Source organism: Scyliorhinus torazame, chromosome 8 (assembly GCF_047496885.1).
Source record: "Scyliorhinus torazame isolate Kashiwa2021f chromosome 8, sScyTor2.1, whole genome shotgun sequence".
NCBI classification, from domain to species: Eukaryota; Metazoa; Chordata; class Chondrichthyes; order Carcharhiniformes; family Scyliorhinidae; genus Scyliorhinus; species Scyliorhinus torazame.
In genome coordinates this window covers 263,237,962-263,359,857 of record NC_092714.1, presented here as the reverse complement: position 1 = coordinate 263,359,857, position 121,896 = coordinate 263,237,962, and the positions used below count along the sequence as shown (strand labels likewise).

Sequence of the window (121,896 nt, the reverse complement as noted above, 5' to 3'; positions counted from 1 at the left end):
GTACGGGAATTGAACCCGCGCTGCTGGCCTTGTTCTGCATTGCAAGCTAGCTGTCTAGCCCCAAATATTCCTTCTCCTGCTCCTACGTATCAACTCCCTGAAAACTCTTTCGCTTCTTTACCTCCCTCGATCTCCCCTTTGCTCCTCCTGCAGTTTACAGGGATTTCTACAATACGTGATTTTCCCCTTTCCTTGAATGATAGAATGTTGACAACACTGAAGCTGGCCATTCAGCCTACCGTGCCTGTGCCCACTCTCTGCAAGAGCCACTCAGCAAGACCCAATCCCCAACTTTCTCCCCTGACCCCCCCCCCCCCGCCCCCACCCTGGAAATTTCCTTTCTCTTCAGATAATTATCCGATTCCCTTTGGAAATCCACGATTAGACCTGCCTCCACCACACCCTCAGGCCCACTGCATTTCACATCCTTTACTTTTAAATAAATTTAGAGCACCCAATTATTTTATTCCAAATAAGGGGCAATTTAGCCTGACCTATCCACCTACCCTGCACATCTTTGGGTTGTGGGGGTGAGTCCCATGCCGACACGGGGCGAATGTACAAACTCCACACGGACAGTGACCCGGGACCGGGTTCGAACCCGGGACCTCGGTGCCAGCATTTCGGATGCTAACCACCTGCTGCGTGAAAAGGTCTCTTTGGTTTCCTCTGGGTCTCGTCCCCTAGGCCAACGGAAATTTTTTTCCTTCACCCACTCTATCCAGATATCTCATGGTTTTGAAAACATATGTGTAATCTCCTCTCACCCTTTCCAACTCCAGTTCCCGGCAGGCTTCGGGACATCTGCACACGCACACTTTGTTCACCTTTCATGTGTTTAGGCTGGGATCAAGCCCTACCTGCTAGCGCGGAAGGTAAGGAGGCGAAGAAGTGAAACAGCCCAAACCTGCAAGTCAGGTGACCCGTAACCAGAGTGGCATGAAACAGAAGGGGCCCCAGGGAGCAGGACACGGGGAGGAGGACAGGGAGAGGCCCCAAACCAAGAAGAAGATCCCAAGCCAGAGTGTGGGACAGGAAGAAGTCCCAGGCAGGGACAAGGCCACACATCAGAAACAGATGCTGGTCAGCAAAGGTAAGAGAAAAGAACAGAGAAATGGGCGCCCAGTTAAAGAGAGGGCGCCGTGAGAAGAAGACTTGAAGCAAAGTGGACTCGTAAGAAGAGCTGAGAGGGCAGCTGCAGGTCGGTGGCTCCATACTGTGGGCCGTAAGGACAAAGATACCCTATTGGAGCAGCGGTATTCTGCTTGGCGTGGCCAAAGATCTGAAATTGTGCTTGGAAGGTGAAGCTTAAGATTCAGAGGAAAGGAATCTCAGAAGGTGAAATCAAAACCTGGAGGTGGATTCTTGTTGAAGCCATCCGAGTATGAGCAATGTGTGGCGAGAATTCCGTGGCGAGTTCTTCAAATGTGGAGATTGCAAACCCTTGTAAGAAAGCCAAACTCCTAGTGAGACGGGATAGCTCACATTGTGACAAGCGTCGGGTGGATTGTTGACAAGTCCATAGAATCTGCTTTCGTCACGTCTATCATTTGCTTTGCAATGGGGTGTGTCTGACCACCTGCTACTGCACATGTACCACATACTTATCCTGAATATTAGCGTGTGAGAAATATTAGTAAATTATTTTAAATTTCCAAATTTGCACACGTAAAGAGATAGCTGAGGTGAAGGAACAGTGTGAGTTTGAATCATTTTCCTATGTTTGTATTGAGACCTTTCCAACCTTTGTGTCTCGTGTAATTCAGTTAATTTTTCCTGTTCAAGAATATTTTATTATTTGTGTTAAAATTTCATCAGCATACTCCTGTGAAATTATCCTAGAATTTTATCGTAGAATTTACAGTTCAGAAGGAGGCCATTCGGCCCATCGAGTCTGCACCGGCTCTTGGAAAGAGCACCCTACCCAAGGTCAACACTGCCACCATATCCCCATAACCCAGTAACCCCACCCAACACTAAGGGCAATTTTGGACACTAGGGGCAATTTAGCATGGCCAATCCACCTAACCTGCCCATCTTTGAACTGTGGGAGGAAACCGGAGCACCCGGAGGAAACCCACGCACACACGGGGAGGATGCGCAGACTCCTCACAGACAGTGACCCAAGCCGGAATCGAACCTGGGACCTTGGAGCTGTGAAGCAATTGTGCTATCCACAATGCTACCGTGCTGCGCCTCTTTGTTCAGTAACCTCCCTCCACGGTGTCTAAAAAGGGAGAGGTAGGGATGGCAAGAAGTCAAATCAGCAGCTAGTAGGTTTGGTGGGTGAAATGAGCACAATTAGAAGGAATACTGAGAATGGAATGGGTAATGTGGGGATTGGGTGGTAGAGGGACAGTTAGAGGCTGCAGTTTTATGAATGGCCTCAATTCTGAACACAGGATCCACATCGATTACTGAAAAGCTGCCTTCTTTTCCTTTAATTGCCTAGCAACATAAAAAGAAAAAGAAAATCGAATAACAGCTTTAATAGAGCTGGGAGAGGAGATAAAGTGCACAGTTCCTGTGCAACTTAATAGCATCAACATCACAGACCATAGTTCTAAAGATGTTCAATGGCAGTGATAATGTGAAGAAAAAAAATCTAACTCAATTGTGCGCGTTTATTGATTTGACCAGGTCCCAAAGAGAACAATCTGGCAGAGGGAAATGACATTTTCTGGGACGCAGTGTGCAGCTTTCCAATGCTATAACCTCTGTCTTCCCTGAGTATTCACAGACTCAGTGGACACCCAGGCTAAATTAGCACTGCCACTTCTCATTTTAATGGACGTTCCTCCAATTGCCCTCAGCTTGAGGCAGGAAGGGGGACTCAACTTTGCTGAAAAGAGTTTCACACCTGCCACTTGCTTTGCCTCACACCCTTTACGCAGGAGCTCAATGAAGGAGTCGGTGCTGAGTGAGACCAGTACATGGTCTTGAAATGACTAACTGTTATAACCTGCCCGGATCCTGTTGGCTGGGGACAATTGTTATTCCATGGTACTTGGGGAATATTGAGCACTCCCGATGAGATAGGGGCAGGGCAGTCATGAACAGTGCAGCTGGTGGGCAGATGCCCTCGGGAGGGTGAACTCTTCCTCTTCGTGCGCGAGGCTCAGCCTCATACAGTTTAAGGTGCTGCACAGGGCACACATGACCCGGACAAGGATGAGCAGGTTCTTTGGGGGTGAGGACAGGTCTGTTAAGTGCTCAGGGAGCCCAGCAAAGCACACCCATATGTTCTGGGCATGCCCAGCGCTGGAGGAATTTTGGAAGGGCGTAGCGAGGACGGTGTCGAGGGTGGTAGGAACCAGGGTCAAACCGGGCTGGGGGCTCGCAATATTTGGGGTGGCAGAGGAGCCGGGAGTGCAGGAGGCGAAAGAGGCTGGAATTCTGGACCTTGCATCCCTGGTAGCCCGGCGAAGGATTCTCCTTCAGTGGAAAGATACGAGGTCCCCACGCGTGGAATCCTGGATCAGCGATATGGCAGGGTTCATTAAATTGGAGAGGGTGAAATTCGCCTTGAGAGGGTCGATACAAGGGTTCTTTAGGCGGTGGCAACCGTTCTTAGACTTCCTGGCAGAACGATAGACATTGGTCAATGGCAGCAGCGGCTCGGGGGGCGGGGGGGTTTACTTTATTTTTGTTTATGTTATTTACACTGGAAGGGTCTGAGGGGGTGTATGCACCTGTTGTCTTAAGTCTGGGTGTTAATGTTAATTTATTATTTATGTACGGGGGGGGAGGGGTTTGGGGGGTTGCTTTTTTAGATTGTGTTTTGTACTTAACCCTGTTGGGTTCTTTTTTCTTTCTCATTTTGTTATTGCTATTTTATGAAAACCTTTAATAAAAATTATTTTTTAAAAAAACAGTGCAGCTGGATAGATAGAGCTGGCCGGCGTGGTACCGGCTACAGAGGGAGCCAGTAATGAACTCCTGGCCCTGTGCACACACTCTTGTAAATAAAGTTACTTTCTATTTGACTTTACAAATTCGAGCCGGATTCTTCGTGGCCCTCACAAAACTAACCTACAACTTCACTATGATCAGCATAACTCACTGCCCCTGTTTATCTGTCACGCAACAAGAAACTGCATTCACATAGCATCTTTGAGGCAGTAAAAACTTCCCAGGACACCTGGCGGCTGTACCTGTCTGGCCTAAGGGTGACTGCAGATCTACAGGAGGACTCTCAAGTGTTCCCCAAAATGGCCTGGCAAGCCACTCGATTGTATTCAACTGCAGTAAAGACAGTCAACAGGAATGAAACCGAACCGACCACCCGGCATCCAGGCAGCAGAAATGTCAATGGCCAACCCAGCCCAGCCCAGTCTGCAGAGTCCGCCTTACTCCCATTGGTAAACTATGAAGAGGACAGCGTAGAACTTCAAAAGGACATAGCCAATTTGGTGGAGTGGCAGATGGGTGGCAGATGAAATGTGAGGTGATGCATTTTGGTTGGAAGAACGTGGAGAGACCATATCAAATAAGGTGTAAAATTCTTAAAAGGGTACAGGAGCAGAGGGACCTGGGAGGATATGTGCACAGATCATTGATGGTGGCAGGACCGGTGGAGAGAGCAATTAATAAAGCATATAGTAATCTGGGCTTTATTAATAGGGGCATAGAGTACAAGAGCAATGAGGTTACGCTGAACTTATACAAGGACTAGTGAGACCTCAGCTGGAATATTGTGCACAGTTCTGGGCACCACACCATAGGAAGGATGTGAATGCATCGGGGAAAGTGCAGAAGAGGTTTACAAGAATGGTTCCAGGGATGAGAAACTTCAGTTATGAGGATAAATTGACGAGGTTAAACCATAGCATTTACAGTGCAGAAGGAGGCCATTCGGCCCATCAAGTCTGCACCGGCTCTTGGAAAGAGCACCCTACCCAAGGTCAACATCTCCACCCTATCCCCATAACCCAGTAACCCCACCCAACACTAAGGGCAATTTTGGACACTAAGGGCAATTTAGCATGGCCAATCCACCTAACCTGCACATCTTTGGAATGTGGGAGGAAACCGGAGCACCCGGAGGAAACCCACGCACACACGGGGAGGATGTGCAGACTCCGCACAGACAGTGACCCAAGCCGGAATCGAACCTGGGACCCTGGAGCTGTGAAGCAATTGTGCTAACCACTATGCTACCGTGCTGCCCGGGTCTGTTCTCTGGGACTGTTCTCCTTGGAGAGGAGAAGACTGAGAGGAGATTTGCTAGAGGTGTTCAAAATCATGAGGGGGCTGGACAGAGTAGATCGGGAGAAACTGTTCCCGCTTGTAAAAGGATCAAAAGTGAGAGGGCACAGGTTTAAGGTGATTTGCAAATGAAGCAAATGCGATGTGAGAAAAACCACAAGTGGTTGGGGTCTGGAATGCACCGTCTGCAAGTGTGGTGGAGGCAGGTTCAATCGAGGCATTCGAGAGGGCATTGGATGATTATTTGAATAGAAACAAAGTGCACGGGTACAGGGATAGCGAAGGGGAATGGCACTAAGTTATGTTGCTGGTTTAGTGAGCCAGTACAGACGCAATGGGCCAAATGGCCTCCTTCTGCGATGTTACAATTCTGTGATTCTCTGACCTGGGTCTTGTCTCAAAGTTGGGAGGGCTGTCTCACAGACTAGTCAAGCAAGAGCCTTACATAGTCACACCCACAGAATCATGCCTTACAGATAATGGGCGGGGTTCTCTGCAATCGGCGCGATGTCCGCCGACCGGCGCCAAAAGCGGCGCAAATCAGACCGGCATCGCGCCGCCCCAAAGGTGCGGAATCCTCCGCATCTTGAGCGGCCGAGCCCTAACCTTGAGGGGCTAGACCCGCGCCGGACTGATTTCCGCCCCGCCAGCTGGCGGGAAAGGCCTTTGGTGCCCCGCCAGCTGGCACGAAACTGACTTTGCCGGCCGGCGCTTGCGCGGGAGCGTCAGCGGCCGCTCACGGCATCCCCGGCATTGCACAGTGGAGGGGTCTCTTCCGCCTCCGCCATGGTGGGGACCGTGGCGAAGGCGGAAGGAAAAGAGTGCCCCCACGGCACAGGCCCACCCGCGGATCGGTGGGCCCCGATCGCAGGCCAGGCCACCGTGGGGGCACCCCCCGGGGCCAGATTGCCTCGCGCCCCCCCCAGGACCCCAGAGCCCGCCCGCGCCGCCTTGTCCCGCCGGTAAGAGAGGTGGTTTGATTCTCGCCAGCGGGACAGGCATTCCAGCAGCGGGACTTCGGCCCATCCGGGCCGGAGAATCGGGGGGGGGGGCACCGCCAACCGGCGCGGCGCGATTCCCGCCCCCGCCGAATATCCGGTGCCGGAGAATTCGGCAACCGGCGGGGGCGGGATTCACGCCAGCCCCCGGCGATTCTCCGACCCAGCGGGGGGTCGGAGAATCCCGCCCAATGTCCCAGACACCACTATCGCCATTCCTGGGTATGTCCTGTCTCAGAGTCAGGACAGACCCAGTAGAGATGGCGGCACAGTGGTACACAGTCAGGAGGGAGTTGCCCAAGGAGTCCTCAACATCAATTTTGAACCCCATGAAGTCTCATAGCATCAGGTCAAACATGGGAAAGGAAATCTCCTGCTGTTTATCACGTACTATCCACCATCAGCTGATGAATCAGGACTTGTCCATGTTGAACACCACTTGGAGGGTGGCAAGGGTGCAGAATGTACTCTGGGTAGTCCATCACCAAAATGGTACCACCACAGACCAAACTGGCCAAGTTCTAAAGGACAGAGCTGCTAGACTGGGACTGCAGCAGGTGGTGATGGAACCAAAAAGAGGAGAAAACATACTAGGCCTCACCCTCACCAACCTGCCTGCTGCAGATACATCTGCCCACGATGGTATCAGTAGGAGTGACCACTGCACAGTCCTTGTGGACACAAAGTCCCATCTTCACATTGTGGATACCCTCCATCGTGTTGTGTGGCTCTGCCACCGTGCTGAATGGGATAAGCTTTGAACAGATCTACCAACTCAAGACTGGGCATCCATGAGGCGCTGTGGGCCGTCAGCAGGAGCAGAATTGTATCAACCACAATCTGCAACCTCATGGCCTGGCATATGCCCCACTCTACCGTTACCACCCAGCCAGGGGACCAACCCTGGTTCAATGAAGGGTGCAGGAGAGCGTGCCAGGAGCAACACCAGACATACCGAAAAATGAGGTGTCAACCTGGTGAAGCTACAACACAGGACGACTTGTGTCCCAAACAAATTCAGCAGCAAGTGACAGAGCTAAACAAGCTCTGCAATCCTGTCACATCCAGTCGTGACTGGTGATGGACAATTAGACAACTCACTGGAGGAACCTCCACAAATATCCCATCCTCAATAGCCCAGCACATCAGTGCAAAAGACATTCGCATTCGCAACAATCTTCAGCCAGAAGTGCCGAGTGGAGTGGATGACCCTCCGGAGGTCCCCAGCATCAGTCTTCAACCAATTCGGTTTGCTCCACATGATAATAAGAAATGGCTCAAGGCACTGGCTCAGGCAAAGTGTTTGGGCCCTGACGATATTCCGGAAATAATACTGAATGCTTGTGCTCTTGAATGTACCGCACGCCTAGCCAAGCTGTTCCAGTCCAGCTACGACACTGGCATCTATCCGGCAGTGTGGAAAATTGCCCAGCCGTACCCTGTCAATAAAAAAGGTCGGACATATCCAACTGGCCAGTTAGCAGCACATCAGTCTACTCTCAATCATTAAAGTGATGGAAGGGGTCATTAACAGCGCGATCAAGTGGCACTTGGTTAGCAATAATCTGCTCACCGATGCTGGGTTTGGGTTGACTCGATGCAGGAATGTTGTTTGCTCTGGCTGGAGGGTCTAGAACAAGGGGGTCACAGTCTCAGGATTTGGAGCAGGCCATTTAGGACTGAGATGAGGAGAAACCTCTTCACTCGGATGGTGGTGAACCGGTGGAATTCGCCACCACGGAAGGCTGTGGAGGCCAAGTCACTGACTGTATTTAAGAAGGGAATAGATTTTTCGATTTTCGGGAAGGGGTGTGACGTTGAGATAAAAGGTCAGCCTTTATAACATTGAATATCGAGCAGGCTGGAGGGGCAGTGTGGCCTACTCCGGCTCCTATTTTCTATGTGATCTTTGCAGTTGATTTGCTGAGCATTTATTTCGACATTGGCACTGCCTGCAGCCCTTCAGTGAAAAATGTATTTCCGCTTCAAAAAGCAGAGCTGCAGTTCGCTCCAAAATGCCGGCAAAAGCTCCCAAACAAAAAGTCCAATTGTCAAGAGCGAGCAAACGTTTTCTCTGGACAGGAACAGGAGTTGTAAATCATGCTGAGTTCATAAGAAACGTTTTAAAAAAACACACCATAAACATCCAGTCAGTCCGGCAGCTTCGCTGGAGAGAGGAACAGAGTAAACCTTTCAGGTCGACAAACACTTTTGACGAAAGGTCATCAACCTGAAACATTAAAATCTGTTTCCCTCTCCAGAGATGCTGCCTGATGTGCTGAACATTTCCAATTTCAGATTTTCAGCATCCGCACTATTTCGCCTTTGTGTGAAGAAAACAAAACCTTGAGCGAAGGCCTTTAGCTCAAAGCACTTCGCACCCGATGCGGTACTTTGGCGCAGCCAGTTGCTGTCACAGACAGGTTGGGAAACACAGCCTCCGATTTGCACGTGGCAAGATCCCAGGGGCAGCCATGAACCGAATAGCGCACATAGGACCCCGTTCGCCATCTTACGCTGGTAGCAGCTGATGATCCAAAAGCAAAGGAGCCCAAAAGGTCCCCTTTACATCTCTTTAAGATTTGAAAATGTGACTTTTCCTGCTCATATTATGTTCCTCCGATTTGGTGACTTGCCGTAGCTGGAACCAGCCTTGAGGCATTATTGCAGGGTGAACACACCACCGCGCTGCCTCCCCCTGCTCCAGCACCAGCTGAACTGCACACAAACTCATCTCTTCCGCTCAGGAATACGGCTATTCCCATCACATCTTTCCCTGAGCCGTCAGTGTGAGTCACAGGCGTCATTCACTGCGTAACCATAGAAACTGTGCACAGTAATCCCTTGTTCTCACATGTGGACTGTGAAAGTTGGAAGCAGGGAAAAAAACCTGCTCGGGGTATTAGCTCCCACAGTTCGGAATGACTGGAAAGATGACTGGGAACAGCAAGTTATGGCAGCGTAAGGAATGGAGGCAGGAGCAGGCCATTCAGCCCATCTGGCCTGTTCTGCACTCAGTAAGATCATGCCCGATCTGCTTGTGTCCTTTACTTCACCTTCCTTACTACCTTCCATAACTCTTCACTCCCTTGTAGATCACAAATCTGTCTAACGCAGCCTTAAATATATTCAATGACCCAGCCTGCCTGCTCTCTGGGGTGCAGAATTCAGAAGATTAATCACCTTCTGATAGAAAAAAAAATCCTCCTCACCTCTGCCTGAAATAATAATAATAATCTGTATTATTGTCACAAGGACACGAGGAGAACGTGTAGACTCCGCACAGACAGTGACCCAAGCCAGGAATTGAACCTGGGCCCCTGGCACTGTGAAGGGCAGCACGGTAGCATTGTGGATAGCACAATTGCTTCACAGCTCCAGGGTCCCAGGTCCGATTCCGGCTTGGGTCACTGGCTGTGCGGAGACTGCACATCCTCCCCGTGTGTGCGTGGGTTTCCTCCGGGTGCTCCGGTTTCCTCCCACAGTCCAAAGATGTGCAGGTTAGGTGGATTGGCCATGATACATTGCCCTTAGTGTCCAAAATTGTCCTTAGTGTTGGGTGGGGTTACTGGGTTATGGGGAGAGGGTGGAGGTGTTGACCTTGGGTAGGGTGCTCTTTCCAAGGGCCGATGCAGACTCGATGGGCCCAATGGCCTCCTTCTGCACTGTAAATTCTATGAATTCTATGATTCACAAGAAGTTACTGTGAAAAACCCCTAGTCGCCACATTCCGCCGCTTGTTCGGGTACACAGAGGGAGAATTCAGAATGTCCGTATTACCTAACAAGCACGTCTTTTGGGACTCGTGGGAGGAAACTGGAGCACCCGGAGGAAACCCACGTAGCCACGGGGGAAACGTGTAGACTCCGTACAGACAATGACCCAGCGGGGAATCAAACCTGGGTCCCTGCCGCTGTGAAGCAACAGTGCTGGGTGACTCATTATTTTGAAGCTGTCGCGCCCCTCCCTCCGAGTTCTACCTTCCCTCACGAGGGGAGACATCCTCCAAGCATTTGCCCTATCAAGGCCCCTCAGAAGCTTACATATTTCAATAAGATCTCCTCACACATTTCTAAACTCCAATGGGTATGGGCCAAGTCTGCTCAACCTTTCTAAGACAATCCCCTTCGTCCCAGGAATCAACCCAGTGAACCTTTTCTGAACTGCTTCCAAGCATATCCCTCCTTAATTAAGGGGGCCAAAACTGCACACAGTGCGCTGGGTGCGCAAGGGGCTGGTTTAGCACAGTGGGCTAAACAGCTGGCTTGTAACGCAGAACAATGCCAGCAGCGCGGTTCAATTCCCGTACCGGCCTCCCCGAACAGGCGCCGGAATGTGGCGACTAGGGGCTTTTCACAGTAACTTCATTGAAGCTTACTTGTGACAATAAGCAATTATTATTATTATGGGTCGAGTCTCACCTATGCCCTGTACAGTTGTGGCATTCCTTTCCTACCTTCATACTCCAAACCCTCGCAATAAAGGCTAACATTCCTTCCTAATTACTTGCTGCACCTGCATGCTAACATTTTGTGATTCATGTTCAAGCTCACCCAGATCCCTCTGCACTGCAGCGATCTGCAGGCTCCCTCCATTCTGCCTTTCTAATCTTCCTGCAAAGTGGACAACCTCATTTTACCACTTTATACTCCATCTGTCATATTTTTGCCCACTCAATGAACCTATCCATATCCTTTCTCTGAATCTGTCCTCACAACTTGCTTTCGTACCTATCTTTGTATCACCGGCAAATTTAGCGACAATACACTTGCTTCCTTCGTCCAGGCCCTAAACGGACCGTAGATTTTTGAGGCCCCAGCACTGATCCCTGTTACTAGTTACAGTTTGCCAGTCTAAAAATGACCTGTTTATCCTGACTCTCTGTTTCCTGACCATTCATGATAATATATTACCCCCAACACCACGCTTGCTATTCACTGGCACTAATAAAGATCCTGTTCAATTACTACCTTCTGAGATTGAAGATCCAGGAGAAAGAGATAGACACCGCTGAAGAGCATGCGGAATTGATGCTTTAAGGGGGGATCCTCACACCTTCCAATTTCTGCTCATGTGATTGTGCGGCAAATAACCGATTTGGGGCTGGCTGGAGTCGCTGCATGATGCGTCTCAGTTCACCCCTTCCACACACGTACTGCACATCACTCACACACCCAGAAGAGTTAGCCGCAGTGCGCAGGAGGCCACGACTATGGACTGTATTGTGCATTTTACACTAAAGTCCAAATGGCCCTCTCCTCACAATGCTGGGAGTCCTTCCCTCCTCCGTCACCCGGGGAGTCAACATACGGTTGGAGTTTGGGATAACGAATGTGAAGAATAAGTTTTGGAATTGCCTCCCATGGAAACAATTCTTCAGATGGTGTAAAGTTTCAAGGTGGCACCTCAGGTCATTTCTTTGGAGTGATTTGATAGGCCATCATCTGCTGTTCGTCAGTACAGGATTGGTCCCCATCCAAATTAACCCCAATGCTTTGATCCCTCAGTTTTCCGCTGCTTCCTCATTTCTCCTCAGTGTCTCACAAATGTTTCTCTACCATTCACAAACCAGCTACCCAGCCAACTGAGCTAAGCCAACCCCCTTGCGTACCGTTCATGTTTAATTAACCAAACATCTAGGTGTGATACCCCATAACTGTGGCACATTGAGCTGTGACATCTTTGAAAGGCATGGTGAGAAGAACATGGGGCGGAACGGTGGCACAGTGGTTAGCACTGCTGCCTCACAGCACCGGGGACCCGGGTCCAATTCTCGGCTTGGATCACTGTCTGTGGGGAGTCTGCACGTTCTCCGCGTGGGTTTCCTCCCACAGACCAAAGATGTGCAGGTTAGGTGGATTGACCGTGATAAATTGCCCCTTCGTGTCTAGGGATGTACAGGTTAGGTTATGGGGTTATGGGGATAGGGCGGAGTGAGGAAGGGTCGGTGCAGACTCGATGGGCCGAATGGCCTCCTTCTGCACTGTAGGGATTCTACGATTCGATGAAGGGAAATAATTGTAAAATTTCCAAATAGGTATATCTAGATATATGTGCAGTTTCAATCTTACTGCCACTGTAAGCTGTGCACATTTGTAAACGTGGTACTTAGTAGTACCAGACTTGCTGTGTGTGTAACTGTGCTATGTTTAACTTCAGCGTACAGTCAGAAATGCGTGGTCCAGTAAAGAGGGCCAATTATTACATCTTTATCACCCAAATATTCACGTGGGCATTATACATGTTATAAATGGTCCTGGAATTCCAGGAACCACTGTGAAAAGAAATGGATACATGGGTGAACCTTTTGTTTAACAACTCCTGTCAAATAACCAACGCAAAGCTCATTTGCAATTCGTATCTTGGTAACCACCTGTAGCTCTCGTGTTTCTGAACCTGAGCAGGGTGAGGGATGGCTCACCCCTGACGGGGTATCATTCTGAAAAGACAATTGGACGGCTCGCGACTCAAGCCGTGTTTGCTGGGGAAGATGTTGAACGTTGGCACACTGGGACTCAACATCTTCAAGGCAGATGCTGGCCGCCTGCCACAGGAGCTTTTCTTGGAAAGTCCAAGTGTGTGCCAGCAGGTTTTGATTGATTTGAAGCGATTCAGCTCCTTCTTGGAGAGCACCAGCTTTGAGATGTGAGAGAACCATCAGGGTCAAAGAACTGTGATTCTGCTCTTCCCAGATTAGTGGGAGGGCAGGGGGGGGGGGGGGGGGGGGGGAGTGGGGGGGGGGGGGGGTGTCACGCATGGCCAGTAACCTCTGGTCCTGATTGCTGGACGGGCAATTTTAAATACACTTGCACCAATGTATTTTGGGCGTCTAGCATTTAGTGGGGTGGCTAACTCTCTTTGAATGTATTCCTGGAGATTTACTGATAGAATCTCCTGCCTCCACTTTCCTTCGCTTGAAAATGAAAATGAAATGAAAATCGCTTATTGTCACAAGTAGGCTTCAAAGGAAGTTACTGTGAAAAGCCCCTAGTTGCCAATTCAGGCGCCTGTTCGGGGAGGCTGGTACGGGAACTTTCACAACCTTCTCCAATATTTTTATAACGAATAATTCAGTTTTCTCCGCAGGTTGCTCACAATCATGTCTTGGAGACTCCAGGACAATCAGGGATGGTTCGCAATCCCACTTTGTAGCTGTGTGTGTGTGTGGGGGGGGGGGGGGGGGCGCTAAAAGGGAGAGGGCAGCACGGTCGCACAGTGGGTTAGCCCTGCTGCCTCACAGCGCCGAGGTCCCAGGTTCGATCCCAGCTCTGGGTCACTGTCCGTGTGGAGTTTGCACATTCTCCCCGTGCCTGCGTGGGTCTCGCCCCCACAACCCAAAAGATGTGCAGGGTAGGTGGATTGGCCACGCTAAATTGCCCCTTAATTGGAAAAAATGAATTGGGTACTCTAAATTTATTTTGAAAAAAAGAATTAAAAGGACGTTCCAGGTTATGGCCAGGGGATATTCTCATTTGCCGTCGCACATTACCAAACACATCTCAGGAGGGTCAAGCAGGAGTTCCATCAGATGGTAACATGAAACTAAGCCTCACCTAATGTCATGCCATCCTCTCACAGGGAATAATGGAAGTCATGGAAGAAGTTGTCGGGTGAGGAACAGTGTGACAGACTAACGTGAACACTTTATTGATCTGAAGCGATATTTTCGGAAAGCACGGGTCCCACTGTTTGCAACCACTTTTATATCACCTCATTAGGAGGGAGTGGAGATGGAAGGAGGTTTGTCCCATTGAAGGGGGGTGTCCTGAGATGAGACCCCTTAAAACTGGATAGCTAGGATAACACTAGAATAGTTCTACATAAATTAGTTTATTAAGGATTGAGATTAATCATGGAAAGTATACCCAGTAATCATTATTAACCATTAAACATGTATTTTAAGACATAGCAGTAATAAGCATTCAAACTCTTGCTACAAGCAGTGGCCACAATGCATGATGGGATTTAAGCTAGCTAACTTGCCCATATTTTTCAGATAAACAGAGATGTACAGAAGTAGTGTGGTCAGCAATAACACAGTCAGCTCAGTCAATGGTCCTTATCAGTGCTCCCAACATCCTGTCTCAGACAATCCATGATATAAAAAGGAACCAACTTTGGCATCCCGCCCCTGGATGAACAATGAGGTGGGCAGGAACTGGCTGCAATAAGTACAAAGAACAAAGAACAAAGAAATGTACAGCACAGGAACAGGCCCTTCAGCCCTCCAAGCCCATGCCGACCATGCTGCCCGACTAAACTACAATCTTCTACACTTCCTGGGTCCGTATCCCTCTATTCCCATCCTATTCATGTATTTGTCAAGATGCCCCTTAAATGTCACTATCGTCCCTGCTTCCACCACCTCCTCCGGGAGTAGCGAGTTCCAGGCACCCACTACCCTCTGCGTAAAAAACTTGCCTCGTACATCTACTCTAAACCTTGCCCCTCTCACCTTAAACCTATGCCCCCTAGTAATTGACCCCTCTACCCTGGGGAAAAGCCTCTGACTATCCACTCTGTCTATGCCCCTCATAATTTTGTAGACCTCTATCAGGTCTCTCCTCAACCTCCTTCGTTCCAGTGAGAACAAACCGAGTTTATTCAACCGCTCCTCATAGCTAATGCCCTCCATACCAGGCAACATTCTGGTAAATCTCTTCTGCACCCTCTCTAAAGCCTCCACATCCTTCTGGTAGTGTGGCGACCAGAATTGAACACTATACTCCAAGTGTGGCCTAACTAAGGTTCTAGGCTGGAAATGAACAAAAACAACTTCATAATGGACACAGGATCCTAGTAAACAACAGGTGGCAGGGTGGGGTTAAATCATGAGCTGATCACAGTCATCATTTTGCTGAAAGTAAATTTCCCTGTTCAATATAAAATTGACAGCTTAAGGATTGGATCAAGTCCAACTGGGGTGGACTATTGATTTTTGGAAAACTCTATAGTTGTGTGGTTGTACCAGTGTCAGACAGAGTGATTTTGGCATTTATCCAGATCTCTCTCCCATGTACATGGACCAAACGTGGGAAAATCAAACCGTCTTAACCGGAGTTGGCATGTCTGCAGATCTGTGTGTTCAGCTGAGCTGTAACTAAGAGGGAGGAATCCCACGTAAAAGCTAGTTCAATACTGAGGCCTTGGAAATGCTCCTACACTTACTAAACAGGAGGATTTTATGGTCTCTCATATGTCAAGCAGTAAGAGGACACCCCACCATGGTGGCGCAGTGGGTTGGCCCTGCTGCCTCACGGCGCCGAGGTCCCAGGTTCGATCCCGGCTCTGGGTCACTGTCCGTATGGAGTTTGCACATTCTCCCCGTGTTTGCGTGGGTTTCGCCCCCACGACCCAAAGATGTGCAGGCTAGGTGGATTGGCCACGCTAAATTGCCCCTTAATTGGAAGAAAAAAAAAAGAATTGAATACTCTAAATTTTGGGGCAGCACGGTAGCATTGTGGATAGCACAATTGCTTCACAGCTCCAGGGTCCCAGGTTCGATTCCGGCTTGGGTCACTGTCTGTGCGGAGTCTGCACATCCTCCCCGTGTGTGCGTGGGTTTCCTCCGGGCGCTCCGGTTTCCTCCCACAGTCCAAAGATGTGCAGGTTAGGTGGATTGGCCATGATAAATTGCCCTTAGTGTCCAAAATTGCCCTTAGTGTTGGGTGGGGTTACTGGGTTACTGGGTTATGGGGATAGGGTGGAAGTGTTGACCTTGGGTAGGGTGCTCTTTCCAAGAGCCGGTGTAGGCTCGATGGGCCGAATGGCCTCCTTCTGCACTGTAAATGCTGTGCTGTGAAATAACCCACTGGACACAAACACAGAATTCAGCACTGGAGCTCCGGGCTCCCACTCACCCAGACGGTTTGGAGCGGGGATCTCCCGACTAAGAGGTGGGAATAGTAAACATTGAGCCAAAGGCTGCACCATGATGAATTCAGATCAGACATCCAGATTGAATAAGCTGCCATGGTAACAACGTTTGGTGAACTCGATTATCAAACAGTACATTTAACACAAAGTGATCTTAATCAATGCCAAAGGTCAGCTTCAATGCCAATGTGCGGATTGGCTGAGATTAGTCAACAAAACACGGGGATTTCTCAAAGGTATTCCAGAGGCACTTATGGTCCAAAGTAAACAAAGATTTAATAACCATCAATCTTGTTGTCCTGAAAGATGGAATAAATGTCAATCACCATAATGATGATCATGGGAAGAGTGATAACGGGTGTGATGCACGGACAGTAATGGGAAATGTCAAATTGGGGTTGATAACGTTCCCATGAAGCAGCTTGGGACGTTTTACGGCATTCATGGTGCTGGGTAAATTGCCTCTGATCCACAAGGGAATCGAGCACTATCAGGATTTGGTGGGAATGTGGCATTCGGGTCACAATCAGATCAACCAGAAACGTACTGGATGGTAGGAGGGGGCTCAACGGGCCAAATGGCCTTACTCCTGCTCCCACTTCCTGCTGTTCTAGTGCTGTGTAATGAACGTTCATCGCACTGTCATGGGAAATGGAATGGCAGGTGTAAGGGAGGTGTAAGGAGCATCAGGCCCACTGACCTGAGGTGTAATGAGGGCTTAGCCGTGACATTGTAATGCGGGTAACGATGTCAAACCTCTCATCCGCTATCCAGTACTGGGTGAGCAGACATTTACTCCAGTTAAATATTGGGAAAGCAGAAGCCTTTTGTTCTCAGCCCCATTCCATACTCTGTTTCCTAGCGACTAACTCCATCCCTCCCCCCCTCAGCAACAGTCTTAACTCACAGCATGTCCCGTTCTCCTATCACCCCTCTGCTCGTTGACCCCACACTGGCGCCCAGCCAAGCTATGTCTTGACTTTAACAATTTCAGCCTTGCTTTCAAATCCCCCCCTCCCCCCAAAGCCTCGCGTCCCCGTCTCTGTAATTTCCTCCAACCCCACACCTCGGCCTGGCCTCTTGAAGACCTTCACTTCTTATTGCTCCCCCATTAGTGGCTGTACTATCAGCTGCCTGAGCCCTCCGCTTTGGAAGCTCCTCCTTACACCTCTCGGTCCCTCGCTACCACTCGCTCCTTCTCTTCAAGCACTTCGTAAAACCTACCTGTTCGACCCAGCTTTTGGACCTAACACATCCGTCTGTGGCTGGATGTCACATCTGTAAAGCTCTTGTGAAGCACCTTGGGGTGTTTTATGATGTTAAAGGCGCTTTATCAAATGGCTGGGGGAGCAGGGATGCGGGCAGGTGCTGAAGATCCAGGAGAAATGGGAAAGGGAGTTGGGAGGAGAGATCAATTGCGGAGTATGGAGTGAGGCACTGCGAAGAGTAAACGGGATCTCCTCATGTGCAAGGATGAGCCTGATACAGTTTAAGGTGGTGCACAGGGTGCATATGAGTCAGGCGAGAATGAGTGGGTTCTTTCAGGGGGTAGCAGATGAGTGTGAGAGGTGTGGGCGGGGGCCAGCGAATCACGCGCACATGTTTTGGGGTTGTGAAAAATTGGGAAGATTCTGGGCGGGAGTGTTCGCGGTCTTAGCCAGGATAGTGGAGGAGGGAGTGGACCCGGACCCTTTGGTGGCGATATTTGGGGTTTCAGAGAAGCCGGAGCTCATGGAGAGGAGGAAGGCCGATGTCGTGGCCTTCGCCTCAGTGATTGCACGGCGACAAATTTTACTGGAGTGGCGGTCGGCATCGCCACCGGGGGTAGCGGCTTGGTTGGGTGACAAGTTCAACTTCATGCGGTTGGAGATGATAAAGTATGAGTTAAGGGGCTCTGCAGAGGGGTTTGAGAAAAGGTGGGGGATATTTGTGATTGTATTTGAGGGGCCGTTTGTCTTGGGGGAGGGGGGTGTAAAAGGGAAAACATTTGTACAGACTGTATAGTTGATTGTTGGGAAGTATGTTTCCCGGGGTGTTTATTTGCGGTAACCTGTTTTCATACAGGTTTGTAATAAAGTACTTTTTTTCAAAGGTGCTGCATAAATATAAGTTGTTGTTGTAAAGTGAATTGTGGTATTATGGTGCAATGCTGAGCTGTGAGTATTTATTCAGAGCAAAGGTTGGTAAAATTAGCAGAGATTCATCTGGGGAAGGGGGCGGTGGGGGGAGATGGCAGTCGGACAGTTTTCAGGAACAGGAGGGCGACTGTGTATGATTTGGCTGTTATCGTGTTTATCTTAGTGAGAGCTCTCTGTGTACAGACTAGCTGTCCCTATTCCCATCTTACAGCATTAACAACATTTATTGTCAGTCAAGCACTTTGGGACATCCTGAAGGTTTGAAAGGCGCTATCTCAATGTAAGTATTTCATAGAATTTACAGTCAGAAGGAGGCTATTTGGCCCATCGAGTCTGCACCGGCTCTTGGAAAGAGCACCCTACCCAAGGTCAACACCTCCACCCTATCCCCATAACCCAATAACCCCACTCAACCAACACTAAGGGCAATTTAGGACTCTAAGGGCAATTTAGCATGGTCAATCCACCTAACCTGCACATCCGGGAATCGAACCTGGGACCCTGGAGCTGTGAAACAATTGTGCTCACCACAATGCGACCGTGCTGCCCTAATTCATTGAATATACATTTCACGCTGCCAAAACGTGATTAGGTGCTGTGTTAATCAAAGCAAAACTCTATTATTTAGAATAGCAAGAATATGATACACTGGATAGTTGCATCAAAATTAGATTTTCACAGGATACTGAAATAAAATTGACAAGTGCAATGTTACCAGATTAAGCTTATTATTGGCACAGCAACTGGAGAGCAACCGTACATATATCAGGGATAAAATTTGTAATCGTGTCCTGTTTAACTTTCCCAACTTGCCAGATGCCAGCTTTATTTGTACCAGAAAACATTCCTCATTGTGTTAGGTCCTCACAGGCAGCCTGAAAGCTGGAAGCATCATTCTCCAGCAAGAGCGGCGTCTAGTTGTGGTGTGTGTGTGTGTGTGTATGTCGTGGAGGGAGCAGATCCAACAACAGGGACAGGAATTGCATAATCTAATTAGCTATGGTGCTTCCTGTACGTCCGCACGGTCCTCAAGGTTGAAGTGGGCAGCGGTAATCAGCTGCTCGGAGTGTGTGTGTGTCTCAGAGAGTGTGTGTGAGTGAGAGAGAGTGAGTGAGTGCAGGGATGGATGGATGCAAATGTGAGCGCGCAGTGTGAAGCTGGCAGACTGCAGGTGCAGCCCCACACAACCGAATCCATCGCCAACTGGACTTCAGGGAGCAGAGATTAATCCTCATCTGGCAACCGGGGCTGGTGGATGGGACTGCTGCGTGGGGAGCAGTGGTAAAGATCTGCTCCGCAACAGGTAAAGCATGCAGGAGGAGTGAGCGCTGGACCGCCCTCTCTCTCTCCCTCTGTCACCCTCTTGTTGTCTCTCGAAATGATCTTCTGTCGGCGTTTCATAGAATCTGCCTCTGTCACTTCACAGCAGTCGAAATGTGAAAGTATTAACGTTGATATTTGTGCCAGGATCAGACAGTGTCAGAGGCATGTAGTTTATTTTGATTACAGTCTGTGCTGTACTCCGAAGTCATTAAAATATAGAAAGTCTAAGAGATGGACAACTCTTGTGGAATGTCTGAGGTTTCTCTACTCTTATTTCTCTCCTCCCTGCGCCCTTTTGGGTTTCTGGGTGTTCTGCACTTGAAGCTGATATCATTTAAAATTGTTTCTTGTCCCCAGGTTTTCTCTCTGGAAGCTTTCCCCCCTGCTGCTGCTTGTTTTTCCTGTTTCAATTCTTTTTTCTGTAACCCCTCGCCTCTCCGCCCCATATTTCTTTCAGCTCTCATTCTAACTCTCTCTGTGTTTCTGTCCAAACCTCTTATCTCGTCCACTTATTTATCCCTCTTCTCCTGACATCTCCTTCCCTCCCTGGCACGATTCTTCCTCGAGCGTCTCGGGGATGCATTGACCTTGGGGAAAGTGCAGTGCAGATTCACCCGAATGACACGCGCGGCTAAGCAGGTTAAATTCTGAGGAAAGGTCACACAGACTAGGCTCGCCTTCCCTTGGGATTGGAGGATTGAGAATCGATTCAATCGAGTTGATTGAAGAAGTTGACAGGGTGGAGAGAGAGAAACTGCTCCGGGGGGGGGGAGCAAAACAGAGGGGTGAATGGGGGGGGGGGTGAGTGTCAATGGGGGGTGGGTGTAATACTTACAATTAGAGCTAGATGCTTTGGGGTGATGTCAGAAAGCACTTCTTCACACAAAGGGAAATCTGGAACTCTGTCAATCCCCCCTCCCAAAAAACTGCTGTTGGGGGGGGGGGGGGGGGGTGGCGGGGGCGGCAATTGAAAAATTCAAAACTGAATTTGGTAAATTCTCATTCGGCAAGTAAGGGGTTCAGACCCAAGATAGGTCAATGGGGTTAAGATCAGGCCTAGTGTAATTGAAGGGCAGAATAACTCAAGGGGCCAATTGGCCTCCTCCTGTTCCTATGTTGCATTCAGCTCAGGTCTTTGAGCAAGCTGATTGTCACTGTTTGAATCACTAGAGTGCCATTCAGCCCATCAAGTCTGCACCGACCCTCCGAAAGAGCACCCTACCTAGATCCAATCCCCCACCCTATCTCAGTAACCCCACCTAACCATTTGGACGCGAAGGGGAAATTTAGCATGGCCAATCCACCTCACCTGCACATCTTTGGACTGCGGGAGGAAACCGGAGCACCCGGAGGAAACCCACACAGACACGGGGAGAACATGGCTGGAATTGAACCCCGGACCCTGGTGCTGTGAGGCAGCCAGTGCCAACCACTGTGCCACCGGTCAGCATTCTCCATGAATTCTCACACATCTTTTACTCATCTGGCATATCCTGGAAAATTAAAGACTAGCTGAACAGGAATTGTGTCTTTGGAAAGAGATAACTAACCAAGACCAGCCTGCCAATCCATGCAACCCTGCAACAGTTAAATCTCTCCCCTGATTTTGTCTTTGCACATTCTGTTCCTGCACACTCAAGTGCGTATGTCAGCTCTCCTTGCTCCCTGCGCGGCTCCACACCACACGTTTGCACCAGCTATTACATTTCTCCCCTTTAATGGCTTCCCAATTAACATTTTTGATCTTATTTACGCTAATCTGTCCCTTCACCATCTCTGTCTTAATTGTGCCAATTGACAGCTGTCTTTTTCTTGCTACTCAACCTCTTCATTCTCTCTAGCTCTCGCTATTAAATGTAATCCAAAATAGTAAAAGGTTGTCAACCGTTGCTTCAGTCAGCATTGTCAATTATACAGACAAGCTGCTGTCTCTGAATTAACCATGTTCAAAACGCTTATTCTCCAAAATTCAGTTATAACATGGTGTGTGTCTCTGTATGCTTGTTGTGTGTGTTTTCAATACACACACAAATATAAATATAATTATCTGTCTATCTTCAACTCAACCTGCCTATCTAAGTGTATGCATCTCTGGTTGTCAAGCCTGACTCATTCACAGCGAGACAGGCACGTTTCGGTCTAACATTTCAGCAATGAGATTTCCCCTGTTCAATCACTGTGGAGACAATCAACAGAAAATGCCACCTTGTACTGGTTCCAACTCGCATTAAAGGTACACCAGCCAAAATTTCAACCCTTTTGCTATTATCAATATCTCCGTGCGGTCAAATGGAGTGATCCTCTCTCTCAGCCTCACAATGTTTTGTCTGTTTAACCCTCTCTGCCTCTGAGCCTGCACAGCACAAACCTTTCAAAACTTTTTTTTTAAGAGTACCTATTATGGGCCAGGGTTTAGAGAATCCCAAAGTGTATCGTGGAGTTCACCTGACCCACAACGTTTAATAGATTGTGGTATGGGGAGCACACGGCTTACTCGACAGGTATGATACAGCAGAAAATTGACCAGTGGTTTTTAAAACAAAACAATGTTTATTCTATTGAACTCAAGTTAACCTTTTTAAAACAAACAGTGAATATCTTAGCAACCAGTAAATCAAATGCACATCCCAAAGAATACCACACTAAGTAACCCTGTAAACTGTCTTTTAACATCCAAAAGACTTAACAACCTTTAAACAGGAGCACATTAGATTTATATTCAGTACTGAGACCTTTTTTACAATTCTGAGTTTGCCAAATGATCCATAGATAGTCTTTGCATGGCAGAGATCAACAGCAGTGCAGCTCACTGAAAGAACACAGACACACCCAAGCTCTTCTCAAACTGAAACTAAAAAAAAGCAGAAGTAGAGCTCAGCTCCACCCACACTCTGACATCACTCCAGTAACATGAGCAGCTCCATTTCTTAAAGGTACATTTCTTAAACACCCATTTCTTAAAGGGTACTCTCACATGACAGTACCAAATTATTTTATTCCAATTAACGGGCAATTTAGCGTGGCCAATCCACCAAACATACACATCTTTGGGTTGTGAAGGTGAAACCCAAGCAGACACGGGGAGAACGTGCAAACTCCACATGGACAGTGACCTGGGGCCGGGATCGAACCCGGGTCCTCAGCGCCGTGAGGCAACAGTGCTAACCACTGCTCCACATGCCACTCCTCCAAACCTTTAAAAACATGACAGTGGGGCACACGCAGAGTCGTGTGTGCCATACGGAGCTACATGACAGTGGGGCACACGCAGAGTCGTGTGTGCCATACGGGAGCTGTGCGCATTGTGCCAGACATGGCCGGCTGTGGTGCACTGAGGGAGCAGGATCTTCTTTCTGGGTGTCAGAAGGTTGTGAGTTCCAGTCCCCAACACAGGGGCCTCAGCGTAGAATCTCAGCTGACAACCCCCTCCCCCCTCCATCTCCCTCCCTAAGTCGCGCTGAGGAAAATCTGGCGATGGGTTGAAATGTTAAACCAGGGATCTCTCGGGTGAAGGTGTGAAAAATACCACAGCGCAATTTGCAAGAAAAACAGAGAGGTTCTCCCTGGTTTTTCTGTCCAATATATATCCCTCGATAAACTTACACAAAAGAAAGTGCTCAAATTGCTGATTGTGCTTAAACCTGGCTCCCTACACAGCCAAAAGTGAACACAATAAAACACGATGGGATGCCATGAGGATTCAAGAAATGTAATATTCAATTTTCTCATTTTTGCTACACCTTGTGTGCATTCTATAGAGCTTGGAGTAAATAGCAGCTCTTCAATCCCTGGTACCATTTGTTCTCTGCTGTTATCTGTGCCCAACATACCCAATGCACCCAATCATGTGACATTATGTCAGACCTACATAAGCCTGCAACAGCAACAGATGCACCTATGGAGTTAACTTCCAACTGCTATGTGCTGTGTGTATCTACTGATCTACCGCACACAAACCTTCTTCGCTAATCTGCCTGTCAATGGCTTTGTCGCAACATGCTACCGTATTGATGTGTGTACAGGCCCCCTCTGAATATCACATACAAACATTGAAAAACTGTAGAAACCGCTCAGCTGCTTCAAAGCAAACCGGTCAACTTATAAACCTTAAATAACAGCCAAGTAACCATTCTGCCCGACATTCCATCGCTTGCACAGAGGATGGCAGTGGTAATGACATCAGGACTTGTCAATCTGGTGTGTACCCGAACAGGAGTCACATCACTCCTTCGTGTTCTTAACAGTTAATGAAAGGCAGCTCCCCACACCTGTGCACTGTTAGCATCAGGTTTACAAGACAGAAACACACCGTACCAGCTTCCCTGAACAGGCGCCGGAATGTGGTGACTAGGGGCTTTTCACAGTAACTTCATTTGAAGCCTACTTGTGACAATAAGCGATTTTCATTTCATTTCATTTTCATTTCATTCACCATCAAAATCGGCCTCTTCACCCTCAATGACAAATATCACCTCCTATCTGGCTCCACCAAATCAGCGACGCCTGTTTTCACATAATGGGATCCCATTGGACTTCCATCATTCAGTCCTGTGGTCCTGTTTCCAAAACAACGAGAAGTGACTGAGAGGAGGAGAATCTCACTCCTAACCCTGACCTAAACCGCTCTGTCTCTCTCACCTCCTTTTCAGGGCCTTGCCAAATCCATCAAAGGGAATGCCATGGGGCCTCGCACTGATGGCTGGGATGGGAATTGAATTGGAGAGCAACCAAAGGACAGTCTCAAGGGATCGATTTGGCAAGACCCTGAAAAGGAGGTCAGAGAGACAGAGAGGTTTAGGTCAGGGTTAGGAGGGAGATTCTCATTAAGCAGGACCTCAAATAAAACCCCACCCGCCCGTCTGAAATTCCACAGTGCTGACTGGATGAATAAGATTAAATCTGGGTTCTGCAGTAGCTCTTCTTGCCGAAGGAAGTTTGCCCCCAGGTACATCAGCTCAGCACTGGAGCACACTCCACACCCTGTAAACTGATGACAGCCTCACCTCTCGATGATGCACCTCTTGACTGATTGCAAACATCACCAACCTTAACCTGGTAACTGTCCCAAGTGGGGACGTCCCGGGTTTCAACAAGCCGCAGCAATCCTGGACAACCCTGGACTGCTCGAGGGAAGATCTGGGCATGCAGGTCCACAGTTCCCTAAAAGTAGCAACACAGGTGGCCAAGGTGATTAAGAAGGCATATGGGATGCTTGCCTTCATCAGCCGGGGCATTGAGTACAGGAGTTGAGAAATCATGTTACAGCTGTATAAAACCTTAGGCTACATTTGGAGTATTGTGTGAAGTTCTGGTCACCACATTATCAGAAGGACGTGGAAGCTCTGGAGAGGGTGCAAAGAAGGTTCACCAGGATGCTGCCTGGTCTCGAGGGTGTTGGCTATGAGGAGAGGTTGAATAAACTAGGATTGTTTTCACTGGAAAGGTGGAGGCTGAGGGGAGACCTGATAGAGGCCTACAAAATTATGAGAGGACTAGACAGGGTGGACAGTCAGAGGCTTTTTCCAAGGGTGGAAGTGTCAATTACAAGGGGGCACAGGTTCAAGGTGAGAGGGGGAAAGTTTACGTAAATTTTTCACGCAGAGAGTGGTGGGTGCCTGGAATGCGCTGCCAGAGGATGCGGTGGACGCAGGCACTTTAACAACATTGAAGAGTCATCTGGATGGGTACATGAACAGGGAGGAAATAGAGGGATACAGACCGAGTAAGGACAGAAGGTTTTGTCTTTAGTTAGGGCAGTATGGTCGGCACAGGCTCGGAGGGCCGAAGGGCCTGTTCCTGTGCTGTATTTTCCTTGGTTCTTCCTTTGTTCTTTGACCCACAAGTGGAATGTGAGGAACAGTTCAAATTGTGACTGTGGTCATCCAGGCCAGACCACCTCCCAGATACTGAACCCCTGCCCAAAAAGAGATCCATCTCTCGTGACACCTCAACCGTTCACACTGCATCAGTTGAAACTATTCAAAGGTATGTTAACCTCGATATCAAACTATAACCGCTTCCTCAGCCTGCCGAACATATCCGCATATCAGCTTTTCCTTCTATTTCTTCCTCCCTCATGCTTCCTTTGAACACACCCGTATAAATTTCCATGATCCCACTCCCTACACTCCCTCTGTTCTGAGGTGCTGATGGAACCAGTCAGGGTAACTTAAAGTCAGGCCTTTCATTTAAGCTTCAGCATAGCGAGATGTATTTTTAGCTCATCAAAAACCGCACAAAGATAGAAGACAACATTTCTGCTTTATTTTTAGCTGCTGTCATGAAACCAGGCTAAATACAGCGCAGAACGAGAATGTGGAACAACTCCAAGAGAAAAACCGAACTAGCTCCAAACGCAATGGTGGCACCCAGCTTGTCAACAAAACCAGCCCCAGGAGCTAGAGGGCAGGGCCTTGGGCGAGAAAGCCGTCCATTAGCCTATTAAGGCCCCTAGGTTGCCACTTAATGGCCACTTACCCACGCTGCTGGCCTTGCTCCGCATCGCAAACCAGCTGTCTAGACAAGCTGTCTAGGAAGGTCCAAAGTCACAAGAGTGGTTTGAAGTGTGTCTACTTCAATGCGAGGAGCATCAGGAATAAGGATGGTGAGCTTGAAGCATGGATTGGTACCTGGGACCACGATGTTGTGGCCATTACGGAGACGTGGGTAGAACAGGGGCAGGAATGGTTGTTGGAGGTTCCGAGGTTTAGGTGCTTCAGTAAAATTAGGGAAGGTGGTAAAAGAGGTGGAGGAGTAGCATTGTTAATTAAGGCTAGTATAATGGCTGCAGAAAGGCAGTTTGAGGAGGATCTGTCTACTGAGGTAGTGTGGGCTGAAGTTAGAAATAGGCAAGGAGTGGTCACTTTGTTTGGAGTTTTCTATAGGCCCCCAAACAGTAACAGAGATGTGGAGGGAAAGCCTGCAATGCAGATTTTGGATAGGTGCGGTAGTCACAGGGTAGTTGTCATGGGTGACTTTAACTTTCCAAATATTGATTGGAACCACTATAATTCGAATAGTTTGGATGGGGCTGTTTTTATCCAGTGTGTGCAGGAGGGTTTCCTCACACAATATGTGGATAGACCGACAAGAGGCGGGGCCACATTGGATTTGGTACTGAAAATGAAATTAAATTAAAATCGCTTATTGTCACAAGTAGGCTTCAGTGAAGTTACTGTGAAAAACCCCTAGTCACCACATTCTGGCGCCTGTTTGGGGAGGCTGGTACGGGAATGGGTAATGAACCGGGCCAAGTGTTAGATTTGGTATTGGGAGAGCACTTTGGAGATAGTGACCACAATTTGGTGACTTTCACTATAGCAATGGAGAGGGATAGGAACATACGGCAGGGCAAGGTTTATAACTGGGGGAAGGGTAATTACGATGCGATTAGGCAAGAATTGGGGAGCATAAGATGGACACAGGAACTGTCAAGGATAGGCACAATTGAGATGTGGAGCTTGTTCAAGGAGCAAATACTGCGTGTCCTTGATACGTATGTCCCTGTCAGGCAGGGAGGAAATGGTCGAGTGAGGGAACCATGGTTTACAAAAGAGGTTGAATGTCTTGTCAAGAAGAAGAAGGGGACTTATGTAAGGATGAGAAAACAAGGTTCAGTTAGAGCACTTGAGGGATACAAGATAGCTCGGAAGGAGCTCAAGAAAGGGCTTAGGAGAGCTAGGAGGGGGCATGAGAAGTCCTTGGCGGGTAGAATCAAGGAAAACCCCAAGGCTTTTTACACTTATATGAAGAATAAAAGAATGACCAAGGTGAAGTTAGGGCCGGTTCAGGACAGTAGTGGGATTGTGTGCATGGAGTCTGAAGATATAGGAGAGGCCCTAAATGAATACTTTTCTTCAGTGTTCACAAAGGAGAGGGGCCATGTTGTTGAGGAGGATAGTGCGATACAGGCTGGTAGGCTGGAGGAGGTAGATATTTGGAAGGAAGATGTGTTAGAAATTTTGAGAGGCCTGAGGAAAAATAAGTCCCCTGAGCCTGATGGAATATATCCTAGGGATACTTTGGGAGGCGAGGGATGAGATTGCAGAGCCTTTGGCTTTGATCTTTATGTCCTCACTGTCTACAGGAATAGTGCCAGAAGACTGGAGAGAGGCGAATGTTGTCCCCTTGTTCAAGAAAGGGAATAGGTATAACCCTGGGAATTATAGGCCAGTTAGTCTCACTTCGGTCACAGGTAAATTATTGGAAAGGGTCCTGAGGGATAGGATTTATGATCATTTGGAAAGATGCAGCTTAATCCAGGATAGTCAGCACGGATTTGTGAGGGGTAATTCTTGCCTCACAAGTTTGATTGTATTCTTTGAGGAGGTAACTAAGGACAAAGATGAAGGTAGAGCAGTTGATGTCATATACATGGATTTTAGTAAGGCGTTTGAAAAGGTGCCCCATGGTCGGCTCATGCAGAAAGTAAGGAGGCATGGCAGAGAGGGAAATTTGGCCAATTGGATCAGTAACTGGCTATCACATAGAAGTCAGAAGGTGGTGGTAGATGGTAAATTTTCATCCTGGAGCCCAGTCACCAGCGGTGTACCACAGGGATCAGTGCTGGGTCCTCTGCTATTTGTGATTTTTATCAATGACTTGGATGATGGAGTTGAAGGTTGAGGTAGTAAATTTGCTGATGACACCAAGATTGGTGGAGTAGTGGATGAGGTGGAGGGCTGTTGTAGGCTGCAAAGAGACATTGATAGGATGCAGAGCTGGGCTGAAAAGTGGCAGATGGAGTTTAACTCTGATGAGTGTGAGGTGATTCATTTTGGTTGGCCAAAGTTGAATGCGGATTACAGGGTTAACGGCAGGGTTCTGAAGAATGTGGAGGAGCAGAGCGATCTCGGAGTTCATGTCCATAGATCTCTGAAAGTTGCCACCCAAGTGGATAGAGCCGTGAAGAAAGCCTACAGTGTGTTAGCATTTATTAACAGGGGGATTGAGTTTAAGAGCCGTGAGGTTATGATGAAACTGTACAAGACCCTGGTTAGACCAAATTTGGAGTATTGTGTGCAGTTCTGGTCACCTCATTATAGGAAGGATGTGGAAGCATTGGAAAGGGTGCAAAGGAGATTTACCAGGATGCTGCCTGGATTGGAGGGTAGGTCTTATGAGGAAAGGTTGAGGGAGATAGGGCTTTTCTCACTGGAGCGAAGGAGGATGAGAGGTTACTTAATTGAGGTGTATAAGATGATGAGAGGGATAGACAGAGTGGGTGTTCAGCGACTTTTTCCTCGGGTGGATGTAGCTGTTACAAGGGGGCATAACTATAAGATTCATGGTGGAAGATATAGGAGGGATGTCCGAGGTAGGTTCTTTACTCAGAAAGTGGTTGGGGCGTAGAACGCACTCCCAGCTATGGTAGTGGAGTCGGACACTTTAGGAACTTTCAAGCGGTTATTGGATAGGCATATGGAGTGCACGAGAATGATTGGGAGTAGGTTGATTTGATCTTAGGTTCAGACTAGTTCGGCACAACATCGTGGGCCGAAGGGCCTGTACTGTGCTGTACATTTCTATGTTCTATGCCCTCATAGAATTTACAGTGCAGAAGGAGGCCATTCGGCCCATCGAGTCTGCACCGGCTCTTGGAAAGAGCACCCTACCCAAGGTCAACACCTCCACCCTATCCCCGTAACCCAGTAACCCCACCCAACACTAAGGGCAATTTTGGACACTAAGGGCAATTTATCATGGCCAATCCAGCTAACCTGCACACCTTTGGACTGTGGGAGGAAACCGGAGCACCCGGAGGAAACCCACGCACACACGGCGAGGATGTGCAGACTCCGCACAGTGACCCAAGCCTGAATCGAATCGAACCTGGGCCCTGGAGCTGTGAAGCAATTGTGCTATCCACAATGCTACCGTGCTGCCCTATTAAGTGAGCTTAAACCCACCCCCCCCGTACTGACTGATGTTACTCATGAAAGCCCCATTTTCTCAACTTTGCCCCTCACCTGAGGTGTGGTGATCCTCAGGTTAAATCACCACCAGCCAGCTCTCCCCCTCACCGGGGAAAGCAGCCTATGGTCATCTGGAGCTATGGCGACTTTGTCGTTACCTTAATGGCCACTTAAGGGGCTTACCGTGCCCAGCCCCAATTTTTAAGCTGGCAGGAGCGGGTGCGTGTAGAGTGGGAAAGTGACATTTACACTTTTCCCCCAACTCAGTCGGGAGATGGGGGGGAAGAGGAGCACCTCACTCTGAATGCACCCTCAGCGTTGGAGATCCGGAACCCGTTGGAACTCCGGAACCGGGCAATCCTTCCTGCTGCCCCCGGATGTTCCCTACTCTCCGGCCCCCGAGACTCCCGGGACTTAGTTCTTTGAAGGTCCCCGGACTTAGGCCCAGGCAGAGTGCCGCAGTACCGCCTCTTGCCACTGCAGCACTGTGCCAGCTTCAGGACCTGAATCAGATTGGCCGACAGCTCTCATGGCCAGGGCTCCCTTCCATGGGAGGATGGGTGTCCCACTCACTGCCAATCATCCCTCAAGTGAGTGTTAAATGGAAGTGGAAGACAGAGAATTGTCAGCTGTACGTTGTACTTGATGAAGCAGTGTCGAGGGAGATTTACTCTGCATCCAACCTGTGCTGTACCTGACCTGAGAGGAGGTCTCTCCTCCAATTCTCTATCCTCTCTCTCTTAATGCCACACTCTTTTTGATGCTCTCTCTCTCCTCTTTCTTTTGTGAGCCATCCATTCTCTACTTGTTCAAGAATCTCTCCTCCTCCTTGGCTCCACTCCTTTTCTCTGCTGAAGGTGCTGGCATCTGGCCCCAAGGACCACTGGCCACTCTGCAAGATGTCAGCCAGGCTCCCTCCCTTGTCTTCACTCACAGCAAGTCCCATTTTTTAAATCACTGCTGTGCTCCCTGATTTACATTCGATCCCAGCCAATCAATCGCTGTAACCTCTTTCGGCACCTCAACCCTCTCATTCTGGCCTCCTGTGCATTCCCCAATCATAACTGATCCATCATTGGTGATCAGTTGCCAAGGCTCTAAACCCTGGAATTCCACCCCCCCCCCCCCCCCCCCATTATCTCTGCGTCTCTCTCCTTCTCTTGCCTCGATAAGACACTTCTTAAAACCTTCCTCTTTCACCAAGCTTTTGGGCATCTGATCTAAGATCTCTTTATGTGGCTCAATGTCACATCTTATTTCAAAGCACTCTTGTGAAGCTACTTGGGACGCTTCATTACAGTATAGTTTCTTGTTGTGGCTATTGCTATTATTGATATTTAAACTGAGCTAGCAAGTATCGGTAGGGTACAGTGCATCAGTACTGATGCCACGCTTACCCCACTCAGCCAGAAGTGGCACCTCCAGCTCAATTTTGCTTACTGACCAGCCCAAGGCGGAAGATAATATTGTATCGCTCCCTCCTGCCTCCCGGTCTTAGTTAAGATAACAGGACAGACCAGAAATCAATCCTAATGCCTCCCCAATCTCACAGCTCAGCTCCACATCAGACAGCGGCATTGCCCTCTGTGTTTGGGTGAGGATGGGGGGGGGGGGGGGGGAAGCTTCAGCCAGTCTTCAAAAGACTGGAGAAAGAAAGGCCTACATTTATAGAGCGCCTACCACAACCTTAGGACAGCCCAAAGTGCTTTGTAGCCAATAAATTCGTTTTTGAAAGTGTGGTTACTGTTGTAATGTAAGAAATGCACCAGTTTGTGCATGGCAATTTCTCACAACCAGTACCATGATATTGATCAGGTAATCTGCCTTTCTGGGGATATTTGTCACACTCCAGACAGCCAGGTGGTGAGGGTAGATCCACGGCCTGGTCTCATTAGCTTTAGTTGACAGAAACACACATTCCAGGCATACGCCTCCAAACACCATTGTTTCAGTCTGCTCCTATGGATACTCTTTTCTGCATTACAGATGAGCAGAAAATAAAAGAAGTCGGCGGCATATTAACAAATTAGTGGGGCAGCCCCTAAAGGGACACTGCAAGGTCGAAGACAAAATCACAAAGGAAACGTACAAAAATCAAGCTGAAACCTGATTGTGGGTGGTCAATGATGCACCCCAGTCCCCGCGGTGCCCACCAGTCATGTTGGCCTCCTGTGTGCGGGCGGACACCTTGTGCTCTGATGTGCCATCAATGAACACAAGACGAGTAGTGAACGAAACTGAGGCTTTAATAAGCTAAACAGAAAGCCTCCTGGCCTCTGATCCCGAACTGGGGGCAGGGCCGGAGGTCAGCCACCTTTATACCGAGCCCGAGGGGAGGCGGAGCCATCAGGCAGTGGTTCACCACATTACATGTAATTCAGTAGTCGTTTACCACATGCTCCCTCTCCAAGGAGACCCAGCTGCAAGCATAGCCACAGAACAGGGGCAGGCAGCCGGGTCGGACTTCTCCTATTCGTAGGAGCACAAGGGAATCCCCAATTAATGCCCACCACTTAAATACAATTAAATAATAATATTGATTGAGTGATTAATGACGTTAACACCCCCACTCCCCTGCTCTTTTTAAAAACATTGTCATATGGGGTCTTTTATTTCCAAGCAAGAAAATGGTTTAATATCGGGTTATATTTTTGAACAACCTGGAGTGACGCCTGGAAAGTGAGTCTATGTGAGAACACAGAGTGGGGCAAAATTGGGGTTTGTGGTGATGCCCCCTGTGGTCGAATAGCCTCCCACTATCCACTGTCCAGTAACTTGCAGCAGGCAAGATTGAGGGGAGTGGGTGTCGTTGGGGGGGTGAGACGGGTGGGGGCGGGGGGGGGGGGGGGCAGGAGTGGGGTTCCTGGTACAAAACTGTACTCCGGCGTGAATCAATGGAGAGGACAAGCAGCGGGCCAGTTTCTGGGGAGGCTCTGTACTGGTTGGCGATTGTGGAATTTGAGGGGATAGGTTTATGGTTTGGCACAGAACGGCAATCTGTAAATTCTCAAACTTACCCCATGAGGGGCTGGTTTAGCACAGGGCTAAATCGCTGGCTTTGAAAGCAGACCAAGGCAGGCCAGCAGCACGGTTCAATTCCCGTACCAGCCTTCCCGAACAGGCGCCGGAATGTGGCGACTGGGGGCTTTTCACAGTAACTTCATTTGAAGCCGACTTGTGACAATAAGCGATTTTCATTTCTCATGGCTGCTTTGTGCGGCCGCCGTTACGGATTGGATGAAATTGCGGGTTCTCAGCAGCTAGCCGCCTCAATCCAAGCGCTGAGGCCACTGAGGGTTTAAAAGCATCGTAAGTTTTAAAGTTTAAGTTCACCCTTGTGTCTGGCTGAAAGAGCCTTGGAAAGAAATAGCTCTTTCTCCAGTTGACCAAAGTGTGCCAACCTTCCAGTGACAATGAGCAGAAAGGATAACGACAACTTCAGTTGCTGTAAGATGACTTTGTGCAAGATAACAATAACAGCTTGTCTTTGTATCCCGCCTTTATAAGATCACAGGGCGCAGAAGCAGGAGGAACCTATTCAGCCCATCATTCAATGCGACAATGACCCTAACTGCACCTTCCTGACAATCACCCATAACCCTTGTTCATCAAAAATCTAAACTTAAACCTTAGTGTCATCCTGAGTGAGTTCTCCCTCGTGTTCGGGGATCAATATCTACCCTCCCAGCAATATCACTGAAACAGAATATCCAGTCATCTTCTCACTGCTGTTTGTGGCATCTTGCTATGCGCAAATTGGCACACGAGTTTCTTACACCACAACAGCGACTATGCTTCAAAAGAACGTCACGTGAACAATGACCGAGGGGAAGTTAGATAAATACAGGAGGGTGCGAGAGACAGAAGGTCAAATGGGTGAGCTGAAGCAGGGCGGGATCTGAACAATGGTCCAGACCCAGTGGGGCTGAATGGACAGTTTCTGTGCTGTAAGCGAGGTGAAGTATGTTTGTCACAGAGCAACGTAAGCAGACCCTACGCCACATGGCCAAAAGATAGGCCTAAGTTCTTGGAGTGAGCGGTCGCACACAGGGAAGCTGCGGCTCCAAGGCATTGGTTTGGGCTCTTAATACCCAAAAGTAGGGAAACTCTGGCAGGAAAGTGGTGCAGAAGGTGTGGGGGAGACGTTCCCCTCCATGAGTGGCATGTCTACTGGTTACCAGACATGGCAAAAAACGGATTGTGAGAACAGCAGGAGCCCATTCATTTCCTTGAGCTTGTCACACCATTCAATGAGTTCATAATATATCTGCAGTGTAATTCCATCCATGATACTCCATATCCCTCAGTATGTGGCTCCATATCCTTCTGTATGTGGCTCCATATCCCTCAGTGTGTCGCTCCATATCCCTCAGTATGTGGCTGCATTTCCCTCAGTGTGTCGCTCCATATCCCTCAATATGTGGCTCCATATCCCTCAGTATGTGGCTCCATATCCCTCAGTATGTGGCTCCATATCCCTCAGTATGTGGCTCCATATCACTCAGTATGTGGCTCCATATCCCTCAGTATGTGGCTGCATATCCCTCAGTATGTGGCTCCATACCCCTCAGTATGTGGCTCCATATCCCTCAGTGTGTCGCTCCATATCCCTCAGTATGTGGCTCCATATCCCTCAGTATGTGGCTCCATATCCCTCAGTGTGTCGCTCCATATCCCTCAGTATGTGGCTCCATATCACTCAGTATGTGGCTCCATATCGCTCAGTATGTGGCTCCATATCCCTCAGTATGTGGCTCCATGTCCCTCAGTGTGTGGCTCCATGTCCCTCAGTATGTGGCTCTATATCCCTCAGTTTGTGGCTCCATATCCCTCAGTATGTGGCTCCATATCCTTCTGTATGTTGCTCCATATCCCTCAGTATGTGGCTGCATATCCCTCAGTATGTGGCTCCATATCCCTCTGTATGTGGCTCCATATCCCTCAGTATGTGGCTGCATATCCCTCAGTATGTGGCTCCATATCCCTCAGTATGTGGCTCCATATCCCTCAGTGTGTGGCTCCATATCCCTCAGTATGTGGCTCCATATCCCTCAGTGTGTGGCTCCATATCCCTCAGTATGTGGCTCCATATCCCTCAGTATGTGGCTCTATATCCCTCAGTATGTGGCTCCATATCCCTCAGTATGTGGCTCCATATCCTTCTGTATGTGGCTCCATATCCCTCAGTATGTGGCTGCATATCCCTCAGTATGTGGCTCCATATCCCTCTGTATGTGGCTCCATATCCCTCAGTATGTGGCTCCATATCCCTCAGTATGTGGCTCCATATCCCTCAGTATGTGGCTCCATATCCGTCAGTATGTGGCTCCATATCGCTCAGTATGTGGCTCCATATCCCTCAGTATGTGGCTGCATATCCCTCAGTATGTGGCTCCATATCCCTCTGTATGTGGCTCCATATCCCTCAGTATGTGGCTGCATATCCCTCAGTATGTGGCTCCATATCGCTCAATATGTGGCTCCATATCCCTCAGTATGTGGCTGCATATCCCTCAGTATGTGGCTCCATATCGCTCAGTATGTGGCTCCATATTCCTCAGTATGTGGCTCCATATCCCTCAGTATGTGGCTCCATATCCCTCAGTATGTGGCTCCATATCCCTCAGTATGTGGCTCCATATCCCTCAGTATGTGGCTCCATATCCCTCAGTATGTGGCTCCATATCCCTCAGTATGTGGCTTCATATCCCTCAGACAGGCCGACGATGGGAAAGGCAGTGGGGCAGGTGCGGAGGGTGAGGGGGACCTAGTATGACTATGGACAGAAGGCGAGCCGCATGTTGGCCCACCAGTTACGGAGGCAGGTTGTGTCCAGGGAAATTGTATGGGTGCAGACAGAGAAGGGGAAGGTAGTGTCGGAACCTGGGAGGATAAACAATGTGTTTAGGGGGTACTGTGAGAGGCTGTACAGAGCCCAACTGGGCACAGAGGAGGGGGATATGGATCGTGTTTTCGATGGACTGGAGTTTCCGAGGCTGGAGAAAGAGAGGAGACGTGCGTTGGAGGGGCCGGTGGGGCTGAGGGAGATGATGGGTACTATAAAGGGGATGAAGTTGGGGAACGCCCTGGGCCAGATGGCTTCCCAGCGGAGTTTTAGAAGGAGTTTACGACGGAGTTTGCACCGCATTTACTGAGGATGTTTAGCGAGGCGCTAGAGAAGGGGGAGCTGCCAGAGACATTGACACAGGCGTCGATTACACTAATCCCAAAGAAGGAGAATGACCCATTGGAGTGTGGGTCGTAAAGACCCATTTCACTGTTAAACACGGATGTGAAAGTGCTGGCCACGTTAGTGGCGAGGGGGATGGAGGGGTAACCAGAAGTGGTCGCTGAGGACGAAACGGGTTTTGTAAAGGGCAGGCAGCTCTCCTGTAACATTAGGAGGCTGTTAAATGTGATTATGACCCTGTCGGTGGGGCGGGTACTCGAGGTAGTGATCTCTTATGGATAGGGAAAAGGCTTTCAATCGGGGGGTGCAGATCTTGGGGAGGTTTGCCCGACGTTTGTGGCGTGGGTGCCTGGTGACGTGCGTATGGACAAATGAGAAGAGTTCACAGAGTTTTGGGTTGCACAGCGGAACGAGGTACGGGTGTCTGCTGTCACCGCTGTTGTTTGCGCTGGCAATACAGCCCTTGGCAATGGCCCTTAGGGGGTCAGTGGACCGTGAGGGGGAGTAGGGAACACCAAATGTCGCTGCATGCGGTAGATTTGTTGTTGTTTCTGTTGGACCCGCTGGAGGATATGGAGAGGATCATGGGAATATTGGAGAGATTTGGGGCCTTCTCGGGATATGAGCTAAATGCTGGGAAGAGTGAGGTGTTTTTGGTGAATGCGGCAGATCGGAGAGCCAACCTGGGGGCATTGCCATTTAGGGTACCCAGGGATAGGGGAATGGGTGACGATGCACAGGTGGAATCTGACAACATTGGTGGAGGAGGTTAGGAGAGGGTGGGGGGGGGGGGGGGTTAGGAGTTGGGTACACTGCACCTGACATTGGTGGGGAGCGTACAGGTGGTTAAGATGAATGTGTTGCCGCGATTCCTGTTCAGAATACAAAGGGTTAATGCCATATCATAATTAACCACTAGATGGAGCGAGAGGCAGAACTATATAAAGCACTGACTCTCAGACGTCTTGGAGAGAGCTGGAGGACAGCTAGAGAGAGCAGTGAGAGAGAGTAGAATACAGTTATAGAGTGTAGAGACTAGTGTTAGTAGAGTACAGATTGTAGATTACTAGATTATTGTTTACTTTCGGAGTAGGTGGTCGAGCTTTAATAAGTAGTGTAAATAAATGTTAGCGTTGTTAATGAACTTAGCTTCTGTGGTCTTTGTGAACACTATGATATCCACCCTGATAACAGGAATCACAAAGAACAGCACAGGGGCGGGGGGAGATAGGATGGGGAGTGTGGAACGAGGCAATGGGTAGGGTAAATTCAACCTCCTCCTGCACGAGGATGAGCTTGATTCAGTTCAAGGTGGCACACAGGGTACATATGACCAGGGCGAAGCTGAGTGGGTTCTTCCAGGAGGTGGCCAACGAGTGCGAGACTTGTGGGCGAGGGCCGGTGTAATAATCCCCAGGAGGCAGGGGTTCCGTCACTACACCAGTATTTATTTGCAATAACTATATCCAAGAGCAGCTCCAAACAGTGCTGCTAGCATTCCAGTCAACTTAAGACTGCCTCACAAAGCCTACACAGGTGCTTATATGGGCCCCCTCAATGGGCTATCATTGAGGGAGCTCATACTCCAATTGGCCAACCAATAATGCCAATTGGAGGTCATTACACCCCTCCCCCCCCCAAGGTCCGAGGAATTCCTGCCAGCTGGCATTCCTCTGAGCTTCTTCCTGCTCCTCCTGTCCGGGTCTGTCACCTCTGTGTCGTCCGCCGGGTCGTTCTCCGACGTGGGTGGGGTGTACCTTATAGGTGCCCGTCTTTTCCTCGACGACCTCCTTGGAAGTTGTACTTCCTCCTCCTCGGGGAGAGGTGTCACGGCGGCCTCGTCGAACGTGTCCATCTCCGACTCTGACGACTGGATGACGGAGTCTGGAGAAATTGCTCGGGGCTGGGGTGTGGGTATCTTCCCCGTCTGAGCTATCCCAGCTTGAGGCGGTCCTGCTTCGACTGCCTCCAGGTGTGGTTCCGCTGCCCTTATTTGGTCTAGGTGTTTCTTCAGCACCTTACCTCCTATCGAAACTTCATAGGTTATGGGCCCTGTTTGGGACTCTACTGTGCCTTTGACCCACGTTGGTCCATACCCATAATTCTTGACCCAAACCGGTGCCCCCACCTGGAAATGTCTCTGCTGCCGACTATTATCATGCCTTCTGCGTTGGACCTCCTGTTGTTTCTCCACTTTCCCCGTTGAATTTGGGAAAAGGAGACTCAGCCTCGTTCGCAGCCGCCTTCCCATTAAGAGTTCAGCTGGCGGTATGCCCATTGTGGAAAGCGGTGTGGTCCCTGCCTTCCCATTAAGAGTTCAGCTGGCGGTATGCCCGTTGTGGAATGCGGTGTGGTCCTGTAATCAAACAGCCAGCGGGAGAGCTTTGTGTCCATTGACGCTGCCGGCTGCTTCTTGAGTCCCGCTTTTAGTGTCTGGACCGCGCTCTCTGCCAGGCCGTTGGACGCTGGATGGTAAGGGGCTGTTTTGATGTGGCGGTCTCCGTTTCCCTTTAGGAATTTTCCAAATTCCCCACTTGTGAATGCTGTTCCGTTGTCCGACACCAATACCTCCGGAAGTCCATGTGTTGTAAACGAGGCCCTGAGCTTTTCAATTGTCGATGCTGTGCTTACCGCGTTTACCCGGTGGACGTCCAACCATTTGGAGTGGGCGTCCACTATCACCAAAAACATGAGCCCATGAAAGGGCCGGCGTGGTCAATATGCAGGCGGGTCCACGGCCTGCCTGGCCATTCCCACGTGTGCAATGGTGCAGCTGGTGGCACTCTTTGCCCCTGTTGGCACTCCTGGCACCGACGTACCAAGGCTGCTATGTCTGTGTCCAATCCTGGCCACCAAACGTAGCTTCGAGCTAGCATCTTCATTTTAGACACCCCTGGGTGTCCGTGATGTAACTCGGTTAAGGTTGCCCGACGGCCCTGAGCTGGGACTATTACCCGGGCTCCCCATAATAGGATACCGTCTTCTACGGTTATTTGGTCCCTTCTGCTCCAGTATAGGTGCATCTGGGGCTCCACTGGTCTCTCCAGTTCCCCTGTTAGCAGTAAATGCTTCATCTTTGCTAAAACTGGGTCTTTTTGCGTCCACAACCGAATATGTTGTGCGTCCACTGATAGGGTGTCCAAAAAATTTAGAGTCATTACTGTCTCCTCTACTTTTGGTATTAGCGGCGGGGTGTCTGGGAGGGGAAGTCTGCTCAAAGCATCTGCATTTGCTACTCGCGTTCCCGGTCTGTGCACCAGAACGTATCTATACGCCGCCAGTAGCAACGCCCAGCATTGGATTCTAGCTGATGCAAATCGGGGGTATTGACTTGTCTTCTTTTAATAACCCTAATAACAGCTTATGGTCCGTCACTATGGTGAATTTCCGCCCGTACAGATACTGGTGAAATTTTTTTACTGCAAATATCACCGCCAGTCCTTCCTTCTCGATTTGGGCATACTTTCTCTCAGCCATCGCCAAGGTCCTCGAAGCATAAGCTATTGGCCGTTCTTCCCCATTCCTTCCTCTCTGGGCTAAGACAGCTCCGTAAGGTGATGCATCACACGTGACCACCAACTCCTTCCTTGGGTCATAATGCTCAAGGACATTTTCGGATGACAGCTGTTCCTTAATGTCCCTAAGTGCTCGGTTTTGGCGGCGGACCATTTCCATTCTTGTCCCTTTTTTAGTAGCTGGTGGAGGGGTTCTAGGATGGATGCCCTATCTTCAATAAATTTGCCATAATAGGTTGCCAACCCTAGAAATGATCGTAGCTCCTGGACCGTGGTGGGAGCTGGGGCTTCTTTTATTGCCCTTACTCGGTCTTCCAATGGGTGTAAACCCGACTCGTCTACTTTATATCCCAGGTACGTCACTTGTGGGGCCAGAAAAACACATGTTTCTCTTTTCAGCCGTACGCCTGCCTTTGCGAAACGCCTGAGCACTTCCTCCAGGTTCCTTAAGTGTTCCCTGTTTGTCCTACCCGTGATCAAGACATCATCCAAATAAATCGCCACCTGCGGTAGTCCCTGCAGAATATTTTCCATCGTATGCTGGAATATAGCGCAGGCTGATGACACTCCGAAAGGTAGCCTAGTATAACGAAAAAATCCCTTCAGGGTGTTGATCGTAGCGAACTTCTGGGAGTCCTTGTCCAGTTTTAACTGCAGGTAGGCGTGGCTCATGTCCAGTTTCATGAACAAAAGCCGACCTGCCAATTTGGCATATAGGTCATCTATTTTCGGGATCGGGTATTTGTCCAGCAGTGCGTATTTGTTTACCGTCTGTTTGAAATCTCCACAGAGACGTATCGAGCCGTCTGGCTTCAAAATTGGTACCACCGGCGCTGCCCATTCTGAGAACTGTACTGGTCTGATAATGCCGTTGAGCCGTAACCTTTCTATTTCCACATCTACTTTCTTCCTTAATGCAAAATGTACCGGCCTGGCCTTACAAAATTTCGGAAGGGCTTCTGGGTCCACGTGCAAAGTTGCTTTGGCGTCTATAATTTCCCCAAAACCTTCTTGAAAGACCTCCGGGTATTTTTGGAGTACTCCACTCAACTGCCCGCTTCCACTCTGGAAAATTTTCATCCAATCTAAGTTTAGGTCTTTCAGCCAGTTCCGTCCTATTAAGTTTGGTCAGGAGCCCTCTACTATTGTCAATGGTAATCTGAGCAATTGTTTGTCATATTCCACGGGTACATGAGTCGTGCCTAGAACTTCCAGGGGTTCCCCCGTGTAGGTTTTAAGTTTTGTCGATGTTTTTGTTAGGGTTAGTGGCTGGAGTCCATCTTTGATTTTTAAAAATGCTGCCACTCCCATTACTGATACGGCCGCACCCGTGTCTATTTCCATTATTGTCGGCCGACCTTTCACCCGTGGGGTAATCTTAACGCTTTCTTCGTCGCAATATTATATAACTGTTCCCCTTCGGAGGAGGATGGGGCATCTAGGTTGTGTACTTCCCTGCGTCCCCACCTGCTATTCCTCTTTTGCCATCTCCTTCTAGGGTTTCTGTCGCTGTTACCCCACTCTGCCTGGTGCCAGAAGCAGTCCTTCTCTGTTGGGGGGGCCTCAGCCAGTAGTTCCCTCTGTCTCCAGTTAGTCCTAGCAGACATGGGAGCCGTTCTGGGGTTTTCCTTTGGCCCTCTGTTCCTCAGGCTTTTCCTGAGGGCGGCTATCTGGTAGCTGGACCCATTGTGGTAGTCCCTCTCCCAGGTATCTACCTACATTGGCGTACCCTGTAGTTCCTGCACCCCACTTGCTGCCTTTTCTAGGGTCAGTGCGAGCTGTAACGCCCGCCTGCAGTCTAGCTCCGTTTCTGCCAACAGGCGCTTCTGTATTTGGAGGTCATTTATGCCACCACTAACCGGTCCCGAAGCATTTCATTTAGCGTCGGGCCGAACTCACATTTTTCCGCCAGCCGTCTCAGGTGGGTCAAGAAATTTGTGACTGACTCTCTGTCTTCCCGCTTCGTTGTGTAGAATCTGTACCTACGCAAAATGAGGGGTGGTTTTGGGTCATAGTGCTCTTCCACCAATTTTGTTAATTCTTGGAAAGGTATCGTGTCCGGCGTATCGGGATAAGTTAGACTACGTATAATGGCGAAGGCTGAGGGTCCGCACGCCGACAGCAGTATAACCTGTTTCCTTCCGTCCTCCGTTATCTCATTGGCCTGGAAAAAGTAACACATTCTCTCCTCATACTGGGACCAGTCCTCAATAGTCGGGTCGAATGCATCCAACTTCCCCAAAAGAGGCATTTTTGAAAGAGCAAGGCTTACCCTCCGAGTGCGGCAGCTGGTCTCCGCAAGATTCTTTGTTTACGTCGTCGCCGCTGTAAGGGGGGGGTTAGGAGTTGGGTACACTGCACCTGACATTGGCGGGGAGCGTACAGGTGGTTAAGATGAATGTGTTGCTGCGATTCCTGTTCAGAATACAAAGGGTTAATGCCATATCATAATTAACAACTAGATGGAGCGAGAGGCAGAACTATATAAAGCACTGACTCTCAGACGTCTTGGAGAGAGCTGGAGGACAGCTAGAGAGAGCAGTGAGAGAGAGTAGAATACAGTTATAGATAGAGTGTAGAGACTAGTGTTAGTAGAGTACAGATTGTAGATTACTAGATTATTGTTTAATTTCGGAGTAGGTGGTCGAGCTTTAATAAGTAGTGTAAATAAATGTTAGCGTTGTTAATGAACTTAGCTTCTGTGGTCTTTGTGAACACTATGATATCCACCCTGATAACAGGAATCACAAAGAACAGCACAGGGGCGGGGGGGAGATAGGATGGGGAGTGTGGAACGAGGCAATGGGTAGGGTAAATTCAACCTCCTCCTGCACGAGGATGAGCTTGATTCAGTTCAAGGTGGCACACAGGGTACATATGACCAGGGCGAAGCTGAGTGGGTTCTTCCAGGAGGTGGCCAACGAGTGAGAGACTTGTGGGCGAGGGCTGGTGTAATAATCCCCAGGAGGCAGGGGTTCCGTCACCACACCAGTGTTTATTTGCAATAACGTATATACAAGAGCAGCTCCAAACAGTGCTGCTAGCATTCCAGTCAACTTAAGACTCCCTCACAAAACCTACACAGGTGCTTATATGGGCCCCCTCAATGAGCTATCATTGAGGGAGCTCATACTCCAATTGGCCAACCAATAATGCCAATTGGAGGTCATTACAGCCGGCGAATCATGCGCACATGTTCTGGGGCCGTGAGAAGCTAAAGAGATATTGGGAAACGATATTTGGGACGCTATCGAAGATGGTGGGGGTGGAGGTCAGGCCAGACCCAATGGTGGCGATCTTTGGGGTATCGGAAATGCCGGAGCTGATGGAGGGGAAGGGGACCGGTGTTGTGGCCTTCGCCTCTCTAGTTGCCCGGGCGAAGGATATTGCTGGATTGGTGGGGCGAAATGCCGCCAGGGGTGGCAGCCAGGCTGGGGGACCTGCATGAGTTCCTTCGGCTGGAAAAGATCGAGTTTGAGTTGAGGGGATCAGCGGGAGGCTTTGAGACATGATGGGGAATGTTCATGACAATGTGTGAGGCATTGTCCATCGTGGTGGTGGTGGGGGAGGGGGGGAGGGGGGGAGGGGTGAAAACGTGGAAAAACTGTACAAATTGCGGATTGTGGGGGTGTTGAGAATGTTGTTGATTTGTGTTGCTGTATTTTTGCGCATGTTTGGAATAAAATACATTATTTTAACAAAGATGAGATAGGTGCAGTAAAGGGGTTTATGGAAGGATTCCAGAGCTTAGAAACCAGGAAGCTAAAGGCAGCATTGATGGAGCGAGTACAAGAGTTTGGGATGAATTGTGCCCTGAGTCACTCACTGCAGCCGCCTGCATTAATTAGCACAGCCGTGGAGAATAGCAGGAGGGTCTCATGCACGCACTGTATACCAAAAATTGAATAGTGACTCACTCTCAGAGCAAATGTACAATCTTAATTGTCTTATCAGTGTGACATAGTCTGCTCATCCTCTTACACAGGTTTCTAAAGCAACAATGCAATTTCAGAATGGGGGAGAGCGGATAAATTAATTTATCTGGGAATGTTACCTGGGATGATGGAATGAAAGGTTCGTGAAGTTGGGTCAAGTAGGGAGGCCTTCAAAAATGGTGGGTGGGACCCGATTCCGGCATTCCCGCCCCCATCCCGATTTCCGGCAATTCATGCTGACGCGGGATAAGGTGCAGGTAGCTTGCCCACATGCAGAACTCACGCCTCGGCTGACTCCATTGTGGGGGTGGGCATGAGGTGGGCATTTCAATACCCGCCCCACTTCAATTTTTTAATGAAGTTAGGCCCATTCCCCTCTGACCTTCCCAGAAAGCTGTCAATCGGTCACAGTCAGTGAAAGTCCAATTGAGGAAACCTGCAATCCACCTCACACCTCTTAATTTTGTCCAAGTAAACACAGGCATTCAAAAATCTCTTCTAAGAAAGATTAGGTAAACATGTCAAACAAACAAAGCTATCACTCCCCTGCAAAATGTGTCAACTTTGCCTAGAGGGATGCGTCCATTAGTCAGTTTTGGAGTTCAGCCAAGCATTCAAAATGAAGCTGTCTGGCGATTTTATCAACAAAATGCAGGTTGAGCTGATAGCCGGACATGTTTTTTTCCAGCTGGTCTCAACATGAATATTTGGATGAGCTTCAAGCATGGCTAATGGATTCAACTCTGTAGGCAATGTTGACGTACATGCCTGGAGAGAGATAGCTTTGTTTGATTGACATTTTTATTACCTTGAAATAAATCTTCCTTTGAAGAATTATTTTACAATGCCTGTGTGTGTTTTTTTACACCAGATTAAGAGATATGAAATGGATTAAAGCTTTTTTGTCATTGATTCTATGAATGGGTCTGCATGATTTACGCCGTCATGAGATTGTAAGATGAACATTTTATTTTCAAAGGAGATTTTTAAAGTGTGTTTGCTTATGATGTCAGTTACAAGAGCATTTCAAAGACTTGCCAATGGCTCATAGTAGACACTGAAAGAGTAGGTATGGAGGATGTATTGGGGCCATGGGAGGGTCATAGGGGTAATGAAAAGGAACATGATGAGGTGGCATGGGGATATGTAGGCGTTATGAGGCAGCATGAAAGGGGCATAAAGGATAATTAGGTGATATGATGTGGCCTGGAGCAGGCATGTGAGTGGGTGAAGAGTGAGGGTTAGAGGGCCTAAGGGTCATGGTCACAACTGAGCTAATGCTCCAATAAATGGAGGTAGGCCTTCTAACCAGTCAACCTCATCATCCACCCGCCTCTAATGCCACCTTGGGTCTATCTCCAGGGGTGGTGGCCCATCTCCAACTCATACTGATAATAATCTTTATTGTCACAAGTAGGCTTACACTAACACTGCAATGAAATTACTGTGAAAATCCCCTAGTCGCCACATTCCGGCGCCTGTTCGGGTACACAGAGGGAGAATTCAGAATGTCCAATTCACCTAACAAGCACGTCTTTCGGGACTTGTGGGAGGAAACCGGAGCGCCCGGGGGAAACCCACGCAGACACGGGCAGAACGTGCAGACTCCGCACAGACAGTGACCCAAACCGTGAATCGAACCCGGGACTCTGGCGCTGTGAAGCAACAGTGCTAACAGTGCTGACCACGCTGACCATGGGTGATTCCCCAGGTGGAAATAGGGTGAGCAGGCTCCTCCAGGACCGAGATGGGATCACGGGGTGGGGAAAATTCCCAATTCCCGATACCTGGCTCTTTGATGAAATTCCAGAGTGTCTGCACTGAGAACTAAAGGGAATTTTGCTGAATTGCCTATCAGATTTATGAATTATGATCTTACATTTGTGTGCTCTGGTTTTGAACTCTCCCAGAATTGGACATATTTTCACTTTGTCTATCCTATCGAACCCTTAATAATTTAAAGATCAGGTTGCCTCTCACCCTTCTGTTTTCTTGAGAAAAGCCTTTGCCTGGACAGATAAAAGCAAACCTTTATTACATATTCTCCACCGTTTTACGAAGAGTTAGAATATTCTTGGGCACAATTAAAATGCTGTTTCCAGTCCATGTAACATGTTCAATTGCCCTTGGTGCTAAAATTAGTTTTAAAATGAGCATGTTGTGATGACTAATTTTGAAGATCCGTTTGGTAAATTAATTTGAATCTATTATCCAGGAATTAGCTTGTAAAATAAAAGGGGCAATGTCTCGAATCCAAGAACTGGCAAATTGGTTTCAAATGAATTTATTAAGTGATCGTGCAAGTAGTATCACACGGAGTAATTTCCAACCTCTTCTCCTCCGGCTTTCACTTTCAAGTGTTTCATAATGATCTAAAATGCTAAATTGATCATCAAGGGAATACCGCATTAACTGAGCAAAGACTGGCCAGGTTGCCTGAGACACAATTAGTTCCTGTCATTGGAGGTCAAGGCCTGATCAACATGAAGCAGGCCTCCAGGTCAAACCAGATGTGTTGGTTTGGGTGACTGTCACAGATCAGTCACACCCCAGGTGCCCGCGCCCTGCAAGAATCTGAACGGGAATCAGGAACGAGATAGAAAGAGGCATCTCCAGCTGCAGGACTGGTCTAGTCGCCACACTCTGGGACCTGTTTGGATACACTGAGGGAGAATTCAGAATGTCCAATTCACCTAACAAGCACGCCTTTCGGGAGGAAACCGGAGCGCCCGGAGGAAACCCACGCAGACACGGGGAGAACGTGCAGACTCCCCACAGACAGGGACCCAAGCCGGGAATCGAACCCGGGTCCCTGGTGCTGTGAAGCAACAGTGCTAACCACTGTGCTACCATGTGGCCTTGCTATTAGCCCTTCAGCACTTTCAAGTATATGTCCAACATGACAATAAACAAAGCTTATACTGACTTGGTTCGATTTGTTGGCTGATGAATTGGCCAAAAGGCCTTATTTTGCCAGTAACAGGAGGTGATTGGATCTTCCCTGAGTAGGATCATACAATCCCTATAGTGCAGAAGGAGGCCATGCAGCTCATCAAATCTTCACTGACCCTTCGAGTGAACACTCTACCTGTGCCCACACCCCCATCCACCCTGCCCAATCCCTGTAACCCCACATCCTAACCTGCACCTCCCTGGACTCTAAGGGCAATTCATCATGGTCAATCCACCTAACCTGCACATCTTTGGACTGTGGGAGGAAACCGGAGCACCCGGAGGAAACCCAGGCAGACACGAGGAAAACATACAAACTCCACACAGTGACCCAAGGCCGGAATTGAACACGCGTCCCTGGCGCTGTGAGGCATCAGTGCTAACCACTGTGCCACTGTGTCACCCCAATGATTTTCAGGGAGTCAGGGGAAGGACAGTGAGTCCTGGATGCTCAGAGGAAAGGACTGTCTCTCTTTTCTCGCCCTCGTTCTCCCAAAACTGCATGAAGCTGCAGTGAATACCTTGAATAAAAATCCTAGATTAGAGTCATGGAGTCACACAACACAGAAAAGACCTTTCGGTCTGCACCGGTCAAAAACCACCACCTGACCATTCTAATTCCATTTCCCAGCACTTAGCCCATAGCCTTGTCTGCCTTGGGATCACAAGTGCACATCTAAACACTCCTTAAATGTTACAAGGGTCTTTGCTTCCACCACCCTTTCAGGCAGCGAGTTCCAGACTCCCACTGGATAGAAAAGGTTTTTCCTCACATCCCCTCTAAACCTCCTGCCCCTTACCATAAATCTCTGCCCCCTGGTCATTGACCCCTCCACCAAGGGGGTAATGTTTCTTCCTGTCTACTCTATCTATGCCCCTCATTATCAAATCCAAAACCTCAGAAACACAACCCCCCCCCCCCCCCAAACCCCACAATGCCCCAAATCCTTCAATTTACAAACTTCCATTCACAAAGTTTGAAATGCCTGATTTTGGCCACTTAGTGCCAATGTGACAAAGCACGCTGCCCACCCTCACCAGTTAAAATGGGCTGGCATCAGCAAGTACGAGACGTTTGAGATGGGTGGTACAAGTAGGGTTCAGCACTCCTCCCACCATAAGCTTTGGCACATTTAGATTTGGGCGTGTGGCTTGAACCTTGTGAGCCAGTGAGTACAGTGTGGGGGGGGGAAGATCAGGGTTTGTCACAAGTTAGGATAAGGGTTTTTGGATGAATTGAAGTTTATGGAGGGTGGGAGATGGGAAACCAGCCAGGAGTGCATGGAGTCCGGAGGTTACAACATTATGGATGCAATTTTCAGCAACAGATAAGCTGACATAACGAGTTGCAGGGACAGTTCCTTCATAGAGTTGAAAGCTAGTGGTCCTTAAGGATGGACTTAAGGACACCTTGACAGTACGAGCCTTGTGTACAATTAGGATCAGAATCGCTTGCTGCAGCCCAGAGAACAATCTTGTTAGTGTGGTGATATGCATCACTGTAAATACACAAGGGGTTAATGCAAATACACTACAACTAAATAAACACTAGAGGGGGCACCAGAGTCATCATGACACACAGACATTCAACCAATAGGTCAGTAAGATAGGACACGACCAATGGGCAATCAAGACACACCCAGAGGTGACACTACCACAAGGGGACGACCCATATAAAAGGACAGGGCACACATGCTCTTTCTCTTTCCATAGGCGACACTCAGAGACATAGGGGCAGATCAGGAAGCATCACACCCACCGCATGGAATAGAGCAGACTAGTTAGTTAGATTGAGTTACTATTGAAGATTAGCAGGAGAGTCAAACTCAAGTAGGAGAATTGTTAACTGTTCAATAAATGTGTTAAACCTATCTCCAAGTCTGAACCTTCCTTTGTCAGAGCATACATCAAGGAAGCAGCTTATGCTACGTGAAGAAGCCGAACACAACAGTTAGCAGCACTCAATTACCTTCGACCAAAAGTCAAGTATGAATGAAGGATTAGGAGCAAGAGTTGGACATATATCTCCTTGAGTCCACCACACCATTCAGTAGGATCGTGATTAAGCTTCTGCCTCAACTCCACTTATAATGTGTGAAGCGTTGAGCCCCACGCTATCGGGAAAAGATTGAGGTTTTTGAGAGGATACTGCACAGATTCTCCAAGGCGTTGCCTGGTTTGAGGAAATAGGAAAGAAATGCTGGGTCGATACATTGGGGTGATAAAATAGGAGCAATTAAAATAACGGAAGTGACAGTGTTGATCGTGCCATGATATGCAGACATGCACATAATGAGATACAGACAGGCAGCTAATGAACACAGAGAACAGGACATAACCAATCAGCAGGCAGAACACTTGGGGGTGGTTTCCCACTATAAAAGGCACGAGGCACTCACACTCCGCCTCTTTCCACTGGGGACATCTACCGAGTGAGTCCGGTGTATATATCACATAACACCTCCAGCTCGTGGCTAAGAGCTCGTCTGGTTCAGTCAGACAGAGAGATCACACTTAGGTTAGCAGAGACTCGAACTCCCAGAGAACTGTGCTAACTGTGTGACAGGTTCAATAAATCAGATTGAACTAACTTCAAGGTCTGGAGTCTATGTCAGTGATAGCTGCATCCAGTTGCAGCCCGTGTTATCTCAGTGTGCTTAACACAACAGACAGATCGGAGCAGGTTGCTTTCAGGAGGTGGGTGGTCGATAACAAAGGGACCCATTTGGACCCCAGATAAAATGGAGCAGATTTGGAGAAAAGAATGGGGAATCTTCCTCGCAAAACTGTGGAATTTGTGTTCAAGGACAGTGGTTGGAGCAGAAACCATGTGAAAGGCAGAGATTTTGAATCATTGTGTGTGTGTGTGTGTGTGGTGGAGATGTGGGGATGGATGAGCATTTCAGGACTTTCCTTTGACAATGAAGGAGGAATTCTCCAGAGTGTTTCCCCGCACGATTAAATAGGTGGGACGAGTCAATGTTGGAGCTGATTGCAGACGTTCTACAGAAGGAGTGGGTGTGATGAGCTGAATGGGCGTTTGTTTCATGTTTTTCTCTCTGTCTCTTTTCCCTTCCATGATTGCTGTGTGAATCGAAGAGCTTGTTCTGGATTTTCCTTTTTCCCAGGTGAACTCCATGGCGGGCTGTGCAGACTTCTGCATGACCCAAACGAGGGGAGAGCAGCGTTATGGAGTACGGTCCTACCTCCACCTGTTCTACGAGGACTGCACCGGCTCAATGCTGGAGGATGACGAATTGGACGAGCTGAACAGGCAGCGCTCCTCCAGTGGGTGGCGGTCTGCCCTCTGGAAGGTAAGAACCTCTGTCAGAACATGTGTCCTCCTACCCAGGGATAGCAAGAACAACATCAACTGTTTCCGTTCCACGAACCTCCCAAGGCATCTCACAGAAGCATTATTGAGGCAAAATCGAATCACATCTGGAGACATTTAGACAGTTGACCAAAAGCCTGGTCAAAGAGGTAGGTTTTAAAGAGCCTCTTCGAGGAAGACAGAGAGGTGCCATTGGCAGAGAGGCTGAGGAAATCCCAGAGCCTTGGCAGCTGAAAGCACGTCTACCAAAGATGCAGGAATTAAAATCGGGGATGTGAAAGTGACCAGATGCTCCTTAAAACGTAAACCTTTGCCCAGTTTTTGGTCACTTGCCCTAATATATGGCTCTGTGTTTCGATAACACTCCCGCGAAGCACTAATAACCTTTTGCTCCATTAATGATGATTTATAACAGCAAGAGGTGTTGTTGTCATTGGGGAAAACGAGAGAGTGGGGTCAATGCCCTGTCCAAGTCAAAGAACAATAAAGAACAAAGAAAAGTACAGCACAGGAACAGGCCCTTCGGCCCTCCAAGCCCGTGCCGACCATGCTGCCCGACTAAACTACAATCTTCTACACTTCCTGGGTCCGTATCCCTCTATTCCCATCCTATTCATGTATTTGTCAAGATGCCCCTTAAATGTCACTATCGTCCCTGCTTCCACCACCTCCTCCGGTGGCGAGTTCCAGGCACCCACTAGTCTGTGTAAAAAACTTGCCTCGTACATCTCCTCTAAACCTTGCCCCTCGCACCTTAAACCTATGCCTGCCAGTAATTGACCCCTCCATCCTGGGGAAAAGCTTCTGATTATCCACTCTGTCTGTGCCCCTCATAATTTTGTAGACCTCTATCAGGGCGCCCCTCAACCTCCGTCGTTCCAGTGAGAACAAACCGAGTTTGTTGAACCTCTCCTCATAGCTAATGCCCTCCATGCCAGGCAACATCCTGGTAAATCTCTTCTGCACCTAACTAAGGTTCTATACAGCTGCAACATGAGTTGCCAATTCTTATACTCAATGCCTCGGCCAATGAAGGCAAGCATGCCGTATGCCTTCTTGACTACCTTCTCCACCTGTGTTGCCCCTTTCAGTGACCTGTGGACAAGTACACCTAGATCTCTCTGACTTTCAATACTCTTAAGGGTTCTACCATTCACTGTATATTCTCTACCTGCATTCGACCTTCCAAAATGCATTACCTTACATTTGTCCGGATTAAACTCCATCTGCCATCTCTCCGCCCAAGTCTCCAAATGATCTAAATCCTGCTGTATCCTCTGACAGTCCTCATCGCTATCCGCAACTCCACCAATCTTTGTGTCGTCTGCAAACGTACTAACCAAACCAGTTACATTTTCCTCCAAATCATTTCTCTATACTACGAACAGCAAAGGTCCCAGCACTGATCCCTGCGGAACACCACTAGTCACAGCCCTCCAATTAGAAAAGCACCCTTCCATTGCTACTCTCTGCCTTCTATGACCTAGCCAGTTCGGTATCCACCTTGCCAGCTTACCCCTGATCCCGTGTGACTTCACCTTTTGTACCAGACTACCATGAGGGACCTTGTCAAAGGCCTTACTGAAGTCCATATAGACAATATCCACTGCCCGACCTGCATCAATCATCTTTGTGACCTCTTCGAAAAACTCTATCAAGTTAGTAAGACACGACCTCCCCTTCACAAAACCATGCTGCCTCTCACTAATACGTCCATTTGCTTCCAAATGGGAGTAGAGCCTGTCTCGAAGAATTCTCTCCAGTAATTTCCCTACCACCATCCGGGATCGTCGCATGGCGGCTGCGGACTCAGTGAGGCGGCGCCACAGTTGGGGGGGGGGGTTGGCAGGGGGAGGGCTGATCGGCGGGTGCGGGGGGGGGTGATGGGGGCTTTATTCGGGGCTGGGGCTCCCAGCTAAATGGGGAATCAATGACACCAGTTTTCCTGCCATAAAAGACCACAGTTTCCACACCGGCGTGGGGACTTAGTCTCCAAAACGGAAAATCCAGCCAGTAGCACCGAATGAGGCCATTCCGCCCGGCAATGAAGTGGACAATGAATGTTGGTGTTAACCTAGCAAGGGGAAAGCAAAGTTTGGGTTGGGGGTGGGGGGATAACGTCATGTGGAGAGCACAACAAGAAAACCCACATTCAAAGGCTTTGTGTCATAACAGGTTCTCGCCCGAGCCCTCGCCATAGGCCTCATGGAAATATGGACACAGACTAAAAGCACCATAAGCAAAACATTGGTTCCCAACACTGGATTAGGTATTAGCTTTTAACATAACAATCTGGTTACCATTAATACAGTGTTTCAACATTGTGAGGGCCTATTTTGTATTTTACGATGGTTTTTTTTATACTGGAATTGTGGTGAAGGGGAGTTGGGCCTGGTTCTGGTGACATCTTCACTGGCAACAAGTTTCCCTTTGGAATATCGACGAAACAATATATTGTGTAGAACAGTAATGGTACTCAGAGAGATTTCAGCCCTTGTTAATGAATCCCAGTTAATTAGCAATGCTCAGGATTAGTATTGATGGGAATAATTAACTATTCTCAGCACCATGTCATCAATCGGCCAGGTGTCTCTTCCTTCCCCGTCACCATTGCTACCCAGGTCCTAAGCCCAGGCATTCCCTCCCTAAACCTCTTCTCATCTCCAATCTCCTCCTGCTTTAAGAACCTCCAGAAGGGTCCACCTCGGCCAGCCAAACTTTCAATCTTTCAATAACCCAACTCCTTTCCTGGAGACCTCAGACGATTGTAGAGATGGGGGAGGTGACAGAGATAGGGAGGGTGCACGAGTTGATCATTTGTGCAAATCCATGCCCATCTTTCCCAGATCCGCTATATTCTTCCCTTTCTGGCCTTTTGACCATCCCTGATTTTAATAGCCCCACCTCTGGTGGCCGCGCCTTCAGCTGCCTGAGACCTCAGCCCTGGAGCTCCCTCCCTGAACCCGTCCAACATCTCAGCCTCTCTCCTTTAAGACCAACCTTGAAGCCTATCTTTTGGACCAAGTCCCTACTCTTATACCCCATTAGATAACTCGATGACCAGCATTGTCTGATATTTGCTTCTGTGACATGCCTTGGAATGTTTAACTTTGTTAAAGGAGCTCCGTAAAAGCAGGCTGTTGTTGTTTGTCATTCCTTTTTATCCCTGGCTCTGTTGTACTACACTGGGCTGCCTTCCAGTCAGTTCTATTATAGAACACTGTGGAACATAGCCCACTAAATCATTCAATAATCATAACATGTCTGGCAAATTAACTCCAGCAGCAAAATATGACATAAAAATACAATCAGTCATTTCTAAATCTGTAAAATTTATAATTTCCAGGAAAGACTCATGATTCTCAGAGGTTTCTTTCCAGGGTAAGTTATTCCTGGTTCAAAGGTGGATTAGATTCCAGAATTTTGGGTGCGCTGCTTCCTGATGTTCACCAATGGCCCACCGGCTACCTGATGTGGAGCAAGAGTTGCTACCCATGATAATAATAATAATCTTTATTGTCACAAGTAGGCTTACATTAACACCGCAATGAAGTTACTGTGAAAAGCCCCTAGTTGCCACACTCCGGCCCCTGTTCGGGTACACGGAGGGAGAATTCAGAATGTCCAATTCACTTAACAAGCACGTCTTTCGGGACTTGTGGGAGGAAACCGGAGCACCCGGAGGAAACCCATGCCGACAGAGGGGGACCGTGCGGAGTTCACACAGACAGTGATCAAGCCGAGAATCGAACACGGGACCCTGGCGCTGTGAAGAAACATTGCTAACCACTGTGCTACCGGCTGCCCAATGATACCTATATGATGGCAGCACGGTAGCCTTGTGGATAGCACAATTGCTTCACAGCTCCAGGGTCCCCGGTTCGATTCCGGCTTGGGTCACTGTCTGTGCGGAGTCTGCACATCCTCCCCGTGTCTGCGTGAGTTTCCTCCGGGTGCTCCGGTTTCCTCCCACAGTCCAAAGATGTGCAGGTTAGGTGGATTGGCCATGATAAATTGCCCTTAGTATCCAAAATTGCCCTTAGTGTTGGGTGGGGTTACTGGGTTATGGGGATAGGGTGGAGGTGTTGACCTTGGGTGGGGTGCTCTTTCCAAGAGCCGGTGCAGACTCGATGGGCCGAATGGCCTCCTTCTGCACTGTACATTCTATGAATGAATGAATGATGCATCCTGTACCATGTTTCATCCATCCACTGGAACATTCCCAGACCTGTGCTCAATGTGTGAATGTGTGTATCTGAACATGAGTGTGTGTTTGTATGTGTGCGAGTGTGTGTTTGCGTGTGTGTGTGCATAAGTGCATGTGTGTCAGAAAATCAGTGTGTATTTGTGTGCGCGTGAATGTGTGTTTGTGTGTATACATGCACAAGTGCATGTGTGTCTGAACATGAGTGTGTTTGTGTGTGCGAGTGTGTATTTGCGTGTGTGCATGCATAAGTGCATGTGTGTCTGAACATGAGTGTGTGTTTGTGTGTGCATGAATGTGTGTGTGTATGCGTGCACAAGTGCATGTATGTCTGAGCATGATTGTGTGTGTGAGTGTGCGTTTGTGTGTGTGCACGCAAAAGTGTATGTGTGTCTTCACATGAGTGTATGTTTGTGTGTGTGAATGTGTGTCTGCATGAATGTACACATGTGCCTGCATGGGTGTGTGCGCGCATGCGCAAAAGCGTATGTGTGTCTGCACATGAGTGCGTGCGAGTGTGTGTGTCGGCATCAGTGTGTGTGTGTGCGAGTGCATGTATGAGAATCCATCTGCAAGTGTGCCTGTGCAAGACGTATGCATGTGAGACAGTAGCCTGGATTTTCACAGAGTCACACGGGCTCCGTGTGGGGTGCCTTAGTCAAAATGGTGCCAGAGCCCAAAACCGAAAGTCCCATTTTCACCGTTGGGGCAGGACGGGGATGGAGGGGGTTGTATTGATTTGATTTGTTTTATTGTCACGTGTACCAAGGTACATTGAAAAATATTGTTCTGCGTACAGTCCGGACAGATCGTCCCATACATGAAAAACATAGGACATGTGATAAATACACATGTAAATACATAGACATCGGGTGAAGCATACAGGAGTGCAGTGTTACTCAGTAGAGCTGATGCGTGGAGAGATCAGATCAGTCCATAAGAGGGTCTTTCAGGAGTCTGGTAACAGTGGGGAAGAAGCTGTTTTTGAGTCTGTTCTTGCGTGTTCTCAGACTTTTGTAACTTCTGCCCAATGGAAGAAGGTGGAAGAGTGAGTAAGTCGGGTGGGAGGGGTCTTTGATTATGCTGCCCGCTTTCCCCGGGCAGCGGGAGGTGCAGACAGAGTCAGTGGATGGGAGGTGGGTTTGTGTGATGGACTGGGCTGTGTTCACGATGCTTTGTGGTTTCTTATTTCACACATCCAGTTTTTTTATAATTCAAAAAAATATACTTTATTCATAAAATTTATCATAAGCATTACAGAGCATTTTGAATTGTCTTGACTGTACATTTCCCTCAGAGCTACACATTGCCTTTACTTTCTTCCATTCAATTTTGATAATATTATACACATATCACTCTTTACGTTTCAATTCCTTCTTAAATATTTACATTGTCATGTTTATTTTATTTTATACATTTTGAGTGTTGGTGGCCCAGACCGAGGGGGGTTTACACTGTTACCCGCCCCTCGGTGTACATTTGCTGGAAAGACCTTACACAGTGGTCTTTCCTCATTGCGCCTTGGCGGCAGCTGCCCCAAGCTTGAGTGCGTCCCTCAGCACGTAGTCCTGGACCTTGGAATGTGCCAGTCTGCAACACTCGGTCGAGGACAATTCTTTGCACTGGAAGATCAGCAAGTTTCGGGGAGACCAAAGAGCGTCTTTCACCGAGTTGATGACCTTCCAGCAGCAGTTGATATTTGTCTCAGCGTGTGTCCCTGGAAACAGTCTGTAGAGCACAGAGTCCTGTGTCACAGAGCTGCTTGGGATAAACCTTGACAAATACCACTGCATCTCTCTCCAGACCTTCTTTGCAAAGGCACATTCCACAAGGAGGTGTGTGACTGTCTCATTTCCCCCACAGCCACTCCGAGGGCAGCGTGCATTGGCGCAGAGCCTTCGGGTGTACATGAAGAATCTGACGGGGAGGGCCCTTCTCACCACCAGCCAAGCAAGGTCTTGGTGCTTGTTTGAAAGTTCTGGTGATGAGGCGTCCTGCCAGATGACTCTGACAGTCTGCTCAGGGAACCATCCAACGTCCTCCACGGTCTCCTTTTCCCTGAGGGCCTCGAGGACATTACGTGCTGACCACTGCTTCATTGCCTTGTGGTCAAAGGTGTTTTCCTTCAAAAACTTTTCCACGAAGGACAGGTGGTACGGCACGGTCCAACAACTTGGAGCCTTCCGCTGCAATGAGGCCAGGCCCATCCTTCGTAACACCGGGGACAGGTAGAACCTCAGTATGTAGTGACACTTGGTGTTTGCATACTGGGGGTCCACACACAGCTTGATGCAGCTGCACACAAAGGTGGCCAACAGGATGAGGGGGGCATTGGGCACGTTTCTCCCTCCCTTATCCAGAGGTTTGTACATAGTGTCCCTTCGGACACGGTCCATCTTGGATCTCCAGATAAATTTGAAGATGGCCCGGGTGACTGCTGTGGCGTAGGGTCGGGTTATGGGCCAGACCTGCGCCACGTACAGTAACACCGAGAGTACCTCACACCTGATGACCAGGGTTTTGCCCGCAATGGAGAGGGAGCGTTGCTCCCACCAGCCCAGTTTCTGTCTTACCTTTGCTATGCGCTCCTCCCAGTTTTTGGTGCATGCCCCAGCAGCTCCGAACCATATCCCCAGCACCTTCAGGTATTCTGACCTGACAGTGAAGGGGACAAAGGACCGGTCGGCCCAGTTCCCAAAGAACATGGCCTCGCTCTTGCCACGGTTTACCTTGGCTCCCGAGGCCAGTTCAAACTGGTCGCAGGTGGTCAAGAGCCTGCATACAGACGTAGGATCCGAGCAGAAGACGGCAACGTCGTCCATGTACAGGGAGGCCTTGACTTGCATGCCTCCACTGCCTGGGATCGTCACTCCTCTTATACCCGGACCCTTCCTGATGGACTTGGCAAAAGGTTCTATGCAGCACACAAACAGGGCAGAGGAGAGAGGGCAGCCCTGCCTGACTCCGGATTTGATCTGGAACTTTTCTGATTCCCACCCATTGATTGAGACTGCGCTATAGATGTTTGTGTAGAGCAGTTTGATCCAATTGCGAATTCCCTCCCCAAACCCCATTTTGGAGAGCACATCCATCATGTAGGTGTGCGATATTCTGTCAAAAGCCTTCTCCTGGTCAAGGCTGATGAGGCAGGTGTCCACCCTCCTGTCTTGCACGTAGGCGATCGTATCCCTGAGTAGCGCGAGGCTATCAGCGATCTTCCTGCCGGGTACAGCACAGGTCTGGTCAGGGTGGATCACCGACTCCAGAGCAGACTTGACCCGATTGGCGATGATCTTGGCTAGAATTTTGTAATCCACATTCAACAGTGAAATGGGTCGCCATTTTCGAATTTCTTCCCTTTCCCCCTTCTGCTTGTAGATGAGGGTGATGATGCCTTTCCTCATGGACTCTGACATGCTGCCTTCCAGAAGCATACTCTCGTACACTTCCAGCAGGTCTGGGCCCATCCAGTCCCACAGAGCCGAATACAACTCAACCGGTAAGCCGTCGCTTCCGGGAGTTTTACTCGTCTCGAAGGATTTGACGGCCTTTGTCAACTCGTCCAGAGTTAGCGGTTTGTCCAGGTTTCCCAGCTCACTGTCGCCTATGACCTCCGTGATAGTCGACAGGAAGGTCTGGGAAACAGTGCTATCTGTTGGCTTCAGGTCATACAGTCCGACATAAAAGGATTGGCTGATCCTCAGGATGTCAGACTGCGATGACTTTACAGAGCCATCTTCTTCCTTCAGGCTGCTGATCACAGAGGTCTCTCTGTGCACCTTTTGGAAGAAGAAGCGTGAGCACTTTTCATCCTGCTCCACGGAGCGGACTCTGGAACGGAAGATAACCCTGGAGGCCTCCGAGGTGTAGAGCGAGGCTTGCTGGCTCTTCACCGCTTGGTGGAGAGCCAGTTCATCCACAGTTCATGGAGGCAGCAGCACATTTAAAAGTGCAGCTGTCTTCAAGAACATACAATGCAGAAGGAGGCCATGCAAGAAGAAGCACTTTTTATTATCGTGATTTTAAAAACAAAACATTTAAGAAAAAGATCTAAACCTACCAGAGTTTTTTGGAGAGGTCAGGCACACTTTGGGAGGGGTCCATTATGTTTTTGACATTGTTAAGAGTAGACATAAATTTGCATAAAATGTGGATAATGTCTGTGCAAGTGCCAAGCTGCCAAGCCTTTTAAATCTCCATCTCTTTAAATTTTGAGAAAAGAAAACAGCCTACAGTTGAAAAACATTGGCGCTTGCAATTTTCAGTATATGGCTGTTGATTATAGGCCTCAGGACTATCGTTATAGGATTAGTCATAGAATCAATACAGTGCAGAAGGAGGCCATTTGGCCCATCGAGTCTGCACCGATCTTCTGAAAGAGCACACTACCCAGGCCCAATCCAAACACCCACCCTATCTCTGTAATCCCACCTGGGGGCAATTTAGCATGGCCAATCCACCTAACCTGCACATCTTTGGACTGTGGGAGGAAGCCGGAGCACCCAAAGGAAACCCACGCAGACACAATAAGAATTTGCAATCTTCACACCCACAGTCACCCGAGGTTGGAATCGAATCTGGGTCCCTGGCACTGTGAGGCAACAGTGCTAAGGGTTACTTAACTGCTTCCACAACCTGTCATTGTTAGAGTGGGGTGTATGCAAATTCACAGTTTGATTGACAACTCCAAATGGCCATAAGGAGATTGTCCTGGATGTGGGGTGTTTATTACAAATGGTAGTTTTATAATGGATTATGTACTTGAAGGAATTCCTTATTTTTATATGGGATTAAGTACTGGAAGGGATTTAAATGTATTGAATGGGATTTTAACCAATGAGCGTGTTTTTTTATATTGTGAAGTCTGCAATAGATATTTAATACATTATTTTATTTAATCCTACCGTGGCTCCTGATGGAGACTGGGTGAAATGGCATGGAAGTTGTAAGTGGTCGGTGAGGAGCATGGGTTGGCATTAAGTTGGCATCAGAGCTATAAAGGACCATGGGGATATGTAGAGGGGCATTGGTTAACAGGGAGAGTATGAGGTGCCATGACGGTTAGGTAGAGGGTTATAGGTTGGCATGGAGGGTATGAGGTGTCATGGGGGTGGGTGGGGACATGGCTGGTATGGATGGGGCATGGGGAGTATGTGGGGAGTGTAGGAGGTGTGAGGTTTAAGGGCTAGAGGGCTGTTTTTTAAAAAACTGCTTTTGTGTAATTGGTCTTTTAACCAGCCTTCCTTGGCACTCAGCGGTTCCTGTGACGCTGTTTCCTGGAGTAACAGGCCAAACTCTAGTTAGCGCTACATGTTCCCCCGCGCCCAGAATGAAAATCCAACTGTTCAGTACACTGTCTCCCAAATCGGGAACAAGGATTGGGCCCTCTGTGTGTATGTATGTATGAGAATGTGTGTAAGAGTATGCACATGTAAGCATGCGGGACAGTGTCTGTGTGTTAGGCTGTGTCTGTATGTGCGGGAGTGTATGTGTGTAAGACCGTGTGTGAGCATATGTTGTGTGTGTGTGTGCACGAGAGACTGTGTGTAACTATCTTTGTGTAAGTGTGTGTGAGACTGTATGTAAGCATATGTGTGTGTGTGTAACTATCTGTGTCTAAGTGTATGTGTGTGAGACTGTGTGTAAGCGTGTGTGTGTGTAACTATCTGTGTCTAAGTGTATGTGTGTGAGACTGTGTGTAAGTGTGTGTGTGTGTATATGTGCGTAAGTGAATGTGTGTGTATATAAGTGTATGTGTCTGATACTGTGGGCGCAATCTACCAGCCGTGTCCCGCAGGAACAAGGGTGCGACGAGCCCAGTAGATCACGGGAGAGGCCTCCCTCGGGGTGGCCATTACGCCTCACGGGATCTAACCAAGTCTCGCAAGGTGTTGCAATCTGGGCTCGCACGGCTAAGTTGGATTTGGTGCAGAGACGAGGGCACAATGCAACTTCACCACAAGACCGCCAGCTCTGAGCAAGTGTACTGGCTGCAAATTAATGACTGTAAACGGGTTGATTATTGTTTTCAATGTGGGCTCTGTAACCCTGGGGGGGGGGGGGGGGGGGGGCAAAGATTGCCCGCCTTGTATAAATCTCACCCAAATTTCTATACCATGGATATCAATGGGGAGGATTGTCTGGCATATTCCAGAATGAGTGGACAACCTGCTCCTGACGGCAAAGGTGAAACGTGACCCCAAGTGTTACTGAATTCTCCGTACACTTATGAAACAATTGGTAAGCTCTACCTGTGCTGCCTCACTGAAATGAAAATCGCTTATTGTCACAAGTAGGCTTCAAATGAAGTTACTGTGAAAAGTCATAGTCGCCACATTCCGGCGCATGTTCGGGGAGGCTGTTCCTACTCTACTTTTCTCAGTCTGAGCCCAAGTAAGACGACGGAGCAGAATGATGCCTTAAACACACTTCTTGTCCTGAATTCATTGTTTGCACTTTTACGAGATGAAATTCCTATTAAATCTCTCATGTAATGAGATCTGTCAGCTCCCAGCTCGGCTGCTAGGCAACATCATGGAAATGGAGCGCCCCCCCCCCCCCCTTCCCACCCCCACTCCCCGTAGGAGAATGGGGAACAGCCAGGGTACAGGGTGGTGTTGAGGGGAGCAGCACAGTGGGGAAGTGAAAGAAGGAAATGTATTTGCGTTTGACATTGTGAGGTCAATCATGGCTTGTTCAAGGACAGCCCCGGCTGGGAACAGGCCCAGAGGCACTGGAGTCTTTGACAGGGGAAAATTCATTCAGGAACGGTCCTTTGTTCAGACGCAGTGTTTCATAATGACTCATGCCATTGAGGAGATTGTACTTGTTATGAATTAAAAAGTAGCTCAGAGTCCAAAAAACATGAATTGCTGATGTGTGTCAGGCAGTGGTACAACATCAAGTTGCATTTATCGAGCGCCTTCAATTTAGTAAAACGTTCTGAAATGAAATGAAATTAAAATCACTTATTGTCACAAGAAGTCTTCAAATGAAGTTACTGTGAAAAGCTCCTAGTCGCCACATTCCGGCGCCTGTTCGGGGAGGCTGGTATTGGAATTGAACCGTGCTGCTGGCCTGCCTTATTCTGCTTTACAAGCCAGCGATTTAGCCCAGTGCTCAGGTGTTTCCCAGGAGAAAGTTTGAACGGAAATTTGAGAGTAAGCCACATGGAGAACTATCAGGGCAGGTGAGCAAATGCTTTGCCAAAGAGGTAGGTTTTAAGGAGGAAGACAGGGAGAGAGAGGTGGAGGGGGTGTGGGACTGGAATTCCGGAACCCAGGGCCCTGATTGAGGATGTACACTCAGCCAGAACTGGAGGAGTGCAGGGAGCACAGAGGGTTGCAGTCCCAGAGGAGGCGTTGGAGGTAGGGAGGCACAAGACCATGAAGAGACCTGAAAACAAGATTGGGAGTTTTTTAAATTGACGCACCATTGGCCCAGGAGCCAAAGTAGTCCAGCGAGAAATTAGGCGATGAACGAACGGGACTTGGAGTGAGCTAGAGTACAGTGGAGTTTAGTGATTGACTCTCCTTGGTGACTGTGGAATCGCTTGGGAAACACAAAACAGTATCATTTTCCAATGCCACGCTGCCAATCGGGACCTTCGCCTGTTTGGCAGCGCCCATCCGCATTTCACAAGGACTACTTTTCAACCAAGTGTGTCAACGGCTGGAAGATCGTCCACATGGTGTGGCTGTGTTTGAAATGCACGGCGTCAGCAGGACAGGCTTACTACCCAGAATGTGATATTGACTAACTGTCCCTGCAAAGCCAGCAGGCACCACCCTCCCACCTCGACGCCCACACAGAGTGCCAGGCTGGTCTCAGGACTCAGCTTGCCAACTCTGTGTGGGTTCACGCTGGGAGTTTTAAAAAAAAATTATTCATGGAATGTGGCTGTCGCTGGTCGGGCCAGCATTTACTGTCCATCACTAATTGCCCTTGAACTGAGTTGTTTGCTCAGCCATTTCAGAGGAGCAGTTAAGAGTTAACCACATTGATGCGGGTCTGTAGTCATGTGTAGGCCAGGTCAGGACGACAGATTTCCTTCCCTAAAGGACATTATTGAACCAGATGGGTTTACATGACAATCGACAATGTCTTCAAGGTCATCTCTAGTCACTTTGAATGAGTCATTCGGCTCATCTAAGTATGTGAAGCCTGTTTGAGGCTGCATTCTCCCGGCTTCCAGGAGTCACCGGCCATAAGACCATCAGACATAGGAGCAGAATTAGGCCACTCGGCCAATCGAGTCTGCTCCACCATTCAATCATGGCTGATATTTTCTCATCCCCATCCTCCTGCCTTCTCCCCATAACCCCTGATTCCCTTATTAATCAAAATCTATCTATCTCTGTCTTAAAGATACTCAGTGATTTGGCCTCCACAGCCTTCTGCGGCAAAGAGTTCCACAGATTCACCACCCTCTGGCTGAAGAAATTCCTCACAGGGCTAAATCGCTGGCTTTGAAAGCAGACCAAGGCAGGCCAGCAGCACGGTTCGATTCCCGTAACAGCCTCCCCGAACAGGCGCCGGAATGTGGCGACTAGGGGCTTTTCACAGTAACTTCATTTGAAGCCTACTTGTGACAATAAGCGATTTTCATTTTCATTTCATTTTTCATTCATTCAACAATGCCTTCAGTTCCTTCTTCCAGATCTTTAATTGGTGAGGCCTCACACGGGTGTGGATTAATGCGGGTCTCCACAAACAGGAGTACAAATATGCTGTCTGATGGTTCCGTGACTATTTTTGTTTGTATTTTCAGGTGGGCCTGTCGGCGGGAACCATTCTCTTCCTTGTTGGCCTGGCAACGGTCACCACGGGTTACCTGGTGCCCCCTAAGATCGAAGGTATCGGAGAGGCTGACTTTCTGGTTGTGGACAGACATGCCATCGAGTACAATGAGGCCCTGGAGGTCAGCAAGCTGGTCGGAGCCGTCCTCTTCAGTGTGGGAGGGGTGTCAATCGCAGCGTGCATTCTGGTCCTGACCCTTTCCAGACGCCACCCCAGAGATGAAGAGAGACAGTTTTCACCAATCCTGAAGGAAGGGCCACTTGAAACGAAGCATAAAATGGTTCTAAAGACTGGGTCACCAGGGGATGGCCAAATCCCCATTAGTTTGTCAAGCGTACAAAGTATTCAACCCAAAACGGGAACCTGAGGAGCCACAACCGAGCCCTTATGGAACAGGTCTCTCTAACGTGAATTCCAATGTGACGTCCTTATCAATTGGTCACAATTCCATCGATTGGTTTTAAATCGGGATCCTTTATTCACATGAAGAGTTTGCTGGCTGATCTGAGCATTTATCCCTCACCCTTCACCCAACCCCAGCCTCGCACTCTTCATTAATCCAGAGATTTCCCAATTTAACATCTAACTCGGCAAAATCTACAACCTTGACTTTTTCTTTCCGGCCTCTTGTGCATTCCTGATTTTTATTGTTCCACCGTGGTGGCCATGGCTTCAGCTGCCGAGACCCTAACTTCCGAAAGTCCCTCCCGAAACCTCTCCGCCTCCCTCTTCCCCTTTAAGACACTCTTTTTTAAAAAAGACATTCCAATTAAGGGGCAATTTAGCGTGGCCAATCCACCTACCCTGCACACCTTTGGATTGTGGGGGGTGAGACTCACGCAGACGCGGGTAGGATGTGCAAACTCCACACGGACAGTGACCCGGGGCCGGAATCGAACCCGGGTCCTCAGCGCCCTGAGGTAGCAGTGCTAACCACTGCGCCACCGTGCCGCCTCTTTAAGACACTCCTTAAGATCTACCTCCTTGGCTAAGTTTTTGACCACATGCTCTGTATATTGCCTTATATGGTTCGGTGTTAAATTCCATTCATGCTTCCATAAGGCACCTTAGGACGTTTTGCCATGTCAAGGGCACTAAATGAATAGAACTTCCCATTGCTGCAGTTGATAGTTTCCCACATAAACATTCGGTGAAGGAGGATGTCTTTGGTCAGAAGGTTACTGTGGTGATGCGGTGAGTCATGACATCGCCAAGTATCCCATGAGCGCCTGCTCTGCGTTTAAATCAGTTAATCATGACAACATCCTCTTTAACAAACCTCCACCCTTTTTAATTACCAGTTATAATTCTAGCCATGTGGTAACTCAGGAGACATAAATGCGAGCTAAACCCATTGGTAAATCAGTTGGATTATTAAACAAAAGAGGCTTTATAATGTACCATCCAACTTTTGCCTGGAAACTTTGATTCTTTAAGTTATTTTCCAAACAGAAAAGTTGCAAAGGGCACATCAAGCGGCAGTGATGCAGGAGAATGGCTTGGGGAGATAATGCAAAGCTCCTCTGGATCAATGCAGGCATCGCCTTTAGAAGCCCTCCAGGTATTTGGAATCAGCTGTCTGAAAAGGTGGACGAACCGGATTCACTGGTCATTTTGCGAAGATGTTTCCACTCTTGGGATGGGGAGGAGAGGAGGGGTGCCGAAACGAGGGGGCCGTAAATACAATATAATCACCAATGAATACAATTCTGGTGTAGCGTCTTTATGCATGGAGCGGTTAGAATGTGAAAGCTGTTGAGACCAATGCCGTGAGTCTAAAGGGAATCCAGATAAACATCGGAGGTTGAAAGTATCAGGAAGATCGGCCGATGGGATTCTACGCAGAGGGATGGGAAGAGACTTGCGTGGAGTATAGACGCCACCTAGGCTGAACAGCTATACATTCTATCCAATACAAAGCGGGATCTTCCAGTGCTGCCATGGAAATCGCCCACCCCGCAACCCCATCCACCGCGGTTCTCTGGTAGCCAAGGGTGCAAACCACAGGAAACCGCGTCAATTGCGGTGGGATCCCGCTGCCGGCCAATGATAGGCCACCTTCGCCCGCTGCAAAGCATGCCTCGGGGAATTGCGGGGGGGGGGGGGGGGGGGGGGAATCCTGCCCAATATGGAAAGAAATTGCATAGATGCTTGAAAAGGAGAAATTGAGGGCAGCACGGTGGCGCAGTGGGTTAGCACTGCTGCCTCACGGCGCCGTGGTCCCAGGTTCGATCCCGGCTCTGGGTCACTGTCCGTGTGGAGTTTGCACATTCTCCCCGTGTTTGCGTGGGTTTCGCCCCCACAGCCCAAAGATGTGCTGGCTAGGTGGATTGGCCACGCCAAATTGCCCCTTAATTAGAAAAAAAGTAATTGGGTATTCTAAACTTTAAAAAAAGAAAAGGAGAAATTGGCAGGGCTATGGGAAAAGAGCTAGTGTGGGGGCTGGGGGGGAAGGGGTGGCGAGGGGGGGGGGGGGGGGGAGGGATGACTGTTCCACAGTGTCAGCACAGACGGGATGGGCCTAATGGTCTGCTTCTGGCTGTGTAATAATTCTGTGGCTTCAGGACTCCAGAATTCCACGATCAGTGATTCCAACTCGCTTTCCATTCCGGTGCATTTTTGCTGCTGGAAGTGTCGGAGATCAGTGCACGTGAAGAGCTCACGGAGTTAGTGTTTGTCAACCCTGAGGCCTGTGTGTGAAACCAGCTCCAAGTTACGGGATGAAAACGTAGTCTTTCCGTTGAATTACCTTTTGAAGTGCTGCTTCCACTACCCTTTCAGAAAGCTGATTCCAACTCACTGCTTAAAAAAACCTCTTGAACGCCCGACTTTTCTGCACAATTGTAAACCTCGCTCCTCTGATTCGTAACCCCCTTCACCAGGGGGAATAGACCCTCCTTACTTACTGTAATCAAAATCATATGTAATTTTCAAGACCTCTACTAAATCTCCACTTATAACAATCCCACCTTTTCTAATCTCGCCATACAAATAACGTCCCTCACCCTGAAAGAATCCATGGTACACTCCTCTGCTTCCTTTCGCCAAGGTTAGAGTTGGTTACAGCTTAGATCAATTCATGACATACTGAGCCATATTTTATAATTCCTATCCCTGAGTGTTTATGGCACAGGAAATTCGACAGGAAGTCATACCACCATAGAGAGCTTGCCCAATTCTCCATCTAGTAATCGAAATGGATGCAAAACCAGATGAAGCTCCATTTCTTGCCCAATTCTCCCCTCTTCATTGTGGCCAGGGGTCCAACGCATGCGGGTAGAGAGACAGAAAACTCTCTCAGGGGCGGCACGGTGCTTAGCACTGCTGCCCCACAGCTCCAGGGCCCCGGGTTCAATTCCGGCCTCGGGTGACTGTCTGCGTGGAATTCGCGCATTCTCCCCGTGTCTGCGTGGGTTTCCTCCGGTTTCCACCCACAGTCCAAAGACGTGCGGGTTAGGTGGATTGGTGATGCTACAATTGGCCCTTAGTGTCCAAAAGGTTAGGAGGGGTTACTGTGTTACGGGGATGGGGTGGAGCCTCCAAGGGCTGGTGCAGACTCGATGGGCCGAATGGCCTCCTCCTGCACTGTAGGGGTTCTATGATTCTCTTCCCACCCCCGCTTGCTCAGGCCTTTTAGGAGCTGTTAGGAGAAGGCTCACTAGGCCGATTCCTGGGATGAATGCATTGTCTGATGAAAGGTTGAGCAGGTTGGGCCTACATTCACTGGAATTCAGAAGAATAAAAGGTGATCTTATTGAAACATCTAATATTCAGCGGGGGGCTTGGCAGGGAAGCTGCTGCGAGGATGTCCCCACCCCCCACATTCGGGAATCTAGAACTCTGGTCCCAGTTTAAACATAAGACGTCTCCCATTTGGGACTGAGATGAGAAGAAATTTCTCCTCTCAGAGATTGTTAGCCTTTGGAATTCTCTTCCCCAGCGAGCAGTGGAGGTCGCGTCAATCAATTTCTTCCAGGCTGAGTTGGACAGATTTCAGATCTGCAAGAGAGGCAAGGGTTTCGGGGGACAGGCAAGAAAGTGGAATTAAGGCCATTTCAGAGCAGTCATGATCGCACTACTCTTGCCCCTTTTGTACATTATCTTTTGTGTCACTTTGAGGCTTCACCACTTGACCTGTTCCAATAAGGGCAGCGGATTCTCAGATAAAGATATATTCCTGATAACACGTTTCCCAATGGGCGATATATTAAAGCAACCCAATCGCAGCGGACACCACCTTCATTCTGAAATTGTTCCTGGCCATAGCTTCATGAAAATAAACTATAAAATTAAAATAAATGCATTGCTGCCGACTGCAGGCACAGCGTTTTTGTGTGTTTACTGGGATTTCTCTCTTTATTACTAGCCCCTGGTACCATGTTCTGTCCTGCTCCATTGGCAATCGACTCGTCAACGTTCTCTTGCCTTTTTAACCACTTATTCTTTTTTTTCATTTCCCTCAGTGGGGTGCTACAAGGCAGGTGGGGAAAGGGAAGGTTTCATAGACGACGCATCTGCACTTGAGTAAAGCCCCAATCAATCACACCCTGAGACCTCTCTGCTGTAAGTGAATAGGATTAATTTCATTTCCATAATATGTATTATGCAACTATCCTCGACTTACTACATTTTTGTCAAGGATCAGGGGCGGGATTCTCTGTAATCGGCGCGATGTCCGCCGACCGGCGCCAAAAACGGCGCGAATCAATCCGGCATCGCACCGCCCCAAAGGTGCGGATGTCTCCACATCTTGAGCGGCCGAGCCCTCACCTTGAGGGGCTAGGCCCGCGCCGGACTGATTTCCGCCCCGCCAGCTGGCGGGAAAGGCCTTTGATGCCCCGCCAGCTGGCGCGAAACTGACTTTGCCGGGCGGCGCATGCGGGGGAGCGTCAGCGGTCGCTCACGGCATCCCCGCGCATGCGCAGTGGAGGGGGTCTCTTCCGCCTCCGCCATAGTGAAGACCATGGCGAAGGCGGAAGGAAAAGAGTGCCCCCACGGCACAGGCCCGCCCGCGGATCGGTGGGCCCTGATCGCGGGCCAGGCCACCGTGGGGGCACCCCCCGGGGCCAGATCACCCCGCGCCCCCCCCCCCAGGACCCCGGAGCCCCCCGTGCCGCCGTCCCCCGCCGTCCCAAAGGTGGTTCAATCCACGCCGGCTGGCGTGGGTTGACAGCGGCAGGACTTCAGCCCATTGCAGGCCGGAGAATCGCCAGGGGGGGGGCCCGCCGACCGGCACGCCGCGATTCCCGCCCCCGCCAAATATCCGGTGCCGGAGAATTCGGCAACCGGCGTGGGCGGGATTCATGCCAGCCCCCGGCGATTCTCCGACTCGGCGGGGGGGGTCGGAGAATCCCGCCCCAAATCCCAACAGTGGCGAGGATACTGGACTGAAATTCCAATATTGGGTGGGATTCTCTGAGCCCGATGCCGGTCCGGAGAATCGCCGCGACCAGCGCGAAACGCGCCACGCCGCCCCGACAGCGGCACGCGATTCTCAGGAGAGCGGAGAATCGGCGCCAGGGATGGGCCGAGCAGCTGTACAAAAAAACCTGAGTCCCGCCAGCGACGTTCTAACTTGGTCTTACCCAGAGGGACCTCGGCGTGGAAGGATCCGGGGGCGGCCTGTGGGGGGGGGGATGGGCGGGGTCTGACCCCAGGGGGCCTCTGCTTTGGACTGGCCAGCGATCGGGGCCAACCGATCGGCGAGCCGGCCTCTCGGGCTGGGGGCCTCCTTTGTTCCGCGCCGGCCCCTGTAGCCCTACGCCATGTTGCGCGAGGCCGGCGGGGAGAAAGGAGACACCGCGCATGCGCGGGAATTGTGCCGGTCCCACTGCGCAGACCCGCGGCGCCCGTCTGATTCTGGATCGGCAGCTGGAGTGGCGAGGGTCGCTGCAGTGCCGTGCTGGCCCCCTGTAGGGGTCAGAATTGCTGAATTTGAGGCCATGTTGACGCTATCGGGAAATGCGACGGCGTTGACGACGGCATCAACACTTAGCCTCAGGGAATCAGAGAATCCCACCCATTATATTTTAATTTTGTTTATTTTACATTCGCTCCAGGAGTGATTACGTGAAGAAATAAGAATAAGGTATATTAAAACAAACTTTGTTACCATCACAGTATTAAAAATATCTTTAACCATTGTTCCCACTCAAACAACAAGAAAAGACATCTCAGCTCGCAATCCACTATAAATAACAAACACTTAGGAATACTTGCTTTCCAGAGATGTCCTCTGAGAAAGAGCAATTTTTTGACACTGCTTTAAAGACAAGATCTGACTCCTGTCAAACCCATGCAGAAACTCTGACTGTATGTCTTCAGAAGATGCTTCTCCAGCTTGTTTCAGCTTCCCCTTGTTCTCAGGCAAGTCTGCTTTGCTTGGAAAGGCTGTTCATTTATTTTAACTGAACTGCGGTAAGACAAACGGCTTGGTGTCTGGGCACAGCCTCATCTAATTCACAACTGACTGCTTTCTGCAAAATGCCCGATGCCCTGGCTCCACCCAGTAATGACATTACCTTACCAAGCTGAAATCTAATTAACTCCACAGGGAATCCCCTTAATCCAAACAAAACTGCATTAGCCAAGGTTTTTATTTTTATTTTAAAACATGGCTGCAGCAGTCAAATATTAACTCAGGCTTTTAACCTTTACTGTACCAAATAACTGTAACACAATATATCTGAAAATCCCATATTCGTCACAAAAGATAATCCTGGAAACTTCCCCCTTCTGCCAGCTTCCCAAACTCTTTTTTCAGAGATCCGGAACTAATTGTTTGCCTTGTCCATTTGGGGAAAAGCAATGGGGAGGGTGGTTCATGCCATGAAAATGAGCTGGCAGGATGGAATATTACAGAAAATGGAGTTCACTTAATAGCAAATTGTCTATTCACTCAGCAAACAGTTTACTATAGAGTCTACTTAAATAGAATATCTTTGCACTACAGAAAATGGAACTCATGACTGGAACTATAGCAACATCGCCCCGGAAGCAGGATTATTACTCCAGCAAGATGCTGTGAGTAGAGGATCGTTACATAATAAACATGGTGGGATTTTCTGTACCCCCGCTGAGGCAGCCTGCCATTGGCCAGCAGCAAGATCTTGCAGTATCGTCACTGGTGATGGGTTTTTCCGTTGTCCACGCCCTCTGCCATCGGGGAACCGTCAGCAGGGCCAGAAGATCCCACCAGCAGGAACTGCTGGAAACTTCCGCCCTAAAGCTGTAAAACTGATCCCGGTCACTTACACCTGAGTGGTCTCTGGGCTTGACTGACAGGCGAATTCCCCGAACATCTCCATTCTGGGGCGGGGGCTTGTGGCATCAATTCATTTTTCACATTGCCTGGATCTGTGTCTGCTTAGAGTTATAGATGTTTACAGCATGGAAACAGGCCCTTCGGCCCAGCTTGTCCATGCCGCCCAGTTACTATCCCTAAGCTTGTCCCACTTGCCTGCATTTGGTCCGTATCCCTCTACACCCACACTGCCCATGTAACTGTCTCAATGCTTTTTAAAAGACAAAATTGTACCCGCCTCTACCACTGCCTCTGGCAACTCGTTCCAGATGCTCACCACCATCTGTGTGAAGAAATTTCCCCTCTGGTCTCTTTTGTAAGTCTCCCCTCTCACCTTAAACCTACACCCTCTAATTTTAGACTTCCCCACCTTTGTTGACTATCTACCTTATCTATGCTCCTCATTATTTTATCGAACTCTATAAGATCACCCCTAAGCCTCCTACCCTCCAGGGAAAAAGGTCCCAGTGTATCCAGCCTCTCCTTATAACTCAGACCATCAAGTCCCGGTAGCATCCTTTCAAATCTCTTCTGCACTCTTTCTAGTTTAACAATATCCTTCCTCTCATACGGTGACCAGAACTGAACACAGTATTCCATGTGTGGTCTTACCAATGTCTTGTACAACTTCAACAAGACGGCCCAACTCCTGTATTCAATGTTCTGACCAATAAAACCTGGCATTCTGAATTCCTTCTTCACCACCCCCTCCACCTGCGACTCCACCTTCACCTCCACCTTTCACTTCTATGTTTCCTTGGATGTGCACAAGTGCGGTCACACGTACAGAGCTCAGTGAGCCGATGGACCAACCCGGGAGGTACTGAGCCAGGCAAGACATGCAGTGTCAGAAACCAGCCTGTGCTGAGTTTGTGCAGCTCAGCTAGACCAGCGGTCAGAGTGGCGCAATTAGCCTCAGCACCTCTCAGGAGGGGGAGATTCAGCCAAGAGTCACTTTTTCATCGCCATCCACTGTTCAGTTGGAAATAGCTTCGTAGTCAAGAAAGCAGACGGAATGCTTGCCTTCATTGGACGGGGCATCGAGTATAAAAACTGGCAAGTCCGGCTGCAGTTGTACAGGACCATGGTAAGGCCGCACTTGGAATATTGCGCACAATTCTGGTCGCCACACTACCAGAGGATGTGGAGGCTTTGGAGAGGGTGCAGAGGAGGTTTACCAGAATGTTGCCTGGTCTGGAGGGTGTTAGCTATGCGGAGAGGCTGAATAGACTCGGACTGTTTTCATTAGCAAGATGGAGGTTGAGTGGTGACCTGATAGAGGTCTACACGATTATGAGGGTCATGGATAGAGTTGATTGATGGGCAGGCACTCTTTCCCAGGGTGGAGGGGTCAATCACCAGGGGGCATAGGTTTAAGGTCCTTGGGGCAAAGTTTAGAGGAGATGTGCGAGGCAGGTTTTTTACGCAGAGGGCGGTGAGTGCCTGGAACGCGTTGCCAGGAGAGGTTGTGGAAGCTGATACATTAACGGTGTTCAAAAGGCATCTTGACAAACACATGGATAGGATGAGTATAGAGGGATACGGCACCAGGAAGTGCTGATGGCTTTGGCAAAGGTTGGTATCATGACCGGTACAGGCTTGGAGGGCCGAAGGGCCTGTTCCTGTGCTGTATTGTTCTTTGTTCACTCTCTTCTGAAGGGTTCAAGTCCCATTCCACTGGCTAGAAAGCAAGATCTCAGTTTGCACTAAAGTATAATACTATCACAATGAAGTGTTAATCTGAAACCCCAGCTGCCATCTCAGGTGGACATAAAGAAATCCCACGGCTCTATTTCAAAGGACTGCAGAGTGGGTTCTCCCTGGCTGTTATTAACCCTATGACCAACATCATTAAAACAGATGATCTAGTCAGTGTCGCCTTGCTGATTGTGCAATTTTGCTGTGCACAATTGGCTGCGGTGTTTCCTACTTTACAACAGGCCAAGTGCTTTGGGATGTCTTGTTGTCATGACGGATGCTATATATTTCATTAAATATAGCATCGGGCAGCACGGTAGCATTGTGGATAGCACAATTGCATCACAGCTCCAGGGTCCCAGGTTCGATTCCGGCTTGGTCACTGTCTGTGCGGAGTCTGCACATCCTCCCCGTGTCCGCGTGGGTTTCCTCCGGGTGCTCCGGTTTCCTCCCACAATCCAAAGGTGTGCAGGTTAGGTGGATTGGCCGTGATAAATTGCCCATGGTGTCCAAAATTGCCCTTAGTATTGGGTGGGGTTACTGGGTTATGGGGATAGGGTGGAGTTGTTGACCTTGGGTAGGGTGCTCTTTCCAAGAGCCGGTGCAGACTCGATGGGCCGAATGGCCTCCTTCTGCACTGTAAATTCTATGATAATCTATGATAAATGCAAGTTCCTTATTTCAGTCTGGCTGCAAATTGAGTGAGCACAGCCTCACACTCCATTGTGACGGCTTCCATGCTGGAAGAGTTGACACTGAGGGCAAGGTTTATTTTTATTCTTTCGTGGGATGTGGGCATGGCTGGATAGGCCATCATTCTGTTCCCCATCCCTAATTGCCCTTGAGAAGCGGGTGCTGAACTGCCAACTTCAACCAGATGGGGCATCTACCATGTGGACCTTCTAACTTCAGGACCTTCCGGGAGATGGATCTTCACTTTCAACGGAGGATAGGTTGATGCCCAGGCGCCTTTTAAATATGGAACCCAGATATGATAGTGAAATGGACACCATCCAGCCTACAACACCCCCCCCCCCTCCCCCCCCTGCCACACACTTCACAGAACATCTGGAAACCCCTGCACAACACAGCCTGAAATCCCACCGGCTTCCGCAGAGGGGAATACGCCCCGTTCCAGTCCTTGCCATCGGACCTCGTCCTGGAATTGAAAATTCTACCCATTGCACTCCTTCATAAAGGAGGCACTCCATATAATGTCATCCATAATTTCATTTGACTTGGTAAGAGGTTCCATGCAATGAAACATAAGCTGCAGTAGCCTTTGTTTGCCAATCGGTGGCAGTGTGGTACAATTATTGCCTGGCTGACTCTGTCTCATCCATGTTAACACTATCTCTGGTTGCTTCACAAAGTCAGCGTTTCAACCTTCACAGCTACTGGGAGTGCATGAGGCTAGTGTTACTGCAGAGTAAATGCCACAATAATGAGGAGCAAGGTAAAGGTGATTGGGCATAAAGTGGGGAATAGCAGTAAGCGCAAAGTGTGACGTTTTTGAATGCAGCCAGCTGAAGATGTTAAAAGATGTACAATGCCAGAGTAACGCAAGATCTCTATCACACACTGGGCACTGCCAAGGTAACAGATGTGTGGTGATTTGTGGTGGTTGTTCCTTTAAGGACAACACAGTAGAGTAAGGGTCACCTGGCATGGGGGACCAATTGGGACACAGATTGGGCAATCCCCCAGAGGGTGGAGTCCTTTCTTGGGCAGGAGACATGTAGGGGACTCGGTGCAGCCTGTGGCTGCTGTATTGCTGTACAGTTATTCTTGACAGTAAATCCTTTTGTGTTTCCAATGAAGTCTGTGAAAGTGCATCATTACAATAGGCTTTCTATCACTTCCTGGGCAGTGCCAGGATACCACAGGATCTGTGATACCCTGTGCAGTACCTGAGTACCACAAATAAGTGTGAGGTCATGCATTTTGGTCAGAAAAATGGAAAGGAAACGTATTATCTAAATGGGGAGAGACTTCGGGGAGCTCCGATACACAGGGATCTGGGTGTCCTTGTGCATGAGTCACAGAAAACCAGCCTGCATGTACAGCAGGTAATAAGGAAAGCAAATGGAATGTTAGCATTTATAGCTAAAGGAATAGAGTATAAAGGTAAGGAAGTGTTTCTGCAACTGTACACGGCATTGGTGCGACCACATCTGGAGTATTGCGCACAGTTTTGGTCCCCTTATTTGAGGAAAGGTGTAGTGGCATTGGAGGCAGTTCAGAGGAGGTTCACCAGATTGGTTCCAGAGGTGAGGGGCGGGGTTCTCCCTCCCCCCGCATCCATTATCTGGTACGGCGCTCCCACCGGCAGCGGGATTCTCCATCCTGGCAGCCGGCCAATGGGGCTTCCCGTTGAGGGCACCCCCCACACCGTCGGGAAATCCACGGGCGTGAGTGCGCTGGCGGCGAAACGGACGATCCCCTCCGACAGAGAATCCAGCCTGAGGAGTTTGTCTGATGTAGAGAGATTGAGCAGTTTAGACCTCTTCTCTCTCGAACTTAGAAGAATGAGGGGAGATCTAATTGAGGTATACAAGCTGATAAAAGGTGTGGATGAAGTCGACGTGGAGCAGTTGCTTCCTCTTGTGGGGCGTTCGAGAATGAGAGGTCATAGTGTCAGGATAAGGGGTTGCAAGATGAGGACCTACTCCTCCCAAAGGGTTGTGAACCTGTGGAACTCGCTACCCCAGAGTGCAGTGGGTGCTGGGACAGTGAGTAAATTCAAGGAGGAGTTAGACAGATTTTTAATTGGTAATGGGTTGAAGGGTTATGGAGAATGGGCAGGACGGTGGAGTTGAGGCCAGGATGAGATCAGCCATGTTTGTACTGAACGGTGAAACAGGCTCAAGAGGATAAATTGTCTCCTCCGGCTCCTATGTTCTAATAACGAACTTTCCGGATTAATTCCCCTTTCCAGCTCTTGGTCTGCTGGCAGCCCTGTAGGTAACAGCACCTCACGCACAAATTTGGTGTACTTGATTATTAAGAGGATCAGGAGGGCAGCACAGTGGCACAGTGGTCAGCATTGCTGCCTGCGGCGCCGAGGACCCGGGTTTGAATCCCGGCCCTGGGCTACTGTCCGTGTGGAGTTTGCACATTCTCCCCGTGTCTGCTTGGGTCTCACCCCCACAACCCAAAGATGTGCAGGGTAGGTGGATTGGCCACGCTAAATTGCCCCTTAATTGGAAAAATTAATTGGATACTCTAAATTTAGAAAGAAAAAATTAAGGGGATCAGGGGTTATGGGGAAAAGGCAGGAGAATGGGGATGAGGAACATATCCGCCATGATCGAATGGTGGAGCAGACTCGATGGGCCGAGTGGCCTAGTTCAGCTCCTACATCTTATGGTCTAAACTCTATTAGAACCTGGCCATTTCTATGGTAACATGGATTCTCAGAATGATTATCAGGGACTTTTTGCAACTAGAAGGAGGCTATTCGTCCCATTTTGTCGGTGCCAGCTCTCTGAAGGAGCAATTCACCCACTACCACTCTGCCATCATCTCCCCATAGCCCTGCACAGACCCCGTCACTCTGTGGGCAATGCCTGGATAATACAGGTGGCACAATTCAGCAGACTCAAGTTAAAGTCCGCTGAACAGCATATTTAATTGGGTGCTTCCGGCGCCGAGAAAGACCCCGCTATTCAATGGTACTTTCCCGTTTTGTTTGGCCTTGGCGAGGAACGCCCCGTCGAGGCCACTCTTTCAGTCATTTCGTGCACTGGCGAGCTCAGCTGCCATTTTTAAAAGCAGTGCCGATCATCCAGGCCCCCTCCCTCCGCGGCTTCAGGACCCCCCCCCCCCCCCCCCCCCCCCCCCGCTCACTCAACGTACCTCTTCCGGGCTCCTCCAAACCACCTCTCACCCCACCTCTTTTGGGCAAACACCCCCCTTCCTGGGCCCGACCACAGGCAACCTGGCACCTTGGCACTGCCAGCCTGGCATCCTGTCAGTGCCCCTTCCAGCCTCACATTACCACCCAGGAGCCTGGGTGGCAGTATCAAGGTGCCAGGCTGGAAGTGCAAAGGTGTCCAGGTGCCAGGGTACCACACTGCCCTGTCCCTGACCACCTGGGGGCTGCAACTCCCCAGCGAGACCCCCCCCCCCCCACGCCGAGCTGCCATCATAACTGTTTCACAACTTTGAATCAGTGCCAAATGGAGACGCCGGTGAATCTGGGGCCCTGAGTGGATTGGGCAAGCACATATTTGAATGAGCCTAATGTGCGTGCCTGGATCTCATCCTGCGAGAGAAGGCCCAGATTGCAACATGCCGCGAGGTGCAATGTTTCACGCTTTGCAAATCTCGATGGAGGCTATCTCATGGGATTCAACGGCCTCGTCCCAACACCAAGTCGGCTGCGTCAAGGCCGCTGAATCGCACCCAGGGTTTTATCACGTAAAAGCTCCTCCAAGATCTGGGGATGCCCATGGTCCAGGGTAACCATGAGTGCTTCTCATGCTTTGAACAAGGGCCAATTTAACACAGGGTCACTGGGCAACAATGGAGATTTTGAGCTCAAATTGACTTTCTCCTCTCTCAGCCAGAGTTATTGAAGCTGTTGTGTGATTCCTTTCACTATCTCGGCTGTAACTAATTCAGGACTGACACACAATCCGTCCGCGACTGCGTTTGTCAGTCCCACTCAATCTGACCGGCAGCTGTGCATTTCTCAAACAGGCCATTGCGGGGAGCTAGTGACAAGGTTCTCGATGAAGACTTCACTCACTATAATTAAAAGTACAACGTTGTGCAACACAGGATTCTTACTAATGCCTCAATGTGATTTCCCGATAAATAAATGAATAGAGGATTGTGACTGAAAGATTATTCACTGCTTACTGGAATTGAGGACAACCAACCCATGATTTAATTGAAGAATAATTAGTTCCTCGTTAGCTATACCGGTTAACTATTCCAGTGTTCCCCCAGCCATTCTATACTAGCCTTGAAGTTCAGCTCAGCCGAAACCCAGCTGTCCATATCCGAACCCAGGCCACGTCCAACTTGACCACAGTCTTTGCTGACCCATATGTTAACTCCAGCCCCTCAATGCCTAGAATTTAAAACTTTAGTTCAATTTCTGTCTGCGTATGCCTCTGTGGATATTGGACCACATTAGTGTTGTTGCATCAAATTGCTATTGTGATGTAATGCAAGGACTGCATTTAAGAACAAAGAGAACAAAGAACAAAGGACATTACAGCACAGGAACAGGCCCTTCGGCCCACCAAGCCGGCGCCAATCCAGATTCCTTTTTTAGACCTGCTCCCCATTGCCCAAATGATCTGTATCCCTCCATTCCCCGCCCGTTCATGTCTCTATCAAGATACATCTTAAACATTGCTATTGTGCCTGCCTCCACCACCTCCATTGGCAACGCGTTCCACGTACCCACCACCCTCTGCATGAAAAGCTTTCCCCGCGCATCTCCCCTGAACTTTCTCCTTCTCACCTTGAACCTGTGCTCCTTTGTAACTGAGACTTCCCCCCCACCCCTGGGCAAAAGCTTCTGACTATTCCCCCTGACTATATCTTTCATAATTTTGTGGACCTCAATCAGGTCTCCCCTCAGCCTCCATCTTTCCAATGAAAACAATCCGAGTTTATTCAGCCTCTCCCCATAGCTAACACCCTCCAGACCAGGCAACATCCTGGTAAATCTTCTTTGCACCCTCTCCAAAGCATCCACGTCCTTCTGGTACTGTGACGACCAGAACTGCACGCAGTATCCCAAATGTGGCCTAAGGTTTTATACAACTGTAACATGACCTGCCAACTCTTGTACTCAATGCTCCGGCTGATGAAGGCAAGCATGCTGTATGCCTTCTTTACCACCTTATCCACCTGCATTACCACTTTCATGGAACTATGGACCTGAATGCCCAGATCCCTCTGTATGTCAATGCTCCTAAGGGTTCTGCCATTTACTGTATAATTCACACCTGAATTTGATCTTCCAAAATGCATCACCTCGCATTTGTCCGGATTGAATTCCATCTGCCATTTCTATGACAAACTCTCCAATCTATCTATATTCTGCTGTATTCTCTGATAGTCCCCTTCACTATCTGCAACTCCACCTATCTTAGTATCCTCTGCAAACCTGCTAATCAGACCATTACATTTTCCTCCAGATCATTTATATATATATATTACAAACAACACTGGTCCCAGCACTGATCCCTGTGGAATACCACTAGTTACAGGTCTCCATTCCAAAATACTCCCTTCCACTGTTACTCTCTGAGTCCTGTTGCCAAGCAGATTCTTCACACATCCAGCTAGCACACCCCAAATCCCATGCGACTTTACCTTTTGTACCAGTCTGCCATGAGGGACCTTGTCAAACGCTTCCTGAAGTCCATGTAGACGACATCCACAACCTTTCCCTCATCAACTCTAAAAACTCTATCAAGTTGGTTAACTCATGAGGGCGGCACGTGGCACAGTGGTTAGCACTGGGATTACGCGCTGAGGATCCGGGTTCGAATCCCGGCCCTGGGTTACTGTCCATGTGGAGTTTGCACATTCTCCCCATGTCTGCGTGGATTTCACCCCCACAACCCAAAAGATGTGCAGGTTAGGTGGATTGGCCATGGTAAATTGCCCCTTAATTGTCAAAAAAAATAATTGGTACTCTAAATTTATTTTTTTTAAAGTTGGTTAACTTGTAATTTTAGATTGAACTTTCCTGGTGATACAGCTCGTTAGGGTTAGTCACTAAGTGACTAGTCCCAGTCACTTGCTGCACGGCTTCAGGTACCAATGGGCCGGTTTAGGTCAGTTGGCAGGACAGCTGGTCTGTGAGGCAGAGCAAAGCGTGGGTTCAACTCCTGCACCAGCTGAGGTTATTCTCTTGTCGTCGTCCCCCCGAGGTGTGGTGACCCTCAGGTTAAATCACCACCAGTCAGCTCTCCCCCTCAAAGAGGAAAGCAGCCTATGGTCATCTGGGACTACGGTGACTTTGTTCTATGATGACCTACGCATCCCAACCTTAAATGTGTATCCCAGTACAGTGAAAGTATCTGGCTCGAAGCGATAACTCTCTCCGCGCGCAAGAGAAAAACATGGGGGGGGGGGGAATAAGAATACTGGTCTAAACTGATCTTGAACATCTTAAAATGGAAGACCAGCAAAAACTGGGAAATAAAATACTGATCCAAACCTTTTTTCCTAATAGGTGCTGAGTTTTCCCAGCACTTCCTGTATTTATTTCAGATTTTCAGCATCTGCAGTATTTTGCAATTATGATCTACATAGGTTCATAATGACATCAAACCAAACACATCATACTGAAGCTATTTACATTGAAACATATCTGCTGCACATATAGGAACATTGGCCCGGTGTATCGAGATCTGTTTGTGGCTTATTTACTTCAACTAATGTCCTCCTAGTTCTCAAAGATATCACTGTGTCAGGCATAAACCTCGGGGTGTTGTGAGAATCTGGAACCCTTGCCACACGGAGCAGTTGAGATAAATAACACCAATGTTTCCCCTGCTGGAGAGTTTAGAACTCGGGGTTTTAGCCTCGAGTTAGTGGATCAGCTATTTGAGATGAGGAGAAATTTCTTCACTCAGAGGGTTTTGAATCTTTGGAATTCTCTTGAGGTTAGACAGATTTTCGGACACTTTAAGGGCATCAAGAGAAGTCGGAACCTGGGCAGGAAAGTGAGTTTGGAACATAGGATCAGCCAGGATCTGGCCTGCATGTGGTTCCAGGCCCGCAACAATGCGGTTGACTCTTCACTGGGCAATTCGTGACGTCAGTCAGGATCTAACTGAATGGTAGAGCAAGCTCAGGGGATCATACAGCCCACCCTTGCCCTTACGCAGAGGTTTTTAAGGGGAAGCTAGACATGGGGCTGGATTCTCCGCTGTCGTGATTCTCCGCTGCGGAGGCAGCCTTAGGGATTTCCGAGGGCGTGGTACTGCCCGCAATGGGAACCCCCACTGGCCGGCTGGCGAGACAGAGAATCAAGGGCCGCGCGCACCAGTGGGACGGAGAATCCTATCCATGATGTACACAAGGGGAAAGGAATAGAGGGATATGTTGACAAGGTTAGATGGAGTAAGATGGGAGGAGGCTCCTGAGGAGAGTAAACACGGATTTGCTGGAGTAAATGGCCTGTTTCTGTGTGAACTTGCAAATTTTTCTCTTTATCCAAATTATTTCATTTTGAAAAAAAAAATTAGATTACCCAATTATTTTTTCCAATTAAGGGGCAATTTAGCGTGGCCAATCCACCTACTCTGCACATTTTTGGCTTGTGGGGGCGAAACCCACACAGACACGGGGGGAATGTGCAAACTCCACACGGACTGTGACCCAGAGCTGGGATCAAATCTGGGACCTTGGCGCCGCGAGGCAGCTGTGCTAACCACTAGGCCACCGTGCTGCCCTTTATCCAAATTATTGATAGACAACCCGGAAAGCAAAGAGCCTTGTGGGATCCCAACAAGTGAGCTATCCACACAAGGAGCTACTACTATCGATAACTCCCCTCTGCCAACCTGAATGGGGCTTATTTGGAAATACGATGGTTTATTGATAATGTCACTGGACCCGTAATCCAGAGGCCCAGAGCAATACTCTGGGGACCTGGGTTCGAATTTCACAATGGCAGCATACCCACGCCTGGGGGTTTCCCAATGGCGTGGGGCGGCCACAATGTGAAACTCCACTGGCCGGCTGCGGGAACAGGAAATCCCACTGCCGGCGGGGGCTGGCAGGAAGGAGAATCCCGCCTCTGGAACTGGAAGCTGGCCTCAGTAATGGTGACCATGGCAACTATCATCGATTGTTGCAAAAAACTCCCTGGTTCAATAATGTCCTGTCGGCAAAGAAATCTGCAGTCTACCTGTGGCTCCAGGCCCACTACAATGTAGTTGAAACTTAACTGGACAACCCAGTAACAAATGCTGGCTTTGCCAGTGATGACCACATCCCACGAACGAATAAAAAATAACATCAGCAATCGACCTTAAAGTCTCTTCGCCATTCCCATGGGAATTCGGCCTTCTGTGTGACAGGTTATTGGAGGAATTTTCAGATTGAATGAGCATCCGGGAGTTTGCTTGGGCCTGCCCTGTTCAGCTGCCATAAATTGGAGAATACCCTTCGTCGTCCAGTACTTCCCCGGAGCGGAGAAACTACGTCATCTTCTTCACAGCCTTCAACACGTCATTGATGACGATGAACATCTTGCCAAGGTCATCCCCACACCCCCACTACTTGCCTTCAAACAACCGCGCAACCTCAAACGAACCATTGTTTGCAGCAAACTACCCAGTCTTCAAAACAGTGACCACGACACCACACAACCCTGTCATGGCAATCTCTGCAAGACGTGCCAGATCATCGACATGGATACCACTATTACACGTGAGAACACCACCCACCAGGTACGCGGTACATACTCGTGCGACTCGGCCAACGTTGTCTACCTCATACGCTGCAGGAAAGGATGTCCCGAAGCGTGGTACATTGGCGAGACCATGCAGACGCTGCGACAACGAATGAACGGACATCGCGCAACAATCACCAGGCAGGAATGTTCCCTTCCAGTCAGGGAACACTTCAGCAGTCAAGGGCATTCAGCCTCTGATCTCCGGGTAAGCGTTCTCCAAGGCGGCCTTCAGGACCCGCGACAACGCAGAATCGCCGAGCAGAAACTTATAGCCAAGTTCCGCACACATGAGTGCGGCCTCAACCGGGACCTGGGATTCATGTCACATTACATTCATCCCCCACCATCTGGCCTGCAAAATCCTACCAACTGTCCTGGCTTGATACAATTCACACCTCTTTAAAAACCATCTCTGGATCTGTAAAGATTTAATCACCTGCTAATGCTCGCATTCCAAGCATTGTCTGGCATCTTTGAATTTGTCTATATATATGTTTCTGGAACAGACCTCTTCATTCATCTGAGGAAGGAGCAGCGCTCCGAAAGCTAGTGACATCGAAACAAACCTGTTGGACTTTAACCTGGTGTTGTAAGGCTTCTTACTATAAATTGGAGAGATACCCCTGACTGCAGAGGCAAACAGGGTCTCTGCTAAATACCCTCCAATGTTTTTCCAGCTATGCAGCAACAGGTTCCAGTTGCAACTTCTTGAATTCCTTCTTCTCTCTGCTGCTCGACTTAAAGTTACATGTTCATTACGCATCCACGGATCAAAACCGAAGACGGCAAAAATAAAGAAAGGGGAAATAAGAGAATCATCAGGAAGGATCCTTACACGTATTTCCTACATCACAAAAGTGACTACACGTCAAAACTACTTCGTTGACTATGAGGTGCTTTGAGAACGTGACCAGGAAAGGCGCTATATAAACGTGAGGTTTTCTTCACCTCCGCCCCTAAGCTTGGTGAAGAGGGAGAGCATGCATTTGGATTTATCAATGTCGTTGTACTCTATGAAGTGTAGCAGCCAACATGAGCACAGCAAATTCCCACGAACAGCAATGTGAGAAAAAAAGGATAAATATTGGCCGAGGAAGGAGTCGCCCGTTCTTCTTCATTGTATTCTTTATGTCCACCCGTCAGAGCAGACAGACCCTCAGTTCAACAACTCATCTGAAAGAGGGTAACTGCCTCAATACTGCACCAGATGTGCCGGGTCAACTTTGTTCCCAGGAGGGAGACTTAAACTCAGCTGAGAGTGTCGTGTTAAGCACACTGAGATAACACGGGCTGCAACTGGATGCAGCTTTAACTGAAAGATACTCCAGACCTTGAAGTTAGTTCAATCTGATTTATTGAACCTGTCACACAGTTAGCACAGTTCTCTATGAGTTCGACTCTCTGCTAACCGAAGTATGATTACTCTGTCTGACTGAACCAGACTAGCTCTTAGCCACGAGCTGGAGGTGTTATGTGATATATACACCCTGACTAACTCGGTAGATGTCCCCAGTGGAAAGAGGCGGAGTGTGAGTGCCTTGTGCCTTTTATAGTTGGAAACCACCCCCAAGTGTTCTGCCTGCTGATTGGTTATGTCCTGTTCTCTGTGTTCATTAGCTGCCTGTCTGTATCTCATTATGTGCATGTCTGCATATCATGACAGAGAGGGTGAGACCGCTTCCTACTGAGCTACAGCTGACAGGAGCAACACTCCATCCTAACATTAGGCGTGCACAATGCAAGATTTTTCAGATTGCAGCGTCACGTTTGGCAAATTTCTAAAATGAAATCAAGAAAAAAGATTGACACTAATAAGGGCAGTCACAATCAAAGCCCTCCCCAGCCTTTGGTCCCGACTCTGAGGGTTTACTGCACGTGTTCCTTCTGCTTTCTTCCCTCTCGATGTCGTCGGTGCTGTCCTGTTAGTCTCTGTTGGCCAATCGCAAGGGGGCCGGTGACCTTTCACATCTCCCCCAGCTGGCTTTGTTTCCTCTCATCCTCCTGTGGAACTTTCACATGAAACCCAGTATCTGTTCCCAGAAGAACAGGGTGATAGTCTGGGAGATCTCCGCTGCATCCTGTCCTTTCCCCCGAGTCTGTGTTCCATACCGAGAATAAGCAATTTCCCTTTTCATCGGAGCGCTGCAGGAAGGACACAGAACTATAGCAAACAAGGAAACAAGGCAACAGTGGGAGTTCCGGATGAAGAGAGAAGAGGAAATGTGAATCTCTACCTTGCCCTTGTCTGTCCTTGTCCTTACAATCTGAGTATTTCAATTATTTGACATCAAATTAACAACAACTTGAATTTATATTGGGCTTTTAGTAAATCACTTCAAGGTACACAACAAGAACATTATCAATAAATGTTCTGACATGAGTCACATTAGGAGCGACCATGAAATGTGACCAAAAGCTCAGTCATATACATAGGTTTTAAGGAGCATCTTAAAAGAGGAACATAGAACATAGAATTTACAGTGCAGAAGGAGGCTATCCAGCCCATCCATTCTGCACCTGCCCTTGGAAAGAGCACCTGACCTAAGCCCACACCTCCACCCCATCCCTGTAACCCAGTAACTCCACCCAACCTTTTTGGGGTCTAAGGGGCAACTTAGCGTGGCCAATCCACCTAACCTGCATATCTTTGGACTGTAGGAGGAAACCGGAGCACCTGGAGGAAACCCACGCAGACAAGTGAATGTGCAGACTCTCATAGACAGTCACCCAAGCCAGGGATCGAACCTGCGACACTGGAGCTGTGAAGCAACAGCGCTAACCACTGTGCTACCCTGTCACCCAGGCGGAGGAAATGAAAAATGAAAATCGCTTATTGTCACAAGTAGGCTTCAATGAAGTTACTTGTGAAAAGCCCCTAGTCATCACATTCCGGCGCCTGTTCGGGGAGGCCGGACCCGTGCTGCTGGCCTTGTTCTGCATTACAAGCCAGCTGTTTAGCCCACTGTTCTGGGAGGTCGAGACCCAGAGAAATTACAGTGAGAACGTCAGATCTTTCGCATAGGCAGCAGATGATAGGTCCACCATTGGTGGAGCAATTAAAATCAGGGGCGAGATTCTCCGACCCCCCGCCGGGTCGGAGAATCGCCGGGGGCTGGCGTGAATCCCGCCCCCGCCGGTTACCGAATTCTCCGGCACCGGATATTTGGCGGGAGCGGGAATCGCGCCGCGCCGGTTGGCAGCCCCCCCCCGCGATTCTCCAGCCCGGATGGGCCGAAGTCCCGCCGCTAAAATGCCTGTCCCGCCGGCGTAGATTAAACCACCTACCTTACCGGCGGGACAAGGCGGCGCGGGCGGGCCCCGGGGTCCTGGGGGGGGCGCGGGGCGATCTGGCCCCGGGGGGTGCCCCCACGGTGGCCTGGCCCGCGATCGGGGCCCACCGATCCACGGGTGGGCCTGTGCCGTGGGGGCACTCTTTCCCTCCAATGCGCATGCGCGAGAATGCCGTCAGCGGCCGCTAACGCTCCCGTGCATGCGCCGCCCGGAGATGTCATTTCCGCGCCAGCTGGCGGGGCACCAAAGGCCTTTTCCGCCAGCTGGCGGGGCGGAAATCTGTCCGGCGCCAACCTAGCCCCTTAAGGTTGGGGCTCGGCCCCCAAAGCTGCGGAGCATTCCGCACCTTTGGGGCGGCGCGGTGCCCGACTGATTTGCGCCGTTTTGGACGCCAGTCGGTGGACATCGCGCCGCTTCCGGAGAATTTCGCACCAGGTGTGCAATAAATGCTAGGATGGGAGGATGGAAGCGATCTCGAAGGATTGAAGGGCTGAAGAAGGATACACCAGAGATGGAGGCTATGTGGTCCATCATGTCTGTGCCACCTCTATTGAATGGGATAGAATTCCATTAATAAAAGCAAATAACTGCGGATGCTGGAATCAGAATTCCGTAGAATTGGAATTAAATGTTCGTTAAATTTTACCCCACTGACATTCGCTGTAATTTCCACCTTCAAGTACTTATCTAATTCCCTTCATAAATTGATCCTCCAGTCTGCTCCCGCCATGCTTTCAGGCTGTGCTATGCACATTGATGATCCCTCTCTGTGGGCACTGGTAAGTGGTATGTTGTGGGGAATGTTGCTAATTGCGATACATCGTGGAATAATCAATACGTTTCTGAAGATCCTCTCTAATCCGTAATTCTAGTTGAATTAAAGGCCTGTAGGTGACGCGGTCTTGTGGCGCAATGGGTTGCCTCCCTGCCTCTGAGCCAGACGCTCTGGGTCCGAATCCCGCCCTGGCCCTCGGAGATACCATTGCGTTTTCAGCGATTGGAGTCAGATTTCATCAGCAAGGTGTGTCCTCACCTCTGAGTTTGAAGGGTGTGAAGCTTGAGCACATCATAAGTGCAGTGACAGGAGATGGGGACACCACTGGATGAGTAACCCAGAGGACCAGGCTCATGGTCTGGGGACACGGGTTCAAATCCCACCACGGCAACTGGTGGAATGTAAATTCGATGAATAAAATCTGGAATTGAAAGCTCGGCTCAGAGATGGTGACCGTGGCAACTAACACCAAAGAAGGAAATCTGCCGATCTGACCCGGTCTGGCCCACATGTGACTCCAGGCCCACCGCAACGTGATTGACTCTTAACTTGCCCCTCTGAATTGGCCCAGCAAGCCGCTCCAGTTCAAGGGCAATTAGGAGATGGGCAACAAATGCCGGCCTTGCAGTCCCAATTGTGATTGAATGTATCCCTGGAGGTTTCCCATGACTTCTGCCCACACACACCAGCCATTCACTGGAATTTAAACCATTTAGGTGGATATTAATGATCGTGTCAGATTTCATAGCTCGTTATGGTGAACTCTCACAACACTGAGCTGCTTGTAGCCCAGTGCAGTGCAGTAGCCCAGGCCCCCCCCCCCCCCCCCTCTGTCAAGGTCCTTGGTGCTCAAAGAATTGGTGTCCTGGTGACTCAGTGCTTCCGAAAGAGAAAATGGGAGGGGGGGGGGAAGAGGAAACAAAATAGCAGCGGTGGGTGAGGTCTAACAGCTCGTCAGCTGTACTGAATGGAAGTGCAGAGAGCAGCACGGCTCACTGATTGGTACAGTCTGTACTTCCACCCCCACAGATGGGATGAATCAGCCCCAATTTGTTTAATGGTTTGTAAATTTGCAGCTCCAATCGTTCAGAAGAATCTTTAAATTGAGGTTCTAGCGGCCGGTCTCAGGTGGCTATAAAAGATCCCATGGTCGCTATTTCACCAAAGAGCAGGGGGAGTTATCCCCGATGCCCTGCATATCCTTCAGTCCACATCGCTGGTAAACCTGATCACCACCTCGTTTTTGTTTTGTGGAAGCTTGCTGTGCCTTCTTTCCTGAGCTCCGATAGTGACCGTACTCTGAAGGAATTTAATAGCAAACAAAAGCAAAATACCGCAGATGCTGGAAATTGGAAACAAAAGCAGAAAATGCTGGATAAACTCAGCAGTTCTGAATTAACGTTTCGAGTCCATATCATAAAATCCCTACGGTGCCAAAGGAGGCCACTCGGCCCATCGAATTCGCACCGAGCCTCTGAAAGAGCACCCAACCTAAGCCCATGCCCCCATTTTATCCCCGTAACCCAGTAACCCCACCTACCCTTTTGGACACTAAGAGGGAGTTTTATCATGGCCAGTCCACCTAACCTGCACATCTTTGGACTGCGGGAGAAAACCGGAGCGCCCGGAGGAAAACCACGCACACACGGGAAGAACGTGCAAAGACAAGACGGACATTCACCCAAGGTCCAAATTGAGCCAGGGTCCCTGGTGCTGTGAGGCAATTGTGCTAACCACTGTGCCCTATTATGTATTTATTTTATTTTCTTCCCATGTACTTAATGATCTGTTGAGCTGCTCGCAGAAAAATACTTTTCACTGTACCTCGGTACACGTGACAATAAACAAAATCCAATCCGAACAAAGTCCAATCCAACCGTGCCGCACATAGGACCCTAGTACAGAATGATGTGGGAGGGTCTTGAGGACTCAAAATGTTAACTCTGCTTTTCTCTCCACAGATTCTGCCAGACCTGTTGAGTTTATCCAACATTTTCTATTTTTATCTCTAAATGTATTTCATTGGCGTAAAATGCTGTTGTATGTTCCAAATTGATGAGAGGCGTTCCGAGTTAATTAGAATCACCACTTCTGGTATCCTTGTGTTATTAAGAGGACACATTAGGTACACTCAATGCAGTACTGAGGGAGCACTGCACAGTTGGAGGTGCCGTCTTTTGGGAGAGATGGTCACCGAGGCCCCATCTGCCTTCTCCCGTCAATGTGAAAGGTCACACAGCCACTGTTACATAGAAGAGCAGGGAAAGTTATGCCTGGGGTCCTGGACAATGTTCATCCCTCAATCGAAACATTGCTGTTTGTTGGAGCTTACTTTTGGCCAATTGGTTGCTGCGTGTGGTAATACCAGGTATTGCGGTACCTGAGAGGTGGATGACCATTGGCTAGACCCAGGAGTCTACCATTGGCTGATGTACATAGCTCCGCCCTGAGGGGCGGAGTATAAGAACCAATGCCGTCCCAGCAGCCTTCATTTTCTGTATCGAAGCTGCTGGGTACAGTTCTAGCAGATTAAAGCCTATTAGTTATGACTCACCTTGTCTCGAGAATAATTGATTGCGCATCACTGCGCTTTATGAATTACTTTTTATGAAATAAATTTAGAGTACTCAATTATTTTTTCCAATTGAGGGGCAATTTATCGTGGCCAATCCACCTACCCTGCACATCTTTGGGTTGTGGGGACGAAACCCACAGAAACACGGGGAGAATGTGCAAACTCCACACAGACTGTGACCCGGGCCGGGATTCAAACCCGGGTCCTAAGTGCCGTGAGGCAGCAGTGCTAACCACTGTGCCGCTGTGCAGCTCTCGCTTCATGATTTACAACAGGGGGCCGGTTTAGCTACGTTGGCTTTGCGACTTATTTGTGATGCAGAGCGAGGCCAGCAGCCCGGGTTTTATTCCCGTACCAGCTGAGGTTATTCATGAAGGCCTCAACCTTCTCAACCTTGGCCCTCGCCTGAGGTGCGGTGACCCTCAGGTTAAATCACCGCCAGTCAGCTCTCTCGCCCATAGGGGAAAGCAGCCTCTGGCCATCTGGGACTATGGTGGCTTTACAACAGTAAGTACACTTCAAATAATAACAGAAAGTGCTGGAAATGCTCAGCAAGCCTGGCAGCATCTTTGGAGGGAGAAACAAGAGTTGACATTTCCAGCCGAACATGGTGTAGCGCACAATGACTTACGAGAGATGAGAAGTGATGAAGTCGATCCAGGCTTTATTAAGCGATGCTTGTCCCCAGCAGCTCAGCAACAGAATGAAGCTGCGGGGAGAAGCTCGGGTTCTTATACTCCGCCTTCAGGGCAGAGCCAGAAGTCGGCAGATCCAACCAGGACCCGGGATCTGTCAGCCAATAGCACCTCGGCTTCACAGGTCCCACATGACCCCTAATACATACCACCACATTCACCCCTTGTTAAAAAGGAACCCGGTGGGGTGGTGGTTCGCATGGTGGTAGGGGTTTACAAGGCTGGCCCTGGAACAAATTTCGGACAGTGTTACTACAGTTTTAGCCCTACACTGGGCTATGTACAAGTTTGTGAGAACTATTTACAATATGAGCAAAAAAAAATGTTTTTTTGTTACAACAGCATTCTTGGTGTCACGCGGATTCCCCGAGTCGAGTGGGCGGTCTGGTCTTCCTCGTCGATCGCCTCAGCCCCGGTGGTGGTGCAGGTGCTTGCTCGGGCGTTGTCGTCTCCGGGAGCGTTTCGCGGTTTGTTCCTGTTTTACTCCTGGGTGGGCACGGGAGGAGGACCGATCCCCCCGGGAAGGGGGCGGTCGCGGGGTGCGCCGGTGGCAGGGAGGGGATGATCGGTGTCGGGGGTGTGTGTGTGTTTCCGGCGGGCGCCAGGTCCCACAGGGAGACCGTGTCCTGTCGGCCGTCGGGGTACGCCACGTAGGCGTACTGCGGGTTCGCGTGGAGAAGGTGAACCCTCTCGACCAACGGGTCCGATTTGTGCGCCCGCACATGTTTCCGGAGCAAGATAGGTCCTGGGGCCGCCAGACAGGTCGGCAGCGACGTTCCGGAGGAGGACTTCCTGGGGAAGACAAGGAGGCACTCATGAGGTGTTTGGTTAGTGGTGGTACACAGCAGCGACCGGATGGAGTGGAGAGCGTCCGGGAGGACCTCCTGCCACCGGGAAACTGGGAGATCCCTGGACCGGAGGGCCAGTAGGACGGTCTTCCAGACCGTGCCGTTCTCCCTTTCTACTTGCCCGTTCCCCCGGGGGTTGTAGCTGGTCGTCCTGCTCAAGGCTATGCCCTTGCTGAGCAGGAACTGGCGCAGCTCGTCACTCATGAAGGAGGACCCCCTGTCGCTATGGATATACGCGGGGCAACCGAACAGTGTGAATATGGTGCCAAGGGCTTTAATGACTGTGGCCGCTGTCATGTCGGGGCAGGGGATGGCGAAGGGGAAACGAGAGTACTCGTCCACCACGTTCAGGAAGTATGCGTTGCGGTCGGTGGAGGGGAGGGGCCCTTTGAAATCCAAACTGAGGCGTTCAAAGTGGCGGGAAGCCTTGATCAGGTGCGCTCTATCCGGCCTGAAAAAGTGCGGTTTGCACTCTGCGCAGATGTGGCAGTTCCTGGTGACTGTACGGACCTCCTCCACAGAGTAGGGGAGGTTGCGGGACTTTACGAAATGGTAGAATCGAGTGACCCCCGGGTGGCAGAGGTCCTCGTGGAGGGCTTGGAGGCGGTCTATTTGTGCGTTGGCACATGTGCCGCGGGATAGGGCATCGGACGGCTCGTTCAGCTCTCCGGGACGATACAAGATCTCATAGTTGAAGGTGGAGAGCTCGATCCTCCACCTTAGGATCTTGTCATTCTTAATTTTGCCCCGCTGTGCATTATCGAACATGAAGGCTACCGACTGTTGGCCGGTGAGGAGAGTGAATCTCCTGCCGGCCAGGTAATGCCTCCAATGTCGCACAGCTTCCACTATGGCTTGGGCTTCCTTTTCCACTGAGGAGTGGCGGATTTCTGAGGCGTGGAGGGTCCGGGAGAAAAAGGCCACGGGTCTGCCCGCTTGGTTAAGGGTGGCCACCAGAGCTACGTCGGATGCGTCGCTCTCGACCTTGAAGGGGAGGGACTCATCGATGGCGCGCATCGTGGCCTTTGCGATATCCGCTTTGATGCGGCTGAAGGCCTGGCGAGCCTCTGTCGACAGGGGGAAGGTAGTGGACTGTATTAGCGGGCGGGCCTTGTCTGCGTACTGGGGGACCCACTGGGCGTAATATGAAAAGAAACCCAGGCAACGTTTCAGGGCTTTGGAGCAGTGGGGGAGGGGGAATTCCATAAGGGGGCGCATGCGTTCGGGGTCGGGGCCTATTACTCCATTGCGCACTACGTATCCCAGGATGGCCAAACGGTTTGTGCTAAAAACGCATTTTTCCTCGTTATATGTGAGGTTCAGGGCGTTAGCGGTCTGGAGGAACTTTTGGAGGTTGGCGTCATGGTCCTGCTGATTGTGGCCGCAGATGGTTACGTTGTCGAGATACGGGAACGTGGCCTGCAACCCGTGCTGGTCAACCATTCGGTCCATCTCCCGTTGGAAGACCGAGACCCCGTTCGTGACGCCAAATGGGACCCTTAGGAAGTGGTATAGACGCCCGTCTGCCTTGAAGGCGGTGTACTTGCGGTCACCTGGGCGGATGGGGAGCTGGTGGTAGGCGGACTTGAGGTCCACGGTGGAAAAGACATTAAACTGGGCAATCCAATTGACCATGTCGGATATGCGGGGGAGAGGGTACGCATCCAGCTGCGTGTACCTGTTGATGGTCTGACTATAGTCTACGACCATCCTTTGCTTCTCCCCGGTCTTTACTACTACCACCTGGGCTCTCCAGGGACTATTGCTGGCCTGGATTATGCCTTCCTTCAGCAACCGCTGGACTTCAGACCGAATAAATATCCGGTCCTGGGCGCTGTACCGTCTGCTCCTAGTGGCGACGGGTTTGCAATCCGGGGTGAGGTTTGTAAACAAGGACGGCGGTTCAACCTTGAGGGTTGCGAGGCCGCAGATAGTGAGTGGGGGTATTGGGCCGCCGAATTGGAATGTTAGGCTCTGCAAGTTACACTGGAAACCTAATCCCAGTAATGTGGGCGCGCAGAGTTGGGGAAGGACGTAGAGCCTATAGTTCTTAAACTCCCTCCCTTGCACCGTTGGGTTTGCGATGCAGAACCCTTTGATCGTTACGGAATGGGATCCTGCAGCTAGGGAAATCTTTTGCGTGCTTGGATGGATGGTCAGAACACAGCGTCTTACCGCGTCTGGGTGAATAAAACTTTCAGTGCTCCCGGAGTAGATCAGGCATGGCGTCTCGTATCCGTTGACCAGCACCGTTGTTGTCGTCGTCTGGAGCGTCCGGGGCCGCGATTGATCCAGTGTCACCGAAGCCAGCCGTGGTAGTAGTGTCGCGGCGTCTTCTTTGGACCCCGTGGAGCCGTCGATGCTGGGGTCCTGTGTTGTCAACCAAGATGGTGGTGTCCATGAATCGCACGCGGCCGGGGGTGGACAAAATGGCCGCCCCCATGGATCGCACATGGTCGGGGGTGGACAAAATGGCCACCCCCATGAATTGCACATGGCTGGGGGGGTCACAAGATGGCAGCGCCCATCCTCCCCTCGTGGTGCCCGGGACCCAAAATGACGGCGCCCGCTGGTCGCACATGGGGCGCTGGGGGGGTTGGGGGGTGTTTGGGATGTGCTGGGCTCGTCCTTCTCCGGGGATTACGGCGACCCCCCCGGGACCGGCATACTGCCGCGTAATGGCCTTTTTTGCCGCAGCTTTTACAAATAGCTGCGCGGGCCGGGTAGCGCTGCCGGGGGTGTTTCGCTTGTCCGCAGAAATAGCAGCAGGCCCCCCCGGGATGGTCTGGCGCTTTAACCGCGCAAGCTTGCGAGCGGGGGGGAGTTTGTTGCGACGGGGGTCCACGGAGCCCAAGGGGCTGCCGCGCGGTCGGGGCCGTACGCGCGGGCGTTTTGCGAGGCCACATCAAGGGAGGCTGCAAGGGCCCGTGCCTCTGAGAGTCCTAGCGACTCTTTTTCCAAAAGTCTTTGGCGGATTTGGGGAGAGTTCATACCTGCCACAAAAGCATCGCGAATTAGCATGTCCGTGTGTTCGATCGCGTTCACCGGCGGGCAGCTACAGCCTCGTCCCAAAATTAGCAGTGCGGCGTAGAATTTCTCTAGCGATTCTCCGGGACTTTGCCGTCTCGTCGCAAGTTGGTGGCGCCGTAGACCTGGTTAACGGGCCGAACGTAGATGCCCTTCAGTAATGCGAGCGCCGTTGGGAAATCCTCTGCGTCTTCTATGAGAGGGTAAATTTCCGGGCTTAACCTCGAATGCAGGACCTGCATTTTCTGGTCTTCTGTGATCCGGCCGGGGGCCGTTCGGAGGTAGTCTTCAAAGCATGCTTGCCAGTGTTTGAATACTGCTGCCGAGTTCGCTGCGTGGGGGCTGATCCGCAGGCATTCCGGGGCGATCCGGAGCTCCATAGTCTTTTAAGCTCACTTAATAAATTCTTCAGAATTTCAGATTGAAACTTCAAAGGTATTCCATTGGCTGTAAAGGGAGCCATGAGACATCCCAGTAATCGTGACAAGTACTGCACTTTTACTTCTGGGTGTCACACCCCTTGTGCCCAGCTGTGTCCCATTTACATACCTACTAACAGGAGAGGGAACATGTTAACTCCCAGGGCAGCATGGTAATGCAGTGGTTAGCACAGGTGCTTCACAGCTCCAGGGTCCCAGGTTCGATTCCCGGCTTGGGTCACTGTCCGTGCGGAGTCTGCACATCCTCCCCGTGTCTACGTGGGTTTCCTCCGGGCGCTCTGGTTTCCTCCCACAGTCCAAAGATGTGCAGGTTAGGTGAATTGGCCACGCTAAATTGCCCTTCGTGTCCAAAAAAGTTAGGTGGGGTTACTGGGTTACGGGGATAGGGTGGAGGTTTGGGGTGCTCTTTCCAAGGGTCGGTGCAGGCTCAATGGGCCAAATGGACTCCTTCTGCACTGTAAATTCTATGTCTATGTGTATGTATCAGACTGAGACAGATAATTTGATTCAAATGATATTTAAAAGCTGTGCAACTGCAGCCTACATACTAGCACAGAATTGCCCCCATTTGTAGACCAAATACTGAGGACATCCCGAGTAACCTGGAGTTCTGGCATTAAATAAATTAAATGTTTTGTGAATACGGGTGACAAAGGAATTGTGTACGAAAATGCAGATGCTCTTGTGATACAAGGCATGACTTTAATCTCTATAACCAAATTTTTGCAATGCGCTTAATCGTGCAACCTCTTCCCCTAATGATAAGAATTGTATTCAATTGCAAAATCAAAATAATGCAATCCCTTGATTACTCAGAGTTATTTCAAGGATTAGAAACCCATTAACTAAGCTCTTGAGTAATGTTTTTTTCTGTTGTAATCTATTACAGAGCACGAACATTAACTCACTATTCTATTCCATGGAATGCCAGTTCCTGAAATATGACATTTCCCAACATCTCCTCGGAAGGTGTGATTAGTCAGAGGATACCAGCGCATCAGGAACAGTCTTGTCGTGATGGTGTATCTGTTGCTCAATCAGTGAGAAGGTAGACTGACCCTTTGCGGCTGGTGTTCCTTAATGCAGACCTGTGCAGAATGCACTGGTAAAACTTGCAGTTTTGCCTTCAGGTGAATACATTAAGCTCTCGTGAGGAGGTCTTGCGGTGCAGTGGCTAGCATTCCTGCCTCTGAGCTCGAAGTCCTGGGTTCGCGTCCCACCCCAAGACTTAATGGCTGAGGGAGATGCGTTCATAACGCGGTGAACCAGGTTTTTAACAAAAATATATTTATTAAAGTTTTTTAACACAATTTTTCTCCCTTACAAACAATAACCCCCCCCCCGTAACAAAAAAAAACGAGAAATCGCGCAGAGCAAGATATATACATGGCAAAATGATATATTTACACAGCTTTGTACACTGGCCCTCACCCGTATGGGCCAGTTTCCCCAACCCGTCGTGTTATCTCTTGCTCATCCACCCTCCCAGGCAATCCCCCATTCCCCCCCCCCCCCAAGGTTGCTGCTGCTGCTGACCGACCTTCCTCTAACGCTCCGCGAGATAGTCTAGGAACGGTTGCCACTACCTGTAAAACCCCTGCGCAGACCCTCTCAAGGCAAACTTAATCCTCTCCAACTTTATGAACCCAGCCATATTATTTATCCAGGCCTCCAGGCTGGGGGGCTTCGCCTCCTTCCACATTAGCAAGATCCTTCGCCGGGCTACTAGGGACGTAAAGGCCAGAATGCCGGCCTCTTTCGCCTCCTGTACTCCCGGTTCGTCCACTACTCCAAATATTGCTAGCCCCCAGCTTGGCTTGACCTGGACTTTCACCACCTGAGATATTGCTCCCGCCACTCCACTCCAGAACCCCTCCAGTGCCGGGCATGACCAAAACATATGGACATGGTTCGCCGGCTCCCTGAGCACCTTCCACATCTTCCCTCTACCCCAAAGAACCTACTCAACCTCGCCCCCGTCAAGTGCGCTCTGTGGACCACCTTAAACTGTATCAGGCTCAGCCTGGCACACGAGGAGGAGGAATTAACCCTACCTAGGGCATCAGCCCACAGACCTTCCTCGATCTCCTCCCCCAGCTCCTCCTCCCATTTACCCTTCAACTCTTCTACCAGTGCTTCCCCCTCTTCTTTCAACCCCTGGTGTATTTCCGACACCTTGCCCTCCCCGACCCATACACCCGAGATCACCCTATCTTGAACTTCTTGTGCCGGGAGCAACGGGAATTCCCTCACCTGTCGCCTCACAAAAGCCCTCACCTGCATATATCTAAAGGCATTTCCCGGGGGTAACTCGAACTTCTCCCCCAGTGCCCCTAGGCTCGCAAACGTCCCGTCGATGAACAGGTCCCCCATTCTTCCAATCCCCGCCCGATGCCAGCTCTGGAACCCCACGTCCATCTTCCCTGGAACAAACCGGTGGTTACCCCTGATCGGGGACCACACCGATGCTCCCATTGCACCCCGGTGCCGTCTCCACTGGCCCCAGATCCTTAGCGTTGCGGCCACCACAGGGCTCGTGGTATACTTTATCGACGAGAGCGGCAGCGGTGCCGGCCCCAGGCTCATTCCTTTACAGGACGCCATCTCCATCCTCTTCCATGCCGCCCCCTCTCCCTCCATAACCCACTTGCGGATCATCACCACATTTGCTGCCCAGTAGTAGCTCCCCAGGTTTGGCAGCGCCAACCCTCCTCGGTCCCTACTGCGTTCCAGGAACCCTCTCCTTACTCTCGGGGTCTTATTTGCCCACACAAACCCCATAATACTCCTGCCTACTCTCTTAAAAAAGGCCTTAGTGATCACGATGGGACGGCACTGAAACACAAACAGAAACCTCGGAAGGACCACCATTTTGACCGACTGCACTCTACCCGCCAGCGAGAGCGGTAACATGTCCCACCTTTGGAAATCCTCCTCCATTTGCTCCGCCAACCTCATCAGATTCAGTTTATGTAGGGTCCCCCAACTCCTGGCTATCTGGATCCCCAGATACCGAAAGCTCCCCTCCGCCCTCCTCAGCGGTAGGTCCCCTATCCCTCTTTCTTGGTCCCCCGCCTGTAATACAAAGAGCTCACTCTTCCCTACATTGAGCTTATAGCCCGAAAACTCCCCAAACTCCCTTAGAGTCTGCATGACCTCCACCATCCCCTCCATTGGATCCGCCACGTACAGCAACAGGTCATCCGCATATAGGGACACCCGATGCTCTTCTCCCCCTCGGACCACCCCCTTCCATTTATTACACTCCCTCAATGACATGGCCAATGGTTCGATCGCCAATGCGAACAACAGGGGGGACGGGGGGCACCCCTGCCTCGTCCCTCGGTACAGTCGAAAGTACTCCGACCTCCGCCGGTTCGTCACTACACTCGCCATCGGGGCTCTATAAAGGAGCTTAACCCAATTGATAAACCCTACCCCGAACCCAAACCTGCGCAGCATCTCCCAGAGGTACTCCCACTCTACTCGGTCGCGGTGAACCAGGTTGAGTGACAACCTGCAAATCCTTCCGAACACACCATTGGCTGGCGGTAAGAGCGGGAGAGTCTCCTGGTCAACTCGATGAGGAGTGGCACCCCTCAAGCTAGAAATCCCTGGCGACAGAGTAGCGACCTGTTCCGGGAATTACTAGCTATGGAAACAGTCTGCCTCAGTGCATCACAAGGTGCAGAAGAGAATTGGAATATCAAGCTCTCAATACCCTTCCTAAAGCTACTCTAACCCCTTGCCGCCGTCATTGCACTTACAGAATCACAGAATTATTTTGGTGCAGAAAGAAGCCATTTGGCATCCGCTCTCCAAGTGAGCACCGTGGGCGAGATTCTCCGGTCGCCGACGCCAAAATTGCATTCGGCGAACGGCCGGAGAATCCGAGTTCCCGTCCAAATCGGGGGTGGCGCCGCTTTCGCGATGCTCCGCCCCCTCCAAAGCGGTGTACTCTCCGAGTACGCTGCGCCCCGTATCAGCGGCCTCAGGACGTTGCCTGAGGCCTCCCCCCCGCCCCCCCCCGATGCTCCTCCCACAACCGTCCGTGTTCCCGACGGCGTTGGTTACGTGTGGCCTCGCCCGTCAGAAACTCAGCGTGTGCGGCTGCAGACTCAGCCCAGCGCCGCCACAGTCGGGGGAGGGCCGCTCTGCGGGCGGGGGGGGGGGGGGTGGGACTATTCGGGGCTCGGGGCACTGTGGGGGGGGTGGTCGCAAGCCGGCCGAAGGGGGGACTATTTCGCGGGCCGGGTCCACAAGTGGCCACCGCTATGGAGCACGGCGCGGTGGCGGCGGGCCCCCGCCGTACGCATGCGCAGCCACGGACCCGGCAATGCTCCGGGGCGTTTCGCCAGCTGACGCCGGGTGCTCGATGCTGCCGTCCTGCTTGCCCCCAGCAAAACGGGGAATCGGTGGCCATTTAGCACCATTTCTGATCCCACGCGGGAACATAGCCCCAGAATCGGAGAATCCAGCCCGATGACTTAGTGCCTTTCCCCCCCCTGTCCGTTCCACATAACCCCTCCCTGAAACCGACCATCCTAAAACATTTTACATGGCTTGCTGTCAAGTTGATTTCCATGATGTTCTTAAAAACACCCAGGGATGTTTCACTGTGTTAAAGAGGCCATATAAATGCAAATTATTGCTGTTGCTGATGCACAGTCCATTCACTGCACTGCGCAGCCCCTTTAAGGTTGCTATGCAGCCCCACCTTTGCACGTCTTAAAGGGACCACCCTTGATGCACAGCTGTTTGCCTCCTGTGCAGATGTTGGTGCCGACAATGGGCCAGAAGCTGCGAGGAGTGGCAGTCACAGTGACGTTGTGACTTCGCTCCGTTGTACCGAGCTTGAGTCAGGAGCAGCACATTTCTCGCCTGAGCTGCTGACTCAGGGCTCCTCAGAAATGTGCAGCTCGCCGGCTCTTGGGACACTTCAGTGCGGGGCAGCAGTGCAGGGCCAAGTGAAGCCACACCCCCATTAGATGGCGCTAGCTGCCACAAGGCAGGGGAGGTTAGAGATCCCATCTACTGTGAGAAATCAGGGAGAGGGTGGGCGCGATCAAACGGAAAAGTTTCTTTTGTAAGGGCCACAAAGAATCCAGCACAAGTTTTAAGGATACAAAGTAATAACATTTATTTACTATATCATATATACATAACAGTAGCAGTAACTTCCCTTGCTACATACTCCTTCCTGCTGGTTCCTGAACTGGCCAGCTTTATTTATACTAGGAGTTTACTAGTGGTTTCTCCGCCCCCCTTACTGGGGAAGCTCATACTCCCACAGGATTGTGGGATAGTCATTAGTCCCCAGCCAATGGTAAGTAGGCAGGTTATAACATCCCTCCCCCCGCCAAAGTCCAAGGAATCCACCGAAGACCCTGGCGAAGGAGGGCGGCAGACTCGTTTGGCCGCAGGCCGGACACCATTTGCACGCGGCGCTGGATCAGGCGGCGTGTAACGAGACGGAGACCGGCACTTCCGTGATGAACGGCGCAACGGTTGTACATCCACGGCCTGTGGACCCGAGGATTCCCCCTCTGATGCATCCTGTGTCTCCATCTCGGAGACAGAGTCTGCTGCCTCCATCATGTCAGCGTCTCTATATCCATTCGATCCCGTAACGACCTGCGCAGGCTTCGAGTGAGGCACCAGTGGGAGATTGTGAGGACTACCTTCCCTTGACTCTGGTCTCTGCGGTTGTTGAAATGAGCTCTGGGGGCGGGGAATCTTTTGAGGGGATGGTCTTCTGGACCGAACGTGGTCTACATGTTTGCACTGGAGACGACCCTGGGCTTGCACTTGGTAAGATATAGGGCCCGTTTGGCGAAAGATTACACCAGGAACCCACTGGGCACCACCAGCAAAATTCCGAACGAACACTGTGTCACCGGGCGCAAACTGCCGAATCGGCCGATGCCGAGAAAATCCCTGTCCCTGCCGTTCTTGTGTGCGGCGTACTTTTGCGCCAATGTCTGGGAAAACCATACTAAGGCGGGTGCAAAGTCTCCGGCCCATTAGGTGTTCTGCGGGAGCTACCCCAGTCACCACATGGGAGGTGGTCCTGTACGTAAACAAAAAGCGAGCCAGTCTCGTGTCCATTGATCCGGAAGACTGCTTCTTTAGGCCTCTTTTGAATGTCTGCACTGCGCGCTCTGCCAACCCATTTGAAGCCGGGTGGTAAGGGGCAGTGCGGATATGGCGGATGCCGTTCATCTTCGTGAACCTCGCAAACTCCTCACTCGTGAATGGAGTGCCGTTATCCGTGACCAGCACCTCGGGGAGGCCATGCGTACTAAACGATAAACGCATCTTTTCAATTGTTGCGCAGGACGTTGTCCCCTGTATCTTATGCACCTCTAGCCATTTGGACTGGGCGTCAATTAGTAGAAGGAACATGGATCCTTGAAAAGGGCCTGTGAAATCTGCATGCAAGCGTGCCCAAGGCCACCCTGGCCATTCCCAGTGATGTAGGGGCGCGGCCGGCGGAAGCTTCTGATGCTCCTGGCAAATGGAGCAGTTTTGGGCCACCTTCTCAATGTCGGTGTCGAGGCCTGGCCACCAGACATAACTCCGGGCCAACATTTTCATTTTGGTCACGCCTGGATGCCCATTGTGCAAGTCTCTTAGTATCAGCTCCTGGCCTTTTTCCGGGACAATCACACGCGTCCCCCACAAGAGGATGCCGTCTTCCACGCTGAATTCTGACAGCTTGGAGGAAAATGCCCGCAACTCGCCTGGGAGCTGTCTATGCTGCCCACCATACAGGACTATGTGCCGAACCTTTGACAGGACTGGCTCCGTCTGGGTCCACTCACGGATCTGTGATGCCTTGACAGGCAAGGTGTCCATAAAATTTAGGGTTGCAACCACCTCACCGGTCGTGGGGGTCAACATGGGGCCGGTCGATAAAGGCAATCGGCTCAGTGCGTCGGCATTTGCTATCTGCATACCTGGTTTGTGCTCCAGAGAATACTCGTATGCAGCAAGCAACAAAGCCCAGCGCTGGATCCGTGTAGAAGCAATGGGCGGTATTGGCTTATCCTCTCTGAAAAGTCCCAGCAGGGGCTTATGATCAGTCACGATAGTGAAATGGCGGCCGTACACGTACTGGTGGAAGCGTTTCACCGCAAAAACCACTGCCAGGCCCTCCTTCTCGATCTGCGCGTACTTTTTCTCCGCTGCAGTCAATGTGCGGGAGGCGAAAGCTATCGGTCGTTTGGCCCCGTTCTCCATCTTGTGGGACAGGACGGCCCCAATATCATACGGGGATGCATCACATGTGACGAGCAAAGGCTTTCCAGGATCATAGTGGGTTACTAACCCAGACAATGACAATTGTTGCTTTACCCGCCGGAAAGCGGTTTCTTGCGGCTGACCCCAAACCCAGGTGTGATTTTTCTTTCGCAGAAGGTGCAAAGGGGCCAGCGTAGTTGCCAGATTGGGGAGGAACTTCCCGTAATAGTTTACGAGACCGAGAAAAGAACGAAGATGCGAAGTGTCAGTCGGAACGGGGGCATGTTGAATTGCACGCACCTTCTCTGCGACGGGGTGCAGACCTTCGTGGTCCACCCGATAACCTAGGTAGACTACTTCCTTTGCCTGAAGTACGCACTTTGTGCGACGTAAACGGACTCCAGCCTCCGAAAGGCGTCTAAGGACAGCCTCCAGATTTTCCAAATGTTCCTGCTCTGACGTCCCTGTAATCAAAACGTCATCTAGGTAGACAGCCACACGTGGTATCCTCTATGCGAGGCATTGGATATCGGTCGAGTCGGGAAACCGTATTCACTGTAAGTTTATAGTCGCCACACAAGCGAACTGTGGCATCTGGCTTCATTACAGGTGCAATTGGTGCTGCCCAGTCAGCAAAACGGACGGGCCTGATAATACCCAAACTCTCCAAACGAGTGAGCTCCCCTTCTACCTTCTCGAGCACTGGGCGCGCCCGGAAATAGCGCGGCGTGGCTCCTGGTTCAACTTGGATACGGGCTACGGCCCCTTTTATTTTCCCCAAACCAGGCTGGAATACATCTGGGTATCGTCCTAGCACCTCAGTCAACCCTTCAGAAACTGTTTGGAGGATGTGCTGCCATTGCAACTGCAAATGGTGCAACCAGTCCCGACCAACAGGCTGGGCCCATGGCCGCGCACCACGATAAGTGGGAAACGCCCCTCCTGGCGTCCATAGACAACAGGGGTCATTGTAGTTCCTGCAATGTCCAGTGGTTCCCCTGTGTAGGTGGCCAACCTGGCCTGATGGGTCTGTTGGTGAGTATGGGGTGGGAGTAGTCAGGAGGGTAGTCGGGGGGTAGTCAGTAGGCGGGGGTAGTGAGGAGGATGGGGTGTTGTTGGGAGAGTGAAAAGTAGTCGGCGGGTTGGGAGGGTAGTCAGGGGTGGCTAGGGAATTGGTCGGGGAAGTTCGTCGGGGGGGGCTAGCCAGCGGGGTGGGAGGGTACCCTCGGGTCAGGGGGTGTTCAGAGGATCCAGTGAGAAATTGGGTAATGGGGGAGGAGGGGTTGGGGTCAGCAGTATAGTTGTCCAGGAATTAGCAGTGGTTTTAATCATTCTAGGTGTAGCTATTCTGCTAAGTGAGTCAAAATCATTCGAAGTCTCAGATGTAAATCGGAGTATCGGACGGTGTTCCAGGTGCCGGTGAATTGCTCATTAGAAGTTTGAAGTTCCTGAGCTATTCCTGTGCTGTCCTAAGGCCGAATAATTCAGGGGATTTGGAGGAGTGGGATGGTGGGTGGGTGGCCCAGTCCCCTGGAAGCAAAGTTGGCATGGAGCCAACACGTTCCACATCCATCTGTCCCAAAGCCATAATGCGCTGCAGGGTGATTAACCGAGGGCCAAGTGGGACCTCCGCCCCTCACTGAGGAGGAAGCCTACCCACTGGAGCTGCCAGCGAATCGGATTGGACGGCAGCTCCATCAGTCGCAGCAACGCCAAGAGCACAGCAGTGGCCAATGTCGGTACTGCAAGCGAAGAAGGCAGAAAGCCCATGGAACACCGAAACAGGTAGGCCTGGGGTCTTGGACAGGGATGGTTTGGGGAGGTCAGAGAGGAGAGGGATGAGCTTAAGGCTGTGGGTGAATAGGAAGGAAGGGGATTTTGATCTTAGGGGGTCACTCCAGCTAGGTCAGCCACCGAAGAGCGAAACCTCACTTCCTTCCTGCCCGTCCAAGAACGTTTTAAAAAAATCAGATGCTCCTCTGCTCAGCTGGCCACGTCAAAGTTTTGTGGTGTTGACATCGTATTATCAGGGTCAATTGGCTTGATAAGAAACCCTGGATTACTTTTTTGAATATGTTGGGGGCAAGCTCGGGGATGCGTGGGAAGGTGTCGAGGCAGGCACTGCCCCCCCCCCCCGCACTATTTTACCTGCCCCCACCCCCCCAACCCGCCCAAAACACAAGGCGGCAGGGACACGTAAAGTACTGGCCCTTGTGTGGGGACTTCCAGGAGGGATCCTTCAGCTCAGCTTCTGGTGAACGTTCTGGGTACAGCACCCCAGAGACTGGAGATTCCGGGCCTACTATCACTAACCTTGTGTGATACACGATACACTGTGCAATTGAGTTAATTGGTTCACAGACCTCACTATAAATGTAAGATTAATGTGGAGCGGTGAAAATAAGAAGAGGTATAGAATGATCCAGATGACAAAGCAGCTACTTGGCTGGATGTCTACATAGAATCTCCGGTACAGAAGGGGGCCATTCGGCCCATCGAGTCTGCACCGGCCCTTGGAAAGAGCACCCTACCTAACCAGACTGCATCAGCAAATGTGTGGACGACTGCGTGCCAAGAAAGCAGTACGTGCGTTCTCCAACCGGAAACCATGGCTCCATCGCGAGATTGACTCCAGAAGGACAGATCTGAGGCGTTCAAGGCAGACGACCCTGACCTATACAAGAAATCCAGGTATGACCTCCGCAAAGCCATCCGAGATGCCAAGAGAGAATATCAAACCAAGCTAGAGTCACAGACAGACTCTCGGCGGTTGTGGCAAGGACTAAACAACATAACGGGCTACAAAGCGAAGCCGAACAGTATCTCTGGCAGCAGCGCACCCCTCCCCGATGAACTCAATGCATTCTATGCTTGGTTCGAGCAGGTAACCAACAATCCGCTGGCGAGTGCCCCAGCAGCCCATAATTCACCCATACCCATCATCACAGCTTCCGAAGTCAGATTGGCCTTCCTGAAAGTGAACCCTCGGAAGGCGATGGGCCCAGACGGGATCCCAGGTCGTGCACTCAGAGCCTGCGCGGACCAGCTGGCAGAGGTATTCACGGACATCTTTAACCTGTCCCTACTCCACTCCGAGGTCCCCACCTGCTTCAAGAAGACCACCATCATACCTGTACCAAAGAAGAACCAGGCAACGTGCCTCAATGACTACCGACCAGTGGCTACCCACGTCGACGCTACCACCAAGAAAGCACAACAGCGCCTATACTTCCGCTGGAAACTAAGGAAATTCGGCATGTCCACATTAACCCGTACCAACTTTTACAGATGCACCATAGAAAGCATTTTATCTGGCTGCATCACAGCCTGGTTTGGCAACTGCTCGGCCCAGGACCACAAGAAACTTCAGAGAGTCGTGAACACCGCCCAGTCCATCACACGAACCTGCCTCCCATCCATTGACTCCATCTACACCTCACGCTGCCTGGGGAAAGTGGGCAGCATAATCAAAGACCCCTCCCACCCGCCTTACTCACTCTTCCAACTTCTTCCATCGGGCAGGAGATACAGAAGTCCGAGAACACGCACGAACAGACTCAAAAACAGCTTCTTCCCCACTGTCACCAGACTCCTAAATGACCCTCTTATGGACTGACCTCATTAACACTACACCCTGTATGCATCATCCGATGCCAGTGCTTATGTAGTTACATTGTATATGTTGTGTTGCCCTATTATGTATTTTCTTTTATTCCCTTTTCTTCTCATGTACTTAATGATCTGTTGAGCTGCTCGCAGAAAAATACTTTTCACTGTACCTCGGTACACGTGACAATAAACAAATCCAATCCAGTCCAATCCATACCTCCACCCTATCCCCACACCTCCACCCTATCCCATAACCCCATCTCACCTTTTTCTGGGGGGACACTAAGGGCAATTTATCATGGCCAATCCACCTAACCTGCACATCTTTGGACTGTGGGAGGAAACCGGAGCACCCGGAGGAAACCCATGCAGACACGGGGAGAACGTGCAGACTCCGCACAGTGACCCAACCCAGGAATCGAACCTGGGACCCTGGACCCTTGAGCTGTGAAGCAACTGCATTAACCACTGTGCTACCGTGCTGCCCCATGTGCTAACCACTGTGCTACCATGCATGTCAGCTCTTTGAAAGACTCACCCAGTTAGCCTCACTCTGCACTTTCTCCAGAGCCCTACAACTATTTAGAACCACAGACTCCATACAGTGCAGGAGGCCATTCGGCCCATCAAGTCTGCACCGACCCTCTCTGATAGTGTACCCTACCTAGGCCCACTCCCCCACTCTATCCTCGTAACCCCAACTAACCTGCATATCCTTGGACACGAAGGGGCAATTTTAGCATGGCCAAGCCACCTAACCTGCACATCTTTGGACTGTGGGGTACCGCAGGGCTCAGTCCTGGGACCCCAGCTGTTCACAATATACATTAATGATTTAGACAAAGAAATTGCATGTAATATCTCCAAATTTGCAGGTGATGCTAAGCTGGGTGGCTGTGAGGAGGATGCAATGAGGCTGCAGGGTGACATGGACAGGCTGGCTGAGTGGGCAAATACTTGGCAAATGCAATATAATGTGGGTAAATGTGAGGCTATCCACTTTGGTGGCAAAAACAGGAAGGCAGATTATTATCTGAATGGTGGCAGTTTAGGAAAAGGGGAAGTGCAACAAAACCTGGGTGTGATGGTGGAACAGTCGCTGAAGGTCGGCATGCAGGTACAGCAGGCAGCGAGGAAAGCTAATGGCATGTTGGCCTTCACAGCGAGAGGATTTGAGCATAGGAGCAGGGATGTCTTGCTGCACACCTTGAGGTCACACCTTGATTATTGTGAGCAGTTTTGGTCTCCTAGTTTGAGGAAGGACATTCTTGCTGTTGAGGGTGTCCAGCGAAGGTTCACCAGACTAATTAAGGGCAGCGCGGTAGGATTGTGGATAGCACAATTGCTTCACAGCTCCAGGGTCCCAGGTTCGATTCCGGCTTGGGTCACTGTCTGTGCAGAGTCAGCACATCCTCCCCGTGTCTGCGTGGGTTTCCTCCGGGTGCTCCGGTTTCCTCCCACAGTCCAAAGATGTGCAGGTTAGGTGGATTGGCCATGATAAATTGCCCTTAATGTCCAAAATTGCTCTTAGTGTTGGGTGGGGTTATTGGGTTATGGGGATAGGGTGGAGGTGTTGACCGTGGGTAGGGTGCTCTTTCCAAGAGCCAGTGCAGACTCGATGGGCCGAATGGCCTCCGTCTGTACTGTAAATTCTATGAATTCAATGATAATTCCCGGGATGGCAGGACTGACATAGGAAGAAAGACTTAATTGACTGGGCTTGTACTCACTGAAGTTTAGAAGAATGAGAGGGGATCACATAGAAACATATAAAATCCTGATGGGGCTGGACAGGCTAGATGCGGGAAGAATGTTCCCGATGTAGAGGACGTCCAGAACTAGGGGTCACAGCCTGAGAATAAGGGGTCAGCCATTCAGTACTGCGATGAGGAGGAACCGCTTCTCTCAGAGAGTTGGGAACTTGTGGAATTCTCTCCCACAGGAAGCTGTTGGGACCAGTTCATTGGATATATTCAAGAGGGGGCTGGTCGTGGCCCTTGCGGCTAAAGGGATGAAGGGGTATGGAGAGAAAGCGGGAGTGGGATACTGAATTTGCACGATCAGCCATGATCACATTGAATGGTGACGCAGGCTCGAAGGGCCGAATGGCCTACTCCTACACCTATTTCCTATGTTTCCATGAAACCGGAGCACCCGGAGGAAGCCCACGAAGACACGGGGGAGAACCTGCAGACGCCACACGTCACGCGAGGCCAGAATTTCCCTTCCGTTATTCAAGTATTTATCCAATTCTCGTTTGAAAATGGAATCTGCTTTCAGGCAGTGAATTCCAAACCATATAACAACTCACTGTGCAAAAATAAATCCTCCTCATTCGCTCTCTACACCTCCCCATCCCAACTCCTCCCCACCCCCTCCAGCTCCTCTGTATTTTTTTGCTAATTTCTTGAACTCTGCGTCGCCTGGTTACTCACCCTCCTGTGGAATGGTAACAGTTAATATTTACACTTATCAAAACCTGACATGCTTGCGAAGAGATTAATGTCTGAGCTTCCTTCGGCTCTCTGAAGAGCAAGATGCCGAACGATGAGAGATTACGTCATGTCTGAGAAGGCAAAGTTCTGTTTCATTTTTCCTTAGCTCAGTAAACATGGCCTCTTCCTGTGGTTTTACACACAGTTACAATTTCATCTTGACATTGGGTGGATTGTGCAACTTACATGCTGTGACCTGGGAAATGCTGATTGAGGTCTGGGAAGAGGATGTGAGTGTGCAGGGAGTGTGTGTGTGGGGGGGGGGGGGGGGGGGGGGGGGGGGGGAGGGGGAGGATAGAGAAAGGTCATCGACCAGCTCAGGATCATTCCTTGGGAGAGCTGACAAAGCTTCCCCGAGGAGGCAGGGGTGGTTTGCCTCGGCGGCAGGATGTGAGGAACCTCTCTTTATTCACCTGGGGTGAGGAGCTGCGCCGATTTCCCCAGATTGAAAGTAATAGCACAGGTTGCCCAGTTAATGAGTAACCTGCTTGTCCCAACACTTGATCAACACTGGTTAAACTTATTAGGGATTAAGTTTGGTTACTGGGAGTGCTTCAATTCTGATTGAAGTATAAACACAATCCCTTCATGGGAGGAGAACGTGTCTCTTATTTTTGATGTGGTTATGTTCCACAGAACAATTCCTGTGGAACTCCCCTCCAAATTAATTATAATTGATGAGTAACTCGACACATCTATTTCCCGTCATCTATCTTTTGTCAGCTCTAATTTTTCAGAATGTTTCACGTGTCTCTCCACCCTTTTATTTTATTTTTTTTCCATTCTGAAGAAGGATCCTAGCTCCGGGCGGACACACTGAGCTTTTGTTGCATAGTCTCTCCCCTCTGACTGCCCATCTAACTATTTTTCCTCTCCGCCCCCTGTAGCAATTGTAGCGCACAAAGACTCCATGAGACGAATATAGTGAAGTCGATGAGGCTTTATTAAGCGTGTCTGTTCCCCAGCAGCTCGATAGTAAACTGGCCTGCGGGGGAAGACACCGGCTTCTTATACTCCGCCTTCAGGGCGGAGCTTGAGGTCAACGGCCAACCAGGACCCGGGATCTGTCAGCCAATGACATTAGGGCTTCCAGTCCCACATGACCCCCAATACATACTACCACACCCCCACCCATGTGAAGGTAAGACGTGGGATCAGAAATAGGCTACGTGCCCCTTCAGAGCCTGCTCAGCTATTCAATTGGAACATGGTTGATCGAATCTTGGCCTCACCTCTTCGTTGCCACCCGTCCCCATTACCTCGGCCCCCTTGCAGACCAGAAACCTGCCTACCTCAGCTTTGAATGTTCCGGCCCCCACGGCACTCTGGGATCGGGAATTTCAAAGATTTGTGACCGGTGAAGGCAACTCAAGGCCCACCAGGGTTCGGAGTGTGGTCCAGGAGGCATTTTCTTGTCCGTTGACCACGTGCGGGGTTGCCACATTCCGCTGAATTCCATCCACTTAGTATTTTTCCGACCTGAATGACTGAAGCGATTCGCACGTAAGGTGAGGGCGAGTGAAGTGAGGAGCGTGCAAATTGCTCACAACACTGACTGGGAGAGCCGTGCACTTCCTCTGCCTCCAAAGTGTAAATATTTATTTTGTTTTTACCATTTGACATGGAAGACAGCTCCATTAATATATAAATGATTAAGCATTTTCTACAACTCATTATGAAATATTCTGTGTGTATTAAATGAATTTAATGTTATCCATGGGGTCATAATTGGTTAATAAGCCCCGATTTCAGTCATGTGGCCCTCTGAGATGAGTCATAGAATCATACAGCACAGAAAAGGCCGTTCAGCCCATCGTATGTGCGCTAGTCAAATACAATTCCCGAACCATTCTAATCCCATTTTCCAGCAATTGGTCCATAGCCAATTGCACACCTAAATATTTCTTAAACGTTATGAGGGTCTCTGCCTCCACCACTCTTTCAGGCACCAAATTCCAGACTCCCCCTGCCTTCTCGGTAAAAACGGTTTCGCTCACATCCCCACTAAACCTCCTGCCCCTTACCTTAAATCATAGAATTTACAGCGCAGAAGGAGGCCATTCAAACCATCGAGTCTGCAGCGGCCCTTGGAAAGAGCACCCTAATTAAGCCCACCCTTCTACCCTCACCCCGTAACCCAATAACCTCACCTAAACGTATTTGACACTAAGAGCAATTTAGCATGGCCAATCCACCTAATAGTTTCGGGACTTGTGGAAGCCCACGCAGACACAGGGAGGACGTGCAGACTCTATACAGACAGTGAGCCAAGCTGGGAATCGAACCTGGGACCCTGGAGCTGTGAAGGTTCAGTGCTAACCACTGTGCTACCATGCAGCACCCAAATCTATGGCCCCTGGTCATTGATACCTCCTCATCTCCTCTTCAAACGGGAGACCCTGTATTCTGAAAAGATGCCCCTTGGTTCTAGCTTCCCTCACCAAGAGAGACCTCCTCTTTCATTCACCCTGAGAATGTTCGATGTTTCAATAAGATCACCTCTCACTCTTCTAAACTCTGATGTGTATCAGCGCAACCTGCTCAAACTTTCCCCATGAGACTCACCTCTAACCTCATTCTATTTGGTGAGTAACTAGATATGTCTATTTTCCATTTCATATTCATGGCCGGGATTCTCCCCTACCCGGCGGGACGGGGGGTCCCAGCGGGATGGAGCGGCGGGAACCACTCCGATGTCGGGCCGCCCCAAAGGTGCAGATTTCGATGCACCTTTAGGGGCCAAGCCCTCACCGTGAGGGGCTAGGCCCGCGCCGGAGTGGTTGGCGTGCCGAAAGGACTTCGCCGGGCGGTGGAAGTTCGCGCGTGCGCGGGAGCGTCAGCAGCTGCTGACGTCATCCCCGCGCATGCGCAGGGGGGGGGGGGTCTCTTCCGCATCGGGCATGGTGAAGGCTGTGGCCAAGGCGGAGGGAAAAGAGTGCCCCCATGGCACAGGCCCACCCGCGGTTGAGGGGAGATTTGACAGAGGCAGTCAAATTCATGAGGGAAGGGGCAGCACGGTGGTGTGGTGGTTAGCATTGCTGCCTCACAGCGCCGAGGTCCCAGGTGCTGTCAATCAGAGCTGGATGTTTGGAAAACATTGCAGTTAATTTCACAGATGACCACTTCAAAGTTACACAAACCATTGAGGGAGATGCAGGGAACAATGCTGACAGCTGGGTGCGTGTGAAACTGTCAATCACAGCTTAGCAAATCAACGTCAAAGAGATTTCATTTTTCATTTTCATTTCATTTCATTTTCATTTCATTTCAAATGAATAAATGGCTTGCAGGTGAAAGATCTGAGAGGGTTTAATCCCAGCTGACTGGTTTTCTCTTTCCAGGCATTGACAGATGCTGCTTCCTCTGCCTGAGCCAGCAGGTGTATTGCCCAGGTGAGTGTTACAACAGTAATTCCTTTCACGCCCTCTATCTACAGTGCTCTCCAGCTTCATGACAGGGGTCTTTCTTCCGGGGATCTGTGGGAGGTCACTTTATTTAGGAGGTCCCTGGGGTTCTCTTTATTTAGGGGAATTCTGGTCGGAGGCAGTGCGGGGGGACCCAGAAAATCCCAGGTAGGGGGGGGGGCTGAAAAACATTGTGGGGGGGGGGAAGGGGGCCCAGCGTGAGACCCCTCTATCAAGCTGCCGGCTCAAAATGGTGACACGGTAACCTGATTCCCTCGGGAACTCCTCGCAATCCTTGACGTGGGAAAATTTGCATGGCTAAGGGTTGGGAACCACTTCCTGACTTGTTCTCCCAACAGGAGCACAAATCAGGTGCAAGTCAGCTCGGGCGGGAGAGCATCGTCTCACAAACGTAGAATCTTGCCCACTGTCTTTAATGATCTACTCCCCAAGGAATCCTCTTAATATAAACAAAACTCCATTAGGCCAAACTTTTACAATGCTTTAGTTGCACCTCTGGCACCAACAAGTCTGCTGCCTTTGAAACCAGGATTTTTAGAAACATGACTGCAGCAGTCACACAGTAGCCCAGGTGGTTGACCCTTACTACACCAAATACGTACTATACAATATACCTGAAATTCCTACATTCATGACGAATGAGAACTAAAGCAGGCGGTCTCATACATGCCATAGGTTACAGGCCATGTTTGACCTTCCCTGTGTGTAACTATGTGATATCCATCCACTTCATTAATATAACTGACAAAGGATTGGCATGTGAAGGCAGGAACGTGTTTTCTTTGTAATCTTACACAGCATGTAACGAATTTGTGTGATTGTGCAACATTTTTCATAGAGTTTAGAAACCCAGATTTGATTGCAAAACCAAAATAATGCAAGATCTTAATTATTCGGAGCTAACCTTAGGGGAAGCATCACAGCCAGGATAATTTCAATAACTGGAAGCCCAGTAATTTACTTCTTGAGTAATTTACTTTCCTGCTGTAATCCAAACAATAACTCACTATTCTATTCCTTCAACGTTGCGGCCTGAAATCACCCATTTCGAAACACCAGTCGGTCGAAATGTGCTGGCTGGGGGCTAGCTGTAAGTCAGCATTGGTTTCAGTCGCATGTGGCACCTGCTCTAGTCCATGGGCAGCACGGTAGCACAGTGGTTAGCACTATTGCTTCACAGCTCCAGGGTCCCAGGTTCGATTCCCGGCTTGAGTCACTGTCTGTGCGGAGTCTGCACGTTCTCCCCGTGTGTGCGTGGGTTTCCTCCGGGTGCTCCAGTTTCCTCCCACAAGTCCCGAAAGACGTGCTGTTAGGTGAATTGGACATTCTGAATGCGCCCTCAGTGTACCTGAACAGTCGCAACTGGGGGATTTTCACACTAACTTCATAGCAGTGTTAATGTAAGCCTACTTGTGATAATAAAGATTATTTTAAAAAGTCAAAGAAGTTCCCGAAGCAACGGGCCAGGTCTTCCTGAGAAAAGCAACGTGTTAACAATGCACACTATTGTTAATGTGCAAAAGGGAGCAGAACTTTCCGCTCCCCGTCACTAAGGTCAGGAATCCCGATCGGGCGGCGAATCCTCCGTCGGCCCAAAGATGGTTTTGGCACCGGGCAGCAGCCCCATCCCGAGTCTCTGGTCCCATCCTGCTGTCCAGAGCGGGATTCCTGCCCCGCTTTGGTGGCAACATGCAAACAGCTCATATGCATTCATTAGAATGCAATTAACAGGCTGGTAACCCGAGCCCCCCCCCCCCCCCCCCCCCCCACCCTTCATTCAGATAAGGACGTCAGGGATGCCTTGACTCAAGACTCCTTTAACTTGACTGATGAGGTTTGCCTTCCTTCTGAGCCTAAGGGCAGCGCCTCCTTCACAAACATTTCTGACAATGCAGTGCCGTGACCCCACTGTTGCCTCACACCCTATGTAATACATTGTGTTCTCCCGGCTCTCTTCATACGGCACTGATGGGGCCTCCAAATATGAAAAACATGTGGAACACTCAGGGCATTGACACAAAATCTTGAATTATCTCTATAACAGCTTGCAATCGAAAGACAAAACAAACATTGATTGACACAGTTACAGAGCCCTGGATTCTCCTCCCATTGGGCGCACGCACTGGGTGGGCCCAGAATTGGATGCAAAATACTCTCCCAGCCGTGGTCGGACCCGGAGCGCAATGTCACACTGGCTGGCCAATTAATGGCCATGCCGCGTGAAGCGGGCTCTATGAGTGGCTGAGTTCTGCTGGCGAAGGCGAGATGAGAGCAGGCGCTGAGCAAAGGGAGGGCGTGGGCGGGCGTTTCCAATGTTCACTTGCAAGTTCTCCCCGTGTCTGCGTGGGTCTCACCCCCATAACCCAGAGATGTGCAGGGCGGGTGGATTGGCCGCGCTAAATTGCCCCTTCATTGGGAAAAAAAAAGAATCGTATCCTCTAAATTTATATTTTTTTAAAAAGCGAAACGGCCTCAATCCTGCATGTTTACAACAGAAATCGGGAGATAAGGAGGCGAAGGCGACAGCTTTGTGTAACTAGAACGGATTGTTCTTTTCAAATTTAAATTTTAAAAATGTTTTCTTTGTTGCTTGTCTGAATCAGCCGGCTGGTGAATCAGACCAAACACTTGGACAATAACTAACTCCTTAGCCAATTTCAAAGTGTTGATTTCCTGACCTTTGCTCCTGGGAAGCATTCACTTTATGACGTTGCTCAGGGGAAATTCCTTGCAAGAAGGTCAACAGCTCCCCCAATTGCAGGCGGCGAGGTTTGACGAGCGATAACCCATGCTCTATCTGCCCTGTGCTCATCTCCATTGAGTCTTTACACTGGAGAGGGAGCCAACAAACACGGCAGTGTAGAGCTAACAGGATGTCTGGCAGTCTCGATCGGACTATTAATAAGAGTGTGGAATATATTTGATCATTTCTCTTTGTCAAAGACTTGTGCCAATCCAAAGTGTGGCAACGGCAAGACTGGGTTGCTACTGATGGCAGGCTGAACTGACCAGAGGCAGAACACATCGCAATAACCTCACCGCAACACACCCCACCGCACCCCAACGCTCCCCCTCCACAACAGTATCACCCTATTTCCAGCTCCAGCTTTGACAAAGGGCCATGCAGACTCGAAACGTTCGCTCCCTTCTCTCTCCACAGAGGCTGTCAGACCTACTGAGATTGTCCAACATTTTCTATTTTTGTTTCAGATTCCAGCATCCGCAGTAATTTGCTTCTACAGTAGGTTAACTAGTTGTTCAGCTTGGAAGCGTTCAGCAACATGAAACGGCTCCTGAACCCAAAGTGTGGCCAGAGATTTGCCTTGCGCTCGTCCGTGCCCTCGGCCCAAAGGTTCCACTGGATTGATTCCCACAGCTGCTCAGGCTTGTTACCCAGTCCAGCTTTCGGGCCTCCTCCCCCGACTCTGGCTCGGTGAGTTCTCTTGCCTCTGGGTCACAAACTCCTTGGGTTCAAGCCCCACCCCAGGGGTTGTACGCAGAAAGTAGGACTGAAACTGCAGTGCAGTGCTGAGGGGGTGCTGCACTGCTGTCCTTTGGAGAAGTCAAACTGGAGTCCCACCTTCCTGCTCAGATGGATGTACAAGATCGCCTGCGACTATTTCAGAGACCAGAGGAGTTATCCCTGGCGCCCTGACCAATATTTTATCCCTCAATCCACATCGCTAAAAACAGACGACCTGGCCATTATCACATTTTACTTTTGGGGAATCTTGCTGTGCGCAAATTAGCTGTTGCGTTTCCTGGGCGGCACGGTAGCACAGTGGATAGCACTGTTGCTTCACAGCGCCAAGGTCCCAGGTGAAATTCCCGGCTTGGGTCACTGCCTATGTCTACACGTTCTCCCTGTGTCTGCATGGGTTTCCTCCGGGTGCTCCAGTTTCCTCCCACAAGTCCCGAAAGACGTGCTTGTTGGACATTGTGAATTCTCCCTCAGTGTACCTGAACAGGCGCCGGAATGTGGCGACTAGGGGCTTTTCACAGTAACTTCATTGCAGTGGTAACGTGAGCCTACTTGTGACACTCATAAAGATTATTATTATTACATTCCAACAGTAGCTACAATTCAAAAAGTACTTCATTGGGAAGGGGCGCTGGCCCAGTGGTTAGCACTGCTCCCTAACAATGCCAGGCACCGTGGATAGTTTCCAGCTTTCCTCCCACAGTCCAAAGACGAGCAGGTTAGGTGGATTGGCCATGCTAAAAATTGACCCTCTGTGCCCAAGGATGTGCAGATTGTGTGGGGTGATGAGGTTGTGGGGACAGGGCAGGGGGAGTGGGCCTAGGTACGGTGTGCTTCAGGGGGTCAGTGCAGACCCGATGGCCGAGGGATTCCATGGCTGTAAAGGGCTTTGGTGGTTGTAAAAGGCTCTAGATAAATGCAGCTCTTCCTTTTTGAAAGACAATGACTCAAGGTGAATCACTGGATTTGGCAGGTCCCAGTAATTCTTAATTGGCTATTCCTCGACTGACAGACTCGGTAATCGCATTCTTGGAGATAAACACAACAGGGTGGGAAAGTTAAGGATTCGAAAGGGATAACTTCCCTGGAATGATAGATGGTGATCTTTCTTACTTTCTAGGCAAGGAGAGATCCGCAGACTACATGGGCACCACAACCACATTCGATCCTGCTCTCGTTCGACGCTCGCAAGACCAAAATTATTTTATTGGTTAGCGATCACAAACAGGGTCCTTCTCGAGCCGAGGAGCAGGGACACAATTGTATTCAGCAGCTGAGACCTCAGCATTTTCTATCTCAACACAAACAAGAGATCAAACCAGGAATCTTCCTGGCCTCTAAGCTTTGTCCAGTGGAACTTCCGAGGGGGTTACTATATTTGTGTTAGTGACTGCGTTACTGGAGTTCCGCAATATAGTATAACTTCAGTACAAGACGGGCAGAAGATCTGGAGAAATGGGGTTGACGTGCTGTGCGTTGACCGATACTGGCTCGCTGTCCAGTCATGTCTTGGTTGTCAAATTCTCACCATTGTTTTCAAACCTCTTCATGGCCTCACCACTCACTATCCCTGTAACATCCTTCAGCCCAATAGTCAACCGGGATCTCTCCGTTACTTCAAAATTACTGAGCTGGACTTGGTTGTGCAGGACATCATTTAATAATGTGTGCATAGAGATCCGACAGTGCAGATGGAGGCCATTCAGCCCATCGGGCCTGCACTGATCCTCTGAAAAACACCATACCTAGGCCCATTGCCCCGCCCTATCCCCACCTAACCTGCACATCTTTTTAAAAAATAAATTTAGAGTACACAATTTTTTTTTCTCCAAATAATGGGGCAATTTAGCGCGGCCAATCCACCTAGCCTGCACATCTTTGGGGTGTGGGGGCGAAACCCACGCAAACGCGGGGAGAATGTGCAAATTCCACACGGACAGTGACCCAGAGCCGGGATCGAACCTGGGATTTCGGTGGCGTGAGGCAGCAAAGCTAACCCACTGCACCACCGTGCTGCTCCTAACCTTATCATAGAATTTACAGTGCAGAAGGAGGCCATTCGGCCCATCGAGTCTGCACTGGCTCTTGGAAAGAGCACCCTACCCAAGGTTAACCGCGCCACCCTAACCCCATAACCCAGTAACCCCACCCAACACTAAGGGCAATTTTGGACACTAAGGGCAATTTATCATGGCCAATCCACCTAACCTGCACATGTTTGGACTGTGGGAGGAAACCGGAGCACCCGGAGGAAACCCACGCACACACGGGGAGGATGTGCAGACTCCGCACAGACAGTGACCCAGCTGGGAATCGAACCTGGGACCCTGGAGCTGTGAAGCAATTGTGCTACCCACAATGCTACCGTGCTGCCCCTTTGCTACCTGCGCATCTTTGGACTGTGGCAGGAAACCGGAGCACCCGGAAGAAACCACGGCAGACACGGGGAGAACGTGCAGACTCCATATGGACAGTCACCCAAGGCCGGAATTGAACCCGGGCCCCTGGCGCTTTGAGGCAATGATGCCAACCACTGAGCCACCATGCCACACAATTTGGGAGTATTGTAAACTGAGTGGAGGATGGGGATGTATTTCAAAAGGCCGGTGGGGACGGACACGTGGCTGATGGAAATGTGACGAAGGAGGAGGAGCATTAGAAAATTATGGGCGTGATTCTCCCGTGCCCGGCAGGGGTCAGAGAATCCCGCCCAAAGACTCCAATCTCAAGGGGATGCAGGAACAGAGGGACTAGTGATTTACAGGCACAGATTTTTGAGGGTAGCCGGTTGGGGGGTGTTGAGAAGGGTCGATGTGGATTTAAGGTGCGTGACAAAAGATCCATGGGCGACATGAGGTTAAAGCTCTTCTTTAGCAGCGAGCGATTAGGATTTGGAATTTACTGCCTGAGAGTGCAGAGGGGTTGATGCAATCATGGCCTTCAAAAAGGAATGGCGTAGGCACCTGAGGAGAAAGATTTTCAAGGCTGGTGGGAAAGAGGGAGGGTGTGGGACGGGCTGAATTACTCTTACAGAGAGCCGGCATAGACACCCTGGCCTCCTTCCACTCTACGGCTGGGATTATCCAGTACCACCGGGGGTGGGGCTCCCTCACGGCGGATGCAGTGAGCAATTCAAATGTCGGTTGTCTTCGGTGGGACCGGAAGATGCCGCCAGTGGGAGGGGCCGGGAAATTCCGGCCTATATTTCTATTCCACGATTCTACATTTTGCCCTTTGTTCGCCCCTGATCTTCCCTCCACCTCTGCATCTTTAATGGGCCTACAACAGCCTCCAATGTGTTATGTCTCACGCCATCGAGAATTGCTGAGCCTTGGCCTACTGAGGATCAATCTGGACCAACAGGAGGTAAAAATTGCCCTGGAGTTTCCAACAATTAACGGTTAATCTCCAGGGCAATTTTTACCTCCTGTTGGTCCAGATTGATCCTCAGTATCACTGCCACAACATCCAGGGGGAGAAAAGTGTTTCTTTTATTTTCTTCTCTTTCAACACTTTTGCTCATTAGTTCCAAAAATATTGAAAACGGGGAGGAAATCTGGGGCAAAATTCTCCGGTATCGGCGCAATGTCCGCCGACCGGCGCCAAAAACGGCGCAAATCAGTCGGGAATTGCGCCGCCCCAAAGGTGCGGAATCCTCTGCATCTTGGGGGGCCGAGCCCTAATCTTGAGGGGCTAGGCCCGCGCCAGACTGATTTCCGACCCGCCAGCTGGCGGAAAAGATCTTTGGTGCCCTGCCAGCTGGCGCGGAAATGACACTATTGGGCGGCGCATGCGCGGGAGCGTTAGCGGCCGCTCACGGCATCCCTGCGCATGCGCTGTGGAGGGAGTCTCTTCCGCCTCCGCCATGGTGGAGACCGTGGCGAAGGCGGAAGGAAAAGAGTGCCCCCACGGCACAGGCCCGCCCGCGGATCGGTGGGCCCTGATCGCAAGCCAGGATACCGTGGGGGCACCCCCCGGGGCCAGATCGCCCAGCGCCCCCCCCCAGGACCCCGGAGCCCACCAGCGCCGCCTTGTCCTGGCGGTAAGAGAGGTGGTTTAATCCACGCCGGCAGGAACGGCATCCTAGCAGTGGGACTTCGGTCCATCCGGGCCGGAGAATCGCGGGGGGGGGGGCCCGCCAACCGGCGCGGCGCGATTCCCGCCCCCGCCGAATCTCCGGTGCCGGAGAATTCGGCAACCGGCCGGTGCGGGATTCACGCCAGCCCCCGGCGATTCTCCGACCCGGCGGGGGGTCGGAGAATCCCGCCCCTTATTTTCAGCTGATAGTTGGGAATCATCCAATCAACTTAGTGGTTGGCCGTTTCGGCAATGAAGAGAGGCTGGTTAGGCTGGGGTTGTTTGCTTCGGAGCGGAGAAGGCTGAAGCAGGGGTAGGGGGAGCTGATCGAGCTGTGCAGAATTATGAGGTGCATAGAATGGGTAGATAGGAAGGAACATTTCCCCTTAGCGGAGGGATAAATAACCCAGGGGCATCGATTTAAGGTAAGGGGCAGGAGATTTAGAGGGGGATCTGAGGATTTCACCAAGAGGGGTGGTGGGAATCTGGAACTCGCTGCCTGAAAAGGTGGTAGAGGCGGAAACCCTCACAAGATTTAAGAAGCATTTAGATGAGCGTTGGAACGCTGAAGTACACAAGGCTACGGATCAAGTGCTAGTAATGGGATTAGAATAGACAGGCGCTTGATGGCTGGCAGAGACCCGATGGGCCGCAGGGACTCTTTCTGTCTGTGCTGTGAAACACTATGGCACCTTTTTATCTCTACTCATCGATCGTCAACATCAGAAGGTCGTGGAGCAGGAGGAGGGAAGGAAAGGAATCAGGGGCAGGTGGGGTGGGACACACAGGCTCGCAATTCTAACTTGCTTCAAAATGCAAGCTTGCACCATCCAGGTCAATAAACTACCGCCACTAGGGGATTTTTGGCAGCTCTCGCTATCCGCCCCCACACCTCCCATGCTTTGCCTCATGCCTCCCGCACATGTCAGCATTGCGCAGAAGCAACCCGGCACCAGACTCTTGCCAACTGCCGAAACGGATGACGTAAGCGGCTTGTGAAAAAAAGGTTTCTCGCGGTGTGGAGACAGGTCGCTTCCACACAGCGACCCCCATCGCAAACCGCTGCTCTCGTTCAGCGCTACGGCCGTCTAAAGTAAAGCGGCTACTTTTGTGTCTCGTCTTCCAGCTTCTCGGCCTTCCGCGTTGCGGTGGGCCTAAAATAAGTAAACACGCTCGGCGTTAGTCTGAAGCCCGCGCTTGACTTCCGTGGTTCAAGTGAGGTTTCTCCACCGTCACACAGTGCAGCAGATGGTTAGCACAGATAGTGCAGTTTTTACACACTGCTGATAGCATTGCAGCTACCAGGCTCGCCTCCTCCTTCCCCCACCCCCCCAACCCTTGAATCATCTGTGTGACACTGGTTAGGCCCTGTATATACACTCAAGGTTATGGAAGAAAAATATGCACTGTCTCAGACTGAGTCATGGCTGACACATGGCTTATTTTTAACACGCCACTCATGTCAGGCTGTATTTGTAGCTCGGAGGAGCGCGCCTGCTCTCGCTACTCTAAATATCAGCAGAGAGTCTGGAAATCAGTTTTATACTTCATGGGTGAGGCCCCCATGGTAGTCACCACTGATGTATATATTGTATATATAGGATGTTGATATAGGTGCTTTACGGTTAGGCGCCTGTATTACAGGTACGGGGGTAGATTCCTGCCTGCTGGCTCCGCCCAGTAGGCGGAGTATAAATATGTGTGCTCCCAGTACAGCAGCCATTTCATCAGCTGCTGTAGGAGGCCACACATCTCAGTGTAGTAAAGCCTCGATTACATCCTGCTCTCGTCTTTGTGTAATTGATCGTGGATCAATTTATTCCACTGAGTTTTTCAGAAGGTGGACCTCCGCGTCAAGCCGGATCGCCGGCAGCTGCATCCGCAAGCAGACAACGCCAAACAGGACTTTGAACATTGGCGAGCCTGTTTTGAAGCGTACATCGGGTCTGCGCCGGACAAAATCCCAGCAGCTCAGAAGCTCCAGATCCTTTACACGCGGCTGAGCTCCAACGTCTTTCCACTTGTCCAGGACGCGCCGACCTACGCAGAGGCCATGGCGCTACTGAAGGAAAACTACGCTCAGCAGACTGACACACTCTACGCCAGGCACCTCCTCTCCACGCGGCGTCAACTTCCCGGTGAGTCGGTGGAAGATTTCTGGCGCGCCCTGCTCCCCCTAGTTAGAGACTGTGACTGTCAGGCCGTTTCGGCCACGGGACACTCGAATTTGCTAATGAGAGTCGCATTTGTTACGGGCATAGGGTCTGACTACCTCCGCCAGCGCCTCTTAGACGGCGCCACGCTTGACCTCGCGGCGACCAAAAAGCTATCGCTTTCACTTCTGGTCGCATCACGCAACATTGAGGCCTATGCCCCCGACCGCGCGGCCCACCCCCCCTGTGCATCGTGGACTCCGCAGTCGGCCGCCCCATCGTGGACCCCATCAGCGACCGCCCTCAGCCAATCCCACGCCTGTGCCATGCGGCAGCCAACCAACCCCAGGGGGCCCAAATGTTACTTCTGTGGGCAGTCAAAACACCCCCGACAGAGCGGCCCGGCGCGGAGCGCCCTCTGCAAGGCCTGTGGCAAGAAGGGACATTTCGCTGCAGTGTGCCAGGCCCGCTCAATCGCCGCTATTGTCCCGGCACACCCCACGTGCTGCAGTGGGTACCGCCATCGTCCCCTCCTAGGACCACGTGCGGCCAGTGGACGCCGCCATGTTGCCCGACACGCAACACGTACGGCCCGTGGGATCCTCCCAGGATCAACGGGCACCGCCATCTTGCTTCCCCCACGACGCGTGCGGCCCGTGGGCGCCGCCATCTTACCCGACTCAGGACCCATGACCTCATCTGGCCGCTCATCGCCTGCAACCGCCAATGACCAGCTGCGTCTCGCCTCGGTCACGATTGACCAGTCTCGACCACACAACCTCGCGACTGCTTCAACTAACGTGAAGGTCAACGGGCACGCGATCTCCTGCCTGCTGGACTCTGGGGGCACTGAGAGCTTCATTCACCCCGATACGGAAAGGAGCTGCTCCCTCGTGGTACACCCCGCTAACCAGAGAATCTCCCTGGCCTCCGGGTCCGTGGCAATCCGGGGGTACTGCATCGCCACTCTCACTGTCCAGGGCGTGGAGTTCAGTGGATTCCGCCTCTACGTCCTCCCCAACCTCTGCGCTGCCTTGCTACTCGGCCTGGACATCCAGTGCAACCTCTAGAGCCTAACCCTGAAATTCGGCGGGCCCCTACCACCCCTTACTGTGCGCGGCCTCGCGACCCTTAAGGTCGACCCACCTTCCCTTTTTGCAAACCTAACCCCAGATTGCAAACCCATCGCCACCAGGAGCAGACGGTACAGCGCCCAGGACAGGACCTTCATCAGATCTGAAGTCCAGCGGCTGCTTCGGGAAGGCATCATCGAGGCCAGCAACAGCCCCTGGAGAGCCCAAGTGGTAGTGGTCAAAACTGGGGAGAAAAACAGGATGGCCGTTGACTACAGTCAGACCATCAATCGGTACACACAGCTCGACGCGTACCCCTGCCACGCATATCTGATATGGTCAATCAGATTGCACAGTACCGGGTCTTCTCGACAGTAGATCTGAAATCTGCCTACCACCAGCTCCCCATCCGCAAGGCGGACCGCCCATACACTGCGTTCGAGGCAGACGGCCGCCTTTACCACTTTCTTAGGGTTCCCTTCGGCGTCACCAACGGGGTCTCGGTCTTCCAACGGGAGATGGACCGAATGGTTGACCGGTACGGGTTGCGGGCCACTTTCCCGTACCTGGATAATGTCCATCTGCGGCCACGACCAGCAGGACCATGACGCCAACCTTCCAAATTTCTCCACAAAGCCACTCTCCTCAACCTCACATATAACAAGAAGTGTGCGTTCAGCATGAACCGCTTAGCCAACCTCGGCTATGTGGTCCAGAACACAGTTCTGGGGCCCGACCCCGATGGCATGCGCCCCCTCATGGAACTCCCCTTCCCCCACTGCCCCAAGACCCTCAAATGTTGCCTGGGGTTCTTTCCGTATTACGCCCAGTGGGTCCCAAACTATGCGGACAAGGCCCACCCACTCATTCAAACCGCTGTTTTTCCTCTGACGGCCGAAGCTCACCAGGCCTTTAACCGTATCAAGGCCGACATCGCCAAGGCCTCAATGCATGCGGTCGACGAGACGCTCCCCTTCCAAGTCAAGAGCGATGCATCAGACGTCGCTCTGACCGCCACCCTCAACCAGGCAGGCAGGCCGTGGCATTCTTTTCCCGCACCCTCCATGCCTCCGAAATTCGGCACTCCTCCGTCGAAAAAGAGGCCCAAGCTATCGTTGAAGCTGTGCGGCATTGGAGGCATTACCAGGCCGGCAGGAGATTCACTCTCCTCACTGACCAACGGTCGGTTGCCTTCATGTTTAATAACACACAGCGGGGCAAGATCAAAAACGATAAAACCTTGAGGTGGAGGATCAAGCTCTCCACCTACAATTACGAGATTTTGAATCGCCCGGTAAGCTCAACGAGCCCCCCGATGTCCTATCCCGAGGTACATGTGCCAGCGCACGAGTGGACCGACTCCGGACCCTGCACGACAACCTCTGTCACCCAGGGGTCACACGCTTTTACCATTTCATCAAGGCCCGCAACCTGCCCTACTCCATCGAGGAAGTCAGGGCGATCACCAGAGACTGCCAGGTCTGCGCGGAGTGTAAACCGCACTTCTACCGGCCAGACCGTGCGCGCCTGGTGAAGGCCTCCCGCCCCTTTGCACGCCTCAGCGTGGACTTTAAAGAGGGCCCCTCCCCTCCACTGACCGCAACACGTACTTTCTCAGTGTGGTCGATGAATATTCCCGATTCCCTATTGCCGTCCCATGCCCCAACATGACGTCTGCCACCGTCATCAAAGCCCTCAACACCATCTTCGCTCTGTTCGGTTTCCCTGCCTACGTCCACAGCGATGAGCAGCGCCAGTACCTGCTCAACAGGGGCATTGCCTTGAGCAGGACGACCAGCTACAACCCCCGGGGAAACGGGCAGTCGGAGAGGGAGAATGGGGTGGTCTGGAGGGCCGTCCAGCT

The 121,896-nt window shown here is 50.3% G+C and overlaps 1 protein-coding gene across 2 annotated transcripts; it reads left to right on the top strand.

Annotated features, from left to right (window-relative positions):
• Positions 1-19,157: 19,157 nt before the first annotated feature.
• Positions 19,158-64,491, top strand: LOC140428593 (neurensin-1-like). 2 transcript variants are annotated; one of them, XM_072515241.1, is made up of 3 exons: positions 19,158-19,523; positions 49,149-49,363; positions 62,358-64,491. In XM_072515241.1, the coding sequence occupies exons 2-3, from the start codon at positions 49,187-49,189 to the stop codon at positions 62,751-62,753; spliced, it is 573 nt and encodes a 190-aa protein (XP_072371342.1). In that variant the 5' UTR covers positions 19,158-19,523; positions 49,149-49,186; the 3' UTR covers positions 62,754-64,491. The 2 variants fall into 2 exon arrangements, with proteins under 2 accessions (XP_072371342.1, XP_072371341.1); XM_072515240.1 differs by having other exon boundaries at positions 19,160-19,523; positions 49,178-49,363.
• The last annotated feature ends 57,405 nt before the right edge of the window (positions 64,492-121,896 follow it).

Excerpts from the sequence above, each read along its gene's own strand:
- LOC140428593 (XM_072515241.1), top strand. The coding sequence starts at position 49,187 with ATGGCGGGCTGTGCAGACTTCTGCATGACCCAAACGAGGGGAGAGCAG. Across the intron at positions 49,364-62,357 it reads GGCGGTCTGCCCTCTGGAAG|GTGGGCCTGTCGGCGGGAAC; the intron begins GTAAGAACCTCT and ends TTGTATTTTCAG.